Below are 144,179 nucleotides of genomic sequence, written 5' to 3' on the forward strand. Positions count from 1 at the left end.
AGAATAATTCAAATATTAAATAATTTGATTGGAATATATTAGTGCTTGATTATAATAATTTATAAGTTTAAAATTAATTAAAGCATTAAAATATTCGACTTCACTTATTATTAGATAATTAAATTTAATTATAAATAAATTAATTAATAAATTTTGATAAATATATTAATAATGCTTGAATTAAAATTTTAAATAAAAATAAAAATTTAATTTTTAATTTTTAAAATATAAAATTAAATCTTAAATTTATCAAAAAACAAGTACACCATTATATAGAATCAAAATTACTATTCGAACTCCCCACTTAGCTCAAATTACACGTGGATTTCCACTCAGTGAGTGAGTAAGTGAGTCCACAAATGCGATAAAAACTCGGCTCAACTTTTAAGCTCAAGGGTTTCTTTTAGAGCACCAGAGAAGAAAAAAGAAAAAGAAAAATCAGTAGTAAAAAAGCAGAAAGAAGAAGGGAAGACCCAGATCTCAAATCTCTTTCTATCAATGAAAGGATGTAATATATATATTGTATATATAGATAGATACACAAAGAGTAGAATTACATATAATTTGAGAAAGTAAGCTGTTGTCCTTCAAATTCAACATCATTTCATATGGTTTTGAAATTGAGCTGACCATTTTCTCCAAAATGCCACGCCCTTTTTTCCATAAGCTTATTCTCTCCACTACCCTTCAACACAAGAAACTGGTAAATTACTAATAAAACCCCCAAATTCTTTCTTTTTTCTTTCAGTCTCCATTTTTGTTTTTGGTTATGGTTTTATCTGATTTTTTTTGTGTGTGTGTGGGGGGTGAGCAAGTAGTCTTGAAAAATGATAGAATGATGGAAATTGATTTTGGGTTTTGTTTGTTTTGTGTTTTATTATTATTATTAACTTTTTTTAATGGCAAAGTAGAAACCTTGGGAGCTTCGAAATCCCAGTGTTGGAGTCTCATTTTATGTAAATGTGTGGATTTTTTGAGTTAAGTTTGTTATTCAGTACTTGTAACGAGTTATTATGACTGAAACTGATGATATGATTATAACTTCAAATTATTACTATTTGTTAGATTTTAGGGTTTAGGGTTTCTTTTTCCTTTCATTTTAGGGTTCAGTTTTGCAGGAAATACTGTGTCCTGAAACAAGTGTAATCGAACTTTTCCATTTTTTTCTTGAAGCATCCGTGTGTCCGTCACGCAGGTCCGAGTCCTTGTCATGTAGCCGAACAGAGTGAAATGCTTGTTGTTTGAAATTTTAAGTGGTGTGATGGTTCAGTTTAATGGATTTCATTAGGTGGAAAAAAGGTTGAAAGGTGTAAGTTAAATAAGTTTGCCTTGTAAAATTTTAGTTTATCTCTCATGATCTCTTTGCATTTGAGTGAAACCTTACTAATTTGTACACTCCGGACTGATCTGCTGTGTTTTAAAAGTCGGTGTACGTTTGGTTTGAGCTTCCCGAATGCACCCCTTAATGTGAAAGGGGAGTTTGGAAGACATAACACATTTATGTGCAGTAGGATAAAGTTATTTGTTTCCCAGATTTTGTTGGATCGAATAGGATAACTAGGGCCATTATACCTCATGTTTGTTTGTTTTTTTTCGGGGTAAAAAAAATTATGTTTATAATATGTATGGAATCAATCGAAACTGAAAAATTAGAAGTGCAGCAAGATCTATATAGAATGTAATATATATTTCTAGCTAGGATTCCATGAGAGTATTATTTGCGTAACTTTCGGATAAAGAAATCGAGATAATACCAGCTGTCTTATTTACGTCACTCTTCATTCGTGCATATTATTTGGATCGAGAATCCGATGACTATCATCCATGCTTTGCCGTCTGTTGTATGACATTCTCCTTGTAGTTATACTGCTATTAAGTTTCATCAATTTGGCATCAAGTGGTCGCATGTAATGGTGTTTTATGAACCAGATACGAAAGTTCATCAACATTGTATTTACGGAATTTAGATTTTAATCTTTTATCCTTTTTTGGTTGTTTGGTCATTGGAAAAAAGCATATATGGACTCAGTTTTTAGCTATATGATTATATTAGCCATGTTTATGTGTTATGATGTATATATGCACTTAAACCATTCAAGTCCCAATTTTATTATTTGTCAGATAACTAAGCCTAACTTGATTTGGGGTGTCTGCAGAGGATCCCCGATAACTTTGTTAAGAAATTCGGGGACGAACTTTCTGTTGCTGCTGCTCTCACTGTTCCTGATGGTCATGTTTGGCGTGTAGGAATAAGGAAAGCCGACAACAAGGTTTGGTTTCACGAGGGTTGGCAGGAATTTGTAGAGCGGTACCATATCCGTGTTGGCTACTTACTGGTTTTCAGATATGAAGGGAATTCTTGTTTCAGTGTTAGTATATTTAGTTTGTATAACTCGGAAATCAACTATCAGACTAATGCTTTCGTCGGTACACAATACTATCATAGAAAACCGTATCCATTTGAAGAACTTGAAGATGACGAATGCATCTCTCCGGCACTGCAGAATTTGTTTTCTGCGTCTAAAGTTAATAACTGCATGAACTGGAGTGGTGAAATCAATTTTCGTGCGTTAAAGGGCATGAATAGCCAATCTTTTCGAGGTGCAGTGCTACCAAAACCAAACAAGCCTGGGAGGAAAAAGCAGAAGTTTGATCACGGTAAATTCTCGAAACTGTTTTTTTTTTTTTGCAGTGCATAAGGAATCGGAATTTCTCATTATTGTTTGAACGAAATGTAGCTGAACCAGATTCATCTGTTGGACAAGAATATGATGTGTATACAAACTTTAGATTATATGAAAGTGCTTCAGCCAGAAAGAGATCTGTGACAACGGAAGAAAGAGAGAGAGCAATTAACGCAGCCAAATCATTTGAGCCGATGAACCCTTTCTGCAGAGTTGTCTTACGACCATCATATCTATACCGGGGATGTATTATGGTGAGTATTGACCATACATGTCTTTTCCGATTAACCCTATAGCATACCTCACTGTACTTTTCGATGTGTCGTTGCAGTACTTACCATCATGCTTTGCTGAGAAGTATCTAAGTGGGGTTTCGGGATTTATTAAACTTCAGCTTCCAGATGGGAGACAATGGCCCATTCGATGTCGTTATAGAGGTGGCAAAGCCAAGTTTAGTCAGGGATGGTACGAGTTTACGTTGGAGAATAATTTGGGTGAAGGAGATGTCTGTATCTTCGAGCTGCTCAGATCAAGGGAATTCGTGCTTAAAGTTACCGTATTTCGTGTAAGGGAAAGCGCACCAGTCTCAATGAAATGCCGCCCTGAGTTAAACCAGCTAACATATAGTGAACATATCCTTCCAGATGATGTGAAACCGATCCGGGTCAATAAGAGCATGCCATTTTGATGTCCATAAAAAGCTTTTAATGGGGGGAAGACTTTTAGTTGCGTAGAAGAGTAAATACAAAATTTTTCTCTTGTGGGGTTTGATTAGGACTGTAAATAGAGCAATGAAGGTGATGATGATGATGATGACGACGTTGAACTTTGAGGGAAGGAAAATGGGGTGTTGGGCTTTGATTTTTGTGGTCTGTTTTTGATTGGCTTTAAATTTTCATTCACTGCTTTTGGCTTGAATTCCTCATGTTGTAGTTTTTATGCTACTTTTTAAGTTGGGTAAATTATACTCGGGCTTATTAAACTATTAGTAATATTATATTTTAGTCATTTAATTTTAAAAAGTTATAAAATAGTTATTGAACTATTCGAATTATATTTAAGTTAATAATTTATTTGAAAGTCTTTAGCAAGTTTTGGGTGACAATTTGATGAGTCTAATTGGTATTGTAGATCAATACTTATAAATGAGTAGAAGAATATAGTTTAGATTTAAGTTGATCTAATGGTCAATATTGAAGATTGGAGAAAAATCTTGTTCGGATTTTGATTCTTAAATTTGTAAGGTTCAAAGTTGTTTCATGAAAAAAAAAATTGAATTGTATGAGAAAATGAGAAATAGAGTTTTTGATTGGTGTAAGTGGTGGAAATAGAAAAGATCATATAACAATGATTTTAACAATCCAAATGACAAATGAAAATTTTTAAATAGTTCAGTGATCATTTTGTAACAATGAGTGTAATTTACCCTTTTAAGTTAACAATTTAAAAAGGGTTAATATAACTTTTAGTCCTTACATTTGGTAATTAAGTCTATTTTGGTTATTCAACTAAGTAAATATATTGTTACCAAATTGATGGATTAAAAAAATTTATAGGTACAAAAGTGTACCTAATTATCAAATTAAAAGTTATATTAACCCCTCTGAAAGCATGTAGAACTTTCACATCGGAGAACATGGTAAATCGGGCTATAAATTTGAGGGTCTATGTGCAATTAACTCTTTTTAAAATTGTCAATTACTTTTGTAGTTTTCCATAGCAAAATCACAATTAATAAACAAACATGAAACCAATTTTTTTATTTTTATTTTAATTCTTTTTATTACAAAAAGTAAGCAAATTCCTTTAGATTTTAATGAATCCGGTAGTGGTTTGGACCCACAGTAGGATAGGACTAGTTTGAGAGTTGGTACCACATAAAAAATAAAGTAATGAATCCTTCATTCAACTATTTAATTTTTTTAATAAATTAGGAAATTAATTAATGTAAAAATAAAAATATTTAAAAATTCGAGATAATTTGGTGATAAAAAAATAAAAATTAAATAATTGAGTGATTATTCTATAATTTTTATAATTAGAGTGACTAAATAAAAATTTAATAATAGTTAAAAGATCATTTTATAAATTTTTATAATTAAGTAACTAAAAGAAATTTACTAATAATCATGTGACTGCTAGTATAATTTACCAAAAAACCAACTAACCAAACAAACAAATAATCTTTTTATTGCATAAACATAGAAAGTATCAAACAATCAAAGAATACTAAAAATCCTTTGGATTTGGTTCCCAGAATTTTTAGTTTTTTTTTTTTAGTTTTTTTTTGTTTCAGATGATCAAAGAAAAACAACAATGTCACAACCAGTGGGTCCATCTTTGCCCCTGAACAATTCCTCTTGCATCTTCTACAAGTTAATTGTGGCTTCCATCCTTCAAGACAAGAAGCTAGTTAAGTCCTCACTTTCTCTCTCTTTGTTTGGTTTCTGAGAAAATTTACATCTTTTCTTTTTCTTGCATGAAAGGGTGTTTTCTCTTTATTGTGGGTTGGATCATCTAAGATCAGTGTTTGATCCTTAATACTTGTAAAGTTTTAAACTTTATTTTAGTTACTGGAAACTGCTGATTCCTAAAGATTTGAACTGTTCATGTTGCTACTTTGCCATTTTTTTTTTCTCTTTGATTTCTGGGCTTGTGTGGGTTTTGTGTGATTTTGGGATTGAAGCTAAAAATTCTATGTTAAAATGGATTAAATTGAATTATTAATTTTTGTGCGGAGTCAAAAATGAAAAAGAATATTTTTTAAGAGGGATTAAATTGAATTATTAATTTTAAGAGAGGCTAAAAAGGGAATTATACCATTTATCAGGGAGTATAGACATACCTTTATAGAGATATCACTTTATATTTGAGTTTGACTCGAAAAGAATCTTGAACTTAATTCAGTAATTATCAAGTCGAATTTGAGCTTATCAATATATGGCTTGACTCGAATGGCTTGCAATCTTTATCAAGCTTTTTATTATTAATATATATTTTAAATATTTTTATATTATTAAATTATGTTATTAACCTTAATATATTATTAACCTTAAGTTTTACTATCAAGTCGAGCTCAAACTTAAATACTACAAGCTTAATTCAGGCTTAATTGAACTAGAGTAGCTTGGTTATGTTACGAGTTTGGGCTTAAAAGTAAATGTTCAATCGAGCTCAAGCTTGTTAGTATACTGGCTTGGCTTGATTAAACCCCTACTCGTACCGGGCAGGAGAGGCTTGAAAATCTGTCTGAAAATCCTTGCATCAATGAACCAATACTATGATCTCTCTGTTCGATTCTGACTCAGGTTTTGTACTCGCAGAGGATCCCGAATAAGTTCGTTAAGAAATTTGGTAATGAACTCTCTTCGGTTGCTACGCTCACCGTCCCGGGTGGTTGTCAATGGCTAGTGGAATTGAGGGAAGATAACAAAAGAATATGGCTGGATAATGGTTGGAACTCGTTTGTTGAATACTATTCCATCTGCATCGGGTACTTCGTGGTCTTTAAATACGAAGGGAATTCGCATTTTGGTGTTCATGTGTATAATCTGAAATCTTCGGAGATCAACTATCTGTCGAATAATTCTCGAGAACCTGGTGATTTTGCTGAGATTACGGGTTCTAGTTCGTACTTTTTGGTCGATAAAGATGTCGACGAAAGTCTAGATCACGAGAAGAAGAAATATAAGATCTCTACATGCCTGCATCAGGAAAACGAGTTGCATGATTTACGAGCAACGTTTCAATCTACTCAAGACAAAGGCATTCAGTTTAATGGGGTTGAGCTTACGAGTATCGGAGATGAAGGTGGACCGTGTTTCTCAAACGAAACACTACGATACACTATAAAACAAGAAGTTGAACCTAGTAAGCTTGATGAACTCGATTACTTTCTTTATAAGGTATGTTACCGGTTGATTTATGTTGTTCTAATTCATTGAAGTTATGGATGAAAACGAGCCGTTCCGGAAATTCAAAGTGAAAGAAGAGCTTCCTACCCTGAACTCACCAAGTGTTCTTCGGAGAAGGAGAGATGTTACGGCAGAAGAAAAACAGGGTGCATTTCACGCGGCTTCGATGTTCAAACCGGACAATCCTTTCTGCAGGATTATATTGCGACCGTCTTATGTATACAAGGGAGTACTTCTCGTAAGCTATGTTACTCGGACTCGGCCCTTTTGATACAATTTATTGATTGAGCTTCGAAATATTTGTAGACTTAACGTCGTTTTCTCCTTCTGCGCAGCATTTGCCCCGTTGCTTTGCTCGGAGATATCTGAACGGAGTTGACGGGGTCATCACGCTTCAGATACCGGAAGGGAAAAAGTGGCCGGTTCAATGCGTTTATTGTAATGACAATTTGAAGTTCAGCAAAGGATGGGCCGAATTCGTCCTGGATAATAATTTGGATGAAGGAGACGTTTGTATATTCGAGTTGATTAATACGAAGGAGATCGTACTGAAAGTTACCATTTTCCGTGCTCTTCGAGACTGAAATCAGGATAGCATCGAACCCGAATATAACCGAGTCTTCCGTTCTTCAACTAAATAATACTCTCAGGTACATCTTTCATGTAGGATATGGTCACGGAGCTTATGACTGCCTTAGCTTAAATTTGTATATATAGTTATACTCTTTGCTATGTTATATTTCCAATTTCTTTCTTTTTCAAGATTTTCATGTATTTAGAGGATTTTTGGAGTATTATTCGTGTCGGACATGATTGTCGGACATGGATGCTTAAAAAATAGTTTTCCGAACTTAATTTCGATTGGTATAATAACAAATATAGCACTCAAAGCTTATATGTTCTATCAATTTGATCGAAATTCAGCTCGTAAAATTTGTGTAACTGTTGAGACTAAATGCGTTGAATCTTTTAGAATCAAAATTAAATTGATAAAATATGTAAACATCGAGTGTTAAATTTATTAATATATTAATCAAAATTATATACAATTGATGAATATATTAATATTAATTGTTTTTAATTACCCACTTTTAAAATTAACAGGAATGATAAAATAAGACTCGTCAATAAGATTAAGGTTAAATTTTTTTACTCGATTCAATTAAACGCTTATCCATATTCATGTTTATTGAAGGGCCCACAAATTAATTATTTATTTATTTAATTAAAATCTAAGAAAATCGTCAAGAAGCACTGCTTGAGATGATATGGAACATTACATCATTGTTAAGATAAAAGCATAGAAATAAAGGAACCTATATCACGAATACACCTCAAATGATAAAATTTTATTTTCCACTTTATTTGTTTTGCAAAATCTAATTATAATATATTTTTAAAAATGCTTTACGAACAAAATCTAGGTTTGATTTGTCAAATTTTAGATTACGTTTCGTAATATAATTATGGGACTGTAAGATTTTGAGTTATATATGAGACTATTTATTTGACTGAAATGTAAGATTTAAGTATTTGGTTGACGAAATATAAAATTGCCTAAAATACATTTTATTTAATTTTTAACTAGTTTTTTTAATATTTTTATTCTCAATTTTCATAAAATTATGATAAACTATTATTAAAAAATCTTTTGTTTACACTTGAAAAGCAGTTTCTTTCTGATTACTATTAGAACATATTCGAACAAAGTTGAACTAAATAGATTAAATGCAAAGTGAAGCAATGAGCAAAATAAGGAGAGAATTAACCTTATGGAGCCTCGTTCAGCGAATGATTTTATTAAACAATCGGTTCGAATCGCCTATTGGCTTAAATTCAATTTACCCTTATACAAAGAAGTAATTGCAATCTCAATACCAACTCCAATTAGTACAAATCACTTATCCAAATATCTCACAATACAATCAATAAACCTATTTATAGGCCTTTAAAAGTGATCATCTATCAGTATTTTTGTAAGCTTTAAACTCTCTTTTAAAAGCTGAAATTATTCCATTAATAATCTTGAATGTTTATCATAGATTAGTTTTCCGGTAATTCCAAAACTTTCTCAGAAGATACATATAATGATAAATATTTTCAACACTTTACACTTCTCCCTTCTCCTTCAACTTAGTCGAATGGATGAGGGTGATTTAAACTAGATTATAATACGAAATTCCTTCTTCATTTGATGTATAACAAGATTAAAACATAACTCGTGTAATTAAAAAAAGTCAAAACATGTCAACTCGAAAAATTTGACTACACCAAAGTTGTTATTCTATCTGTTATTCAAACAAGACAGTCAAAGTTTCCAACAATTACGATTCTCACTTTTTATTACAATTTATATATTAATAAGTAAATATATGATGTTGAAATAAATTTATAAGTCATAATTATAATAATTCATGAAAAGTGATTACAACACTAATTACAATTATAAATAAATTATTATATTTTTAAAGAAAAAGTATTTGTTTTAATTAGTCTTAAATTTTATTTAAGATAAAAGCTTAAATTGATTAAAAATAAAAGCGAAAAAGTAAATTAGTCTAAATTTTAAATTGATTAAAATTTATTGGTGTCGATGATTGCGGGTGAAGGCAGTACTCAACACTCAGACAAATTTAGTGAGGACTAAAGAATAAGTCCGAATAAATTATTATTTATTAAAAAAGTAAAAAAAAAAGAAAAAGTTTGAATTTGGTTAGTGAGTTTTTAAAAATATTTTTTATAAAATTATTATTTTAATAAATAAATTTTATATTAAAAATGAGTATTCAATTATTTATAATAAAGTAAAGAATCAAACTATGCTAAATTAAACTACATAGACTAAATCTCACATTTGAGTATAGTGGGAGGGCCAAAAACAAAATTTAACCAACTATAAAACAATAAGGCGGTTTGACAAGGCAGCGACGATCGCGCGATTCCGACAATAATACCTTTTTGTCATGAATCGGCTGACTAAAGAAAAAATCGCGAGTCAGCCTTAACGATGCCCTCGCTTTCACTTGCAACAAATCCTTAATTTCGTACGTTATCGAACGACCTTATATATATATTTGGTAAATTATAAGAGTATGACGAAATTAACGTGTTTAATGCGGACGAAATTAACGTATTTAACGCGATTCAAATTTAATTCACATTTAAAAAAATAAACATCTTAATCATCAAATTAAAATTAGTATACGAGATCTTATATATTCAACTCTACTCAGCTGTTCTAATTTTTCTTTTTAAATCACTTTGATTCATTTTATCATCAAATATCCATCCATAATTAAAACTGAAAAAAAATGGGTATTTCGAAAACATTGAAATTATCAATGAGTTTGAACCTTTTTTTTTTATACAGATTTAGAGACCCAAAATCATTGTTCTGTAATGATTCTCTCTCAGCCATGTAAGAAAAACAGGGGAAAACAGGGCAATCTAAATGGCTGCCTTTTAAAAAAAAAAAAAATTCCCCCTTTTTTCTCTTCATACAAGAGAATAACAATGTATTATGTATACATTCCAAAAAATTTGAGCTTAAATTTGATTTTTATGAACAAAACTTGAATAATCATCACCATGGCCCTTGAAAACTTCAATTTTGTAATGTGGACCTGTAAGTGTATCATCGTCTTTGTTAAGAACAATAACATCACCGGTGTTTAACTGTTTGAACCGGACAAATTGGATCCAACCGGAAACCATGTCGAGTTTCGGAACAACCCCGGATCGTGTAGTGCAATGAAAGTTCCATAGGATTCCGACATCATCTTTAACCTGCAAGTTTTCTCCTCCATCTCCATGGCTCCGTTGTGATTGTGGCGAAGCTTGTAAACGGTTGTCTGGTAATGATAATGTTCTTTCGATGTCGATTTTCGTTAGAACTTTAACGAAAATCGCCATGTTTTTGAAGAGAAAAATTTTGTTGACTTAAAGATCAGAAAGGGAAATGAGATCAAATATTTTCTACAGACCCTTTCTGCATGCTTCACAATTTTTTCATATGATGTAAACATTTGAGCGTAAATTTCCCTTTTATGAACAAAACCTGAATAATTATCACCATGGCCCTTGACAACTTCAATTTTATAATGTGGACCTGTAACTGTATCATCATCTTTGTAAAGAACAATAGCATCACCGGTATTTAACCGTTTGAACCGGACAAATTGGATCCAACCGGAAACTATGTGGAGTCTACGAACAGCCCCAGACCGTATTGTGCAACGAAAGTTCCATAAGATTCCTATATCATCCTTAACCTTCAACTTCTTTCCTCCATGGCTCCGTTGTGATTGTTGCAAAGCTTGTAAGTAGCTGTCTGGTAACGATAGTGTTCTTTCGATGTCGATTTTTGTGAGAACTTTAAAGAAACTTGCCATGTTTGAACTGAAAAGTGGTCAAGTTTATGCTTATGGAGTGGCTATATATATACATAAAGAGAAAGAGAACGAGAACGAGACTGGATTGAAAATTGAAAACGCCAGATAATATAACAGGAGGGGTCGTGCGATTGTGATTTGGGTGTTTTTTTTCTTCTTGATTTTAGTTAGAATAAAGAAATTTTTTTCTTACATGTCCTTTTCATTTGGTCTTGTCTTTTTGTTTAGAAGAAAAGACTCACAGTCGCTCGAGATTTTGCAATTTAGTGGCCGTCACCTGCTGCCTCGCGCGCCATTCTTCTTCTTTTTTTTGTTTTAAGCCTAGCTTGAGATATGGTTACCTTTGAATTTAATATAACTAGTAAATTTAATTCTTTCGCACATGGGGGTTGGGTCTATTTAAAAATCCGTACAAAAATTAGAAGGATTTGAGAAAAATATAAACTCAAAAAATAAATTTGGATAAAAAAATAAGATTTATTTTTCGAGTAAGTTTATTTTGCTCGGGTCGTGAATTTGTAAAAAAATTATTTTTTTTGTTGCTGTTCACTGTTTTAGTGTCGTTTCACTATTATATTAGCACTATTTTGTTGCTACTATTTGGATGTTATATAACTCTTGTTTTGTTATTAATTTACTATTATTTTAGAGATTTGCTTGTTAAGTTGCAACTATCTTACTGTTTTTTGTTATTTAAGTATAAATATTTTTAAATTTTATTTTTAATTTGTTGAGAAATATTTATTTTAGTGTTTTGAGTGTATTTGATGTATTATATTTTTTAAATTTATTTTATATACAAATAATAATATTAAAAAATTTAATACGGGCAAGTCGGGCTTAAGTTCTAGCATTTTTATCCGAGTTGAGCTTGGACAAGATTTTAAGCCCATTTTTTGGGTTGGGTTAAGTCGGGCTCAAACCTAGAAAACGGGCCTAAAATTCTATTGATGCCCAAATCTCTCATTTTTGTGTTTCAAAGACTCAATCTCTCATCACTAAATTATTTACTTGAGAACTTAGTAAAATTATTTACTATTTTCAAATACACTTTCACAAATAACATTGCTCAATGAATTGATAAGTATTCTAAACAATTACATACATAAACCTATATTATAATAATGACAAAAGTAAGGTGGATTGTTGAAAGATAAGTCTTTAAGTTTAGTACAATTCATGGGATTTGATATAATCGATCCAATCTGATCCTCAAAATATATTTCTTCAAGTAAATTGATCTTCACTAAAAAGTTTGAATAATCCTATGATATCAATATAGCCTAAAGATTTTGTTTTAATAAATGGTCAATCTTCCAAATATAGTAAGTTGCAATCTATTATAATGATGATAGAAGTGGGCACTTCCATTAGCATACTGTAGTGACTTCAAATATTTAGACTCAACCGTTTTCACTTTTGGTAATATTTTTTAACAAAGCCAAACAAATTAGGAAGTTAATCAACTAAATAACCATAAGTAAACAAATTAACCATCAATGTTTTGTCTAGATTTCTCATCAATAATTAACCATCAATGTTAGTTGGAGGAAACCTATTTCGGGTTGGTACAAGTTGAATATTGATGGTGCCCATAAGCCATCTATTGGTGTGTCTACTTGTGTGGATGTTGGGGTTGAAATGGAGAATGGGTTGTTGGGTGTGTCTACTTGTGGGGATGTTGGGATTGGGATGGAGAATGGGTTGTTGGGATTTCTAGACTCGTCAGATCATGTTCAATATGGGAAGTGGAGATGTGGTTGAAGGATTCAGGTTTGTTTGGAGGAGTGGACGACGACGATTGGTTCTCTAAGTGGACAATATTGGTGTTGTTAACATGCTTACCAGCGGTGATAAAGATGGGAGATAAATTTAATTTGGAAAGCTCGAGACTATTTAAAAAAAGAGTGGGATGTGATTATCCAACATATTTAAAGGGAAGGTAATAAACTTGTTAATGGCCTAGCATCGATGATTTCGGGGCATTTCTTGATCAATTTGGTACTAATGTTATTAGTGTGATGACACCAAAAACTGTTTCTGTTTAATTTATGTGTTTCTTCTTCTATAATAAAAATAATAATCAAAAACTAAAAAGTGGACACGTAAATGTGTAAGCCAATGTAAAAAACCATAAACCATTATAAATGATTTTTTTGTACAAAAGATTGCCAAAATACTAATTTGGTGTGAGTGCAAGTAAATCATTTAGCAGTTCATGATCCTTGATTTTCTCGATGACTTTCACCTCAGCCTGTAGCCTTTTGATGATGCGGTTGTTGGATTCAACGGAGTGAGTTGATCAATCATTTGTTTTCTGAGTCCTGTTGGCTGCTCCTCAAGCTCACTCGTCGTATGCTTTCCTTCAAGCCATTTGTGAGACAACTTAAATCAGCTGAAATTTTGTTGGACAAGGACTTAAAAAGAGATTTTCTATAGACCCTTTCTGCATGCTTCACAATTTCTTCATTTCTGCAACCTTTCTAAGAAGCATGGCAACTTTTGATATACATTTGAGCAAAACTTGAATAATCATCACCGTGGCCCTTCAAAACTTCAATTTTATAATGTGGACCTGTAAGTGTATCATCGTCCTTGTAAAGAACAATAGCATCACCGGTATTTAACTGTTTGAACCGGACAAATTGGACCCAACCGGAAACTATTTCGAGTTTCGGGAAAACCCCAGATCGTATTGTGCAATGAAAGTTCCATAAGATTCCGACATCATCTTTAACCTGCAAATTTTCTCCTCCATGGCTCCGTTGTGATTGTGGTGAAGCTTGTAAACAGCTGTCTGGTAATGATAATGTTCTTTCGATGTCGATTTTTGTTAGAACTTTAACGAAAATAGCCATGTTTTTTAACAGAAAAATTTTTATTCTTTGAGGTGGTCGGGACTGGTCAAGCTTTTTGGTTATGGAGTGATATATATAGTGAAAGAGAAGACTCGATTGAAAATTGAAAATCCAGATAATGTAGCAGGAGGTATCGTGCGATTGTGATTTGGGTTTTTTTATTATTGATTGATTTTTGTTGGATTAAAGAAAAAAAAAAGTTCTTACATGTCGTTGTCATTAGGTCAAATGTCTTCTGTAATAATCAAAGTTCACGGTCGCTCGAGATTTCGCAATCCAATGGCTGTTACCTGCAGTGTCGCGAGCCACTTTTTTTTTTTTTTTTTAAATTTGTCCACCGATGGTGGTGGTCCATTCAGTTTCGGTTAGGATAAAGATTAGATAATATAACCTGAAATAAAAAGAGAATTAAACGTACTGTACTGAAACTCACCGCTCATACAAAAGAGACTAAAAATTAGTCAAATAAATGGGTTGAATTAGTAATCACTTGGAATTAATAAAAATAAAATAAAAATCAAGATTAAAATTAATAGTTGAATTGGTTTTGTAAAATTTTAATATTTTCTATTAATTTATTTTATTATTGTTGGTTGAATCGGGATAGAAATTTACGGTTAAACATTGAATAAAGAATTAGTGATCTGATTAATACAATGTAGAAAACTGTAGTATTTTGAACTCAATCGAATTTTATTTTTTGATTTGATTTATATTTAATTTTATTTTTTATGATGTAAAAATAAGTGAATAAATTAAATGGTATTGGTTAGAATGAGTTAACATAGTTTTTAAACCCTAAATCCAATTTCAGTTCAAGCAATACAAATGTTTAATGGTATTTGTTCAAGAGAAGTTGAACATTCACCATACTTAGATTGGAAATATGGAAGTTGAAAGAGTAATTAAATGGATCAAATTATGAATGGGGTGAACCTAATTTCTTCGTCTTTTTCTTCTTCCTGCTCCAATTGCAGAAACCGAAAGGGTCGTCTCGGCTTTTGGTGCACGCGGAATCTACTTTCGTGGTAAAATACCTCACACATGTTTTGTGTCGTCTCATGCGATAAAGAGTTGAAGACGGGTACAACGTCAGGTGTTGAAGAAGAATCTGTATAACGGAGGTGGCAGTGGCGGCTAAATTAAGAACTTAGATGCGAACTGGACCGGTGATAGGGTCAAGAACGGAACTGGTATCATTATGTTTCAGGGAGAGGTTTGCGAATTGGGAATCAAGATCTCTACTGCTAGAGCGTCGATGGCTAGACAACGGCTGCTGTTGATTTTGCTGCTGGTACATGACTCGTAACCGACTGATCTCCCTCTCCAATACTTCCTGCTCAACTGAGAAGAAACATGGATGATGCACAATTCAGTCTTTATTCAATAAATTTTGATTCTAATCAATTAAAATAATTACAGTTAGATCAATGATGGCCCCTTAGCCACATTGACCTTTTTCTATCATGCTTTTGGAAGATCTAATACATTGTTGAGAGAACCTGCTATGTTGATATGGTAAGTTTTTTTTAATCATCCAACTATGAAAAGTTAAAATATGATCACCCATCTAATCTTGTTTTTCTTTGTTGGTGACCAGCTGTCAAAATGGCTGATGGAAAAATAACATAATAACAACTTTAACCCTCAATATTTATACATTATGTCAATTTAGTCATGATTTTAAAAAATTTAACTCTCAACTTTTACACATTATGTAACTTGGTCTACTTTTTAAAAAATATATATTTTTCTTTATGACCCATTCACTTAAAATATAAAAAAAAACAAATTATCAAAATATACTAAAATGAAAATACTCGGAAGTCCAAAATAATAATTTTATCTTTTCTCGTTCTTTTAAAATAAACCCTCAATATCACAAATAAAAGTAAATTTGTCAAAAAATTTATACAGTGTATAAATGTTAAGGGTTAATTGGTGATAAAAATAAAATAAAATTGAATAATTGGGTGGCCATTTGTAACTTTTCATAGTTGGTGATCAAAAAAGAAATTTACTAATAATTGGATGACTACTAGTGTAGTTTAACTTAAATAATTCATGTCCAACAACCAGATCTGACGCAGGGCTATGACCCTCCAAAGGCACTCCAAATATAAGGAAAAGCCCATGAGACATCTACTCATATCCAACGCTCATACCCGAGTCCCATTTGTGCTCTCAAGGAAGGGGGAAATCAATTTTTCCAAGTATAGAACAAAACCAAAAGAATATGACATGGACCACAGCATCCTACTCCCCCCAACCCCAACATGAAGAGAAAACTAGTAAAAGTGGCTCAAACTATCTGAAAAATGACATGAACTCTCCGGTGATTTTTCAGATCAAAGTTTCTACTCCCTGGATTTATCACACCTCTCATGTTGCCAATTCATAAAGGTCGAAAATATGGAGTATATACAAATAATTAGAAGGTAAAAGGGAAACAAATGTGAACAGTGATACGTATTACTAAATGCAGAAAAAAAAAATCTAATCATAGCTTTAGAAGTCATGGGTTCGATGCTTACGAAATTTGATAGCTTGTTCTTGAGCTAAACTCTCTAAACGTTGCTTAAGAGCTTTGTTCTCCATGCCAAGAATAAGATTCTGCCGGTTGAGAAATTCGAGCTCAGCTGAAACTTCAGACCCTTCTGCCTGTTATGTAAGAACCACATTTAATACTTCCATATTGAGGCATATACCGATCCATAACTTCTAAGTCAATTTCAAATGTAAATAAATGTTTAAAATTTCGATTTGCACGAACTCTTGCCTGCAAGGCTTGTACATTTCTTTCGAGCTCAGCTATGTACTGGAGTTTACGCACCCTTGAGCGTTGAGCAAACTGCCTGGATAAGACAATAACAAAAGTACTGTAATCGAACATAAGAAAACATAATAAGTATTACTGTTATGCTTCCGTAAGTATCTATACACAAAAAACCTGCTAACAGACAATACAAAAGCAGGCTCGTATACCTTGATCCTGTATGTGCATGAAAAAAAATAGTAGCACAATAGCCAACTAGTGTTATTCGTTGAGCTCGTAAAATGTAACTTTTAAATGATATTTGATAACAGTGTGAGATTCGGCTCAAAGTAAGCACAAGCAGGGAACAAAAAATAGCACAGAGGCTCTTGTAACCAGGAGAACACTGTAGGTTGCTTTACTGTAATTCTAATGCAATTCAATTGTGAAACAATAAATGGCAACTTACTGCTTTGCACGTTTTGAGTCGGTGTCAGATGAAGAAGACTTTGTGTGAGAATTATCCTTTTTCTCGGAAGAACCTTTTGCATCAAGAGATGCAGATTCAGCAGAATCTTTTTTCTCACTCGCTGTTGATGGCGGAGCCTCCGGTTCTTCCAGTGTACATGATGATGTTAAACCTTGGATAAACATGTTTTCTCTAAGAGAAGGTGAATCCCATGCCCTATTTTTTTGCTTTACCAAGTTTACACCGGCATGGAAAGAGTTAACCCGAGCATCTTTCTGATTGTGATGATCAAAGTCCTGATGTGTCCAAGAAGGTGAGGAAATCATACTTTTATATCTACATTCATCCCGAGCTACATTATCTAGGTTAGGTGCACTGGATACATCAATGAATGCAAAAGAATCACTAGATGAACGTCGATGACGGCCTTTGTACATAGGAGACTCTGGCTCGTTAAGGAGATCGTCAAGCCAAGAAGGTTGTTCCTCTATCAGATGACTTTCAGAGGAAGTACGCTGGTGGTACATACTTCCCACTCTAGACTTTTGAATTGCTTTTGATCCAATTACATTGTTCGGGATATAATCGGTATACACAGGGGAGGCTATAGGAAAAGGACTTTTAGGAGGAAGCAAAGCATGTTTTCCGGCAAACATCAAATTTCTTATATTTGTTGACCCCTTCGAATTCGCCATGACCAAGGACAACCAGTTCCTGCAAAGTAACATATAAGAGAGACTGATCATGTAGTACCAATGTTATATGGCAGATAATGATCTAAACATCAAAATATCCATGTTCAATGCACAATATATGCGTAACAACGAGACATTCCAGTAAATATTCACGAAAACAAACCCTAAAGATCACACAAGAACATTATAAAAAAAAATCATGAATCATACATTCCATACATATTTCAACTTATCGAGCAATCACTGACTAGAGTATCAAAGCTAACACCGTAGTTACCAAACTCGACATCCCCCATGACCATGGCCAATTCGAGCGTCAATAACTATACATCCCCTAGTGTTGCAATCACTAAATCTTAGGTAACAACAACAAGTTTTTGAAGTAATCTAACCTAGTTTTCAATTTCATCTGAGAAAAAATGGGAAAAAAAAATGCAAAGCAAAATCTCTCAAAAATCCAATTTCTGGCACCATTTTTGTATCTAAAAATACTAAAAACAACGTTAAAGAACCCTAGATAATTTTAGAACCCTAGATAATTTTTTTTCCTGAATAATTAAAAACTATAAATAAATAATAAAATCTCCTAAGCTGACAAAGGAATAGAATAGTGACAACCCAAGAACTGGAAACTGTGATTTCTTACTATTTTCCACATTTTCTCAATACCCAAAAGAAATCTAAGATTAAAAAAAAGAAAAGCAGCTCGTGAAATTAAAAAGGGAAAAAATCATAAGCATTGAAGATTGGGTATTAAATATATCAAATAATTATTTATTTTTAAATTAAATCTACCTTTAGTGGATTGAAGAACTTGAGATCTCGAAAAAACAATGCTTTAGTGTTTCTAAATCAAAAGCTAAAAATTTCTTATGTATTTTTTTTCCTGAATCTCTGCGTCTCTATGACTATTTTTCTGAGTTGAAAGTCTAGAGGTAGGAAGGGACTAAACTGAAAAAATATAAAACATGAAAAGGGCGGAAATGTTTTTTTACAATTTAACCCTCTAAAATACTGTTTTATATATTTACTCAAGTCAATTTCTAGTTTTTTTTTTAATTACAACAAGTTGTTTATTAGTATTAATTATTAATTTTGTGGTATTATTATAGTAAGAGTTAATTACACGAACATCCCCAAACTATGACTATTATTTTAAATTGGTTCTTAAATTTCAAAATATTTTACTTACATCTTTAAACTATCGATGTTATATCAATAAGATCCTTTCGTTATTAAAACAATTAATTTAACCCTTATATGACACGTCAAATCTTATGTAGATAAATTTAAAATAAAAATTTTAAAGAAATAGAACACTGTATCGTAATTTCAAAGTAAAAAAGTAAAAATTAAAAAAATAATATAAAGAGTGAATGATAAAGCTTCTATAAAAGCTTTGAAAACCTCAAACTAAATTTTTAAAACATTCATTTTTTGAAATTCATTTTTTCCATCCGATGTATCATTTAAAGTTTAAATAGCGTTTTTAATAACAAAATTATCTAATTGATATAACTTTGATACTTTAAAGATATAATTATAAAATTTGAAGATTAAAGACTAATTTAGAATAAAAATAAAAATTTGAGGATGTTTAGTGCAATTAACTCTATTTTATATTTACATTTTTATCTGTTTTCTCATTTTAGAAAAGCCCGGTTTGAGTAGAACATTCTTAATATGTGAAAAATTGAATATAGTTATTTATTAAGAATAAAACGGATTAATTCATTTTTGGGTATCCTGAACTTGGTAATAATTTTCATATTAGGGCCATTTTTTTCATGTCAGTCCCTGAACTTATTACTTGTTCTTACATTAAGGCCTGAAATAGACAATTATTCTCACAATGGGGTCTATTTTTTTTTTCAGATTAATCCATGAACTTGACATTTGTTCCTACATTAAAGCTTGAACATTTTCTTGTCCAATTTTTTTTAAAAAGAAGTATCAGGGACTAACTTGAACAAAAAAGTTCAAACTCTAATGTTGGAACAATTGTCAAGTTCAAGGACTAATTTGGACCCAAAAACTCCAAACACTAATGTGAGAATAATTGCCAAGTCCAAACTATAATATAAAAACAATTGTCAAGTTTAAGTCTCAAATAGTATATTAACCCTAATAAAAAAATCAAATCTCAACTAATTTTTTCTTAAAAAATTAGTAAACTATCAAAATAGTCACTTTTGTTTACATCAGGTTACATTTTAGTCACTTAAATTTGAAATGTTACGTTTTAGTCACTTATGTTTTTATGTTGTAACATTTTAGTCATTGAGCAATTAATTACCATTAACAGTGTAACGGTAAGCTGACGCGATACGTTAAATCATCATTTCAAATAAAAATTTTAAGTTAAATTATACAATTAGTCACTATATTTTTTCGTTTTGAGTAATTTATTTTTTCTTTTATGTTTTTAACTTTCTTTTTTTTCTTTATTTTCTATTCTCTTCTGTTTCTCTTTCCATTTTCCTCCCTTCTCCATTTCTTTTAATATAGTTTTTCTATATTTTCCATTTGTTAATACTAGTCCCTATACTTTTATTATTTTAAAATAATTGTATAATTTAACCTAAAATTTTCGTTTAAAATGATGATTTAACGGGCTACATCAGTTTATCACTGCACTGTTAATGGCAATTAACGGCTCAGTGACTAAAATATTACAACACAATAATATAAGTAACTAAAACGTAACATTTCAATCATAAATAATTAAAATAATTAAAAAATGGCGGCTGCAAGCAGAATATCTCGTTTACATAGTTTATATCCAAAAAAGGGGAGGAAAGTGGATTGCATTTAGTTAATGCGGTGCAAGTTGTTGGATTAAATCATTATTATTATAAACACTTAATTCCACTATACGACTTGAAATTAATTTCAATCTAAATTTCAAAATATATCCTACGCATTGTATCAATCAAGTGATGAATTTAGTTATTAACTTAAACATTAAATATTAATTTAAATATAATAAAAAAATATATTTAGTATATGTTGATTAAATTGTAAATAAATTTGTACCCTAATCAAGATACATAATACAAAAAGTCTTTTCAATTTTTATCGACATTATTTTTTCCTTTTTAATATGCCGAATCTATAAAATGCTCGTAGAGTAGGTATATAGTGTATACGTTTGTTTGCAAGTTGTTCTGTGATTTGTTTTATTATTTTCATGTTCATTTTCGATTTATGTTCGGGGTTCAAAACTCTTTCTCTGAACAATATTGTTTCCAAAGTTAAATCTCGCGATTTTTTAAGAGTAATCATTGTATCTAACACTAATTGATTTGTTCCACGTGTTTAAATATATTAAATATCAAATCTAAAATAGTATTTATTGCATAAATTAATAGTTAAGGTGAGAAAATAATTTAATTATACTGTGAAGATTCAATTAGGACATTTCAAAGTTTAAGGATAAAATTTGAAATTAAGGTGGTAATTTGGGTCTAATTATAATTATTGATTACTAATAAAATAGTAAGTAAATTATATTAGTAGTCACCCAATTATGAAAAGTTACAAAAGAATCACTCAACTATTTATTATTTACCCAATTATCTTGAAATTTCTAGCATTTTTATTTTCATATTAACTAAATGATAATAAAAAAACCCAAAATTGAATAGTTTAATAATCATTTTGTAACTTTTCATAGTTAAATGATAAAAGAACTCTTATAATTCAGTGATCATTTTATAATAATATTTCATAATTAGATGATAAAAAGTGACCTCAACCATAATTAACCCCAAAATACTAAGCTCCAATTCTCAACAAGAGGTGGAAGAAAGTACATCAATAAACAAAGACAACCAAACTCCGCAAACAGACAACATCATCATACAGGATTAGTTCACAAGCATGACATTAATTAAATACATAAAGAAAATATTAATTAATAATCAAAATATAACTTTGTTTTAAATTTCCATATTTTAATGGACTGAAAATTGGTATTTTTCATAGATATCTATAAGGATGGAAACATTCATGTATATATTCATGCATATATATATATAAAGAAAAATGTGACCTTCAGTTTTCATAGATTTAAAGCATGTATCAGAGAATTTGGATAATTGGCCTTTGATTTCTGTACATACTTCAATTATATCCCATTGATGGGGCACAACTATGGTGAAAAGCACATTCATAGTTGATGATGAAGGATCAGTTTTAAGAACCAAGCAGCTTCTTCCATCTGGCATATCCGAGGATCAGAAGGAAAATCAGCACACACCCAACTGTAATACCTCCCACAAAGATTTCAAATATCCCCTCCTTGTTGTTCCATGTAAAAGGTATGTTCATGCCGAACCATCCGGCTACTAATGTCTCGACAGCTATGGCAAACGATGCGATGGTCAACGTCAACTGCAGTTGAATGAGTTCGTTTCGTTGGTTGTCAAGTTGGATGTTAACGTAGTCTTCTGTGTCATCGATGTATTCGCGGACCTGTGAATCCAACAGAAGAAATGGTGATCAAATCAAGGAGATGAAAGTCAACACATCAGTTCCGAATAATACAAACAGAGATGCTCACAGATAATATCTTGTTTCGCGTCCCGTCCAGTTGCATGAAATATGCCTCGAGCAACATCTCTAGATCCTCGACATCATCATCATCTAAATTGTGGCTGCTCACCAAACTTGCACTCCTGTTTGAACTAAGTCGAGGTAGACGAGGCGAAATAGTAGTGATGCTATTTGAGGCTGCACCTCCCGACAAAGCCTCCAATTGCTGATTTTGGATCCACTTTCTTGTCAAATACAAATTTGACATATCTTCATTGTCATCCAACAAATGTTCAATTTCATCCCTCACCTAACATTTTAACAGGTAATAGTTAATGTTTCACACATATAAAATATATTGAATATTTGTAAATGATACATCTTTTAGATGTATCATGTAATTGGGCTTCCATCGCTTCAAGGACACGCACAAATGGGCATCGAATCCAGATAAGGAGCATTCTCCTTATTAGCAACAGTTAGGATGTTGAAAGAAAAAACATGCATCAAAAATACCTTCTGTACACGTGCAAGAAGACGAGTGAGATTGCTTTTCAAACTCCTAACATGTTCCAGATTCTTGGTACTGACATTTCGAGCCAGTTCATCCAACACAGGGTAAGCATCTCTCTCAAGTTCTGCGACATTTTTGTCCAGAAACGAGCAGACAACCTCTAAAGCTATCTCCAGAACCTGAAACTCAAATGGAAGCTCACACTGCAAACCCTCCATGGCTTCTGGAACTGGTAACCACTGTCCGCCAGTTGAAACATGAGTTTCACTATCATTTACATCCACTGCGCCTGCTCCTTGTGTCTTATTTGCACTTTTATGAGGAAGTTGTAGTCTTAGTTGATCCACGAATTGAAGCACCTCCTGTTGTAGAGGGTCCAGTATAAGAACTTCTTCAGCTGTAACTATTGCCTTTATAAACTCTAAATTCACAACCATGGCTTTCTCCCTGGCTGAAAATGATAATGATGAGTAAACAAAGAATCCGATATTCTAGATTGTTTGATACATATATCAGGATAATGAATAGACCATGGTACAAAACAGACTGAAATAAGAAAAAATGGAATAGACTCTCAAGTGTATAAAACTGAACCATAATTCACACCCTTCCTCTTTTGAGAGCAGACAAAACTACAAAAGAAACACGGCAACGAGCAGAATACTCATGCTCGGTTATCACAACTAAGTATTTGCTGGCATCACTTGCAAAAAGATCTCCAATCACATAGGTTTGAACTGCTAAGCAACTAATATGATTAAGAATGGTGGGGTCATGTAATACCTAACATAGGATTTCTTTTTCTAAGTGAGATCCACCTAGACACAATATTCAGCTTACCGTCACAAGCATAATTAATAACCAAAGCAAACTAAACCTTTAATTATTACCTGATAACTTAAAACATTCAGTCTCTTCCCATTGTAAAATCCAATTAAAATTCAACAATCACCAAAGAGTAACAATATCAAGAGTCGGCAAGAAACCAAGAACAATAGGAATCCTCTTAATCAACATGCAAGATCGATAGTCAAGAAACTGTTTTGTTTATCAAATCCATAGCTAATATCAGAATCTAGGGTTTGGCTATAAGCTGTAGGTGAGAGTGTCAAGTACACATATGTCTCTGACACAGGTATGTTCCTTTTTTCTTTTCTAAGTTTTTCCGTATATTTGGAAGGTCCTTGGAGTGTCATATGCCCATATTTAGCAAAAATGTGTAGTGTAGAACATAGGTACTTCAAGCAAACTTTGGAATGGCACTCATTTCCAACCAAAAGGTTGAGCATTTTTATATAGTTCTGGGCTATACCAAAAAAAGCCTGCATCTTAGCAGCATACGCAATTCCACTCTAAACTCACAGTTCTTTTGCATTTCCTAGTTTACACTCCTACTTACAAGCTAATAGTACCCTGAATCCTCAGTATTTAAAGAAATGAACCCTAAAATCAAAATCTGAAGTCAGAAAAAGGCTAACTGTAGCCACTCTAAATCCATTGAAAGCAATTTCACAGAAGAATTTCAAAGAGAATAGTAACTTAAACATACCAAGAATCGTTGATGAGTGAGAGAAGACAGGGCCAAGAATCCTCAAATCCCTAGCAGGAATCGAAGCCCTCTTAATTATCGTACTCTTATCATATTCCACCAGCTCCGATACCCCCATCGCGTCGAATCTCATCCACAGCCTTGCTCCCGCCGCCTTCTTCTTCCCCTTCCCCGCCGCCACCACCCCACCACCACCGCCTCCTCCACCAATCAAGTTACCAGTGCTAGGAGGCGGAGGCGAAGATGAAGAAGCGACGGCTCCAGTAGTCGGTATCGGCTTTGGCGATTGAGGTACCGCAGTAGATTTCGGACGGCGACGCCTAATAGAAGGGCGCCGGAACGAGAAGGGGCCTTTTCCCATTGAAAACTTTGATCACTTACAAAATCTTTTTTTCTTTTCTTTGGATCAAGTGAACATGGAAGTTAGTTCAAAGCTTGGAGTTTCTGTTTTGATCTTTTGGCTTCTCCCTTCCCTTTCCGATTCCGATTCTTCTTCTTCTTCCATAAACGAATGAATTTCACTCTTTAATTTAATTATTAATTCAGGTAGGGATTAAGGTGGGGAAGAAAGATTCTTGCATTGTCCAAAATACATGTTCTTATAATCTCACGTTGCCCCCACTTTTGCGTGGACGGCAATAATATTATAAAAGTAAGATTGATGATTTTAACATTTTTGAATTTGGTGGCTTTAATTAAAACGCCAATAATAATAGTAGTAGTTAGACGTGATATCAGTTTGCTTTGTTTTTCTTTTCAAAAACTGATTTTTTTTTTTTTTTACTTTTTAAAGTTATTTTCGCTTCATGAATGCTTATAAAAATTATAAATTAAATAAAAATAATTTTGCATTATGAACTTAACTGAATAGATTATTGTAATAATTAAACCAAATCAAATTCAATAAAATGGAACCAAATAGACATTGGTTTCTTTTCCGAAGACTACTAAAGCTCGACTTGATCAATCAATCGATTTTTTGTTTTGTTCCGGACTGGTGTACCAGTTGGCTCCTAGTCCGATCCGGTTTCCAGAAACAATACTTCAATATGCATATAATTAAACTGTCAGTGAAGCCAAAAAGAAAGGGGAAAAAAACATATGCTGAATTCTTTGAGAAGTTCCTTTATCCCCTAACAAAATGTGCAGATATTTTAGCCATTTTGAGTTCTTACAGACAGGACACACGTATATGCAGAAGGGGTGAAGGACAAAAAAGTATAACCAAAGAGTAATATTTTTTTAACTGGTTTTTTCTGCATTCTAAAGCAGGCTTCTGATTACATTTTGTGTAAAAATAGAAATGAGGCAAAAAGAAAAAGCAAAATCTCATGGAAACCCACAAATACCAATTCCCCCTTACCCTCAAACCCTGTGATTTCTCGTCTCTAGGATTTTGCTAGGTCTTGACCCATACCCCCCTCCTGGCTGGAAGTTTCATCTCATCATCGTTTATTGCCTCAGACGACAAATAAAAATGCTCATAGAAGCGCTGATGGTTATACTTTCAAACATTTTAAGGGTTTAGTCGCACTTGATGTTTCTGTAGATCCTCCTTACAAACAGATTAGAACCGAGATAACCAACGGCCCCTGCATTTTGAAAAGGAAACGATAAAAGAACCCACATTATGTAGGAACAACAGATGCCATAAACTCCAATACTGACCGGCAAGGAACAAAAAGAAAATAAACAACACTCAAATAAAAATGAGAGAAAATACTTATTTGGTATGAGCACATAAAGAAGGCAGGATAACCATATATTTATGGATATGATAGATATTTATATGTTCCAAAACTCACCACAGAGAATTCCCAAACCAAGACAAAACATCAAAGTATATCCGAAGTAGAAGCTGGTCTGGAAGAAGCCTGACATCTTGGTTTTCACATGGTAGTAGTAGACGGAGTACAAATAGACATAGATTGCAGTTGAGGCAGCAGAGAAGAATGATGTCCACCGCCAATGGTAGTTCTCAGCATTTAGCAGGAAATATGTTCCCACGATTGTCACACAAATGGTCACAATGATTAGAATCAAGAAGACCAACAGCATAAAGCCATAGACATAATAAACCTGCAAAATGCAGAGACTTATTGAGTCTGAAATTACTAAAATACGGATGCACAATCTCCATGTCAGAAAAGAAATGAAGACCATGTTCTAGTATTCATCAGCATATATGTATTTAAAAAGGAAGCAACACTTTGTTATAGTTTATACAGCTTATGAAAGAGTGAAAGATCGCCTAACCAGATTTTAATTCACCATCAAGCAAATAAAAAACATAGGGAAAAGAACATTACCTTGTAATTCCAGAAGGATGTGAAGACAAAATACATTTCAATGAATATGCTGCCAAATGGCAGAAGCCCTCCCATCATAGAGACCACAGAGGGTGTAAGATACCATTTCTTTTCCGGAATTGGGCGAGGAATGGTCTTCACACGGCATGGATTATTTGGAGCACCACTCCAATTTCTTCCAACAACTGTACCTAGAAGGGCCAAGGGGAATGAAATGAAAGCCCAAATCACAAAAACAACCACCATTGTACCAAAAGGAATTGCTGCTAGAGATCCATAAAATATGGCGATTGTGTTCAATATAAAACCAATCCCAAAGCACATAAATGGGAACAGAGATGCTGTAAGGATCATAGCCTTTATCCAATTTTTTCCTGAAAAAGAAATCCAACTCTTTTGAATGAGAGATCCATGAGTAGAGGAACAAATGCAAGCAAGAAAGGATAAGTGATCAAGCACGTACCCCCATTGCGTGAGTACATTCCACCACTTACGTAACCAGAAATGAATGATGTAAAAGCATAACAAAGAATAAAAGTTGTGACAATTGCTCCTCTCCTGAACCAAGTGATCAATACATAATTGTTAGTACTCAAAAAGCTGAAAGTTGAAATGCCAACACCAAAGAACAATATGGTTCATAGCATGAACTAAAACAAGGAGAAAGATAAATCATTTGGTCAAATTTGAATATGGCAAACAGAAGAAGGCTGATAAAAAATAAGTAATCATACAAAGGGATTTTACACGTGGGTGACTCTTTTTTCTCTTTTTTATTTATCTTTTAAAAGTAAAATGTAGAATAAAGTTAGTAGTTTTTCAATGTAAGTTCCCTTTTTCCTAATGGATGGTTATTTGATTTTTTTTAAAGTAAAAGAAGGCATTAATACTTTTAATTTCATATTTATCAAAATAAATTTATTTAGTTTTTTAGTCAATTCTCAAACTAAGTTGGCGTTGCCAACTCTTGGATTTTAACTCACTATAGCTTCTCAACATACCCGACATACAACGTTCCCACAATTGCCAATAGGATGACAAGGAGAACAAGCATCGCTAGCTGAGCACCTGTGCCAACAACAGCAGAAAGCAGGGCCAAATAGCGAGGAGGTCGGAAAACATCACCATGAACGAGTTTCCAACCAGATTCTTCACTCACATCCCTTTCCTGAGAGCATATAGATGAAATAGCAAGGAGAACATGAATTTTTGAACAACAAAACTTTCCTTAAAGAACTGGAAAAAAGAAAAGGTCTAGGTATTATAACCAAGCTTTCCAGATCATCATCTTCCCGAGCATACTTTGCATAGTCATTTCTCAGAGTTCGCATCAAGATCATTGACACCAAACCAGTGAGGAAGATAACCATCATGAATGAATTGAAAACAGAGAACCAATGAATCTGCATATTGCAACATGTATTTAGAGCTATCAGAAAATTAAACAAAAACAGAACAACCTAATGGATGGCTTGTGAAAATAAATGTTGTTGCAAAATAGATGACTAGAAAAGAATCCACTGAAGTAGAAAGTTTTCACCAATAGTGATACTTACTTGGTGCTCAAAGAAAGGATAGTCCAAATAAACATCAAAGCGACGAGCAAAAGTGACATTAGTTTGAAGCCATTTGACAGAGTATGTCATGTCCAATACTCGCCCTGCTTCCAATGGTTTTGGACTCTCTTGAGTGAGATTGACATGAATAATCTGCGAGATTGGAGCGTGGTCACTAAAAATAGCAGATTCAAAAATAAGGAATGGAAGTCGTCTGCATGTCAGGAACCACAAACCTGGTCCTTATTGTATTTAATAACAATATTCTTATGAGTGTAGAGGACATGCTTGCCATTATCACTGTTCTTATCAGGATGCAGCTCACCAACAAAGCCTAAAAAGTTAAGAAAGAAAAAGAAAAATTATTCAGTAACAAGCAATAAGGATTGATAAACCAGATAAAAGAAAAATGAAGTAGACTATGCATACCCCATAAAGGCAGATCATCTGAACTTTCAGCATCGTTAAGAGCACAAACATGGCAAAAACAGAAAAGCAAGGAAGATAGTTAGTGCTCCAACAAAGTAAGCCATATAGATAAAATGATACCTAAATCCAGTAAACATCCATTCAATGCCAAAAGAATTCAAAGCTTTCAGATCCTGAGATTTTCAGTACTTGTCCAAGCTGTCAAATATCAGTATCTTTGTAGCTCTATTTATGCACACTTATTATTTTTATATAAAAGAATGAAAAGCTAAACATACCCATAAAGAATTCAAACCAATAACTGTTTTCAATAGCATCCTTGAACTGTCTGACCTTCACTTCATCAAGTTCCAATTGGCAAATAGTACTTTTGTCAACATTCTCTATTGAAGAATAAAACAAGGAGCAGAAGAAAGAATATAAGTCAAACATATGGAAATAATTACTAAAGGAATAACAGCAATTGAATAAATTCTAACAATGAAAAAACACATACTTTGGAACTTTATATCGATTTGGCTATCAATTAGTTCATTTCCACCAAGGACCTCACCAAGACCACCCCACTTGTGAGCAGGGTTGGTACCCGGATGACAAAATGGAAGGCTGTAATAGTTGTATGTTTCTTGTGGATTGTTGTATGGACCAACTTTATTCACCCATAGGGTAACTGGGTCATCTGATTGATACTGAAAGGAAAACCAATGCAAGAATTGGTAAGAGTTACCCATAGCTATTGAAAAAGAGAAATGCAAGACAAATATTTAAAAAATCTAAATATCAAACCAACATTGAAAGAACAAATATAAACTTAAGTTCTCATTGGGAATAAATCTTATGTAAATGCAAAGAAATACACAGGATGGATTGATGTAACATTGATCTTGAGGAGGACCGACAGCAATCAAAAAGATACTTTGAGAAAGCCTATTAAGCCTAGATCCCAAAAAAGTCAAATAAATGAATTTAAAATACTCAGTTTACCAGTCACCAATACTAATACATATGAAAAAACATATAGTAGTAAGAATATTTGCCAGGCAACTGATTTCTAGCTGATAAGTCAGTTCAAAAAGGAATGTACAGATAAGTTTTGTCACATCTAACCAAGCCATACTGCTTACATTGATAATTCAATTCAAGACAGAAGATCAAATTTCTTGGTCAAGGTGAACAATTGTTGACTCAATATCAATTATCAGAAATCGTATAAACAAATTTTCAATCTACTCTCCAGAGCATTCAAGGAATGCATGACCTTATACCTAGTCAAGAAGGCTCACCTTGCAACCCAGGCATGTAGAGAGAGAGAGAGAAGGAAAAGATTTCAAATGTTAATTCTTCCACATCATTCTGAGACATTTTACAAGTTATAATATACTTAATACGAAATGTCTGTCTTACTATGGCAAAGGGTAGGACATGATTTATGCAAATGCAAATACATTCTCAAGTTCCCACAAGAATTCTGCCAGTTAAATGAACTCTTCCAAGCATATCTAATCAAACCCATCAGATCCAATAGAAAACCAATGTTAAAAAGAATAGTGTAACAATTAATCCACCAAATAAAAAGTTGAAAAATGTTAATATCTACATTTAAACACGAACAATTGGTCTTAGACAAAACATCCCCATGCCAGCTTCGCTACAATTTGATTTACCTCAAAACTAAACTACCTAATTTAAACGTGAAAAAAGATACACTTCATCCTCTACATCAACCTCTCGACCACCCATAGACAATTTGCATTAAGATTTGTATAATAAATTCCAAAAACGACACGTAAATCACGAATAACCTAAACGAGGAAATGATACAACTCGAGCGTGTATACCAATCTTTATATCACATACATGGACATCACGTAAACGATATAAACCATTTCATAGATAAATTTACATCAAGAGCTCATCCATCAGAGATCCACATCTTACACCTGATAATTACAACATAGTAACAAAATTTTTCACACATAAATCATGAATTTGAACAAATCAAAGGCAACAATTAAACCTAACCATAAATGACGAAATAAATTAAGAAGGAAAAAAGTTTGCAGATAGGGTTCAAGGGGGGAAATAGAGGTTATTTACCTTGTGATCTGACTCGGAAGCGAGAGCGGGAGACAGGAAGAGGAAAAGGAAGGCGAAGAGAGAGAAAGATCGGACGGCGGAGAAGACTGAGGAAGACATAGCCGACGATGGTCGGATCTGCAGGTCCGGTGCACTACGCTGATGAGTTTCTCTCCCCTTTTTTCCTGCTATTTTTTTTTTTTTTATCTTTGTTAAAGATTTGGGAGAGAGTTGTCTTATTTTTATTATTTTTATTTTATTTGTTAACTTTTCTTTTTTTTTACATGAACAGGCTATCTTCTTCTCTTCTAGTTTCTAGATCGGTGACATTTGACTTAGGGATGTTCTATCTGTTCAGATGGGCCGGTCGGATCTAAATTCGGTTTTAATATTTTTATTCGAATTTAATTAGAAAATATATAAATATTAATATAAAATTATTTTTATATATTTTTAAATTTTGAATAGTAAATTGGATTGAATTAAATCAGCTTAATTCAAAGCAGTCTAAGTGGATCACTCGATCTATGAACATATTTATATTTAATTCTTTGTCCATTTAGAATATAATTTTTTATTTTTATTTAAAATTAGTAGTCCAATTATAAATATTATTAAATTTTTTTACATTTTAACATCATTTTTGTTATATGATTACTACGTGAGTTTTTTTATTTTATTTCAAAATGTTACACTAATAAAATTTAACAAAAGAATTTTAACAAATGTTAAAAGTTGGATACAAATTTTAAATATGAAAAGTGAAAAACTAAATTCGAAAACAAAAATAAATAACTTTGTAAATAGAATAAATTTAATGTTTAATTCTAGTTTTATAATTTTTGGTGAATATTAATTGTTAATATTATTATTTTTAAATTTTGATAATTTTATTAATAGAATAAATTTAATGTCATTTGTGGTTTTGTCTAATTTTATGTTTAATTTATTAAGTGTAGATTACACCTAATGTCACACTAAAATGCGGTTCGTCCTATTTTGATCACTTTAATTTTTTTCTCAATTTAGTCACTTTAATTAAGATAATTGTTCGAACTAATTATTTTCGTTAAAAAATTCATTAATTCACTGACAGATTCTTGACATAGCACATTAGCCAAATGAATTACGACACATGGTATCTTTTATTGACTTTTGATTAAAGCTTAGGGACTTCTATGTAATTAATCCAAAACATATTTTTCTTTTAGTGGATTGATTACACAAAGGTTCCTAAGCTTTAGTTAAAAGTAAGAAAAAAAGCTCTTATGTGTTGTCATTCAATTGGCTAATGTGCTACGTCAGCAATCTGTTAGTGGATTAACAAAATTTTTAACGGTAATGATTAGTTCGAACAATTATATTAATTAGAGTGAATAAATTGATAAAATAAACTAAAGTGACCAAATAACGACAAATCCTATTTTAGAGTGACATCAGGTATAGTTTACCCATTTATTAATTACAATCTTATGGCTTTGATTTTTTTTTCTGTTTAGGACATCACTAAATTATTAATAACTTTATATTTTAGTCACTCAACTTCAAAAGACCATACAATGATCATTAAACCATTTGAAAGATTTTATTTAAATCACTAAACTATTCAAAAGTTTTTATTTAAATCAATTGGTTAAATTTGGTGATCGATACGATGGATTAGTAAACATTGACAAGTAGATGAATATACCATAAATCCAAGTCGATCTAATGGTCAATGTTAGAGATCCAATAAGAAAAGCCGTTTGGAATTTGGTTTACAAATACATGATGTTCAAAGCTATTGCATAAAAATAAATTGAATTGTAGAAGATCATGGGAAAAAGAGCTTTTGATTGATACACAGTACAAATAGAGAAGCCATACAATAGCGATTTTAATTGCTCAATGACTTTAATGAAAACTTTTAAATTGTTCAATGATTATTTTGGAACTTTTTGAAATCGAATGACCAAGATATAAACCTACTAATAATTTAGTGACCTTATATGTATTTTACACCAAAAGTTAATTTTAACATTATCAGTTAATTATGAATTTTAATCAAATTAGTACTAAAACTTAACCTAAACACTAAAAAATTAATATAAGTTCTTCCAAGATATCAATATTAATAATTTTATTAAATAAAAATAAGTATCATATTAAAAATGACAAACTGCAAGATTCTTGGCCCTTAAAATTGAAAATTTAACTTTAGACCCTTTAAAATTTATAAAGTTTTAAGTTAGTACTTGTAACATCCTGATTTTGGGCTTAGTCAGAATAGTGGTTTCGGGACCACAAATCCGATGAGAAAAATTTTATTTTTATTATATTTTTATGGTCTACGATTTCACAAAATGATTTCGTGAAAATTTTGTTCGAAAATTTCGACGTTTGGGCACTCAATTTAGTAAAAAGCACTAAATTGTAAAAAGTGAAAAAATTGAGTTCTACATGTTAGAGGTATTAAATTGTTATGAAATTTTAAATGGGAGGTCCTTAAATGATAATTAAACCATTGTATAACTTGTTGGACAAAAATGGCCTTGATTGGGTAAATTTTGAAAGAATAGTAAAAAAGGCATTTTGGTCATTTATGGGTAAAATGAATTAAAAGACAAATTTTAAACTCTAAATATGTCCCTTTCTTCTTGCTACAGCATAATTTACTAAGAGCAGCCATGGTTAGGGTTTGGCCAAGCTTCCAAGCTTAATAGTAAGTGATTCCGAGCTCCGTTTTTAATGTTCTATGTATTTTTGAAATCCCGGTAACATGATCTACTCATTTCTACCATTATTTTGAGCTAGGATTTATGTTTGAAAATTTACCCATGAATGATATGCATGTATTTTGATATTTAATGGTAGAATATGAAGCTTGAAATTGTGTTAAACAATTTTTGCTAAGCGATTTTACGTGAAAACAAGTAAAACGGTATAATCGGTAAAAATACCTAATGTTCTTAAGTACATGTTGGAGTGAGAATTTGATGTTGCCATAGAAGGGAAAAATGATTAGCATGTCATAAAACATAAGAAAATAGGAAGAATTTTAATTTCCGAACCTTGAGGCAAAAGTGCAAATATGTAAAAATTTAGGAGTCAAAATGAAAATTTGTAAAAATATGATTTTTAGACAAATATGAATAGTGTGACTAATTAGTAGGCTAAATGTGATATTATAGATCAAGGAAATTGAGATTTGGGCTTAAATCGGGAAAATACAAGGTTATGGACTAGAATAGTAAATTGCCATTTCTGGATCCGAGGTAAGTTTGTACGTAAATAATTTATCGATTCTTTTTATTTTATTATATTTTATTATCATATGAAATGTGGTTGCCTATAGAATGATTATTTGTTGTAAATTGCAAATTGAAAAAGGATTATGAATAAATTGTAACATGTTGGAAAGTGAGGAATTTCCCGGTTGAGCCTTCGAAATAGAAACGATACGAATGATCTATTGTGGGATCACGTGTGTAGTACTAAGTGCAGGCTACTACGTGTACCGGATAATTGGTCGCATGTGTAGTACTAAGTGCAGGCTACTATGCGTACCCGATAACTTCGATCACGTGTGTAGTACTAAGTGCAGGCTACTACGTGTATCAAATGGTTAGGTCACGTGTGTAGTACAAAGTGCAGGCTACTATGTGTACTGGATAATTGGTCACATGTGTAGTACTAAGTGCAGGCTACTATGCGTACCAGACAGCTTTGGCTACAAGTGTGAAAATATGTGCAGGCAACTGAGTATCAGTTATTATTCTGAAGAGTTCAACGGAAAAATCGATTAAGTAAAAATACATGTGAACATGATTATATGATGAATAAGTACAGGTATATGTTTAAGAAAATGTTGAGCAATATGCTCAATATTTGAGTGAACTTCGATAAGATAAAATGGATTAAGTGAAATTATGTAAGAGTGAATTTTAGTAGTAAAATAGTGTTGGACAGAAACAATTGTGTAACTTTGAAAATTCACCAAAAATTTTGTAAGTTGAATTAAATTTCAAATAAATTATAAAATTAAATCTTAATGAGTCTATTTTCATATAAACGAAACAGGGGGAGCAAAAGAGTTGTATATTATGTGATATTCTAAGTTTTGTGAGACAGTATCAGAATGAATTTGAGATCCATTGGTCTGACTTGGAAAAATTATTAAAAATTTTATAAAAATAATTATGGGTTAAAATTTATATCCTTAGAATATTTGATGAGTCTACTTTTAATAGAAACAAATTGAAACATTATCCTAGTCTCGTACTATGAGATAAATAAATTTTAGTGAAGAAAGGTCGAAGCTGTCAAATAGCGAAACAGGGGAGACTTTGAATAATAAACTGTACTTATTGGCTGGACCTGAAAATTTTATGGTAGAAATATATATGAGTCTAGTTTCTGGAAAAATATACGGATCTTAATTTGGAGTTCAGTAACTCCAGATATAAATGATTTAGTGACTGTGACTCAAGAAAGCAGCTTAACCAGAACATGCGTAAATGTACAATTGAGTTAGTTTTACTATGGAAAGCATGTTAGTAAATTGCTTATTATTATTTTATGCGAGCTTACTAAGCGTAAAGCTTAGCCCCTCCTTTCCATTTCTTTTAGTGTTGTCAGGTGGTTGGAGATCGTCGGAGGCAGCATCACACTATCAAGCCAACACCTTGATAGTATAAACACATATGCTAGAATTATTTAGTGAGTGGTATGTATAAACACCAAATTTTGACTGATGGGCTACTTTGCTTACATATCCAATAAATTTTTACCGACCTTCCTTTAACTCTACTTGTAAAATTAAAAAAGGCTTCATTATTTCTTATCAAATAATAATCCAAAGAATAATATATATAAATTTTAAGAAACTCCACAAGGAAAATTATATTACATTATGGATGTTACAATTATCATCTAAATCTTGACCTAAACATTTATTAATTTAGACAATTTTCTTTTCATATACGTTTTATAGTTTATGTTTGGAGTTTGTGACTACATTTTCAAACATGTGTTCTCTTTTAAGAGTGCAATGCATTTTATTATTACACCCAACACTTATTGATTTAATCTAGATAGGTTAAGCATTATGATTTTAGGCAAAACTTGAATCTGTTCTAGGATCGAATCATAATTGGGTTCATCTTGTCTCATAGATTCCATGATACTATTGAGATAGTGTTTAAGCATAGTATTGGCCGTGCAAGCTATTCGAAATCTCTATATACTTAGTCTAATGTTTTGTTTTAAAATGTATTTATAAAAAGAGGTTAGCTAGGTGTCAGTTTTAATCATTGAGTTTATTACTTTTTAAATGCGAGCGGTAAAGTGACGGATGTTAGTTGATGATATTGTTAGAGTCGATTTAAAGGAACTGGACAAGATATTTGTTAGGTTGAGGGTGCAATAGATTAAATGTTGTTAAGAACTACTTTTCATATATCTTTTAAGAATTGTATATGCCATACTTAATGTGACGTGATGTTTAAGCGAGACATTCTTGAAATAAGAGTTATCCTCTTAGCAAAGTCATAAAACTAAGCTTCGTTATGTTCCTATGATTGTCGAATAATTTGACAAAGCATGCTATGGTGAGAGTATAACAATACTTTTAAGTATTTTTTTAAATATTATAATTTACCCTTTAATAACTTTCCCCTTAATAACTTTCTCCATCAGATAATGGATTTTGGCTCTTCCTTTTCAATTTCATAAGCTATATATTTTAAATTTGTAGCTGTATTTCGTCTTATAAGGCATTTGAGTATGCTATTGCTAAAAACATTAGGTAATAATTTATATCAAAATCCATTAAATTATTATTAAATTTACGTTTTAAATACTTAATTTCAAAAATTATAAAATTATTATTGAACTATTTGAAAATTCTTATTTAAGTCACTGAATTATTCGAAATTTTTATTTAAGTCACTACACTGAAAAGTGTCTTTAACAAAAAATTTTTGTTAACCACCTTCAAGTAACAATTCAACAATAGTACGATGGATCAGTACCCATTAACGAATAGAAGAACATATATTAGATCTAAGTTAATCTGATAGTTAGTGTCGTAAATCAAATAAAAAGTTGTTTGAATTTTAGTTCATAGATTCGTGATGTTCAAAGTTATTTCATAAAAAAAAAACTGAACTGTAAAAGAAAATAAGAAGGATGACTTTTGATTGATGTAGACAATTCAAATAGAGAAAACCATACAATAATAATTTTAACGGTCTAATAGCTCAAATAAAAATTTTAAATAATTCAATAATTATTTTCTAATATTTTAAAATTAAATGATTAAAACATAAATTTATTAATTTTTTTGGAAAAAAAATAGGCAATGAAGCTGAGACGCTTCATGCCCTTTTGAAGCATCACCGAATTTTTTACCGTTAATGTTTGTAACGATAATGTTTGGTCCTTCCTGTAAAAGTAAAAAACAATTGGCAGGAGCAGGGGAACTAGAATGGTTCATAGGGTGAAAAAGTAAACTTCCAAGCCTAAAATAGTACGTGTTAAAAGGTGGCTAAAATAGTCGCGGAATCTCCTAATGGGTTAAGATCCATTCCATTATATTTTTATCCATTAATATTCAATACAACGGTTATCACCATCCAAATGTATAAAACTCATATAAGATTTATTTATTAAATGTGATCATCAATTTATGAATGGTAATTAAACATGTATTGAATATTAATGTATGAAAAAGTAATAGAGTGGAGCCAAACTAGAAGTGTTCATGAGCCAAGTTGGGTCGGATTCAAATTGAGCTTGAGCATAATATTAGCATACTTTATGCTTACCTAAACTTGACCCGGCTGAAAAATGGGTTTAAAATTTTGTCCAAACTCGCTCCTATTTACAAATGAGTAACTTAAGCTCATTTTAGGCTCACTGATATTATTGTTTCATTTTTTAAATATTTATATTATATTATTTTAATATAATATAATTTTATACATTTTTATTTATTAAAATTTTTATATAGTCATCTTAATATTATTTTAATGTTTACATTAAAGTAATATATAGTATATGTTTATTTTTTAATGTGTTAAATTACATAATATAAACTTAAAAAGCAGTCAAGTTGGGTCAGGCTTGGCATTGAATGGTCAAGCCCAAGTCCTGACCTATATTTTAAATAGGCTTAATTTTTTTGCCTAATCTCGTTTTTTAAGTCTAATATTTTTATCCAAACTCTTTTAAATTTTCGGTAGGTCATTAGGCCTAAGCGGGTAGTTCAACTCATAAACAGGTCTAAACAAAACCCACCAGATAAATGCCCAAACGGGTTGTCTTTTTATGAGGCCTATTTATTTATTTTTTATTCTTCTTTTTGGGTTCATTTTTATTGGGCCTCCTCGAGAGAAGCCTGTTTTATTGTATGGGCCATCCACAGCCCTTTAGTTTAGTGGCCACTTCCATGATACGAAAACCACTTATTATTTTTAAATTTTTTTTTGTATTTTAACAATTTATTAAGTAAATATATTTTATAAATTATTTAATAAATTTATTAATTATTTAATATTAAAACTATTCATTAAATACTTTAAAGTAAAAATGGTTCCAATAACAGCTTGCTAATTTAACTTTCCGTCTCTTTTTTTTTAAATCTTGTCAAAATTAAAATAATAGATGGATTATTCAAATGGAGTTTAATATTAATTTAAAAAAATGAATTATTTTTATTGAAATTTTGTTGACAATATAATTAAATTTTGAGTTAGAGAATATAAATACAATAAATATATACTATTTACAACGTCTTTTATTGAGTTGGTGTCACCTATTCATCGAGTCCCAAGTCCCAACTTAGTTAAGAAAATTACTTTAATTAGATACTTTCATCTTTTATTAGAAAACAATAAAAATAAAAATATGATAATATTTGAACCACGCCAATTTGATTGGTAAAACATTAAATTTACCACTTAATAAAAGTTTCGTTTTGATTTGTATTATGCATTTTTATTTTAACATCCATAATTTATTATATATTTATAAAACTCTTTATTGAGTTAGTGTCAAATCATCCAAAACAAAAGAAAAAAATTAATATTTGTTAATTTTGGTGACGTTTACATCCACGTGTATGTCATATCAATAAAATTAACAAATATTAACTTTTTCATCTATTTTGGATGATTTAACAATAAAATAAATTTAAGGGCTAAAATGATTTATTTTTATAAAGTTGGAGGTTCAAAGTCATTAAGCCAAAAACAAAGTAATTAGTAATTGATAATTTTCTTATTTAATGCCTTAAATTTATTATCTTGATTTTTTTAAAATTTAAAATTTTGAATTTATATAAAAATATAAATTAACATTTTATATATTTTAATAATTTTAATTTTTAAATATATATCTATAAAATTTTGGAAAAATATTTTATAAATATTTTGAAATTTTAAAGATTTTTTTTTTGGGAGGTGATGAAATTGTACATTTTTAGAACTATAAGCGACTAAAGGAAGGGTATAATATGAATAATTTAAGAAAAAATTTAACCTTTTTCGAGTCTCACTCTCCTAGCAGTAACCAATAGAGGTGTAGTGAGCAAGCTGGCAAAGCCATAACCTTGGAAGGCTAATTCACTGCCATTTGTCTAGGTGCATCCCCTTGGAATCTTTACCGATCCCCGTCGGCCTTATTCACATCCCCTTTCTTTGGCTTTACTCAGCTGAAGGAAGCCGCTAATAATTGGTTAGTGTGGGTAAGACTTGGGGGCGGTTTCTTATACGCACAGAAAACACCAAAACTTAGGGTTTTCATTAGGATTTCGATTTGTATTCCTTAGTTGCTGTGGCTATTATTATTATTATTATTATTTTTTTTGGTTTGGGTTTTGTTTGAATGCAAGCTTTTGTTCCATGGATTTGTTATCTCAATCGGATGACACTTCATCAACGCTCTCTTTAGGGTTAGTTTCATCTTCGCCGCAATCTCACCGTACCCAGATCGCTGATGACTCTATTAGTCTCGAGGTGGACGGAAGGGACACCGCGCAACCACTGTCGCGTTTCGCTTTTCAGCTACTCCAGCCGGAGAAGAACCGGAGGTGTCTCCGAAATGGGGATAGAAATGAAAGTGAGTGTTACGATGATGATGATGATGGTGAAGAGAGTAAAGAAATCGAAGAATTTAATTTATTAGGGCATACTATGTGCCTCAAAAGGGGAAGAGACGGCTGTTCTTCTTCTTCGTTGTCAAAGCGAATGACGCCGGAGCCCGATCTCGAGACGAGAAAAGCGGCCGTGAAATCATGGGGCAATCAACCACTCAGTGTAGCGGATCCCGACGTGTTCGACATGATGGAACATGAGAAAAAGAGGCAATTCATGGGAATTGAGTTGATAGCTTCCGAAAATTTCGTTTGCCGGGCCGTCATGGAAGCACTCGGAAGCCATTTAACCAACAAATACTCCGAAGGGATGCCGGGAGCAAGGTACTATGGAGGGAATCAATACATCGATGAAATCGAAACCCTTTGCTGGAAACGTGCATTGCTAGCTTTTGGACTAGATTCTGAAAACTGGGGTGTGAATGTACAGCCTTATTCGTGTACATCGGCGAATTTCGCAGTCTATACTGGGTTGCTATTGCCCGGAGATAGGATCATGGGATTGGATACTCCATCAGGAGGGAATACCAGTCATGGGTATTATACCCGACATGGTAGAAAAGTATCTTCTGCTTCAATTTTCTTTGAGAGTTTGCCATATAAAGTGAATCCACAAACTGGGTATATAGATTACGAGAAGTTGGAAGAGAGGGCACTTGATTTTAGGCCTAAGATATTGATTTGTGGTGGTAGTTCGTATCCGAGGGAATGGGATTACGGAAGGTTTCGACAGATTGCGGATAAGTGTGGTGCTGTTTTGCTTTGTGATATGGCTCAAATCAGTGGACTTATTGCTGCTAAGGTCTGAAAACTGTGAAGAACTGTAATTATTTGATAGGTTATTTGCTTTATGTGTTGCACTAAGGCTTTATTCATGATTTATAGCTTCTGAACTATACCTGTTTGTCCTGAAAATGCTTTGTTGACTTTGGTGCTTAAACTATTATTATTGATTTGCTCATGTTCTTATTGCCTGGCATTGAGATTAGAAAACTGGTTATAGATTAGCGGCTAAAATGTTATTTGATTTTTTTTTTTACAGGAATGTGCGAATCCCTTTGACTACTGCGACATTGTTACCTCAACAACTCATAAAAGCCTCAGAGGTCCCAGAGGAGGTATAATTTTTTACCGGAAGGGTGCAAAGCGAAAGGGAGGGAAGCTTCAAAGCCAAGGAGATGACAATGAGCAATACGATTTCGAGGAAAAGATAAATTTTGCTGTTTTTCCATCTTTGCAAGGTGGACCTCATAATAATCATATTGCTGCCCTTGCTATAGCATTGAAGCAAGTGGCTACACCGGAGTACAAGGCCTATATGCAGCAAGTGAAGAGAAATGCTCAGGCCTTAGCATCTGCTTTGTTAAGAAGAAAATGCAGGCTAATTACAGGCGGCACGGACAACCATTTGATACTCTGGGATCTAAGACCTTTTGGGTTGACAGGTATATAAACATATGATATGAAGTTGAACCTACATGTTCTTTGCCTTTTTGCTTGCAATAGGTGGTCTAATGATCTCGGCTGAGAAAATTTGACCCAAAGTGGAAAACATTGATTCGGAACTTGGATGTATTTGTTTGTAGGTAAAATTTACGAGAAGGTCTGCGAGATGTGTCATATTACCCTGAATAAAATTGCTATTTGTGGTGATAATGGTGCCATTACTCCCGGAGGTGTAAGGATCGGTGAGTTTAGTTTCTCACTCAGTTAAAGGTTGCAAGTCAATTATTCATTGATGGGGGAGGTTTAGGCCGTTGTAATGACTTTTATTGTTGATTCTGCAGGTACTCCTGCTATGACATCAAGAGGTTGCATCGAGTCTGATTTTGAGACAATTGCGGACATTGTCCTAAGAGCTGCACGTGTCGCCAGCATGATTCAGCGTGATCATGGAAAGTTACAGAAGGCCTCTGTGAAAAGTCTACATGATAATAAGGATATTTTGGAGCTACGAACACAGGTTGAGACTTTTGCTTCTCAGTTTGCAATGCCGGGGTTTGAAATTTGAATGATTCTTGAAGGTGTGCCTCACACCATTGATTGCATTCTGCCATCTAAACAAAATTTTGAAGCCGCCCCAAAGTAGCTACTGTAACTTCATTGGCTACAGATTTTGCAGTCGCCGAGCTTTGTGAACCGGAACACTAACTCTGCAGAGGAATTGTGGTTGCTCAAGGGTTATTTTCCTGGCAACCAAAGGATTAGTTTTCATAATGGTGGCAGAATGGCTGAAAATTTTGCAACAATTTTGGCAGTTCTCTTTAGTGACATTTTTCTCTTCCTTGGAACTTGTTTTAGTTGTGTTTGCAGATTGGTGAATTTGGATATTCTTATTTAAACCCAGGATTGATTTGTTGACAATGATATGATTCAGTAAATGTAGTGTAAGATCGAGAATTCGTTGTTTGACACAGTGAATCATAAATATTACTACTCACCTACTTCATGTTCATATGATCATATATCCCTGTAATATTGAATACAGTATCAGATTCTAAAATTTAAACAAACCAGCCACAGAAGAATCTGCCCTCTGAAGATCCTTGCTTTCTATTGAAGCTAATATAATATATATATATAATCACTTCAGACAACTGGAATTTAACCTGTCTTTTGCATGCTCACTAAGTGGTCAATGTTAAGTCACGTCAAGACCTACTCGAAGATTTCTTTAGAGTTTACTGTGAACTACCTGTTTTTTCTTATTGCCACTTGAAGGTTCCATTATAGGAAGCTCATCGTGATTCTACCACTCGAAGGTTTCATTATAGGAAGCTTTGACCCTACCACTTTTATCATTTTGGCAATCTCTTTAGATAACCACTGCTCGCATCAAGTCCATTAACTGTATAAGGCTTCTTCACTAGTCTGAAAAGGTCAAGGCACCATTTTACCTAAAAAAGATTATGCCAACTTTCTACGAACCCTCCCATTTCTCTCCAAACACATAAAAGCATCGTGAAAGAATCTCTACACCGTCACTTGAACTGTCTTTAACCACCTGCACCCAATCCAATTATTATTTGGATAGTAGTTTTGCTTTTTCTTCCATGAAAGATTTGATAAGTAAGATTCGAGAAAACATGTGTTTGAACTTTATGATTTATTGATAAACAAATGACATGGTGATGCCTTAGGATGGTTCACCCTGATGGGTGTAGAGTCATATAGTGGCTGGATATAGGTAAAAGATGGCTAGAGGAACCGTGGAGGTTTGGTTAGGTGAGAAAGGTATTTTGGGTTACTTGAGCCCTCACGAGGTCCCAGATTATATACATGAGTCTTCATTTGTCTTAAGGTGTAATGTGTCATTACACGACTAAAACACTAATAGACAAGTGACCTGTCTTAATTAGTTTAGGTAAGATAATGCTACGATATGTATATGAACTTCATGGATTAGATAGGATGATCCGAGTATAACTTACTTGATATAGTAATAATCGACATGAATAAGTTGTAGGGATTTTATGAAGCGAAATACCTACTTGTTAGTTGAGGGGTTAGCCCTAGTGTCCTTGAATGAAAGATCACAACTAAAGAGTTCTAATGAGAGAGGTTGAAGCTAGATGTTTGATGGCGAAGAATAAGAGTGATTCTCTATAAACCTACAGACATTCTTTGACTTTGGATTAGACAGTTCTACCTTCACCTAAAAAATGATTTTTTTTTATTTATCCATGGCTGCAAATGTACAAAAGCTTTTTCCTTCACCTATTCATGAAAGAAATCATCAATCTCTCATCTCAACAATCCAACCAATACTTGTTTCTATACTAATTTAATGAGTGAGCAATACTCAATTCGATTCAAAAAAATCGAAAAAAAATTCAAGTTTTATGTTAGTGGAATTGAATTATTCAAGTTTGAACTGAGTTTAATTTTATAATTTGAATAACTCGAATAATTCAAATGGTGTAAATACCCTTTTAAGTCCCTATCAAATTTGAAACTGAGCAAACTCATCTCTCAACAAAATTATAAAATAATTTTAAAATTCAAAATATTTATATAATTTTCAAAATTTATATTTTTAAAAATTATAAAATTTTCAAAAAAATCTAAAAAATATATAAAAAGTTAAAAAAATTTCTAGAATAATAATCTTGGAGATCTAAATAACTTTTAGATATATATAGTTTCAAATTTATGTACTCTAACATAAAATTAGTTATATTGTAACAAGATTTTAATTTGTTGTTTAATTTTTTAATTTAACTCAAACAATTTCACTCAATTCTATTTAGAAAAAATAAAAACAAATTAAGATATAAAATAAGACCCATCAACTTGATTAACTCAAATTTTTACTCAAACTTAATCAAAATTTTTTACTCAAACGCTTACCCATACCTATAGAGTGGGGAGTCAATTTAAGTTTTAACAGAACTCATTTTAATAAAATGAAATAAATGATCAAATTAGGTTACTAATTTGGGTTGAAATATAGTTATCAATATCTTTTCTACAGCTCAGATCTACCTTAGATAATGGTTTAAAAATAATTTATTTAAAGATATGTTTTCATGAATTGGTATAATAATTACAATTTGGTGGCATTTATTAAAATATTGTGACTATATATCTATTTCTTGGCAAATTCCCCAATTTTCTTTTTCTAATTTTATGGATCAAATTTTCGCATCTTTGTTAATTCCCACACTGTTCATTCACTGATTAAATTAATTATAATATGGCAAGTAATGATGAGTAAAATTAAATGTAATAAAGTAATTTATTGGGGATACATGGAAACCCATAGCCCCCTCCAGTAAGGTAATAAAAAACCACCTTTGTTCATCCTAGGCATACAAATACAGATAACAAAAATTACAGATAAAAATATTACAAAATCCCATGTATGAAACTATTCTATCATAATATCATTAAAATTTTTTTTTTCTTCTTTCCTTCCTAGATCTTAAAAGTATCTGTCTACATATATAATAATTGCCATTAAAATGCCCAAAGTTAGCAAAGCTTGGAAGTTCTCTTCCCTATGGTAAAAAGCTTTAGTTTCAGCTCAGGAAATGTTATCATGGTTTTTTGGCAAAATTGAGTATCAAAAACTAGTTTTTTCCTAATCCAAAAGTTTCACAACTCTGCCTTTGATTCTAGATCGTCCGTTGATTGGTCATTAGAAGAAGTCTCAGGTGATGATGATAATGGTGATGGTAGTGGATCAGGGTTTTCCAGTTCATCACCTAATATTTTGGCAGTGAATTTTCTAGCCTCAAAGTCAAGATCTGTCCACTCAGAAACTATTCTTCTAGCACCCTGAGCATTGACATATAATAATATATATATATAAGTGGTAAGAAGATAATAAGAATCACCAGCATATATATATAGAAGAATATTCAATTACCTGAAGTTTTGGTTCTTTTGTCATTGGATTGTTGCAGAGATCAATGGTTTTAGCCCTGGATTTCGTGGCATTACCACACCATGATTCACACCATAGCCATTCTTGGGGTAATGAAAAGATTGGTACTGTGTGTTGTGCGTAGTTCGGAAGATCCTGAAATAGTAATGATGGTTATTTGAATATCATATACTGGTTGATGTATATTAAGCCAAGATGGTCAGTGATGATGTGATGAATTTAACTTGCCTGATCCAGATTGGCTAGACTGTTTGGATCTTTGCTAAGACTTTCATAAAAGACTCTTAGATTATCCCCTGCTGCTGTCTCACGAAACTTCACCAAGTCAACCACGTACAATGCACTGTAGAAGTACAAAATGTTAAAATCTATCTGCCTATGCCATCTTAAGGAGAGAAATTCACAGTTGTACAATTTTATTGTAATTGCAAACCTTATATGGTATGGTCTGCCCCGCAAATGCTCTCGCCAGAACCCCTGCACCGAAAGAGGAATAAGGAGAACATGATTAGACTAAACACGTATATAACAGTTCTCTTTACCAGGTGATAAAAGAAATGAAACAGAACCAGGGAAAAAAAGTCAATTTTGCAGGTGGCAGCACATTACTTGTCTCCAAAACCGATAGCCATCCATGTCCTTATTGTTATCGCAAAAAGGAGTATATGCAAGAGGTCTTCCCTTTATATCCATGTCATAGAGTTCTCCCATATCTGCCCTCACAACTTGATCAGCATCAACAAATATAACCTGCACATGCATTTTCATCTAATAAATTGGCAACAAACGCAATAGAAGAGTACAGTTGTCTAACAAGAACTGAGGAAAACAAAAAAGATACAAAACCTTTTCCAATGAAATGGGAAATATAACATCAAGGAACAAAATCTTATATGCCCAGATAATTCTCTGCTTTTCTGTTTGTTTATGCAACCATGTAGGCCATTTGTAGGTAACTAGTTCATAATCAAAGCCATATTCATGAGCCATATGCGGAATCACATCCTGCATAACCCGAAAGCATATGTGCATTAGACATGCTTTTTAAATCATTATACACTAACAAGTGAAAAAGAAGTGCTATACAAAGATGGAAAGAATGCCAAAAAGATATATGCAACCTTGAACTGAGGAGACAAGTAGTTCTTTATAAACCAGAATTTCACCGGACGGTTGGTATTCTTTAGTACACTTAGAATCATAATTTTAAGGAAGCGTTCATATCTGCAAAAAGCAATCAAAGAAAAGTAAAAAATTATTGTGGATTAGTAATGTTAATATACCAAAAATGTTGTCATTGCACAGGCAGATCATCAAACATAGGAATGTGTGAAAGAGCTTAGAAACTTCATAGATTACAGTATTTTAAATTCAGCAAGAGCAGAAGTCCTATTTTAATACAAACTGGTTTAAAAGTATATTATCTACCTTCCAGAGTGTTTCCCCGAAAATAAAGTCTGGTTTCTTGTATCTTAGAGGAAAATGTAAAATGTACTTAAAAACAAGTTTCACATATTTTGGACAAAGTTGAACTTACCAACGTAACAGTATGAATACAGAATCTACATTAGCAGTTTTATTACACCAAGGATGAAGGTTATCAAGGGCAAAAACCTACTTGAATGAGCAGCCGCACATGCTCACATCTATGCATATAAACATGTAAATGCTGAAAACTCTACTAACCAAGAGCATGGACTTAAAACTTACAAATGTCCTGAAGCAATTGAAAATATGTTAATCGTTTTTCCATGTCGACCACCCTTCCCATGATCCTGTGGAAGGAAAACAAATCAATGATTCCACGACTTTTGAGGACAAAACTAGATACAAATATCAAACAATAAAGCACAAGTAGATGTGCCCACAACTCATACCATAAGGAGAATGAAGGAGGAAAGGTCTTAGAAAATAAAACTAAAAGCCACTCATCTTTCAACTGTAATGGGGGTTCTGAATGGTGATGAAAACAAACACATTCACAAACTATTGCTATATTTACAATTTTGATCCACTCACCATATCATTAGACCTGAATCATAATAAAGTCTGTACTCCAGCTGCACCTAGAAACTAATATCAAAGGGAAAAGAAAAACTAAGCAGCTTATATGCTCCCTCTCACAAGGCTGTTGTAGACTTATTTTGACCTTGGTTCAGGGGCCAATCATTCTTTCCCTTTTCTTGTATCATCTTTCTTCTTATTCCGATCTCTTCTCACAGGTTAATATTTATATCCATTTCATGCAACAAGCAATCCTAAATTATGGTGAAGTATAACAGCACAAATGAACAAAGAGAGAGAGAGAGAGAGCTCACCACTGAACTATCAGAACTCTTTTTTGATTTCTCACTGCCACCAATAAAACCAGAAGCCCATTTGAGAAGGTTTGAATTCCAGCCATTATGACCCTGCCAGGCAGCATACATTCACAAAGATTCCTCAGTCATTCATGAGCACTAAATTGAAGATGGAAAATTACATTACAAACAAAAAAGCTAACCTTTTCTTTTGAATGCTTGTCATCATCAGATGAAATAAGCAATGTTTCTTGCTCTTTTCCCTTCTTCTTAACTACTTCAAGATGAACAACTTTGCCCCTTAAATCATTTATAGTGATTCGCTTTGACAAAGATTTCTCTTGATTTCCATCATCACCACCATCTCTAAAAAGATACAACTCAGAACTTCTGCCTGGAGCAAGTTGCAGGTACCAAACTCCAGGAGACACTTTCATCTGCCAATAACCCAAGTTGGCCATCACAATAGTATCAACCAAATGAGGTGTGTTCTTTGTTCCAAGAATCAGCTGAAGACCTCTGGGAGGGTCACGATCCTTCTCAGCACAATGACCTAAATTACACACCCAAAAGTTGAAGTCTTAACAGAAAATGTACACAGTACTCATTCACTACTCCAGTTAGGCTCATAAATTTCACATTATTTCCAAACAAAAACAAACTCACCAGTCAGAACAAGAGCTTCAAGTTCAAAGACTGCTTGCAATGTCCTTATGTCACCCAGGTTCTCAAGCAAAATATTGTCCAGGTCATGACTGATGTATTTATATATATAAAGAGAGAGATTAGTCAATGCAGTAAGGTACGTAATGTTGCAACTATTCAACATTGCATATGGAATAAGTGGGAAAGGTAATAGACAAAGGAAGAAAATAATGACAAAGAAGCATACACAGCAATAACAGGCTCAACAAGCCATGGCTCAGGTACATCCAGGTTCATGGTGAGCGTCTTCGACAATGGCATATTTGCAAAAAATGCTTTCGGACCATTTACTGTGTAATCAGTACTGCTAAAATCTTCCTGCAAGGTTCGAACACGGCTAAGACACCATTCTTGAGTGCTCGAATTTGAGTGGTTTCTAAAGAGAGATGCATACCATGGTTGGGATCACATATCTGTAGTAGTTCTTCAGAGGAAGATCAACCAGGGAACTCTGCCACAAAAGCAATTGCTTAACATTTTCCTATGAATTTTGCAATTAGAGGACTTCAAGCAAGGAGCAGAATGAAAGCAAAAATGATCATGCTTCAATTAAAAACTTGATAGAAGAATGCACACCCTTATTATAAAGACTGAAAATTTCAAGGTAAATAACCCCAAATTGTGTGACGTTTACTGATATTTTCACAATATTCTCATCATAATGAAATAGTCATACAGTCAGCCCTCTCTATAACAGCCACCCGCTATAACGGCATTTTTCTATAACAGCCAAGTTTCTAGAAGAACCAATTTTTTTATGTTTTATTTTAATCCTCTATAAAAGCTTTTCACTAATAAGAGCAACATCATAGTTATGAAGTACGTTCTCTATTAAATTAGTTCTCTATGGTCTAAATTTTTAAGTAAAATTATAGCTATTTCATATAAGTAAGCCTATTAATTATAATTTATTAAATGAAAATGATCTTAATTAAAATACTATTTGAATAAAATGATTAAATTTCACATGAAGAAATCTAATAACCATATGAAATATAATAATCATATTGAAGATAATCTTCAATGAGTGGAATTAAAGATATCAATTCAATATTCTACTATGAGTTTAGAACACCATAAACTTATAAATTGATTACTTGAATTTAGTAACTCATGATAAATTAATTAATTTAATTTGATAACTCTCTCATTAATTGAACTTGTTAGATTTATAAACTTTATAATTAATCATGTGAAAGAATGTAACATAAAATATGCATAAAAGCAATAATACATGAACCTGTTATATGTTTCTTTTTTTTATTTTGTTGATTTGATTTCCACTTTCTTTCTTTTTTGAATATAATTCTCACTATCTTTATTTGATGAAAATTCACGATAAAAATTCTAAGGTAAGCTTACAACGATTATCTCTCTATAACAACATGCTGTTATAGATGTATAACAGCCACTTCCCTATAACAGGCAAAATCTGGGCAGACAAATAGGGCTGTTATAAAGAGGGTTGACTGTATTACATAATTTGCCTGTGCTATATGCAGTCAAAACTCTTTGCTTCTATTTTTATTATTCTTTTTAAAATTGATCTCATGGAATGACCTTTCCTCATCCTGTACAGGGACTGAGCCCAAGGTCCAATGCTATTTTGCCCTTGGCATGAGCATGTACCTTGCCCCATTCCCCGATTAGACTTTCTATTCACAAGCACCACATTCTAGACAACCAATACCACAAATATGGACTCACCCAGAGTGTTAGTACAATGTGATTAAATAACAATGCTTTTGTATGTTCTATTTCTAGAATAATTTTTCTATCCAGGAACACAGGATAATAACTACATCCAAGATTATAAAATTAACTCACCATGGGATTTAGTACAATGCGCATGCTTGGATGAACATACTTAGCCAGAACACGAAGAAGTGACGATAGTTTCTGTCCTGATGGACTTAAAGGATCAACAACCGCATCAATATGAATACTGGAATTTTCATTGTTGAGAATAACAGCACTGGGGAACATTTCAAAAGGTAAAAGGGCATGAGTTAGACATCTGAGGATGACAAATCAAAGAAGTGAGGACTAAAAACACAACGAATCAAACATACAATATTAAATCAACAGCAAACATGGGTAATCAATAAATATGAAGTCTAATGGGATAGCTGTAATTTAAAATATAACAATGAAACCAGTATGCACTGGCTTTAATAACATAAGTTGAGGATTTTAGAAAGTAAGGAGGTTAAAAGTTAAATCTTATTATACTGTTACCTAAGAACATTTTGTTTCCAAGAACATAAATGTTACATTTTTTTTCATGTAGAAGCTCAAAAGGGCTCAAACTGGATTGGACTAAAGCAGTATGTAAAGATTTAAAAAAAGAAACTCATTGTTGAATGTTGACAGAGGATGAAATGAAAGGCAAGGAGGTAATGTAAGCTACATTGGCCACTTGCATGATAACTTTCGTCCTGACTCCTGATGTCTTTCCTCAAAATCAATTGGGATGATCACAAATCCATTCAGTTGACAAACGATAATTGATTAAACATAGAAAAAGATGTCTGCTAAATTAGGAATATGGTGGACTAGATTGTCAGGTTGGTAGGAAAAAGAGAAATAATCATGGAATCGAATCTTGAACTATAGATTAAACTTTTGAAGAAATCTTATGGCCACCATGCTATTCTTCTGTAAATATCTCAGGAGTCATATATAGCACAGAAATATGGAGATTTATCAGAAGAAACTACATTATTAAATGATACATGAAGATATCAACTTGCAAAAAGAAAACCAGAAGACAAACTGTATCATGATTTAGAGAAAAAAAAAATTCTGCCAAGAATACAAGGAAAAGAAAGAACAGAACCTCATTGGCATCAAAATGGTTTAGAAGTACTTACCTATATTGTGCATTCAAAATCTCAAAGCGTGCACTTTCAGCACTTCGATCCCTCGTAGCCATTGAAGACGATATGAGCATAATAATATCACTAACATATTTACTGCAAGCATGAATAAAATCAGTAAAACTCCATATGTCTAGCCCAAAAACAAAATGTTGAAAAGTACAGCATTATATCTGCCACAAAAACAAAAGTTAGGTCCACAATCAAACTTAAAAATGCTATTGCCAATCAGGAAGAAGTATCAAAATCAGCACAATCAGTACCTTGTGCAAGTTATTGGGCCAAGAACACCACATGCAAAGGGATAAGTACATAATAATCTTAATAAAATTATTCCCCAAATACCTATGTGTGCCTACACAGTATATGCTGGCTTGAGCATGTGGATCACGGAAAAGATGACTAGCAAGAAAGAGCAGAAAACAAACCAACCTTGTTAGCATGTCAGGGTCAATGCCATGCCAGCTAACTTCCTCAACAATCTCTACAATGTGTTTTATTCTATGATTAAACTCAACAGACTCCAGAAGATGCAGATCATCACCCAGAAATACACCAGCATCAAGAGAAGTAATCTGTCACATAGAACAATAAGAATGATATTTAGCATAACTAAATCAGTATCATAACCAGCTAAAACACCTGGATTGTCAATGGGAACAGAAAACAATGAATCAGTCCAACAATAATCCTAACAATTTATGGCAGGAGAAATGAGACAAACCCTTCCATTGGTAATGACTGCATTAACACCAGATGCTATCCCAAACTGTCTATATAAATATTGTGCCACCTGGATAAAATTGAAATTTAACATATTAATATCTATATGAGAATTAGAAACAGAAATGAACATTGATCCAGAGACTAAATCACTAACAACCCTCTTATAGGAGAAACTCAGGTTGGAACAGGATTAAAATATGTCAAACCAGAAAAATAAAAGCATCCAGTTAGAGCTTGAACATCCTATAAAGCAAAAAATCAACTTATATTACCTTATTCAAATGTTCGATCAACTTCAGATTGTAAGCTTCAGATAGAGAGGATTTATAAGTCTTAGATGGCAGTTCATTTGCCTCAGCAAGTTCATAGACCTTATTAATAAATGCTTGAGTGTTTTCAGCTGCTGCAGGAGATCTAAGAATGTAATTATGCTCATAAAATGAGCATACTTGATCTAAAAACTCCAATACTTTCTTCTTATGACTGCAAAAGCATCAATAATGCAAGTAATATCAGATCAGAGTTAACAGTGTAAAGCATATTTACAAGATTCAATTTCATGAAATAAAAGCACATAAAAACACTAAGATTTATGAGACCTATATGAAGCCGCAGTAATCTCAAAGGTCTTCACAAGTAGAATATTGGACAAATTAGCATCCTGACCAGTAGTAAATAGCACACCGACACGAGCATTTTTGGACCCTTGAATCTGGTAATAGTACAAGAATTGCTAGACCATTAATAATGATAGTGATGACAAGAATAATACCATGAGAAGTTACCAATCAAACAAGAACGAAAGCAAAAGTCATGCCATAATGAATACCAGATAGCGAATTGCTTCACGAAGTAACTTTATTCCTTTTCTAGATGTGACATCAACAGCAAGAAGATGAGTTACAGGCTTCACATCATCTACAGCTGGAGTTGATCAAGTCATTAAACATCTTAGAATTCAAATAACTAGAGGAAACAATAAAATGAAATTAATAACTAACATAACGTCTGCTTACTTCCTGGAGAATGCAAGTAATTAATTTCATTCAGTACAGATTCCCCTCCAAGGACTGGTGAAGCTAGAGATACAAACCTTGGCTTGACTTTGCCACCAGCAATAATCTACATCCAAGCAATATCATATTAGTACAAACATATCATAGTAACAATATCTAAATATAGATGGCATTGTTACATAAAACCTAAATGACACTTTACCTGGGGGTTATAGCGACTGACACCATTTTCAGATAGGAATTTGTCCAGCACGTTAGTGTGAGAATTTATTTGCCCATAGTAAACTTGTTCTTGTATCCTGGGAAGCTCATCATTCATGGCATTTATAAGAGCATCCTGCCAAAATAAACACAAAAAGGCCATTTATTTGAACTGAAATTTTAAAAAACTTTATGATGAATAGATAGAAAATCATCATGATAGAAGTCAATAATAGAAGAAAAAAAAGAAAAAAAAAACGGCAGAAGAAAGATACATATAAATAATTCAGTACTAGATATGGTAAATCATCAAAGGAACTAAGACATAGAAGTAATCTGCAAAATCAAAACGTAAAAGAAACTAGCATACCATTATAATTTTCTACAAGGGAAACCATATTTAAAAGAAATAAAATACAGGTTGGTAAAACGGGCTCATCAAATATAGGTGCCAATTAAGAACTTTCCCAAAAAGTCAATAAGCCCATAACACATAAAGGGACGCCAAATAATAAAAAAGCTACAAGTTAGGAAAGTATGGCGCAATTGAATAAACGACTGTTATAGGTACCTCACTAGAATCAAAGACAAGACCATTCATCAAGAGGCAGCACTGCAACTTGCTGACACCCAGCTTAAAAACAAACAATGAGCTCTCTTGAGACAATTCCTTAAAACTCTGTTCCTTTTCCAGCTTTAACAGTATTTCTTGTGGTGGAGATTTAGCTTTCGGTCTACAGAAACAACACATATTGATTTACCAAGCAAATATAAATCTCCCAAAATTAGTGGATCATCAAAGGAGGAAATATGATCAGCATGTATAAGCAGTATAAGTCAACAAATATTTTCAAAACTTACAATAATGCTTCCACAAATGCCCCTTCAATATGGTGCATTTCAAGAGCCTCATCTGTAGAGTCAGCAGATTCTGTTCGTAATCGATTTATCTATCACAAAGTACGTCAAAGTTTTAGTTAACACTGTCAAATGCTTCATGTTAGTAAATTGTGATACAGCAGATTCAGCCAAGGGAATAAAGGAATCATGCAAGGTGTGTCATACATCCATTATAGTTCTTAAAATCATCCATAATTTTGCAATCCTCCTTCCTAGTGGAAAAGATAGTAATCTCAGCCTAATATAGAGAAGGTTTCAGACTTCCCCTCACTCTCCCGCCCCCACTTAAAGGATCCATTTATGCCTACGAAGTATAGAAACAAGTTATTTCCTATTCTAGGGCATAACATGGCATTTTGTAGAGATAATAAAAATAACAATAAGACCATCAGCAGCAGGAACAAAAAACAAAAAAGTATTATGTTCAATACATGTCATTAGCAAAATAAAAAAATAAACAAAAATTTGTGGATAGACTCATCACATTAAAATTTCAAGTACAAAGTATACTTGTTTAAATCCTATTATGATTTGCAAAATACATGCCAAAAGCTTACACATCCGATGGGTATATCAATAGCTGAAAGAGAAAGATGATTTTGTAGGATGAAAATAAGTACCATAACAAGTTTTAAGTTAGTCAAGGCTAACCTCAAACATCTTTTTCTCCCAAGCATATAATATTTCAGAAAGTATTGCAGATAAACAACACAGAAACACTGGAATACAATATAGCAAAAACTAAAGAGAAAAAAAATTTACATCCAATCAACAATAGAAGCTACAAGCATAAAAAGTGGCGTATCAAACCCATACATTGCTCAAAAATTGGAAAGCTGATTGAATCCCGTGGTTTTCCTTAATATAGATGAAGAGTCGTATAATCTGCAAAGAAATTGCAATAAACAATGTGCATAAGCACCATAAGTTGCAAACCAGAAACCTCAATGATACTTGACAGCAGAATGAAGTATTGAAATAACTAAGGAGAAACCATGGTTCAGCATAACAATATCAAATTGCACAAAAGTTAAAACAGAAAACATTAGACTAAGTTAAGCAACTACCAAACTGGATTTATCATCCTCAAGTTCACCATCATGCTCAGATGAATGAAGTTCGCCACCACTCTGTTCAATCTTTTTGATGAATTGTGTAGAATACAGTATCACCCCAAATCTCATTGGGAAACTATTCTCATAGAAAGATGTAATCATATCGATAGACTGCAAGATTCCAGTTGGAAATTATGATAAGAAAACTTATCTGAGAAAGAGAATGAAATGAGAGAGAGAGGGAGGGAGATGGAATCATCCAGAAGATGGAAGAAAACATGCCTGAAGACCAGAAACTGTTGCTGGATCAAGAACATAAACTGCATGGAACAGATTCTTACGAATATAACGTAGCTGGCCGGGAAAGACTGGCATTAAGATCTGCACAAAATGTCATCAGAAGACATGCTTTCCAGCAACCATTAACAGAAGCTCAAACAAGCAGAACCTTCATATTCTTTAGGGAGATTCTAGGATAAGTTAACATACGTCATTTATATTACTCCTCCAACGCCTATACATAGCATCCTCCTCCAAGTTATTGAGATAATGAACATGGTCAGAACGAAAATCAACTCGGAATGTATCAGACTCAGGAGGAGTCATAGTTGATAGAAGTTTCCTTATAGTGCTACGGGGGAGCTGAAAATAATAGAATCAACAGGTTAATATAGAGGCTGATGCGTGAGATATATCCCAAAATTACCCAATAAGAAGCTCATGTATAATAGAAGGTCTTCTAAAAACTAGAAAGAAAGAGATTCATCAAATATATATGATCATTAAGCGTGTTAATTGGTCAGAAATAGCAGAACAGGGTAAGCAATAGCAGAATCAATTTGATTTTAATTGTTAACAATAAATTAAACACGCAATGTAGAACAGATTCATAATAGGTTGATTACCACAACAAATGGCTCTTATATATTACATTCTTGCATTCTTCACATGAAATTAATTATCCAAATCCTGATTGAAAGAAACATTAGATATATTTTCTAGGGAGCTATAAAACAAACATCTAGGCATTCTGCTTCAATATTTACACTACTATCCTCTGTTCTCAAATACTGCATTTTCAAACTTATTTGAACAAGTTAGGAAACGTGTATCTTTGTTCAACTAAAGGCAGAAGGTGAATAAAAGGAAAAAAAAGTTACTAATTCAGATATTTCATTAATAAAGTCATATATTTCGAGTAAAGTGGATATGATATAAAGGAACACTTTTTAGCAGCTTTAACTAATCAATCAAACAAAATGAAACTTAGAATTACTAACCTTCAACTTTGAAAACTGATCAGCCAAGGATAGCTCCTGATGGACCAGGTCAATCAATCTAAGAAAAAATTGATTGCAAGAAATATGATATCAGAGATTCAGAAGTAATACCATATCGATCAAGTTGCATAAAGGAATTCAAGTAAAGCATATAAACCCTTGAAAGGGTGAAAAGCATTAATATAGAAATAAGAAATTCCACAGTGATAATATCCCTGGATTACATTAAAAAATTCAACAGTATAATGCTTTCAAAGAATACATCACAATATTAAACATCAGGTTTTAATCAAGAAAATCCTAATGCAGCTGCATAAATTGTTTTTACTTCTAAGAAAGTCTTCTTTAAATTAATTCCAAAATTTCATGATAGGGTTTGTGATAGAATTCAAAATTTAAGGACTGAAAATCACAGCAGATGATAATTGACTTTAATCCAGAAAGTACTAAATTTACATGATAAAAGCTATTCTGTTTTATTTTAAACTTTAACAAATAAATTTGGTTAGAAGTTGTTTGGCAACAATTGCCAAAATCTTCAGGTATAGAGGGGCCAAAGATAAATATTTAAAACTGTCATGAATTCTAAACAGAAAATCTTCAGTGAGAAGCAAAAGAAAGAAGGGAGAAAAAGCATTACAGATAAAGGTCAATATCTTCTATATTGATTAAAGCACCATTCAGAGCCATTAAGGACTTGCCAGGAGGGATCATTCTCTGGTTTGCAATTATCTCATCTTTAACTGAATCATTGAGCTGAAAAATGTATAAATTTGTAAAAATTGATTAGAGGGCACTTTATTGTTGGAGTCTATATTAAAAACATTACAGCTGCTTAAACATTGAGAGAGTCACCTAGAAGTTACCTTCATCCGAGATAAGGAAGACACTACACTAGGAAAATTTTGGTTGAGTTCTTGCATTGACTGCAAAGGATCAGAGGCTTGTACTATTCTCTGTGCAGTTTGATGTCCTAAATCTGTTTAAGGGGAATTTTGCATTTTCAAGATTAGACATGCATAACTAGAAAGAAAAAGAAAACCTTAAGTAAAAAGTACCTTTCAGCTCCCAAACATCAAGTGTGTCCGATATTGTTGATGACAATAGATAATCCCTGAATGCCATTATCTCTGAGGTAAGGTCAGGTTTGCGCTCCTGCAAAAGGAAATAGAAGAAAATGTTAACTTCAGGACAAAATAGGTGCAAGTTTTATGTTAGAAATCATTATGACCAGAGTTGACTCCTATCCAAGGAGAAAGGTCCACTCCTTTAAGTTAATATTTGTGTAACTAATGTTCCCTGAAACAGTTGCAACTTTATTGGAAGAAAATAAGAGGAAAAAAAGAGGGAAGGTTAATTATGGCCAACCAGAATTTTTGAAAATATAAACCCTCTGACTTCTTGACTAAGATCTTCAGTCCGAGGATCTTCTAGTGTTACACCTGCAATTCAAACCTCAATTCCTTAGATACCTCAATCAAAGCAATAAAGCAAGCAATTATGAAGCAAACAAGCATGCAAGCTAACCAAAAAAAAATCCATGAATGTAGAGCATCTATTTGAGATACTCACATTTACGATAAAACACCAATAGGCATTCCCAACAAGTTATTGAATCACAATTGAGAACCATAAAGAAGATAAGATGTATTCATATAGTGCAAATCCTTTAAAAGAAAGGACTAATCAAGGTTGAAAGTTTCCGAAAGCCATAGAGCAAACAAGTTAGAACAGTTCCAAGACAGGAGTGTTTGTGTTAGAGAGCACAATAGAAGCAAAGAAGAGCTATAAATAAACCAAAACATCAACCACAAAAACACTGCTACATCTACCGAGGGAATATCACAGTAGAATCCAAGTGCAAAGATCCATAGTGGCAATTGACAAAAGGAAATAGACAATAACCACGTAAAACATAGAAGCATTGGAAAAATAATAATACGTGGAAAAATAAACCTATTGACCAAATTAATAATACAGAGGTCATGCAGAAGTGCTGGCTTTTAAATTTGCAATTGCTCCACCAAGAGTGCTAACCTTTCTTTACGGTGCTGTCATCCATGGCCTTATACTCCATATTCTTCAATGCAAGCTCTACACCATAGCCACCCAAGTTTAAGGAATCCCTTGCACCAACGGCCCCACATAGGCCAACTTCTCCTTCACAACCAGAAGGTAATACTGGTCTGACAACATACTTCACTTTTCCCTGGACATAAAATGAGGTAAATCAGAGAATTTATAACAGCCATTGCACCAAAAAGTGTGATATCATAATCCTTATAAAAGAGATGAAGGGAAGCCTAGTAAGGGGAAAAAACTGCATGCAAATAGTATTCAGTCAGATAAGTAGCATGCAGTAATTCAAACAAAGCATATAAATGAATCAATTAGATCATACTGAGTCAGCTCAAAACAAATCATGAAGGTTGCCACTAAGCACCAGATGAATCTCAAATAAGTTATTAATTCAAACAACATGTCTAGAATATTTTGATTGCAATAGGTAGTTTTATCTCAGATTATGCTTGTCAGTTAATATGTGAATAAATATTGTTCATAAAACAATAAAACTAACAGGAACTATCAATATAGCAAAAATCAAATGTGTTATCTGGCTTATGAGTAAAAGAAAATCTAAATCAAAGAATGAGAAGGCAACCTCTTTGGCAGCTTGAACTAGGGTAACATGGAACTCCCTAAAACATTCTGTTCCAAGAGCACCATACAGAATAGCAACAGGGCTAGCAATATTCGAATCAAAATGAATGTGATCAAAGTCATATAGTTCAGGCTGCTGAAAGGAGTCTCCATTGCTGGAAACCAACAAATGAAAGTAACAATTAATCAAATTATAAGTCACTTTTAGGCGTTCCAAACTGAAAAAGATAGTTTTGGGAAATAAAACATATATACACAAACAGCAACATTACACTTCATTAGGTCCCAGAAGCCACGACTGAAGTTCTGCAACATCAAAGAACAACTCCTCACCAACGTCCACCCAACAACATTTCCCACGAGGGCTTTTCGGGTTTACACCAACAAGCAAGGGATCCAATTTTTTAGTTCCCACAGCTTCACTATCATCAACCCCACTCGCATTGTGCGAATAACTATCATCAGACAACGGAAAAGAAGAAATAGACTCCTCGGCTAACTGACGGTAAAGCACCAATCTAGGAGATGCTGATCTCAAAGTCAAGGAAAATTCAAATAACGATGCCAATTGTTCGCTCAAAAGAGAGCTGCCATGTTTCAAAATTTTCACAAGGCAATCTTTAGCTGAATGAGAATCATTATCAGTTTTTCCAACAAGTAGCCAATCATCAATGAACTCCCAAAACAGATTCTTCGACTCTTTGGAAAGTAATTCACTGTAACAATTAGGGAAAAAAAGACAATTAAATAATCCATTCCCAAAATTACACTACGAGAATAACATTTAACATAAACAAATAATCAAATACCAACAGATACGAATTCCACAACAAGGGAATCATAAACCAAGTAAGGACAATAAGAAGAAAAGGGAACAGACCCGGCTTCCAAAAGCAGTGGAGTACCGGACCATTTAGCGCGAATCGCAACTTGAACGTTCTTTGGTCTGCGATTTTGAGCTCCAACAAAAGTGAAACCAGAACTTAACAAGCAAGTGAGGAGGATCAAAATGCAAAACCGAGATCTGAAACAGGTATCCATTGGGGTAAAATCAAAGGAGATTTTCCTATTGGATTCTATATGGTTTCATATAGAAAATGGATCCAACATTTATGGTGAGCAATTAGAGATCGAGACTTCGACGAGTAGTAAGTGACAGAGGGACGACTATCTGAGAAGACTTCGAAGGAAAAAAAAACCAAGGCAGGGCGTTTATTGGCGGCTTTATCGTCTTTGTATAGAAAGATAAGGGCATTTTCGGAAATCTAGAACTTTAAAATGAAGTATTTGTTTTGGGTTAATTGTATCAAATTAGTCCCTCTATTATTAAATAAATCAATTTAGTTCATATACTATTAAAATAATCAAATTAAGTCCAAAAGAGTTAACGTTTTCTATGTAAAAATATCTTAAAAATTATTATTTTTAATTTCAAACAAAATATTCCATTTATAAAATCATAAAAACTTTAAAATTATTAACTTTGTTAAACAATAAATAATATTTTTAAAATAATAAATGTTAAGTCTATTCTAATTTGACATTTGATGTTTTTAATAATATAGAAACTAAATTAATCTATTTAATAATAGAGAGATTAATTAGATACAATCTCTATAATATAGGGATCTCCCAATTACTTTTACCATTTTATTAGTTAGAATCACATCATTTTACATTAAATTTAAAGCATGTAATTTGTAATGGAAGATTGTTATAAGTGGATTCTCTCATGTTCGTGAGTTAGTTTATCCGTTCAGGATCGAAGACTCACTCGAAATTTGGAAGGGTTTGGACAAAAATATTAGGTCTAAAAAATAAATTTAGACAAAAAAATTAGACTTGTTTAAAATATGAGTCGGACTCGGGCTTGAACATTTGAAGCCTGAGCTCAGCCTAACCCAACCCTTTTTAAATTTATAATACTTTATATTATGTAATTTATAACACATTAAAAATAAATATATATTAAATATATAATACTCCTCTAATGTAAATATAAAAAAAAATGTTAAGATTACTATAAAAAAATTTCAATAAATAAAAAAATATTAAATATTAAAATAAAATAATATAAATATTTTTTAAAAATAATATGGGTGGGCCTAAAATGGGTTTGGGTTAGTCTTTTGCAAATATGAGCAGGTTTGGGCAAAATTCTATGCCCAGATTTTGGGCGAGCTTGAGCAAGCATAAAATATGTTAATATCATATTTAGGTCTGACCGAAACCTGGCCTGACCCGACCCATGAATATCTCTATTTTTCTCTCATCCTTTGTTACTCGAGTTTAACGTTTTTATCTAATATGGTAATTTTTGTTTTTTTAATCTAATTTAATATATGTATTTATAAAAGTTATATATTTTCATTCCCAAAAGTAATATTTGAATGTTAATACTTGATTTGATGAAAGTTAATTACTAATATTATTAGGTTTTAATTTTCATGATTTTTTAATAGTTTAGTGTTAATTCTGAATTTATTTAATTTTGCGATTAACTTGTTAAATACAATCCAATAGATGTGATTTAATTCCAATTTGAGATTGATTTGATGAAAGTTAATTGCTAATATTATTAGGTAATTATAAATTTTCATCAAATCAACTTTAAAATCTAAATTAGAAACTAAAATATTATCTTTAGGTACTAAAATGTATAACTTTTGTTAAATACAATTATCACATTAGAAAGAAAAAAAGCGTCGAACTTATGCATTAAGCCTTTTTTTTTAACTTTAACCACAACTACATTGAGCTCCAATTAAATATAAAGTTAAGTTGTATCGAACTTTAAACTCAAAACAAACTCTAATAATATTATTTTCTCTAGAATTAAGATGTTTAATTAATTCTTTAGATTTAATTTGTTTGAATTTTCATTTAATAAAAATAGTTGAAAATCTTTAAATATTTTAAAAGTTAATTTTAAAAATTGATGAATTGAAATTATCCTCTTAAATAATTAATTAAAATTGGAAACACAAAACAAAATGATACTAACTTAATTGGGACAAAAATCATATTCTTTCCAAATTAATACAGCATAAATTGTAGTGTACAATTTTTTTACTTTTAAATCTATTATATAAAAGCGAAGTATAAGGGAGCAAATAGATGTTCTTATGGGCCGGATCGGGTTAGTTTTGAGTCGATTCGAGTCTAAGTATAATATTAACATATTTTATATTTGTTTAAGTTCAACAAAACTCGAAATCTGAGTTTAAAATTTTTCTCAAATTTATTCATATTTGTAAATAAAACTAACCCAAGCCCATTTAAAACTTGCCCATATTATTTTTAAATTTAAAAATATTTTATTTTATTTTAATATTTAATAATTTTATTCATTGAAAATTTTATATAGTCATCTTAACATTATTTTAATATTTACATTAGAGTAGTACTATATATTTAGTATAGATTTATTTTTAATGTGATCTAAATTACATAATATATAAAAATAACATAATATAAAATATTATAAACTTAAAATAGGCCAAGCCAGGTTTAGACCTTGAATGCTCAAGCCTGAGTCTGACCAATATTTTAAATGGGTCTAATATGTTTTTTGGCCCCTCAAAATAGAAAATTTGAAATTCAAATTAAATTAAAAATTAATATATGATAAAATTACATTTTAACCCTTAAAAATTATATTTAATCTCTTTATAAATGATAAAATCATAAATTAATACATGATAAAATTATATTTTAACCTCTAAAAATATTATACTTTAATTGCAATCCCACTACTATTTAAAAAAATTTAAAATTACTTTTATTAAAAACTTACCAATTATTTTAAAAACAATTAATTAGTTTCATTAAAAACGTTTTCCATTCTTGTTCAAGAACTCCATTTTATTTTAAAATATATTTTATAAGTTTTTTCACCATCATAGTAAATATTATTTAATTTAATAATATTTAATTCAATTTTTTTTAAAAATAAAAATATGACCATTGTTATTTTTTCAAAATTGAACCATTATCATCATAATCCAATCCTTCTGCATTGTAATACTTTTTTAGAAATTGAATATTAATCTTGTAATATTAAAGTTCATCATTTGCCAAATAGTTAATAACATAACATAAAACTTCAAAAAGTAACAGTTATGTTTTTTTATACAATTTCCTCCTTTTAAGTTGGAATTGTTCATTGGTTTTGTGCCATGTATTAATGCAAATTCTTCTTTATATATGATTAGAACATTAGCTATACAACATTCATCTAAAACACTAAACTCTACCAACCTTCATCTCTTTTGTAACGGCACCTGGGGCTACTGCACGTTCTGCATTGCGCGGTTTTCGTGCGGTGGGTCAGTATAAACCTGTCCTTGCTCTCTCACATCTCTAAACATGGAAAGAAACGAACTAAGACCTTCAGACGAAGCACCTCCCAAGATCCATAATAATAATGAACTGAATGAACTCATAGTTCCGGGATTAGGTCCAGCTTCAGCTTGCTGTAGATCGGGTTGTGCTGGAATCTGCATCGGGTTTCCGTTCTGACTTATGTTTTCATTTTCCGACTGTCTTCGAGGCCCAGCAGCTTCTCCAGCTCCATTTGCCGGTACTTCTTGGTCAGATCCAGGTCTCAACCCTGGCATAGAGGTCGGATCGGGTCGAACTGGGCCAGGATTCCTGGTGTTTAGTCTTGTAATGTGTAAAGTAGATGCAAGTATAGTTGAAGATGTGATATGGAAATCTGGATGTTGCTGAAGCTGAGACCTCCGGTTTTGCATAAACCGTTGAAGGGTGGGTACCTAGAAGCATCGTATAAGTGCCAACAAATGTAACATTTTAGAATAGTGTAACATTATCATACTTATATCGAACATGATCTTAGATAGTAATAACAGTGTTATAACCTATACATTATGGACAGTTTCATTTTCAGCACGCGGTATTTGTCATGTCATCAATTTTTCGAACTTAAAATTGTAAAACTAAATTAATTACAAACATATTTTCCCCATATTTGTTCAAACTCATTAAACTCCAAAACAAAAGGAAAAAGAACTCTATTCAGAAAACCAAAACATGAATTTTCCGAACAAGTATAAATGCATGTTGTGGCACTGCAAATGCAAAAGATACATTGTTTATTTCCTTCGCTCTTCCTATCCCTCTTTAGTCTTTTCGTTTATCTGCTACACCCTCAGACTCAAATCCAAGCTTTCTAACTCCTCTTCATTCTATTTCATCACACTCACCTCACTACCAATGATCTCTTTACGACCACCAGTGTTTCTCTTTCATATACCACCCTCTTAACTCTCTCAAACTTACTGGTTTCATTCACACAAGCACAGTACACAACCTAGAGAGCCGCTTTGTTTTTCTATGATTTGCTGAAATTGTTTTTTCGGGTTTTTGGTGTGGATTCTTTGTGGCTGAAATAGGGTTCTATTTGGTGTTTCGGGTTGTGTATTTATTGGAGAGGCTGTTTTGCATTTGTTGCATCAAACTGTTGTTTCCTTTCATGATCTATTTGTTAAAATGTTCATTTAGGGTTTCAATCCATATTTGTTATTCATCAGTCAATTAAATGATATTAGAGAGAATTCTATAACCTATGTTGCTCCGACTCTTCATGTTTTCTAAAATATCCGTGTCCAAGATACATTCAGATATGGATATGGGTGTGTAATTCTCAAAGTACATGAAAAACTTACAAAAACTAAGTATACCCATGTCATACATGTCCGTGTCTGACACTCACCCCCCGAGTTTAAGTAAGATAGGTTACAATCACTCCTAATCATAACCATTTTCATGATGCTGGAATGTGAAATTTGTACTTCTTGGTTGTTCCATCTTAATCAAAATCTAGTTTTCTGCGAGTATAATGACACCTTATGTGACTTTCTTAAACATATAATTATATTACATGCATTAATTAAACACAATATTTAAAGTTCTATACTTTTTGACATTATTTTATAGGTGATTAAGGATTTGAGCCTTTTATGTGTGTTTCTCAGTTTCCTTGTTTATCTTTCCTTCTTATGTAAATAAATTTATTAAAGTGAAATTCAAATTTATTTAAAAGTTAAAACAAATAGGTCAACAATTACTAAATTATAAATCCACATGAAATGACAAAAGAAATTTAATTAACTGGAATTTTATTTCATAATTTGAAACCTATGTGAATAAGAGGTTAAAAGATAAGGCTGTGAATATTAGTAGCATAACGAGAGATCCAAATCATTGTACGGTAAATGAAATTGTCAGCCTGTTCGATAATCATTACCTCGAAACGATTCCAGAAGTAAAGAATAAGGTGCTGCATAAATGCTGCAGTAGTCGAGAGAGCCAAATAAGAAAACCCTAGAGAATTTAGAAATATAGACTTCAGACAAATGAAATAAATTCCAGTAAAGCAAACCGATATTTTGAAGAGTATTGGATGATACCGTAAGCATAGCAGAAGAAATAAATGTGAAAGACCAGGAAGTAGAGCAAAAAGAAGCGAGGAAAAAACTTCATTGATATTGGAGTCCTAACACTGCAATTTAGAGACAGAAGCAATCATATTAAATAGGTATTGCATTAGAAAGTAAAAAAGAAAATGTGTTTCGATGCATAGGCTTACATTGTACATATTAACCCAAACCCAATCAAAAAGCAAAATATAAAAATAAAAAGACACCACGATCATCTCATCTAGGTGAGGTGATTCCCAACATATGGTAGAAAGATTGAACATGCCATTTTGCTCAAGTTTATGCTTGCCTGTACCCACCACCTACCCTATGTTACTCAGACTCGGGTGTGAATGTTGGATATGAGTATATTTTTGTACATGGATATGTTAAACTTCTCTAAAGCTTTTCCACATATTTGGAAGGTCCTTAGAGGGTTATACTCATATACGAAAATGTGTTGGACATGAGTACTTCAAGAAAAATGAAGAGTTGTAGCAACATAGCACCTATCTACCTACAAGCCTACCCAAATTTTACTAATAGAGAGAGAGAGAGACCTGATTAATATAAATAATTCACATAACCAGACCAGAATTAGAACCATGAAAGCCAATAGCTGATCATCATAGAACTCGAACAGAAAAAATAGGATGCCAATCATAATCTGCAAAAAACACAATGGCATGTTCTGTAAGAAGCTAGTGGCAACTCTTGGAAATTCAAATGAAAATTTAAGATATGTTTTATGATCAGAAAAGGCTTTTAAGAGTACTTATTTTGAGATATGATTTATGCCTACCGGTACAAATACAAGTGATTCAATCACATGCACAAATATCAACTGAAATGTTGGAAGCCTATGTCGAGCATGGTGTTGAAGCTGCACTGCAATAATTTGAGAAAAGGATATCCAATCATATTTGTAGATTGTAGGAATAATGGTGCATTACAGCAATATGAAAGTGCTGCTACTCCTCTAGTTGCAGGATTCATCCATCAATAAAATCTGATTGAGAGATTCCTTCATTGAACTCTAGGCAAAAAACCAAAAAACCAAAAAACATTCTAGAGAGTCTAACCACAATTGAAGTTTCATCTTAAAGGATTTTGATAAGGGTGAGAAATTAGCATCCATTTTTTAATCATGAATTGCTTCAAAAATATATGAAATAGATACAATTCTATAGATAGATAAACTTCAAGATGCTTGTACCATGTCACATATCCTACCAAGAAAATGGAATATAACAAACCTGTGAACTTCAACATGCGAGTCTGAGTTTCCCTCAATGTAAATGATACTGACATGGTGGTTGTGAAAAATACGAACAAAGACATCATGAGCACACCACATTTGGTGACAAGATAGTCTGCATTGAAACCAGATAAAAAATACATAACTCACAGGAAAATTTCATAAACTTGTGATAACACAAGATAAAGAAATGAAATAGGACAATCATATATATTATCATCTTAGCCATGTTATAAGGACTGAGTGTCATTTTTCTCACCATTTATATCTCTTTCTTTCTTATTCTTGTTATTTCTATCTTTATTTTTGTTTTTTTTCAAGTATATGCTCTAAATTATGTTAGCATCTTTAAGTGCAGATGGGCAAATACTTAAAAACCACACCCATTGGAGATGGAGTAGTAACTAACTGCAAAATAAATAGGGTCACATTACATGCACAAGTGATATTGTAGTGCGGTATGGCCAAACTTGTGTAATAAAAGATTATAATGTAATAAAAGAAGTTAAAACTATAAACCTCCAACTCTTGCAGAACCATCTGGTAATTCTCGTGCATAAGTGAGATTATAGAACTCCTTTGTCTGAAAATTATAAAGATAACCTGAAATACAGTTCCAAACATGTGTACAGAATAAAGAGCAACAAATAAGCCCAAAACTCACAATGCAAAAAAGATCAACCAAAATGCATCAATATGATCCAATTAATGCACAAAACCAACCATCATAATGCATATTCTAAATTTAGCCTTTGTTTTTGTAGACTTGTGAGAATCAGATTGTGGCTATCAGAAGGTTCGTTTTTCGCTGAGAATTAAATTGCAGGCTAACAAAAATTTCGGGAAAAATAGGCATACTGTATAGTTTAGCCTGTGAAGCGGATCAGTTTTAGCCAAACTGAAGTCCTACCATGATGTTTGTTCCATTGTTAGCTCATCAAATCTCGAAATACTTGGAAACTAGCATTATTTAATTATTGTGAAGCGGCATTCCTTGAATTCTTATCAATAGTTCTGATTATTGATTTACAGTCTCTCCTATTTTGATGTTGAATGTTGATCATCATTTAAAGTTGGTGACAATCATTCACCGCTTCTTTCCAAAAATAGAATAGGCTACATACAAGGTACGCCAAATCAGCCAAAGGTCAATTTAAGTAGAAGGTGACTGAAAGCATTAAGAAGGATCTGCGGGGAGTTGGCTTATCATCACAAGATGACCACTTTCAGCACTAATATTGACTTACACAAGAGATACTAAATTAGTGAACATATTAAAATGATTTCCACTAAAGATTGTATTCATATAGAAGTTAAAACTGGAGCAGGACATAGTACTTCGCTTTTCATCAACAAAATTTGAATTAGATCACTGTTATTTGGCAAACAGGAAGAAGTATAATTTGCCATGTTAAGTGACTAATAAAATGATAACTGTGCATGAAAAGGTAATACAATCATAAAACGAAATCAACAAAGACATCCAAGGAACTATATCAAATATTGTAAAACAAAGTATTACCTTTACCAGGCTGATGCAATAAACTATTCATCAAAATAGTGTCATACCCAACAAATCTATTGATTAGAAGTTGCTGCCACCTGCAAATATGACAGCATTCATTGGTATATGGCTTTTTTATTTTGTTTGGTCACAGCATTCAGATCAAGAACAAGATGATAAAGCTGATGAGATGATGAGATGATACACTCTTAAGAAAAGATGAAGATGGGAAAAGCACATGGTAACATTCAGTAAATATAACCTGTTCCCAAAACAAGGATGTCGGGCTGATATGCTAATATTAACAGTACGTATGTTGTGCCGTGACTTAGCTGCATCAGGCAGCAAGAAGTAACCCTGCAACAGTAGAACTTTTTATAAACAAAAGATACTAAGCTTTGAATGCAGCAAAGATTCACCAAGACAGTAGCTGAAAAATAAGCAAGAGAGAAAATACCTTTTCCATAGTATAGAGATAAGTCGGTTCAAATGCTTTACTTCTTCTCTCAAGCCAATGCACTACAATCAACAGGACAAAATTTTATAAAAATTATAAGTATTGCACGTCCTAAGACACCCAAAAAATACCAACTTAGATATAACATATTGTGTGTGTCTGTGCACTGTGGGAAAGCAATTAAGTAAAATATTATTCAGTTCAGCTTGCACTCAGAACATAGGCTTACTAATTATTGGCAGCACACAGGCAAAGAAGATTGTTATATAATGCGTACCAAATTAATCTAGAATTGCATACATGGCAGCAGCTATTGTGATTTTAATACTCACGCTCAATGAAGCAAGAAACATAACCATTTACAAGAAAGAACCAAACTCTTTCCACATTAAGAAACCCATGGATTCATTATTAAATATCTTTGAATAACCCTAATTTGCAGCAGGAGAACAAAGATAATCAGACAGAAGGATGTGATTTACCTGCATATGAGTTAAGCCTATCCAAGTGAAGTATACGCAACCATTTAGGAACATCAAGATTTAAATGTAAACCTGTTATATTCTGCACTTAAGAAGTTCAAACTCAGCAAAGAGAAGTTTAAGCCACGTAATGAGGACATGGTCATTTCCTTATTCACTCACCCACAACTTCTGGAAACTTCCAAAGATCTGAATGCCATGTCTCCAAACAAATGATAAACGTCTGTACCACTTTTTACCAAAGTGCACAAAAGCCGCTTTAAATGTCTGTTTTGCTAATAAATAGAAACCATTACGTGTCTCCTCTTTCTCGATTTTAAGAGCTGCATCATCAATAGTTGGCTTAGAACTTTCACCATTGGTAGAGTATTCTGCTTGCTTCTCAATAAATTCATCATCAGTCTTCCAGAACTTCAATGCCAATTTTCCTTTCCTAGCACCAGAACTAAACCAGTTCAACCAAAACTCGGCATCCAAGAACATCAACCCATCATCATCAGCATTTGCAACTTCTATGTTTTCAGTTACAGTTTCCATGTCAAGATTATTTACAACAGGGGGTTCAGACTCATCTTGTGACCACAAGCCAGCACTGGTTATCTACAACAAAGGACAAATTTGAAGTCTAAGGCATAATAGTTTGATATTAAACAAAATCTCATTATCTTAAAAACTTATGTAGCATTAGTACGGTAAAAACAAAATCGAATTGCCTACCTTAATCTGAACAAGTTGGACTTCATTTGATTCAACTCCAGAGAGCTCACTCGAACATCCAGGCTTCATATGCAAAAAAAAGCAACATAATCATTCAAGTCTTCCATACATGTATAGAAAAGCAGTTTAAAGAAGGGGAACTGAATAGAAGAAGAAAAAACAAAATCACATTCTGCCATCCTAAGTTCAATTCTTAAGTAAATAACAATATGCTGCACTGTGATATCAACAATTAAACAGTTCTGCTAAGTTATTGTGACAAACAATGAACCATCTCTAACTATTTCCATTATTAAAAAAAATACTTTAAAGGGTGTTTTAATCATGGCAACCATCAATAATACAAAGCAATTTCTCAAACTTTGATTATGGAAGAAAGTAAATCTGCTACTCAAGTTGAACATAGAAACGACGTCTCATGAATTGAAATTGTGAACATTACTAAACCAGGATGAAACTATATATATATAAATATATATATATAGTCGATCAAAGCTAAACCAGTTTCAATACTATAAAAGACCCCGAAAGGATTTGATGAAACGTACAGCAACTAAGCAATTACGATCCAATTAAACAATTTCCAAGGAAACCCAAAATCAGAAACCCCAACCCCAAATCAACACAAAATTTAAAAAAAAAAGGCGGGTGAGAGTTGAAATACCTGTTGAACATAATTAGCGTGCATAACAACAAGAATACAAAAGGAAGTAATGGCAATAAAGAGATAGATATACTCCAAAGCTACTCTCACTCTTGGTGTTAATATCTGAGAAAATCTCTCTTGAACCCTTATAAACGTTTGCTCTGGATCCATATCTCTCTCTTTCTTTTCCTCTATTCCACAATTTCAGATGAATCGAGCTATCATTGTTTTGCTTTTTTTTTTTTTCTTGAAGAATTTCCTTTTTCTGCGTGTTGTTCATCTAAAACTGGTTGTCGGGTATTGAAAATGTTTTTATGGGCTCATGACTTTGACTGGCAATCCCATTTTTTTAATCATTTCCTTTTTGGAATTTGTTGATGAAATGGACCAACAACTGAGGATGAACATTAGAAAACGACAACACTGGCACATATGGGTATTGTTGGTTGGGCTTGGAGCTAAGATCAAATTGGAGCATAAAAGTGTCGTACCAGATGAGAAGTCTGGTGTGAATAAAAGGTTAAATTCTGATTTAGTCCCTGTACTTTGCAAAAGTCATGAATTTAAATATTGTATTTTAATTTGGTCATGTTTAGTCCTTGTACTTTTAAAATTTCAGTTATCACCAAATGATGACTATTAAATTCATTAAGTTCTACTATTTCCAAAATTTGATGCACCAAAATTATCATATGTGTAATGTTATGACAGCTTGCTATTTTCACATATTACTTACTAAAAATCCAATTATAGATTACCGATTGCATAGAGAATGAAATCTCGAAATTTAAAAAGTATTAGAGAATATGGAGCAAATCTACAACTGTTCGCATAATATAGAACTAGTAATTGAATTTAACCAAGCTATTGAATTGGAGAGAAAAACAACTAATCCTGCAATTGTTTTAAGTAGGGTTTTTTACTAAAGAAGTATAAAAAAATTTTCTAAAATAATACACCTAAAAAATTAATTACCGAAATGGTACGTTCAGGGTGGTCACGCCACTGTGAAAGGCGGCACCACCTTGATTTCTAACATGCACAGTAAAAAAAAATGCTGAAAACAAAAAAAAAGTTGAAAACGAAAAAAAAATAAAAAACAGGTCATGTGGGTGCTAGAGGCGACATTAGTGGTGTGGGTCCCAGAGGCGGCACTTAAGCAGTATATAAGCACGTAGAATCAGCAACTCTGGGACCAAGAAGCAGCAGCAAGGAGAAGAAAATAAAGAAAAAGAAGGAGAAGGAAAAGAAGGAGAAGGAACAAAGAAAGAAAAGAAAAAGAAGGTATAATTTTTTTAAAATAATAGATTTTTATATTGTTATTGTGTTTTTGTTGTCATTATTATTGTTGATTTTATTATTTTTTGCTGTTAGTTATTATTATTGTTAGTAAAAACCCTTATTATTATTGTTAGTAAAAAATCCTAATTATTGTTAGTTATTATTATTGTTGATTTATATTAATTTTATAAAAAACCCTAAAAAACCTATTTATGTTATGTAAAGAATGTATTATTTTTTATGTAACTTATTTGTTATATGTATTTTAGACTTAATCTTTCAAACAACCAATTTTGCTATTTTATTTTATTTTTTATATTATTACGGTAAAAACCCGTTTTAGGTTGATTAGATAATATTTATGAAATTTATTTGGCATGTTATATATAGATATTGTTAGAAATGGCAACATATTTGGTATTGCTTGATGAAATAACAACTTCAGCACAAAGGGAGAAAGTTGATAAGATGATGAGAGAAGTGCAAGATTACAGAATGAAACTAGAAGAAGATATTGTTCAACACGTTATCACAATAAATAAAAAGATGCAAGAAGTGTTGTGGAAAGGTCATGAAATGATTAGGAAGAATAAAGTTCAATACTTAACCCTTAGAGGGACATTAATAGAACGGGAACATCAAATCATTTTAGACCAACTTTGGAAGACATTGATACCACGAACCTATTGGAATCTAGTTATATGCTTCGTAAAGTTTATAATCTCTTATGGAGCAAGGAAAATATGAGACAAAGTATAGGTTCACGAAAGTTGATTGGGAAGCAAAATGTGATTGACATACCATGGATGGATAAATTAGATGTTAGGAAATTACCAAGAGAATTTTTAATTTCAATACCAGTTATAAAAATTGAAGAGGAAGAAGATCTCGAGGAATTGCCAAATTGGATTGTAGAAGATGAATATGAAGAGAATCAAGAATATCTAAATTGGATTGTACAGTATTTCCCAGAGGAAGATACAGGGTCGGAGATGGAAGAAAATATAGAACTAAATTTAAATGGTTAAATGTAAAGATAAATGTTGGTTATGTATCAAACGAGAACTGAAAAAACTAAGAGCTTATGAATGAAAAAAATTGCATATTGATTAATTAATTTTTTTTATTTAAGTAGTTTATTTGGTGTTCGAATTTTTTTTGAGAAAGTTTGTTTATTTTTAACAGATTGAGCATTGAAGATGGATAATCAATTTTTCGTATGCATTTATTTCGATGGAATTATCTTGACAACAACCGTTGGATGCATATTTGAATGTCGGCAACAAATAGCAATGAGATTTAATAGAAATGTCTCGTTGGATTATATGAAGGGAAGAATTAACGCAAAAATTGTTAGACGTTGTGGGAGAAGGATCTTGAAACTTTTCTACAAGTTTCCAGTTTCGACAGATGTAACACCCCCTACCCGTATCCGTCGCCGGAATAGAGTACGAGGCATTATCGAGAAGCACGAAACACTTACAGATAATTTAAATACATTTTCATAACAATTTGTTTCGATTTCATACTATTTCATATTTAAGCTTTATTCACCAAAGTATTTGAAATATCATCTTTATGCAAATAGCACACATGAGGTACATAATTCCATAATTATGAATGAACACATTTATCAAACATATTCCATGTTTTTATATATATCATAGTTTCATATTTTCATGTATCAATTACCATCACTTCCTCGTATTTCAGATAAATACGTGTAACAATTCATAAATATGCAATTCATTAACTCTTCCTACCAATCACGATTTAAATTGCCAAATCACTTATTGAGCCCAATTTCAATGTTCACTAAAACCTATCATATAAATTTGGATGTACGTATTCATCAATAAATTCCATGTACAGATATCACCATCTCATATTTCCACATACATTTACTTTCTACATTTATGAATTCAAATAGCATATACAAGACATACCAATGTATTTCAAGTACATTTTCATGATATTTCATTTCGAACTCAGATTATTTCATACTAGAAGTTTTCTCATTAACTCATTTGGAATACCAATTCATACGGATAATACACTCAAGGTGTAGAAATATATAATCACAAATGAACTCATTCATCAACCAAGTTTTATGCTCATGTCTCATCAACTCGTATTTCCTTATGTCGCATAATTCCATGTAATACTTACCAAACTTCTTCAAATTAGTGAACATTTTACGGAATTGAGTACTTCGTTTTCTCGATGCCATAGTTCAATTATGGTCTTACACATCTTCACATAATGATGCCATAGCCCAGCTATGGTCTTACACATATTCATATATCGATGCCATAGCCCAGCTATGGTCTTACACGTAATCACATATCACATATCGATGTCATAGCCCAGCTATGGTCTTACACGAATCACATATCTCACTGATGCCATATCCCAGATATGGTCTTATACAGTAGCATAAATCACACCGATACCATATCCCAGATATGGTCTTGTACGGAAATCACTTGTCACTTGTAGCCGAAGCTACCACTATTCACTGATCAGGTAGCCGGTACAACCACTAACCACTTTTCATCGATCGTAGCCGGGCTACCACTTTTCATCGATCGGTAGAAGCTACCACTTTTCACTGATCAGGTAGCTGAAGCTACCACTTTTCACTTGTCATTTGTTATTGATCAGATAAGTGTAGCCGAAGCTATCATTTATCACTTTCACTTTTCCTTGATCAGATAAGTGTAGCCGAAGCTATCACTTACCACTTGTTTCCATGGTCCAACCATGGTCTTTTCCTTCAATTCATCTTGTCACTGAACTGAAATGCTCAATTTGATCATTTATTAAATTTTCATGCTTTTACATTATTCACGATTTTATCATCAATACATATGAAATAACACATCATGAAATTCATAAACTTAACAAATAATCACTAAAATTTTAGCCATATAAACTCACAAGTTCAATTTTTGTATCATAATGATAATCATAATTTCATAATAAATATTCCAAATAAATTATTATATCATTTCTAATTCAACACTTATCGATTATAATCGGGCATGTGATCAATTTATACACGAGTCATTCATATATATATATGTATATTTTTCCTCCTCCTCCTCTCCATCCACATCCTTAGTATAAACAACACACTTGTAGGTAACATTATCCATAATTTTCACTATCTACTTATGTGAATATTCAAGCTGCCCATCTGTGTCATAGTCACAAAATTATTTTTATCTTGAGCTACAGAACTCCAAATTAAGATCCATAAATTTTCCCAGAAACAAGACTCATATGTCTTCTTACCATAAAAATTTCATAATTTTTGGTTGGGCCAATTAATACAGTTTATTCATTGAAGTCTCCCGTGTTCTGCTGTCTGACAGTTCCGACCCTTCTTCACTAAAAATTAATTATCTTCTCGTACAGGATTCGAATGATGTCCTCACTTGTTTCTCTTGAAAATAGACTCATTCAGGATTCTAAACATATAAATTTAATCCCATAATTATTTTTATCCAATTTTTTATGATTTTACAAAGTCTGAACAGGGGAACCCAAAATTATTCTGACATTGTCTCACAAAATTCATCATATCTCATGATTTACAATTTCATTGCTTACATCATTTCTTTTATAAGAAACTAAACTCAATAAGATTTAATTTTTATTCATCCTCTAATTCCATTTCTACAATTTTTGGTGATTTTTCAAAGTTAGACTACTGCTGTTGTCCAAAACAATTTTAGTGCAAAATGTTGATTTCCATTTTGCCCCAAATTTCACAATTCATACAATTCAGTCCTTACTCAATTAACCCTTCAATTAAGATAATTTTCTCAATTAATACTTTTCCTAGACATTATAAGTTATTTCATAACTATTGAAATTCATAATTTCCACATAAAACTCTAACTTCAAACTCTTTTACAATTAGGTCCCAAACATTCACTTTCTATTCAATTCTTTCAAAAAAATCAGCATATAAAAAATTTGAAGCTCTAATTCCATGCCAAATCATCATATACTTCCAGCACATATTCATATCAACTTTCAATTTCTTTCATAGAATCAAAAACTAATGAATTCAACAAGTGGACCTAGTTGTAAAAGTCATAAAAACAAAAAAATTTCAAGAAATAATCAAGAATTGAACTTACTTGAAGTAAAAATATGAAAAACAAGCTTAAGGGAACTCTTCCATGGCGTTTTTCTGATGAGAATGCATAAAAATAAAGAGAAATCTAGATAATTCCACTTTAGTCCTAGCTTTATTAAGTAAATTTTGCAATTTTGCAATTTTTCCCTTAATTCTCCATATTTTCTTGCCGATTTCATGCTCTTGCCGTCCAGCCCAAATAGACCTTGGGTCTATTTTCCTTTTAAACCCTCTTTCTTTTATCATTTAAGCTATTTAATCATTTTCCACAATTTTGCATTTGATACAATTTAGTCCTTTTTGTTCAATTAACTATCAGAACTTTAAAATTTCTTGACGAAACTTTAATACTAACTTATTAACACTCCATAAATATTTATAAAAATATTTATGGCTCGATTTAAAATTCCCGAGGTCTTGATACCTCGTTTTCGATTCTAATTATTTTAGTATTTATTTTTAGTACACTATTCACTATTTCAAAATTTTTCCTAACTTCACATTTAACTTATACTCACTAAATTAATAATATTTCCTACTTATTTGTTGGATTTAGTGATCTCGAATCACTATTCCGACACCACTGAAAATTAAGCTGTTACAACAGATCCAATCAAATTCACTGAAATGGAACTTGTAGACGACGAAGACGTGAAGACAATGATCGCTCTTTACTATGGGAATGGGAGTGGCAAAAATGCACCGATTCACTTATTTGCTGAGTTAGCTAATATGAAGGAAAATGAAGATCTCACTGCATATGGTGAAGAACATAGAGCTCAAGAACTGTGCATGGTGGCTCCAATATTGTACGTTGATAGTGAATCGACTATACGTGGGATCGATATCGAGCTTAATGTTACACCCGATATGAATGTGGTTGGTGATGATGGTTACAATAGTAGTGATTCTTGTTATCAAGAGGTCGATAGTAATAGTGATCCCGATGTGGACGATGTCCCCGATGATATTAATGATGAAGACGTGAATGACGATGGAAACATTAACGCGTCTTCGGTCAGGAACCAGATGTGACGTGTTGTGATTCAAAATAATCCTGGGCCATACATGTCACTCATAGACCCCGACGCGGCGCATGTAGCCGAGTTTCCAAAATACCCTAAAATACTTCCTGCTCACCGACTGGCCGTAAATTCTGATCCTGATGAGTTATTCGTCGGCCAGAGATTCGAAAGTAAAGAAGAGTGCGTATTTGCTATTAAGTGGTATAGCATGAATATATCAGTAGATTACAAAGTTACGGTGTCTAAACCGACATTATATATTGGGGAGTGTTGGAAGTCGGAAGGTCGCAATTAGCGGCACAATGTATTTATTCAAAATTCGCAGATGTGGAGATACGCAAATTTTTGGGCCTCACATGCACATCAACACGTATGATGAAGATCATCGAAAACTTGATTCTAAAACTATCTGTACGTGTATCATGCCAATGGTGAAGGACATACCGACCATTAAAGTTTTGGTACTGATTGCCGAAATACAAGCACGATTTTATTGTCGAGTGTCATATCGAAAGGCATGGATAGCAAAACAGATGGCAATTGAGCAATTGTATAGGGATTTCGATGTATCGTATAATGGGCTATAGGGATGGATAGCCGCTATGCGGGAGTACGTACCGAGGATCGTTATTAAGTTACAGATACGACCTTATTACGGCCCGGATGACCAACTACAGCCGTGAAAAAGAATTTTCCATCGGATGTTCTGGACGTTTGATCCATGTGTGCGCGCATTTCCCCACTGCAAGCCATTTGTGCAAGTGGATGGGACCTGGCGATATGGAAAATATACACAGATCTTACTTCTTGCGGTTGCTCAAGACGACAACAAGAACGTGCTCCCGATAGTATTTACCATTGTAGATAAGGAGAACATGGAATCGTGGAAATTCTTCCTTACCAACCTGCGGATGTATGTTATTAGCAACGATAATATTTGTATTATCTCTGATAGAGGGAAAGGATTAATTGCCGCCATTAGATGTTTCGGTGTATCATGGAGATCCATTTACTGCATCCGTAACATCGCAGCTAACTTCATTCGAGATTATAAGAATGCAGACTGGAAGAGACAATTTGTGAAAATGGGTAAATGATTGCCTTATCTTTTCAATATAAGTTTTTAGGGCAATACTGTAACTTATCTTTTCTTAATACATATACAACGTACGAGCTAGAGCCATACATTTTTCGCCAAAGAATGAATCGACTTGAGAGTGACATGGAGGGTCAAACGAATACATCTTTTTGATAGTGGTTGGGTACTATGGAGCCGTGGCAATGGGCTCAAAGTTTTGACGAGGGCTTTCGTTATGGCCAAATGACCACAAACTTAATGGAGGGGGTCAATGTTGTATTGTTGAAAACACGACATCTTACGATTTCAATAATCTTCTCGGCTACATTCTACAGATTGGCTACATTGATGCCAAGAATGGGTCAGCAACAAGTTAACCAGATTGAGGCGGGACATGTGTTTGTCGAAGATGTCAGGGATGCAATGGTTGCAAACCGTCGGATGACGAAGTCGATGAATGTAGAAATATATTCACGACGCCTTGAAACGTTTCAAGTTACAGAGAACATTGGTCGTCGACCTGGTATACCACCTAGGTCCTATGGATTTGATCTCCGGAATTGACAATGCGATTGCAAGATATTCCAAACACTTCATTATCCGTGTGCGCATGTCATGGCAGCATGTGCTAAAGTGAACCTTAATGTTGAACAATTTTTCAATGATGTGTACGCACTCAATTGCACATTACGTGTATGGGAAAATGAGTTCCCTGTCCTGCCAGACCTGTCTACGTGGGAAGTGCCTCCGACGACTTTCGAACTTATCCCAGACAGAAGGCTACACAGGAATCTGAGAGGTTGTCCGCAATCAACCAGAATCCGTAATGAAATGGACATTAGGGAGAAATCCGATGGTACACGTTGTGGATTATGCAGATTAGCTGGTCATAATCGGAGTAAATGCCCGCAGCGAAACTATTATGTTGGACAATCGTCACGATCAGGTAGGAGTTGAGCTTATATTGTAATGTATTTATTTTATATAAAAAAAATTATATTGCAAATGCAACACCCCCTACATACTACCATCGCATAATTACACGTTCAAAGCCAACCAACATCAAGCTTATAACATGTTATAATATCACATACCATCATGATACATATATCAATATGACAAGGCTATTTACTTGTATATACATAACAACATGTAATAAAACAAGGCAAATCAAATGGCTAAATACTTGACCAAACCATATAGGCTACATTAGCCAACAACCTATACATGCCATTTGTTCCAATTTAATTAATGTTCCAATTAGATTAATGTTGTAATGTATTTAAAGTTTGTTCCAATTTATATTACAAGACTAAGTTTGTTATAAGTTTTAGTGTTTTAATGTTCAAAAATATCCAAATTAATCTAAATTACGTTATGGTCAAATTTTGTTCTACGTTTCAAAGTTCCAATTAATCTAATTAAATATATACAAAAAATACAAACTTTTTAATACAAAAAAATACAAACTTTTTAATATAAAAACCCAAGAAACCCCTAAAATTGATGGTTCGATGGTGTGGTCTTAGGGGTATATTTCTGCGGAGGTCGACATTCACGTTGTGGGTGATTGCGACGACCAACATCCTCTTCAGTCGCAGGTGAGGGTGTCTGATACATAGAAGAAAAATCAAATGGCTCGAATGGCATCGATGAACTTGAGCGGGGAAGAGTGCCATGTTGCGGTCAATACAACCGAGTAGGAGTGGAGTACTGCAGTGGATACGGGTCAGAAGTAGTGCTATAATGCGGTGGACATGGGTTGGGAGAAGTGTTATGCTGCGGTAGGTATGACCCAAACATATCAAACTCGTAATGGTATCCGCCCTCTGACGAGCCTGGGAAATAGTCATTGCCCGGAAAATCCAGATGATAAGAAGTATCAGCCGAATGTGAATGCGATGACGAGCTTAGGAAATAGTCATTGCCCGTCAAATCAGGATGATAAGAAGTATCAGTCAAATGTGAATGCGATCGTTCAGACTCGACCTCCGGCTGTGCCTCGGGCTCGAGATCTGGCTATGGATCGGGTTGTATATCGGCTACTGGCTCGTATACCCCAGATCGTTGTACGTGCGGAGGGACTATAGTCGACTGCCCACTAAGTAAATATGGCTTCCCCATACTAAAGTACCCTTGTATGTACTCTAATGATGGTCGCAAATCGGAAGACATATCCATCTGAGGTCTTCTAGCAATCCGATTCTCCTACACCGCAACATATCTCCGGTGCGTAACCCCCCAATATTGTCCATGTCTCCCTCTCTTGTTCATACCGTGAACCTCCTCGCCCACCTGCATTGGCAGATCCGGGATGTACTGGATACAACCAAATTGTCGTAGTACTCGATCCCTGTGGTTCCACTCGACTACATTGAAACTAATAATTGGTGCGTTGGTGCACCAAAAATGAGAATCAACATAGGCAGACGATGGTATAATAGCCGCAATTTCTGGTCTATGGTATGGCATCCATATAAACTGTACGATTAATACCATGATTAAAATTTAACACGGTTGGAGTAAGATGTACAAAGCAATTACATGTCACGAATATTTGAATAGCTTACCCCTTCCCCGGCATGCTGTTCAATCATCATACGATATATCGGGATAGTGTACGATCTCCCGATACCCGGATAAATACTCCATCTACGAAAACAATTTTCAAGTAAATATAGTATCATTAGAATAGTATCATTATAAAGAAATTGTCAATTAATAACAATTTAAATTTTATCGCATGTTAACTAGAGGATATACGTATGGTTGGTGACTAACCGATGCCAAAAATGGCATCCGATAAAGAGCCCATGATTGCAACAGTATAAGGCATCCGCCCATGTCTACAGCATCAGGCTTTGTCGTTCAACAAAGCTCACGATACAACATAGCCAGAACTGCGGAACCCCAACTATAGGAGCGAACATTACGCAAATTAGCTAACAGAGGTAAATACTAGAGATGAACCTTGTTGTTGTTCGAATTGGGCATCAGTACACCCCTTATGATATGCATCATGTACGCTCGAGCTGCACACACCAACTCTTCTTCGGTGGCATCATCTGATAAATGCTGAAAATTGGCTTTTAGCAATGTAAATTTCAACTCCGAAAAAGTAGACTCAGCATCGCCGAGCGGGGCTCCTAGTAGGCTATAACAAAATGCAGCCGGCTCAGCTATCGCACTTACGCCAGTGACGGCATCCCCGTCGATTGGGAGCCCAAACTGTAATGCAACATCCTCCAAAGTGACTGTGCATTTCCACACGGCAAATGAAAAGTGTGGGTCTCCGGTCACCAACGCTCGACCAATGCGGATATTAAATCGTACCGCAAATCGAACGTCCGGGTCAATGCTGCTGATCCAAATCCAGCTAGCTCCAAGTAGGGCATCAGGCGTGCATCCAGGGAATATCCTACACCATTCACCCGGCCCTTTAATATGCGGTACGAGTCTTGATAGTGTTAAATTACAGAAAATAGTTATAATAACATAATTTATTTCCTTAAATTACGTGGATCTTTTTTTAATAGAACCCGTGGTTAACAAATAACATTATATTACCGTATTATTAACTGTGTCACATATGTGAGGAAGTTTCTTATTGATCAATGAAGCCATTGCGATGCCTACAATTTCAAAATAAATTTCGGTTATTAATTTTAATGTTTGATAGATTTTAAATATTTATTAGAATAACTTACAAAAAATAGCAAACAATTTTTTCGACAACATATTTTTTTGCTATACTACATTAAAAATTAAATATATCCAACTTAAATAAAAATATTATTATTATTATTTTAAAATGATAATAAGTAAAATATTTTGGTTTAGAATATAATATAATACCTACATATAGATCAATATATTTTAAATTAATTTTTATTTTAATTTTAATTTTAATTTTAAAAATATATTATTTTAGTATTTTATTTTTATATTATAAAGTGTTTTTTATATTAATTTAATAAATAACCCTAATTTTGGCACTTTCTTCGTATTTTTTATTTTCGTATCTTATTTTTTAAAATATATTATTTTCGTATTTTATTTCTTTATATTATTTTAGTACATAATATTTCAAATGTATTATTTAAGTATTTTTTATATTTTTTAATAAATAACCCTGATTTTAGCACTTTATTCATATTTTTTATTTTCGTATCTTATTTTTTAAAATATATTATTTTCGTATTTTATTTCTTTATATTATTTTAGTACATAATGTTTCAAATGTATTATTTAAGTGTTTTTTATATTTTTTAATAAACAACCCTGATTTTAGCACTTTATTCGTATTTTTTATTTTCGTATATTATTTTTTAAAATATGTTATTTTCGTATTTTATTTCTTTATATTATTTTAGTACATAATGTTTTAAATGTATTATTTAAGTGTTTTTTATATTTTTTAATAAATAACCTGATTTTAGCACTTTATTCGTATTTTTTATTTTCGTATATTATTTTTAAATATATTATTTTCGTATTTTATTTCTTTATATTATTTTAGTACATAATGTTTCAAATGTATTATTTAAGTGTTTTTTATATTTTTAATAGATAACCCTGATTTTAACACTTTATTTGTATTTTTTATTTTCAGTATATTATTTTTAAAATATATTATTTTCAGTATTTTATTTTTTATATTATTTTAGTAAAAACTTGCAAGCACCACTATGTCCAATGAAAAGTTTTTTCAGATTTTATTTCTTCTCGTATTTTATTTTTCATTAACATATTTTTAGTATTTTATTTTTATACTATTTTTCTAAAAGGTTTAAAACCCCATCACATAAAAAAATCAGAATTTAATAAGTCAAATAAAATTTATAAAAATATATTTAATCAATCAACCTAAAACACACTTAACAAATAAATTACATAAAATAATAACAATAAAACATTCTTTGCACATAACATGCGTATTACTTCAATGAAAATATAAAATAAATACAAACATACATTAATATCTCTTATTAACCAAATAACACCTTGCAAAGAAATAAAAATAAAATTATATCCGAATTAAATCTAAATCAATCAACAACAATAATAATAATAACTAAAATAAATAAATTATTTTACTTAAACTAACATTATTTACTTAAATTTATAAAAAAATTTACCTTTTTTTTTTCCTTTTTTTTCCTTCCTTCTTCTTCTCCTTCTCTTTTTCTTTTTCTTTTTTCTTCTCTCAAGTGCCGGCCTCATTCTTCTTCTTCTTCTCCTTCTTTTCTTTTTCTTCTTCTCCTTCTTTGTTCTCGAAATGAGCCATGGGGACCATATATTATGGTCTCCCAAACAAAAAAACAAAATCCCTCTACATGAGGGGTCAAATCGGCCAGGAGGGGTCACTTATTGGGTGTCACCTCTGGCAGCCACACGACCCGTTTTTTTATTTTTTTTTTGTTTTCAGCTTTTTATTTTTCGTTTTCAGCGTTTTTTTTACTGTGCAGGTCAGAAATGAGGGTGGTGCCGCCTCTCACAGTGGCGTGACCACCCTGAACGTACCATTCTGGTAATTAGTTTTTTTAGGTGTATTATTTTGGGAATTTTTTATTTTTTTATATTTTTTTAGTAAAAAACCTGTTTTTAGCAAGTTTAACAGTCATTTCAATCGGTTTCTTAGTCGGTTCAGTCGATTCTCGGTCTAATCAATCCAAAGTCATCTTTTGGACGATTTTCCAACTAATTCTCATTCCAAAGTATAATTGCTAGGGTAGTAATTACATCCTCTTGCAATTATAAGTGTTTCTAATTCTCTAGACGTCCATCTGTTTGATCTTATAAATTGTAATTACAAAACTACATAATTTAAAATTTTAAAAATATTAATTATTATAAAATTATACATAATTCTTCAGAATAAAATTTTTCTAAACAAGTAACAAAACCTAAAACTAAACTATGTAGTATGTTAGGCCAAGAAAATATTTGACAATACTATAATTAATAAAGTTGACAAGAAAAATAAGCATCTCATGTAATTTTATCTAATTACTCTAATATTTTATATTTGTTGGGCTATTCATTCTCTAATATTAAACATATCATCATCAATTGGTCAATGGCTAAGTATAAATAAATTTTTGAAGGGTTACAAGTATATATAATCATGTTGATTGATGGACCAAGTATCAATAATTAATAATAAATATTATGTAATTTAGTTAAAATCAAAATAAACAATTTAAAATAAATAGTATGAAATTTAGTTAAATATAAGGGTTTTCTAGAAGGGCTAGTGGCCTTAGTCCCTTAGTTGGGTGGTATAGTATCAACTTTAGCCCCTTTTAGTTATGAAGTGTTCAATTTAAGCCCATTTTTAAATAATTCTTTTATCTGTCTAGGCTTGAAGTCTTGTCCTAAAATTTCGATAGGTTTTGAGCAAAAATTATTAGGCCTAAAATTAAGATTGAGCAAAAAAAATAAGCCAGTTTAAAATATGGATTAGGCTTGAGCTCAAGCGGTAAAAGTCTAAACTTGGGTGATTCAGTATCTATTTTTCTAATATATTATATCATGTTGTTTATAATATATACAAAATTACGTTAAACTGTCTATATATAAAATTTTAATAAGTGAAAGAATATATAAATTTATTAAATATTAAATTAAAAATAATATAAATATTAACAAAATTAAAAATAATATATGCAAGCTTAAAATGGACTTGGGTTATCTATTTACAAATATAGGCGGACTTAGAACAAAATTTTAGACTTCAGGTTAGGCTTGGGCAAAAATAAAGTATATTAATAGAATGCTTAAACTCGACTTAAACGCAATCCAACCTATAAATACTTCTAATTCAAACCAATTATTTAACCCTTGTACTCAAACCGGTAGGGGTTAGCATACGGTTATTTCGGTCAACTATTTATATTTAACCGACAATAATTTACAATAATTGAATCATCTGACTTAGATTATCATAATTGACCTAACTAAAATGATTTAACTTCGATCAGTTAATCAACTTATATTGTTTTTTTTTAAATTTTGAAAGAAAAATTCATAATACTGTAACGCCCCTAACCCGAATCCGTCACAGGAATAGAGTTACGGAGCATTACCGGAGTTACCGATTCATTTATCAGATATTTTATTAATCCGATATCTTTTCTTTTCCACGTTCAAGTCTCGTATTCAAGTCATCCGGATCTTTATAAAGAAATTTGATCGTCGTTTTCATTTATTTCATGTTATAATACATTCAACTAATGCTCTAAACAAAATTATCATTTTACCCCTAAACTTTTAATTAATGACGATTTTATCCTTTTTTTATATAACATGCAACAAGTAACATTATCAATAATTTCACTATTTACTTATGTATATTCAAAACTGTCCATTTGCGTCATAGTCACTAAATTATTTATATCTTAAGCTACAGAACTCGAAATTAAGATCCGCTAATTTTCCCTGAAACTAGACTTACTTATCTTATTACCATAAAATTTTCAGAATTTTTGGTTTAGCTAATAAGTACAGTTTATTCTTTAAAGTTGCCCCTATTCTGCTGTCTGACAGTTCCGACCCTTCTTCATTAAGAATTAATTATCTCATCGTACGAGATTCGGATAATGTTCCCGCTTATTTCTATTGAAAATAGACTCTTTAAGGATTTTAAAAATATAAATTTAATCCCTTAATTATATTTCTCCAATTTTTGATGATTGTCCAAAGTTAGAACAGGGGAACCCGAAATCATTCTGATATTGTCTCACAAAACTTATTATATCTCACGATTTACAATTCCATTGTTTACACCGTTTCCTCTATAAGAAACTAGACTCAATAAGCTTTAATTTTATATTTTATTCATCCTCCTAATTATATTTCTACAATTTTTGGAGATTTTTCAAAGTTAGACTATTGCTGCTGTCCAAAATTGTTTTAGTGCAAAATGTTGATTTTCATTTTGCCCCAAATTTCACAGTTCATACAATTCAGTTCTTACTTAATTAACCCTTCAATTAAACTAATTTTCTCAATTAATACTTTTCCTAGACATTATAAGTTATTTCATAACTATTGAAATTCAGAATTTCCACATAAAACTCTAACTTCAAACTCTTTTACAATTTAGGTCCCAAACATTCACTTTCTATTCAATTCTTTCAATAAAATCAGCATAGTAACAATTTAAAGCTCTAATTCTATATCAAATCATCATATACTTCCAGCACATATTCATAGAAACTTTCAATTTCTTTCATAGAATCAAGAACTAATGAATTCAACAAATGGACCTAGTTGTAAAAGTTACAAAAACACAAAAATTTCAAGAAATAATCAAAAATTGAACTTACTTGCAGTAAAAATATGAAAAACCAGCTTAAGGGAACTCTTCCATGGTGTTTTTGCTGATGAGAATGCAGAAAAATAAAGAGAAATCTAGATAATTCCACTTTAGTCCTAGCTTTATTAAGTAAATTTTGCAATTTTCTAATTTTACCCTTATTTTTCTTGGTGATTTCATGCTCTTGCCGTCCAGCACAAATAGACCTTGGGTCTATTTGCCTTTTAAACTCTCTTTCTTTTATCATTTAAGCTATTTAATCATTTCTCACAATTTTGCATTTGATACAATTTTGTCCTTTTTGTTCAATTAGCTATCAGTGCTTTAAAATTTCTTGACGAAACTTTAATACTAACTTATTAACACTCCATAAATATTTATAAAAATATTTATGGCTCGATTTAAAATTCTCGAGGTCTCGATACCTCGTTTTCAATTCTAATTATTTTAATATATATATTTTTTGTACATTTCACTATTTCAAAATTTTTCCTAATTTCACATTTAACTTATACTCACTAAATTAATAATATTTCCTACTCATTTGTCTGATTTAGTGATCTCGAATCACTGTTCCGACATCACTGAAAATTAGGCTGTTACAAATACAGATTAACTTATTAATCCAAATACAAAGCTGTCATCTATTGAATTGGTGAAAGATTGTGAGATGATGAAAGATGGACTAAAGGAGGCGTCAGGGGTGAGACAATGAATTGGTGAAGCTTTGTACCGAAAGGGAAAATAAAAGATAGGTAATGGAGGTGCTGTCGTGAATTAGAGAAGAGTATAGAAGAAGATAAAATGTTTTTAGGTTAAGTTTAGGGTTATTCAATTTAATCCTATTTGTTATTTTTATTTTCCTTTTTAATTGGGTTGGGTTTTAATTTTACTTTGGGTTTGGTAATAAATTGGGTTGATTAATAGTTGAGTGGAAATTGGGTTTAAATTGGATTAAATAAATTATATATTTATAAAAATATATATCAATCGGTTTGATTATGAATTTTGATAATCAATAATTGTCTGTCTTAATCAAAATACAACATCTTTCATATTCCAAATTTTCTCTTTGTCACAGGTATGTACTTTGTTATATAAAAATATTTTGAGTTCAGGTAAGTCAGGTTCATGTGTTTATATTAGAGATGTTCATGGATTGCGTTGGATTAGGCCGAGTCTAAGTATGATATTAATTTATCTTATGTTTGTACAAGTTCGACCTAATCCGAAATATATGTTTAAAATTTTGTCCAAATCCATCCATATTTACAAAAGATAAACTCAAAACTATTTTAGGCCCACTCATATTATTTTTTAAAAATATTTACATTATATTATTTTAATATTTACATTAGAGTAGTATTATATATTTAATATATGTTAATTTATTTAATGTGTTCTAAATTACATAATATATATAAAAATAACATAATATAAAGTATTATAAACTTAAAAATAAATTAGGCCAGGTCAGACTTAAGCCTTTAATATTTAAATCTAAGCTTAACTCATATTTTAAACTGACCTATTTTTATTATCTAAGTCTAATTTTTAAGTATAATATTTTTACCTGCACCTTTTTCAAATTTGTGCGAACTCGATTCATGAACAAATTTATTTTCGGGTCTTATCTTTTAGCTTAGGTAGAAGAAGCAATGGATAAAATAATATAGAGATGGACCCACCATATCGTGAGTGTCACACCCTTAAGCACTTGTGTCCAAGACAAAAAAGATTTTGTCCAATTTATTAAATCTGGGGCATTGTCGGTGCAATAATTCGTGGTAACGATATTCAAAAAAGATAAAATTATAATATCAGTTCAACCGTTTTTTTTTTTCATCTCTTTTTACCTATTCTAAATAATCTGTTCAAATCAATCCCTATATGAAGATTAATATACTAGTCAGTTTTTAATTGAACCGGTCAAATAACTAATTCGATTCGGATCAAATAATTCTAACGATAATTATTAATATAATTTTTTTGATAAAAAGAAGAAATCCTCAATTAATCGGAATCATTGATATAATTTTTAAAAATATTTATCAAGATTCAAATATATATTTTTAATACATTTTACATAACACAATAAAACTTTCTAATCCCTCTCATCAAATCTAAAACTTAAAATCGAACTCATAAACGATTGTAATGGAACATACAGTCCATTTTTATTGAAACCCTAAAATGATACAATCATAGGACCTAGTACAAGTTCACTGGGGGAACAACAATGGTGCCAGTTTCCATCATCTCAATGAATTGTTGATTTAGCTCTGAGCTCACATTAAGGCTCACTTGCAGAATTGAAGGAATTGTATTCAAAACCGAATTTTTACTCCCCATTTCTCCCATCATAGCCCTGCAATTCAATTCAAAAGCAGATTATATATACAAGTACATGCAGCTAGTTATATATAGGGTAAATATACATTTTGGTACCTGAATTTGATTTTAAAGTTCAAATTGGTATCTAAGAGTTTTTGTTTTGGTCCAATTAAGTACTTGAACTTGGATTTAAGGTTTAGTATGGTACATGAACTTTGGGTTTTTTTGTCCAAATTAGTACTTACGGTAAATGATTGAACCAATTTGAACTAAGAATCCAAGTTCAAGTATACTAATTTGAACAAAAAAAAGTTGACGTACCAAATTGAAACTTGAGGCCAAGTTTAGGATCTAATTGGACAAAAAACCTTAGTACCTAGAGTGAAGCTAGAAATTTTATTTAGGGGACCAAGATAAGATTATAAAATTTGAGGAGGGGGCAAAATTAAAAATCTTTTATTAGAAATGCTTCAATTAAATTATCAATTTTTCAAAAAGGCTAAAATTATAATTTCCCATTTAATCAAAATTTAAAATGTACCTAAAATTGAATTTTTTAATTTTGAGAGAGCCTAAAAAGCAATTTACTTATTTAGCGAAATAACCCCCTTGGCTCGTCCTGTTATGTATGAATTTGAACATTGTCAAATTTAAGTACCAAAATATATACTTACCTTTTTATGTATATATATCTGTGTGTGAAGAAATTAAATAATTGGTTACCTAGTAGATGTTACGATTGAGATCAGCTCCAAGCCATTTTCCTCAGCAGAAATGGCAACCATGAACAATTTTGGCACCACAAACAATTGGCCGGTCTCAACTTTAGTGTTCAACACAAGCTTGCCTTGAAGACCCACAATTTGTACTTCACCACTTCCTTTCACAACATACACCACTTGTGGATCCGATGCATACCATGGTGCCCTAGTGGCATTAGTTTCAAGTACCAAGCGACTAACATTAAGCCCCACTTGTTCAAGAAAGGGAAATTTACTGGGTTTTAAAGTAGTAAAATTGCCACCATTGTTAACTTCAACATCAGGTAATGAACCATTGATGTTTTGGGTATAAATATTTAGTAACTCCTCGTTAGGTTTTGGGATGGTTTTGGCTTGTTCTTGGTTAAGCTTGATGAGCAGAAGGCCCTTTTGGTTACTGGTAAGTTTTTGAGCATTTTGTAGAGTGATTTGGTAAGTTTTGGCAATGGATTCAAGTGAGAAAGCATGCAAATGACCCAGAGGTCCTGTTAACAAGAAATAGGTGATTTCGCCGGCAACATAGGCATTGGTTGCATCGGCCAAGAACACAATGACCACGTCTGAATCACCATAATTGTACCACCATGAAACTGATGCACAAGGGATTGGTATTATGTCCCCTTTTTTAATACCTATGAATGCCATTTTTTCTTTTGTGTTGGAAGCTGGTGTTGTCAATCCAACTCCACATTTACCTAACAAAAAATCATGTTGATGTTCATCATATATGTATGGCGATAAAAAGAGAGAAGTATAATATGAAATTTAACTTTCAATCTTTTATATCATTTAACTTTTATTATTATTTTAGCTAAATATTACCCTCAATATTAATTTTGATAGAAATATAGACTAAAACATTAATTTTTTAAATATGGCAGCCTGCATGATAATTTACATATACTTCATGCTAATTTTTAAAAGTTTTCAAATATTTTTACAAATTTTAAATTATTCATTAATGTAACATATAAAATTAATAGTGTCATGTTAACGTGAAATACAATTAAACGGCCACGTGAGTTGCCACTAGACTTTTCATGAGCTAGACTACTTGGCCAAGTCCAAAGGCCAGTCTAAAATTTGCATGGGCTTTCACAAAAATATAAAATTAGAAAAGCTGGTTTGGACAAAAAATTAAGCATGTTTTCTATGTTTATAATATAATATATTAAATTATTTATATACATAGATATATTATATAATTTATAACACATAAAAACTAAATTTATAGTACTATATAATATTATAATGTAAATATAAAAAAAATACCATCTATTAAATTAAAAATAATATAAATATATTTTTAAAGTATAAAATATGTTAATATCATATTTAAATTTTACTAGCAATCTCTTAATCCAGTGACAAGCGTTATGCTGTAGGCATTAAAACTTGGGTTCAATCTCAAGTAACAACCCCATTTTCCTCCCCATTTCTCAATGACTAAATTTGGTATTATACCAGAAAACTCTTCAAGATCACTAACCTTCAAGAACATAACCTACTTTGGAGCAATCCGCATAGTGTGGAAGAGCAAAGCCTCGAGGCTTCAACACAAGCTTACCAGCTGCAACTTTGGCCTCGCGGAGCACCGGAGAATCGGCAGCTGCCCAATTATAGTATCCGCCATCTTCTGTCTCCACGAACGTCGCCGGAAACTTGGGAGATAAGTCCATATCCATTTTCTTGACTTGTACCTTTTCCTTACTCCTGCAAATAAATGGTATTACTATGTATATTACAAACACAATATATATATATATAGAAACGTTAGGCAGCAGCTTAAGCTGTTTTCAATGCGTGAAAAGCTTGCAAACTGTTTATGACCACGTGGGAGTGGAAAAATGGATGTTAGTAGTGTCGGAGAAGAACACGTTAACCTATTTGTCATAAAAAACAATAAATACAGCTTTCTTCAAAATCTGTATACGTGGTAGCTATACGTAGGTGGGATTGGGAGGGTGATAATTATAATTATAAAAAAGAGCAATTTGTTTAATACCTAATGTGGAAAGAAATATTTTTGTTGATGAAAACAAGAACTTGATATGGTATATATAGAAATAGCGGTGGCGGATAGGCCGATAACAAGTTGGGTTGGCTACGACTTTCGACCACCTAATTATATTTCTCAATTCAGATAGTCAATATAGTAGTTACATCCGTTTCGACATCGCTTGTATCAATCGGAATGTTTTATTTTGATGTAAATTTAAGTTAACATCAGTCGGTAAAAAAATCAAAATTAAAATTTTATTGTTTATTTTAAGTTTTGTTAGTAATTTCAGTTAAAATTTGCTAATGTAACATGTTTACTTTTCGTTAATTATATATCATATGACAGCAGTTTAATTGACATATTAAATTGATAAATATTAATGGAAAAAATATATATTTATAACTTTATATAGATTAAATCTCAAATTTTATTAAACTACAGGGACTAATGACAGATTTTAACCTAATATTTTTATACAACATTTTTGGAATTCTTACACCAATTTAATTAGCTGTCAACAAATTTGTTCTCAATGATTGAAAACAACAAAGAACATGATGGAAAGGTGACAGTCACCTCGTGATGATAAATTTGCGGATGTGGTCGGAGTGGGTGTCGGATATCATAGCTACCATTTACAATCACAAGATAGAAGAATTATACCTTTCCTTTTCTTTTCACATAAAAACATTATGCCCTCGAATTTTTCTATATCTTTAGGTTGAGTTAGTTTAGGCTTAATATTATTTTTCGTGATTTTCTTTTTTTAAATTTTAATTTATATTAGACGTGTACATGGGCCGGGTCAGGTCGGGTTAGGGTCGGGATTAATTAAAAATTTAGGCCCGTTTGTTATGCCTGGGCCCGGCTCGAAAAATGGGTCTAAAATTTTGCTTAAGCTCGACCTGAATAAATATGTTAAAACCCGGGCCCTAATTCGCCCACTCATATTAATTTTTATATTATTTTTATATAATTTTAAAATATATATAAACTATCAAAAATACTAAAACATCAAATAAATAATTCTCAAAAATTGAAATAAATTTTAAAAATATGTATACTTAAATAACACTAAAATAAATACAACTTAACAAGCAAATGTTTCTAAAATAATAACAAAATTAATAAATATCTTTAAAATAATAAAAAATTAACAATAAAATAAGTTTTATATAATATCCAAACAATAACAACAAAATAGTAGCAAAATAGGGAGAAAACAATAAGAAAATAATATTAAAAAAAGATTTTTTTCATGTAGTGAATTCGGGCCTGGCCCAGGCAAAAAATGCCTTACCCGAGGCCCAGCCTATTTTTTAAACGGGCCTTATTTTTTTGCCCAAGCTTATTTTTCGGGCCTATATTTTTGTCCAAACCCTCCCACATTTCGGGCAGGCCTTTGGGTCGGGTTGGGTGGCCTGGCCCATGCACACCTCTAGTTTATATTATTGTGATTTTATTTTTAGTTTATATTATTATGATTTTATTTTTAGTTTTTGATTTGTCAATATAAGGGTGTCACTAGATCTATTAAAAACCATTCTCAAATACTTTATCATGATAAATTCGAGACGATGAGGAGGAGGATAGACTATTTGAGACTTGGCCTTTTGTGCATCTCTGATGCAGTAGGTTTCTTAGGACTTTTGATAGTTTTTTTTTGGTTGATTGGTATTCATCGTCAAGTTAATTTGATGATGGCGAGGTTAAAATGTAAATTTCAATGATTTGATCAAATTGATGCATCTTTGGTTTGTTTCTTAATTGTTCTAATATTACAGTTACTATCAGTTTGTCCTTCTTTTCTTTTGAGATCATTCTGTAGACATGGTATTTCTGCATTAGTTTCTAGTGATTTATTTACCGTTTGTACTATATGTTATGTATTTATATTATTATTGCTCATTGTTCCTATTAATATTATTATTTTGTTAAAAATAACATGTACTTGTAATTTTTATGTGACTTTTATTTTAATAATTCAATCTCATTTTTAATGCCCTATTTAGTTAATAATATAATGAGATTTGAATAAATTAAAAATATTTTAAAAAAATTATTAAAAAAATGTGGGATACGCCAAACAAGGATATAACAATACAACTTCTAGTAATTATGATAGTCGGTATTGCATCGGTAACGGTTAATATGTATTGTTTTGGTCCTAAACTTGTATTAACTAGTCTATGTTTTGTTTTGATAGTGCGTTTCGGCTATTTCAATGTATTTCAACCCATTTTGGTTAAGATCGACTTGTACCAGTTGGTATAAAATATTGATATATTTTAAACTAAATTTTTGTTATGATTATCTTATTAAATGGATGTCCATCATGATCAAGATAAATTTTTAATATACTTTAAATTCTAATAGTTATTAGAATTAGATCTCTACTTCTTTTATACTTCTTATGCCTATAAATAGAGACTCTGATGAAGCATTATAATCACCCCTTTTGATTAATAAAGTATATTCTTTGTTGCTTTCATATTTTCTTTGTTCTTTATTCTTCCTATCTCTCTTTATTTTATAACACGCTATCAGCACGATCTTGCTTAAAGTGATAGTTCCTTTTATCGACGATCAAATTTATCCTCCATGATTTTCAATTTCTTTGACGGCAAAATACAAAGTTTTTACAGGAAGTTTCTTTTATTTAATATTTCATATCTGATTATTATTTTTCATTCTTCTTTCATTATATGTTATCATTATTTTGATTAACTTATTTTACTTTTTATTCTTAAGGATGGTGAAAGATTTGCTACCGTTATCTATATAAAATCAAGAATATTTTCGAACTATCTCATACCTTCTAGTGATGACTGTAACACCCCTTACCCGTATTCGTCGCCGAAATAGAGTAGGAGGCATTACCGGAGTTTACCGAATTAATTTTCCATTAATACGAGTTAAATACTATTCATTTACTAAAACATGTCATGGCGTCCTTTAGATGGGCCTCCAAAGCCAAAAACATACTTCGAGACCAAACCAGAATTAAATCGAAACCATAGGGAATTTTTTACAAAATCCCAAAGTTTTTTTTTTTGCTCAATATAACCCCTTTATAAATATCTAACCTTCCCTGTAAATTTTAAAACCGAGACCAATCCAACCAACCAATTCATTTCAATCAATTTGATACCAAATTATACTACTATTATAATTATACTATTTAACATATTCATCATTCTTTACTTTAATATATATTTCTTAAACAAGTCTTAGTATGTATATAATCATCAAACCTTATACATGCCATATAAATCAAAAAGAAATTTACAAAAGCTACCGGATATAATCTGGATAGTGTGATCCTCTGTGTTGATCCGATCCTCCGTATACTTCCACGTCAATCTACAAGAGACATTGATTACACTCATGTAAGCTTATAAAATGTAACACCCCTCGCCCTCATCCGACGCCGAGACGGGGTTCAAGGTGCTACCTGACTTTTACTAACACTTCCATACTAAACAGGGCCATGAAATCTCAAATAATTAAAAACTTTTCTTTTCACATGCAATCTGTCCCTTATGCGAGCTTACGAGGCCCAATACATGCATTCGGGGCGGTTCAGGACCCAATCGAGAACTCATAAAAAACTTAGAAAAATCTCTTGCGTTAAGGCTTCACACGCCCATGTGCTCAAACCGTGTGGCCAGAAATAGGCTAATTATCAAGCCTTTTGTCACTCTCACACCACATGCATAGATACATACTTATCCAATAACACACAACGTGGCATAAATGAGCTCTTAAACATCTACAAACATGATATGCTCAAGTTATTTTCTTATGTAATAAATATTATAGAATTTGCCCATATCATTACCACATACTAGACATAACTATCATTACATCACAAACCATTCATGAAGCATTATTAACTATTTACCAATCACTTAATCCTGCATTAGTTACTAGCTCATCAATGAATCTCAATTCAATCTCTAGGCATACATGTTGTAAGCCACATCACAATAAATAATAACATAAATGCATAAGAATAATCATATGGGCCCATAACGTCATTAGCCGACATAGGCCAATTTACATGACTAATACTACCTTAATAACAAGCCAATGCCTTTGGCTAAATCATAATATTACATACTCACATTAAAACCCTATACATGCCATAGACTCGAATCACTTGAGTTTACTTACTCCGATAACGTTAACTCGATAGGGTGATAATATCTCTAACGGCCTCCAACCTGAGCTAACTTGGAACTCTAGAAAACATGGGAAAGAAGGGGGTAAGCTTTCGCTTAGTAAGTTCATATGAAAACAATAAGCAATTCATTAACTTGTTTTATCAATGTTTACAACATATTTTCAAGTTCACTACAAGCTGTCTTTCTGAGCAACGGTCACTAAATTATTTATATCTGGAGCTACGAAACTCCGAATTAAGTTCCGTTAATTTTTCCTGAAACTAGACTTATTTTCTTTTTTTCCATAAAATTTCCAGAATTTTTGGTTAAGCCAAATAGTACATTTTATTAGTTAAAGTCTCCCCTGTTTCAGGGTATGACCACTCTGACCCCTGTACACTACAAACTGAATTTCTCCCTGTACAAAATTCCAACGACCATGCCGTTTATTCCCCATAAAAATAGACTCAATAAGGAATCCATTCATGTAAGGTATAACTCTTAATAATTTTTGTACAATTTTTGGTGAATTTCTAAAGTTAGAACAGGGGATCTCGAATTCATTCAGACCCTGTTTCACAAGAATTCAAATATCAAACAATATGGAATTCTTTTTCTTCCTCTGTTTCTTTCATGTGAAAATAGACTCATTAAGCTTTAATCCCATATTTTATTCTGCCTCTAACTCATTTTCCACTATTTTTAGTGTATTTTCAAAGTTACACTACTGCAGTAACTCAAATCTGTCAAGGCTAAATTACTCATTCATGATCATTGTTCATAATATTAATACAACACCATTTTATCCATCATGGTAAGAATACATATTATGCATCATAGATCATCACATATCAAGGCATTCTCATAGGATTAGTATACATACTTGCACAACTCGTAACATAACTCGAGTGCATACTCACCAATGACTTACCTCATTGAGACCATCATTAACTCTTTCCTTGGATTGCCCGTTGAACACTTGGAATACTAATTAGATACTCGGAAAAGCCTTTGCACATAAGTGCTTCAATTGTAGCTAAAGCTACCTCATATCTCATGACATTTCAATGCTCACTCTCGAGCTAGTCATCTAGACTCATAATTCCTAGTGACATGTCACTCGTATCCTATTCTATTCCTAAGGTTCAAATGGGATTTTTCCTCGTCTATTAAGGCTTTGTCTTATCATATTTCTATTAATTACATACACATTAATATCTGTACAATTCATGCAATGATAACATTTAAATACATGTATAGCATGGTATTGTTTACATACGAACTTACCTCGATACCACAAATGTGAAAAGGACATACTCGTCCATAAATCGATTTCTTTCCGTTCTAGGTCCAAGTCTCAATTTTCATCATCTATAACATCACATTTAGCCTACCAATCAGTCACAATATTCATATGGGTCTAAAAATCATATTTTTACAAATTTTCATTTTGACACCAAAACTTTTACATATTTACACTTTTGCCCCAATGCTCGTAAATTAATTTTTATTCAATTTCTATAAGGTTTAAGACATGCTGAACATTTTTCTCTTCTATGGCAACTCCAAATTTTCACTAATTCACACACTTATGACCAATTTGTAACTTTCACAATTTAACCCCTTTTTGACATTTTTACCAAAATTCATTGAATAAAACTCATATTTAACACATCAAACATTCATTATCCACTATAAATCATCAAAACACAACCATATCATGAATGGGTAAATTTTTAAACTCTAATTTCTCTTCAATCAATTGGTAGAAATAGAAAATTTAAGCTTCGGGATCTCAAAAATACGAAAATCATTAAAAAGCGGGACAAAAACCATACCTATATAAGCCATAAAAGCTTGGCGAATGGAGCTCATCCATGGCTGCTATTTTCTGTTCTTCCCACGGTTGAAGAAGAAAGAATGAAAAAAATGATAGCTTTTATCATTTGTCTTATTAGGTTATTTTAATTAATTTACAAAATTACCCTTTTATTTCAACCAAATTTCAAAATACCAAACAAATATCCATTCACTAACTTATTAAAGGAATAATTGTCACATAAGGACTTTCAATTTAAAACTCATAACAATTAGGCACCTCATATATAAAGAACTCAACTTTTGCACTTTTTACAATTTAGTCCTTTTGACTAAATTGAGTGCTCAAACGTCAAAAGTTTCGAATAAAATTTTTACGAAATATTTTCATAAATTTATAGACTATAAAAATATAATAAAAATAAATTTTTTTTCTCGTCGGGTTTGTGGTCCCGAAACCACTGTTCCGACTAGACCCAAAATCGGGCTATTACATTTCTTCCCCCCTTTAGGGATTTTCGTCCCCGAAAATCTTACCAGAAAAAGTTGTTCTCTACTTTCACGAGTCACTTATATCTTTTTCTCACAACTTACAAAACAATTCCACACAAGCTCATACTTAAGATTTCCTATAGCTTTTCCATAGTTGAGGTATAAACCTAGGAGCTCAATTTGAAACACTGGAGACTGACATTCTTGGAACTATAAACTTAGAAACATACAACTCAGTCACATCGGTTGAATAATATATCTGTACATACTAAAATAATCATGCAGACTTCCATCATCAATCTTTCACAATTCAACTTGCATCTCTCCTTTTTCCTGGAAATGAGAGACATCCCGATACGAAATTCATAACAGTCCTTTATCATTTTCTTCCCACTGTCATCACTGACAATAATAATCTCTAATACATTTGATATTCGGCTTTACCCTATAGACAATTCGACATCCTTTGAACGAATAAACAAGATACTGCTGTGAACTCTGTACTCAATTCTCTATATACCCAGAGTTTCTCAGTACTGAAATCTTACTCTGAATTAATAGTAATAGAAACCAGAAATCAAATCCTCCCTGCAATTCCAAATTAAAAGTCGAATCATGCTGTACTTGTTTAATTTACCACTTATAGCCACATTTCTATACTCTGATCATCAACTGTTTAGAAACTTTACTAACATGAATCAAATGATTCCAACTTCATAGATGTGGTCTTTTATTAATCGGGATAACTATACTTATAACATCTCTCGAACAAGAGAAATCCAACTAATATGTTTCCATAACATACTTTCAAGAATAAAACCCATCATTTCGATTTATCGACTACTTACCAAAGAACACGTAGCAGTATTCTCGAACCGAGAATAAACTTAAATGCACATAACTCAGATTTACTTTTGCGAATAACCATTCTTTACATCGAAATTTTAAAGAAATCTCGACCTTTGAAATCCCCACACTTCTATGATCGAGCCGAAGCTTAATCATAATGATTCTAATATCGCAAGTCAAAGATTACTCGTAAAGATAAACCAAGCTTGATAATTCTCAAACAAGAACGATAGAAAAGTCAATATAAGAAATTCCAAGATATAAAGATTATACTAGAAATCGAGAATATAATCCGGAAGAAAATAATAAAGATGATCCAAAAATCCTCGAGAGAAAACCGAAGGAAACTCACGTCTATATGCTTTAGAATTTCTCATAATAGAGATAATATAATTCTCGCATATATAAACCATAATCAATAGAACATCGAATAATCTTACATAGATTTTTATGTCAACTTCATTCCAATATATCGAATAGAAATCAAGAGATGGGAAATGTAGATCATAACTAATCGAACCAATAGAACTTTTCATCTAATATCACAGTCTCCAAGATCCTCACAAGAGAATTCCCACTCGAAGGGATAACCATACGTATTCCCGAATAGAGGAAAACATAGAATACTCGAAGAGAAAGATAGCCATCACTTTTGTTTAATTGAATTCGTCATACTCGGACATCGTGCAAGTCCGACATTATTCCTCTAACTAATTTCATCTTCGCTAATCTCATACTATTCCATTTTGTACTCTTCGGTTTCACTTTTGCAAGCTTATGCAACATATCTCTCGAGAATCTCATCGTATAAATCTATTCTGGTAAGGGGTGAAGATTGTAAAGCCTCTAAACTTTTGACTCTCAAGCAAATACATATTCAATAACAGCATAGCTTTACGCATATTGATTCAAACATTTCAAATTTCCAACTTGTTATAAACACATTTTCACATATCTCAGTAATACATGTAACTTTATTTCATGCGAATATTAGCTAAACATAAGTGAATTTATCATAACTCAAACTTTCATTTCTTTTTCTCGAATTACCCTTAATGTTTTATCAAATTCCCATATTTAGTCTTAATCACTTGCCAATATTTATCAAATTGGAGAACGTCTTATGGTTTTGAGTACATCGCTACTTGATGCCATAGTTCAACTATGGTCTTGTACTAGCTCTCATCCATCGTGTCGATGCCGTGTCCCGCATGTGTCTTACATCGACACATGTAATCGTCTTGACGCATGTCCCGGACATGTCTTACACTAGCACATCTCGTAGCCGACGCATGTCCCGGACATGTCGACATCGCTATCATCTCGAGGCCGATGCATGTCCTGCACATGTCTTACATCGGCTCTCATATCGTGGGTGATACATGTCCCGGACATGTCTTACACTAGCCCTCGTCTCAATGCCAATGCCATGTCTCATACATGGTCTTACACTGGCACACAAATCTCATGTATTGCCATGGTCCAACCATAGTCTTTTCCGTCAATTCATTAGTGAACGATCGTACTCATTCCCTGCGTTCCACCCAATTTGATCTTTCATTACAACTTTCATGCTATTGTGACATTTATGATTCTCAGAATCGAGATTATAAAGCATAACATTATTGCATATTGACTTCATCAATCTAGACATAAATGTCAACCTCATGTATATATCTTGATTATTAATCATGCAATAAAAGCATTCATACATACATTCTGTCATTTCAAGCAAATTTCTTTCTTTTCCTAAACACTTGACCAAATCAAGTTGGACATTTAACATCGTATGAATACTAACATGCATAAAAGCGTTTTTCACAACTTAACTGTGTTTTACTCCACTATTTCACATTCTTTATCTCAAGAGCATCACATAATGAAAACTAGTTCATATAAAAAAAATCATGGATTTCTTTTCATACCTTTCCAAATTTTCAGCATATCATAAGCATGATTCAATAATCTCAACTTTACTCTTATCTCTATCAAGATTTGCTCGGTTGGAACTCATTCCTGTCTTAATCAACAGTTCTGTTAGGGCCGAGAGATATCACACTATCACGAGTAATACTATGGCATGTATAGCTAGACTCTCTTACGCTAGGTTAGTCCGAGAACCGACTAAACCATGCTCTGATACCACTAAATGTAACACCCTCGCCTCATCCGATGCCGGACGAGGTTCAAGGTGCTACCGACTTTTACTAACACTTCCATACTAAACAGGCCATGAAATCTCAAATAATTAAAACTTTTCTTTTCACATGCAATCTGTCCCTTATGCGAGCTTACGAGGCCCAATACATGCATTCAAGGTTCGGGACCCAATCGAGAACTCATAAAAACTTAGAAAAATCTCTTGCGTTAAGGCTTCACACGCCCATGTGCTCAAACCGTGTGGATGAAATAGGCTAATTATCAAGCCTTTTGTCACTCTCACACCACATGCATAGATACATACTTATCCAATAACACACAACGTGGCATAAATGAGCTCTTAAACATCTACAAACATGATATGCTCAAGTTATTTTCTTATGTAATAAATATTATAGAATTTGCCCATATCATTACCACATACTAGACATAACTATCATTACATCACAAACCATTCATGAAGCATTATTAACTATTTACCAATCACTTAATCCTGCATTAGTTACTAGCTCATCAATGAATCTCAATTCAATCTCTAGGCATACATGTTGTAAGCCACATCACAAGAAATAATAACATAAATGCATAAGAATAATCATATGGGCCCATAACGTCATTAGCCGACATAGGCCAATTTACATGACTAATACTACCTTAATAACAAGCCAATGCCTTTGGCTAAATCATAATATTACATACTCACATTAAAACCCTATACATGCCATAGACTCGAATCACTTGAGTTTACTTACTCGATAACGTTAACTCGATAGGGTGATAATATCTCGACGGCCTCCAACCCGAGCTAACCTGGAACTCTAGAAAACATGGGAAAGAAGGGGTAAGCTTTAGCTTAGTAAGTTCATATGAAAACAATAAGCAACTCATTAACTTGTTTTATCAATGTTTACAACATATTTTCAAGTTCACTACAAGCTGTCTTTCTGAGCAACGGTCACTAAATTATTTATATCTGGAGCTACGAAACTCCGAATTAAGTTCCGTTAATTTTCCTAAAACTAGACTTATTTTATTTTTTCCATAAAATTTTCAGAATTTTGGTTAAGCCAAATAGTACAGTTTATTAGTTAAAGTCTCCCTGTTTCAGGGTATGACCACTCTGACCCCTGTACACTACAAACCGAATTTCTCCTGTACAAAATTCCAACGACCATGCCGTTTATTCCCCATAAAAATAGACTCAATAAGGAATCCATTCATGTAAGGTATAACTCTTAATAATTTTTTACAATTTTGGTGAATTTCTAAAGTTAGAACAGGGGATCTCGAATTCATTCAGACCCTGTTTCACAAGAATTCAAATATCAAACAATATGGAATTCTTTTCTTCCTCTGTTTCTTTCATGTGAAAATAGACTCATTAAGCTTTAATCCCATATTTTATTCTGCCTCTAACTCATTTTCCACTATTTTTAGTGTATTTTCAAAGTTACACTACTGCAGTAACTCAAATCTGTCAAGGCTAAATTACTCATTCATGATCATTGTTCATAATATTAATACAACACCATTTTATCCATCATGGTAAGAATACATATTATGCATCATAGATCATCACATATCAAGGCATTCTCATAGGATTAGTATACATACTTGCACAACTCGTAACATAACTCGAGTACATACTCACCAATGACTTACCTCATTGAGACCATCATTAACTCTTTCCTTGGATTGCCCGTTGAACACTTGGAATACTAATTAGATACTCGGAAAAGCCTTTGCACATAAGTGCTTCAATTGTAGCTAAAGCTACCTCATATCTCATGACATTTCAATGCTCACTCTCGAGCTAGTCATCTAGACTCATAATTCCTAGTGACATGTCACTCGTATCCTATTCTATTCCTAAGGTTCAAACGGGATTTTTCCTCGTCTATTAAGGCTTTGTCTTATCATATTTCTATTAATTACATACACATTAATATCTGTACAATTCATGCAATGATAACATTTAAATACATGTATAGCATGGTATTGTTTACATACTGAACTTACCTCGATACCACAAATGTGAAAAGGACATACTCGTCCATAAATCGATTTCTTTCCGTTCTAGGTCCAAGTCTCAATTTTCATCATCTATAACATCACATTTAGCCTACCAATCAGTCACAATATTCATATGGGTCTAAAAATCATATTTTTACAAATTTTCATTTTGACCCCAAAACTTTTACATATTTGCACTTTTGCCCCAATGCTCGTAAATTAATTTTTATTCAATTTATATAAGGTTTAAGACATGATGGACATTTTTCTCTTCTATGGCAACTCCAAATTTTCACTAATTCACACACTTATGACCAATTTGTAACTTTCACAATTTAACCCCTTTTTGACATTTTTACCAAAATTCATTGAATAAAACTCATATTTAACACATCAAACATTCATTATCCACTATAAATCATCAAAACACAACCATATCATGAATGGGTAAATTTTTAAACTCTAATTTCTCTTCAATCAATTGGTAGAAATAGAAAATTTAAGCTTCGGGGATCTCAAAAATACGAAAATCATTAAAAACGGGACAAAAACCATACCTATATAAGCCATAAAAGCTTGGCCGAATGGAGCTCATCCATGGCTGCTATTTTCTGTTCTTTCCCACGGTTGAAGAAGAAAGAATGAAAAAAAATGATAGCTTTTATCATTTGTCTTATTAGGTTATTTTAATTAATTTACAAAATTACCCTTTTTATTTCAACCAAATTTCAAAAATACCAAACAAATATCCATTCACTAACTTATTAAAGGAATAATTGTCACATAAGGACTTTCAATTTAAAACTCATAACAATTAGGCACCTCATATATAAAGAACTCAACTTTTGCACTTTTTACAATTTAGTCCTTTTGACTAAATTGAGTGCTCAAACGTCAAAATTTTCGAATAAAATTTTTACGAAATATTTTCATAAATTTATAGACTAAAAAAATATAATAAAAATAAATTTTTTTTTCTCGTCGGGTTTGTGGTCCCGAAGCCACTGTTCCGACTAGACCCAAAATCGGGCTATTACATAAAAGCTTAGTAAGTTCATAAGCATAAAACATAAATCTTACCAAATATTTATACACTTATACAATATACACAATTATTAATTCACCTGTCAACCACAGCCATTGGTGAGTTCCCTTGTATAAACTTACTACCACTTATCCATTTCCTTTAATTCTTTTGGGCCCATTTGTCACATATCATTCTTTAACCAAAATACGGAATGGTTACGGAAAATTGAGTACTTCACTTTCACTTTGCCATAATATAACTATGGTATTGCGTATGATCACTTATCACCTTTTGAAGTCATAGTCACGCCTTGCCTTCTTACATCGATCACATTTATCACTTGTCATCGATCGGATAAGTGTAGCTAAAGCTACCACTTATCACTTATCACTTGTCATCGATCGATAAGTGTAGCTAAAGCTACCACTTATCACTTGTCACTTATCATCGATCGATAAGTGTAGTGAGGCTACCACTTATCACTTGTCACCGATCGAAGTACTCAAATCGACATTCCGCTCAATTTAATCATTTATTCGATTTTCGGGTTGTTATTTTATTCTCTATTTATCAATAAATATATTTCATCATACATATTACATTATATAATTCATAAAATTAACATATAATCATTAAACTTCAACCATATGAACTTACCGGTCGATTTGCAAAATTTGTGAAAGTTCAGGGACTAATCAGCTACTTTTTCTTTTCCTCGACTTGCTTCGGGTTCTCGATCTATCATTGTAAAATTATTCACTTATCCGTATTGACTTCATCTTCAACCCGCTTATAAGTAATATTATCTATAATTTAATTATTTACTTATGTATATTCCAATGCTGTCCATCCATATCATAGTCACTAAATTATTTTTATCTTTAGCTATAAAACTCCAAATTAGGATCCGCTAATTTTATTTGAAACTAGACTCATATATCTTCTTATCATAAAATTTTTAGAATTTTTGGTTTAGCCAATAAGTACAGTTTATTCTTTAAAGTCACCCCTATTCTGCTGTCTGACAATTCCGACCCTTCTTCACAAAAATTAATTATCTCTTCGTACAGAATTCGGATGATGTCCATGTTTGTTTCTATTGAAAATAGACTCATTAAAGATTTTAAAAATATAAATTTAAGCCCCTAATTATTTTTCTCCAATTTTTTATGATTTTCCAAAGTCAGAACAGGGGAACCCAAAATCATTCTGACATTGTCTCACAAAATCTATTATATCTCATGATCTACAATTCCGTTGCTTACACCGAGAAACTAGACTCAATAAGCTTTAATTTCATATTTTGTTCATCTTCTAATTCGATTTCTACAATTTATGGTGATTTTTCAAAGTTAGACTACTGCTGCTGTCCAAAACTATTTTAGTGCAAATGTTGATTTCGATTTTTGCCCCAGATTTCACAGTTCATACAATTCAGTCCTTGCTCAATCAATCCCTCAATGAAGCTAAATTTTCCTAATTAATGCTTTACCTAGACATTATAAGTTATTTCACAATTATTTAAATTCATAATTTCCACATAAAACCCTAACTTCAAACTCTTTCACTATTAGGTCCCAAACATTCACTTTCTATTCAATTCTTTCAATAAAATCAGCATATAAACAATTTAAAACTCTAATTCCATGCTAAATCATCATATACTTCCAGCACATATTCATAGCAACTTCCAATTTCTTTCATAGAATCAAAAACTAATGAATTCAACAAGTGGACCTAGTTGTTAAAGTCATAAAAAAACAAAAATTTCAAGAAATAATCAAGAATTAAACTTACTTGCAGTAAAAGTATGAAAAACCAGCTTAAGAAAACCCTTCTATGGTGTTTTTACTGATGAGAATGCAGAAAAATAATGAGAAATCTAGATAATTCCACTTTAGTCCTAGGTTTATTAAGTAAATTTTGCAATATTTCAATTTTTTCCTTAATTCATCATTTTTCCTGCTGATTTCATGCCTCTTGCCGTCCAGCCCAAATAGACCTTGGGTCTATTTGCCTTTTAGACCCTTTTTCTTTTATCATTTAAGCTATTTAATCATTTTCCATAATTTTACATTTGTTACAATTTAATCCTTTTATTCAATTAACTATCGAAACTTTAAAATTTCTAACTTATTAATACTCCATAAATATTTTTACAAATATTTATGGCTCGTTTTAAAATTTTCAAACTCTCGATATCTCATTTCCAATTCTAATTTTAAAAATTTTTGTTTCTAGTACACTATTCGCTATTTCAAAAATTTTCCTAACTTCACACTTAACTTATATTCACTAAATTATTAATATTTTTTACTCATTTATCGGATTTAGTGATCTCGAATCACTGTTCCGACACCACTGAAAATTTAGGCTATTACAATGACGATGATGTAAAGATCTTCAGGTATATTTTACTATGATTTATTTATTATATCATATTTATTATAATTAGAGACTAATCATGACAACATGAATAGATAGATTTTAATTTAAAATTTACGCATGTTTGCGATGCTGATTATGAAATAAAGAATCTATTGAGATGTTTATAAGTCCATCCTATTAGATTTGTTGCATTCCCCGAAGTGAATGTAAACATAAAGAAAATAAAATATATACTAATGGACCACTAAAAGTAGGAACATAATAATAAATAAGAGAACAATGAGAGTTCTCAAGATAACTTTTCAAATGGTAAAGATAACTTATGTTATCAATGTGATATGAAAGATTATTGGCCACATATGTGGCGTATACCCAAATATTTTGTTTCTGTTAATATTTTTTGAAGAATGATTCTATCATTACAGATAGAAAATATTTATCTTATTTAGTACTAAAACAAACCAATATTATTCCAATATTTGGTAGTACAAAATTAGTCGAAAGCTCCAGAACAGCTAATATATTAATACCTTGTGATGGTTAATCCATTGATTTTAAAAAATATTCATAATGGATCTCATATGGAGATTGTGAATGAGAAAAATATTATATTTCATATGAATAAAAAAAGGGAATTGGGTTATTAATTTATAATCTTTGTGATATTCTTTTGTCATCATCCCTATTAAAGGGGTTGAAAGCAAAATATTTGATTGTGAAAGATCTACTTACGAGTAATAGAATATAATAATTCTATCTAAAGTCCGTTATAGTTGGATGCACCTAAAGTTGCAAGTTTTTTAAAAACTGAGTATACTCTACAGTATTCATAATAAGTTCCCAATTAAAATTACGTGGAAAAATATTACTGATGAGAACTTGCAAGAGAAACTTATGTCAGTCATTGGTTATGTACCTCTTGTACACCTGGAAAATAAGATTCACTCTCAAAGTTTGATATTAATAGTTTTTTGGGCATTTGAAGATTTTGGCATATTCCCTGAAGCGAATACTGCATATAATTATTTGGAAATTATATTTATTGACTTGGTGGCATTATAAAATTCACAGTAATTTAGACATTTCCAGTAGTAAATGTCACAATAGTATTTAATGTGGATACAAAATAAAAAGAATGACAATAAAATTATCAATTTGTTACAATTTAGTACAATTGAAACACATGTTAAAGTAAACCAGAAGTTTACTAATACAAATGCGTTTACTACTTGACGTGACCAATTAGACTATCCTGGATCATATATGATGCGAAAATTAATTGAGAATTCATATGGACATTTATTAAAAAAAAAACTAGAAGATTCTTTAATTTAAAGAATTCTCATTTGTTGTTTATTCTCAATGAAAATTGATTATTAGAAACTCACTAGCTAAAGTTACGATTTAATGTTTTGCATTTCTAAAATGAATATGGGCCCATTCATCCACCATGTGGATGGTCTTGATATTATATGATTTTTGTAGATGGATCTACAAAATAATCACATGCATTATCAACTCGCAACCTATCATTTGCGAGATTGCTTGTTTAAATGACTAATTTCAGATTATGCAATTAAAACAATTCATCTTGCTAATATTGGTGAATTTACATCCCAAGTTTTTAATGATTATTACATGTCAATTGGGATAAAAGTTGAACATCCTATAGCTCATGTTTACAGACAAAATGATTTAGCTGAATTGTTTATCAAATGCCTCCAACTAATAACTAAACCATTACTTATGAGAACTAAACTTTCTATTTCAATATGAGATTATGTTGATTTACGTGTTGTACGCATCAAGCCAATAAGTTATAAATACTCCCAATTACAATTGGTTTTTTATCAATACCTAAATATTTCTCATCTTTGAATTTTTGTAAGTGCGTATATGTTTCAATTGCTCCACCACAACGGACAAAGATGAGTGAATCCTGAAAGAAAGTTGGGAATATATATTAATTACAAGTTTATCTGTGATTACAATTTTGATTCGATAGTTTTCTCTACATTAGGGGAGAGAAATAATAACTTGTAATGAGTTAAGGGGAGACTAATTTAAACCAGAATTTCAATAAGGATAACTCATTACAAGTTAACTGTTAGATGTATTTACAAACTTAATGAGAATAACCAAGTGTTATATACCATATAATATTTTAATTTGATTCAAAGTCACAGTAGGACAATCAATTGGAATAAATAATAGATTTATCGGTTCCAAATATGAAAATTATTCTAGATGGTCATATAGTGGAGACGGGTGCTCCAGAAGAGACCCAAGACATAACTAATAAGTAAAACTTCAAAAGAGATTCAGGTACCTAAAACTGAATTTTAAAATAATGAAAATAAGAGATCTCAATAAGTTATGTCAATTCAAGAAAATGTGGAACCGAATAATAAAAGTGGTCGACAATGATTTTGCATGCAGTATTATTATAATGAAATAAAAGGAAGATCCTGAATAAATCTATTGAGAAATATAGATATAGAATAAATTGATCAAAATAGAAAGACGCAACTCAAGTACAATTAAATTTGTGGAGTTTTTAGACCAGTAGTCCAAATATCTAAAGGTATAAAGCCAGTAAAGGTGCAACTAAAAGTAGTTTTGCAAAAGTGGAATAAAAATATGAATTTTTTCGCTAAGTCTTGGCATTGATTATGAAAAGATATAATATTCTTTTGTAGTGGATGCAATAACATTTAGATATATTATTAAATTGACAATTCATAAATGATTTAACTTGCGTCTAATGGATATTGTTACAACATTTTATGAATCACTATATAGTAAAGTTTATATTAAAATCCTTGAAGAATTTAAAATGCTAGAAGCATATTGAAATTCTTGGGAAATTTTTCATTTATATGAATTTGACTTAGTCAATAGTAGATGAAAATGGATTATAAAATGATCCAAAATACCTATTTGTATTTTTATAGAAGGATCATGACTAAAGTTTGCTATGATTATTGTTGAAATTCCTGAAGAGATCAAAATATGTTTCCCCAAAATTTTCCCTCACTCATGATTTTCAAAAGAATGGTGGCATAAATGCTTAGCAATACATTCAAATAGTAATTTGAAAAACTAGTATTCAAGATTGAATACGTAGAATATGAGAAATTATGTTATGTTTTCATGAGGGGGAGTAAATACGCGTTGTACTCTTTTTCCCTTAACCGAGGTTTTGTCCCATTAGGTTTTCCTGATAAGGTTTTTAATGAGGCAGCATATTATGCATATTATAGATCGTGTACTCTTTTTCCTTCATTAGGTTTTTATCCCACAGGACTTTTCCTGATAAGGTTTTAACGAGGCACATTATCTATCAATAGACATCCAAGGGGGAGTGTTATGAATATCTTATTAAGCGAATGTTCATCATGATCAAGATAAAGTTTTAATGTACTTTAAATTCTAATAGTTATTAGAATTAAATTTCTACTTTATACTTCTTATGCCTATAAATAGAGACTCTGATGAAGCAATGTAATCACCCATTTGATTAATAAAGTAAATTCTCTGTTGCTTCATATTTTCTTTGTTCTTTATTCTCCCCATCTCTCTTTATTTTATAACAATCTTAAATTTTTATCTTAGCCATTTTAATTTTAAATAAATAATTATTAAATTAAATTATAGGACTTAATTAATAATTTTATTTTTGAACATGCCTAATTAATAAATTTAAAACTTATGTTTATGTATGTGTAATTTGGAGGCCATAACCCTAACATATAACTTTTGCAACTGTAATTTCTAATTAGCCCATCATCAATTAGAAATTAGTTATTAGAATATTTACACATATTTGGCTCATACTTTTAATTTGGGCTAATCTTTATGATAATAAATAGTAACATGTAATTACTATTATTATTTATGTGATGTCCATATTTTTCAAGATTGTATTCAAGAAATTTTCAAAAATTATAGCTTTTCTTTCAAAGTTATCAATAAATTTTACTCCAAAATTTTAAGTAAACTTTCGAGTCAAAATTTAAATGTGCATAAACAGAAACACATCAATAATAACATGAAATTAAGCTGAAATACGAGATCACAAATAAACAAACTAGAAATTTACATCACAATACTATGGAAATACAACACAACACCTCCACACACACATACATATATTGCCATATGACCTAATCTGTGACATACACATAAAAACTTGCACGCCATATTTAAAAATAAGCACTTCATGCACAATGCAACGACAAAGACCTATTCTTTATCTATCTATCTATTTAATCAAATATTGAAATAAAATAATTATTGATTGTATGATGAATATAAACATTGCACAAATCATGCTTTTTAAGGCATATCAAAAGTGAAACAATCTACAAATCCTGCAACATTCTAAGGTTATTCGGAAAAATAGTTGTTCCCGATATAAAATTGTCCCCAAAAGTATTCATGCAAAGAATGACATTTCTCGAAATTATTATTCATACTGTAGCACCATTTATTGAGTGTGCCAAACAACAGATAAAGACGTCGTATTTAACTATACGAAAACACAAAATTTAAAAAACATCAAAAATCGTCAAAGCCTTTTAAGCACTCAAAAACCTCACTAGATATAATTGTTTTCAGAAAATGTTTTTGGTGCATAGGGACAAGGGTAAAGCCGAAATATTTTTTAGGAGGGATCGAAATAAAATTTTAATTTTTAATAGTGTATATCTTTATAATTTTAAAATAATTAATTTTAATTTTTATAATTTTAGGAGTTAAAATGAAATTTTAAATTTACTGATTTAAAATTTTAAAAAATTTTAAAAGACTTAAATAACAATTTTTCATCTTCCCCTTAGATTTACCTATTCCTAAAGATCTTAGGCTTAGGAGGCATTTATAGTGATGATCCCCATAAAAACAATCACCATCACATGCCCAACTAGCACACAAAATAAAAGTAGTGGGCAAAATGTGGGGTTATTCCCACCAAGGTCTAACAAAAAAAACAAAAAAACCACCATCTACAATCTCTATGACAAAATCCCGATTTCATAATCATTTTTAGTTGTGTATTTGTAATGTTTGCTGTAAAGATTTCATGTTTGATTGATTCATACAAAAGTTTTCCAAGTTGTCACGCCAATTTAATCTCTGTTGTGCAAATAGTGAGAACAAATAAGCCTCCTTTTGTACTTGGATCTTATTCGTTGATGCATCAAAACACATTGATATCAGTACAACTAATATCAAAACAAAAAATAATTTTCTGGGTATAACTATAACACTGATTATCCAATTGCCATAATTTCTGGGTATGCTAATATCCAATTGCCATAATTTCTGGGTATGCTAATATCCAATTGCAATAATTATATAGTTGGGTCAAATCCAGGGGATTAAAATACATATTTCTCACTCTAAATCCAAATCATTATATGTTGAAAGAAACGGTAATCATTGAAATCTGTCTTTTTCCCAAGGACTTAAATTATTGTGGACATAAAGTCTGAGATTTTGTCCAATTTATTAAATGATGGGGTATGGTAGGTGTAGCAGGTGAAAATTTTTACATATAATAATAGATGAATAGTTAAATTAAGTATTTATTTTTTTGACATAATTTTTAAAATTATATATAATTCTTTCTTAATTTATAAATAGGAGGGTAATGTATTTCAGCGCATTTGAACCCACGTCCTTCTGCATTGACAATAATACCTATGCTAATCGAGGTAAGACATAATCAATAATATAGACAATATTTTAGATATGTATGATAGAGATATCATATCGATTTAAAAGTTATAAAAATATATTGGTAAATTCAATGGTTGAATTATTAAAATATTAATGGTATAAAATGTTATAGAAGGTTATAAAACTACTTAAATTTTGCATCAGGATAAGTGAATTGCTTCCCATGTTTTAATAATTTGATTGGTAGTCGAATAGGTTAGACCATCTATTTTTGGTTCAATCAGATTGACTAACAATTCAATAATTAATTAAAAATTTAAAAATTTAAAAATATAAAATTATAAAATCAGTTCAATCTTTGTTTTTTTTTCAGTTTTAAATTTTTATTGATTTTAAATAGTTCGCTCAAAGATTAGTTTAACCTCCATATCAAAATTGATATATAAATCAATTTTCACCCAACTAATTTAACTAATCCTTTTGATTCGATTCAAATAATTCTAATTATTGCTGAAATAGTTTTAAAAGTTGTAATTTAAAAAATATTTATCAAGATTCACCTGTTATAATAAATATATAAAATATTTCATTAATTTAATATATTTTACATAACAATACAATTTTCTCATCAAATCAAATCATTTATTATTCAAATTTGACAACACCCCAACTCATAAACCATTGTAACAGAACATACAATGCATTTTTATGGAAACCCCCAAAAGTACACAATCATAAGACCTAGTACAAGTTCATTGGTGGGACAATAATGCTGCCAGTTTCCATCATTTGCCTGAAATGTTGATTCAGCTCTAGCTTAAGGCTCACTTGCACAATTGAAGGAAATGTATTCAAAACTGAATTTTTACTGCCCATTTCTGCCGTCACAGCTCTGCAATTCAAATCAAAATCAGATTATATATTTTTCATTTAATTTACTCTTATGTTATTAATTATAAAAACATTAAAAATCATAAAAATTGAGTTCCACGAGCATTTTGAGATGTAAATTATTAATGATAACATCAACATTAATGTTCTTCAAAAAATCTTTTGTATTGATAAAATTACAAGACCATTCAACCATTCTTGTGACAAACATATTTTCATTCATTTCTCGATTGATCAAAGTATTTTGGTATCAAATATAATAGTTCTATACCGGGTCTTGAAGGTCGGATCAAGTGTAGGGATGTTACAAGTTACCACATCAATCTTGTTAAAACATTAACAGTTTAACATGTGGATATGGAGTTGAATTTCAAGAAGTTATCCGAGGAAACGACATCGAAATTAGAGTTACCTTTTACGTTGGAGGAGATTAAGGAAGCAGTATGGAGTTGTGATGAGTTAAAAGCTCCTGGGCTGGTTGGGTTTAACATGTGTTTTTTCAAAGGTTGCTGGCAATTAGTAAGAGAAGACCTATTTAATATGATGATAGAATTCTTTAGAACTGGGAAGCTAAAAAAAAGCATAAATTCTTCCTTCATAGCACTTATTCCCAAAACTGAACATCCGAATGATATTTCAGATTTTAGATCGATCTGTCTAGTGGGTTCTCTGAACAAAATAGTGGCAAAGGTGCTGTCCCGAAGGATCAGAGAAGTTATAGGGGATATTGTGAGTGATACTCAATGCGCATTTATAAAAGAGAGGCAAATCTTTGATGGAATTCTGATTGCAAATGAAATAATCCATTCGATCAAGAAAAATTCAGAATTGCGTGGTAGTCTGATTTTTAAACTAGATTTTTCGAAAGCATACGATTGTGTAGGGTGGGATTTTTTGGAGGTAGTATTATATAAAATGGGATTTGGTGTGAAGTGGAGAGGTTGGATATTGGACTGCATTTTAACGGTTAGAATAGCTGTGCTTGTAAATGGTTCGACTACCAACGAGTTTAGAATTAGCACAGGACTCAGACAGGGGGATCCGCTCTAGCCATTTTTATTCATTTTGGTAACAGAAGTGCTCAATCTAATGCTGGTAAAAGCCGAAGAAATTGGAATCATTGGTGGAATTCAAAATAATATCCCCAATCAATCATTCTCACATTTTCAATTTGCAGATGATACGATACTTTTTTTGAGAGCGGAGGAGGAGTATGTGAGAAATATAAAATATATTTTAAGATGTTTTGAGATTTTTTCTAGACTTAGCATTAATTTCCAGAAGTCATGTTTAGTCGAGTTTGGAGTGGATGAGGAGTTTCTTTTTCGAATGGTAGCATTATGCAGATGTAAGATTGGGGATCTTCCGTTCATTTATTTGGGGATCCCATTGGGTGCTGATCCGAGAACGATAGCAACTTGGTAATCGATAGTGGAAAGATTTCGTTAGAAATTATCCGGATGGAAGTGTTGATCACTTTCATTTGTTGCAAGAATTGTACTCATTAATTCGGTATTATCCACTCTTCCAATTTACTTTATGTCTCTTTTTCAAGTGCCGATTACCGTGATAAAAAATATTGATAAGATTAGAAGAAATTTTCTCTGGGGTGGTGCGGTTGGTAAAAAAAAGATGGCAAGAGTAAGTTGGAAACAGGTTTGTTTACCGAAAGAGAAGGGGGGCGTGGGAGTGGTGAATCTTAAAAAATCAAGAACAGGGCTCTTATAGCTAAATGGAGTTGGAGATTCGCGACGGAAAAAATGCTTTGTGGAGGAAAGTCATTCAAGCTAAGTATGGGGATCTCCCTCAACATTGGAGGTTTAGGAAGTTTAATGCGAAAGAGATGTCGATTGTGTGTCGTGGAATGGTGGAGAATTCTAAAACTGCCAATGTAGCAAAATGGGTTGGAAATGATTCATTTCGCTGGTTGATTGGCAACGATAAATCAGTCCTCTTTTGGGAGGATATTTGGTGTGGTAATCGTCCTCTTAAGACGGAATTTCTTAGGTTGTTTCGGCTTGTCAAAGCGAAAAAAGAGGTGGTGGAAGCATTCTCTCGAAAGTTTGGATTCAGTGAGGTCCAATGGGATGATTTTTTTCTGTAATTATGCTCAATCATTTGAAGTCATTGGTGGGGGATACGGTTTTTGTGCCCAAGATGGACAATCGATTATTTTGGATTCATGATAATGAGGGACTGTTTTCGGTGAAGAAATTATCAGCTTTATTGATAAATAATGGGGATTGGGGGGGGGGGGGGAAGAAAATAATTTCACTTTTGACAAAATTTGTAAGCTAAAGGTACATCCAAGGGTTCGAAATTTTCTGTGGATGCTGGCCATTGATCGTATTCCAACTAAAGATTTTCTTTTAAGTCGGGGAGTGCAGCTGGAACATATGAATAGTGGATGCCCATGGTGTGATCGAGAGATAGAGCGAACGGATAATCTTTTCTTCAAATGTAAATTTATTGAAGGATTCTGGTTAAAGATATTTAAATGGTGGGATATTCATTGGGAAGCGGTAGCTTGTTTTGCTGATTTTTTACTCACTTTGTTTTAAAGTGAATTTGACAGGTGTTCTTAAAAGCTTATGGATGATATCGGTGTCGGCATCTTGTTGGTCAGTTTGGCTGGCAAGAAATGAAATTGTGTTCAAGAGAACCTCGACGTCAATGGATACATTGTTATTTCACTCCAAAATGAGATCACTGATGTGGGTTAGGGCAGTGCATGAAGATATTCAAATTCAGGCGAGTACATGGTGGTTATGCCCATCGAAATGCACGCCCTCCAGAAATAAAAGAAACGAGACTGTATTACACTGGACTCCAACTCCGTCCAGATGGGCGAAATTCAACGTGATAGGTGCAGCGAAGGAGGACGAAGCTGGAACAGCGATAACAACTAGTGAGTCTGAAACATCTGAGGTATGGGCTATTAAAAGTGCCTTGGATATGTACATTGGAATTGGGTGGCATGTGAAAACTCCTCTTATTTGAATTTAGTTTAGATGTGGTTTTGAAGTGGTTGTTGAATAGGGATGTTAGATCGTGCTTGTTGCGGAACCTTTTTTTCGATGTTGATAGGAGTATTAATCAGCTTGTCAATGCTACATTCTCAGTGGTTAAGACGCAAAGTAATAGTATGGCTGCAATTTTGGCCAATGTTAGGGCGAGAAGATTAGATCTATTTAAAGTTTGGTGGTGATATATGTTTAATTAGTCATTAAGAGTTAGGTCGATTGACGAATGTTTTTATTCTTTGTCTATTCAGGTGTTTTGTAATTTTGACTAGAAAGGTCGTTGGTTTTTCCCATCAACTTTCTAGTTTCAAATATGCAAATTGACTGAGCAAAATTTTTTTTAACAGTTTAGTTAGTTTTTTATTCGAAATAAAACAAGTTAACAAAATTTTACAGGTTAAGAGCCAAAGTGACCTAAAAAAAGAATGTAGGCTGAAATGATAAAATGAGTAAATGTCAAGAAGAAAATTTAAAATTATACCAAAATAAAATTAAAAAAAATCCTATTCTTGAAGGATTGGGTCATAATTCAATTGATTCATTCATCTAATCCTTTAAATCTATGTCTATTATCCATCCGTTATCTTCATTATTCATTATACACGTGAAGCCAGAAAATTTTTTGGATACTAGAATTAAGATATAAAATTTAAACACAATCTTATCATTGTATTAGCTAATAGCTTTATAATTTTTTAAAGAACTAAATTAAAATGTTATCATTTTTAGGAGATAAAAGTATAATTTTACCATCATTAATTATAATTTCTATATTTCAAAAGGTAAAAGATGCAATTTTCCAATTTTTTGGGGACCAGGGGCGTGCTTACACCCTTCCTGCCACCCCTGTCATTATACAACCTCATCCCTTATCCTGCTCCCTATGCTTCGTAAAAGCACATATATTTTTTTTAAGGGTGGACTTGATTTTATCGGAAGTGCTTTGCAATACTACAAGCTTAGTTGATGTCAGATTAAAATTTTAGTTCAACATAATATTTATATTAATATATAATTAATTTAATAATTTAATTCCTAAATAAAATAATTTAGGTATCAATTAGAATTATGATAAAACTATACAAATTATGGAATAAATTGAAACATGATAAAACCGATATTGAAAATATTAAAATATGTTATATAACAAAAATAAATTGAATAAAAACAATGTCAAGATTTATGTAAAATAAATTATTAACGTGTAAATATTAATTATATAAATTTATAAAACTTTACCCAATATATATATATATATATATATATATATATATATATATATATATATAAACACCATATAACAAAATCAAAACTTGCCTCAAATAAAGACGTAAAACTTTTTTTTTCAACATTAATCTAATTATAGATTATTAACATATTTGTTCTTTTTAATACAATGATTAGAACTACCTAAAGCTTCACTCCAACCCTCAAATAAGAAGATAATGTGCTTCAGCATATTCGAACCTACACTCTCCTGCACTGATAATAATATCGATGTCAATCGAACTAAAATTCAACCGGCAACAAATACATCAACTTAACAACGCTTTAAATGTGAATTTGATGCAAAAACATCATTTTCCAAAGTCAACGTAAAACTTAACAAAAGACTTACATGCTTCATACCAGAGGCGAAGTCAGAACAATATTTTGGGGGGCCGAATGAAATTTTAATTTTTTATAGTCTATATCTTTATTATTTATAAAGGATTAAATTAAATTTTTATAATTTTAGAGGGGCCAAATTGTAATTATACTTTTACTGATTTAAAATTTTTAAAAAATTTAAAAATCTCCACGCGCGCCACCACGTGCATCTCTGTACGGCCATATCCGAGTCAGTCGAACCTGCGAGAAGAGAAGAATAACAGAATACAGCAAAGCAATAGCAGAAAAATAAAGCAAATTTGTATTTATATTTTACCTTTATTCGGCTAAAAAAGGAAGCCGATGGTATACTGTAGACGAGGACAAACACAATCAATATCAATACAAAATATCAAAATCGTCATTTTTAAAGGTGATTTTTGCTTCGTATTTCTCCATTTTTTTTGTTGTTTCTGAAGTTTTTTACACGAAAATAAAAAAGGAAAGGATTTTTTTTTTACCTGCACTACGCCGGAGAGGGAGGGAAACGAAATGTTTCTCCTTGCTCTTCACCGAGTTTGGTCCGTCTTTCGGGGATTCTGGTCTCAAATCCACGTTCTATAGGCGATCAGCTTCGAAAAGGGTTGAAAAGGCCGAGATTTGTGCGCCTCCGACCACCACCTACAGCGGAGCCACGGCGGAGGCTCATCGGCGGCTCCTTGGCCAAAAGTCAAGAGTTTGAGGGAGTTTGGGAGTTTTCTTTCCTTGTTTTTTTTAGAAGTGTTGAAAAAAAAAAATAAAAAACTAAAATTTGGTTTAAATACTGGTACTAAAACAGTACGATTTTGGGCTTTATGCCCCGGATACGAAATGGTGCCGTTTTAAGGCCCTGGATCCGCACGTTGACCCTACCCAGGGAGGATCCGCGTGTTTTCCATTAACAGGAAATTTGCGCATTAGATCCTTCCTCCTTTCTTGGTCTTTCAAATTGATTTATTTTTATTTTTTAATTTTTCCCCATGATTTTACCAGTGATTTATTTGGGTCCGCACTAGAACTATGCGTTTTGAGGGCTTGGGATATTTTCCCATTCAGTCCCTCTCATTTTCGCGCGCATTCATTTGGATCCTTATTATGTTTCGTCAATTTTTGTATTTTATAATTTGTACCCTATATTTATTTCCAATTACGATTTAATCCTTAACCTGTTACAACTTCAATTTCTTTTATTTTTTTATTTTTTAAAAACTATTTATTTAATATTTTATTTAGTACTTTACTTATTGTATTACTTTCATTCTTAATTTCATATTATTCAAGTGGATTATGTTAAAATTCCTTTAAATGTGTTTATATATTTTCTTTTTAAATCTATCTATATATAATTTATTTCTTTAAAGACCCTATTTTAATATATATATATATATATATATATATATATATATTTGTTTATTTCAAACACTTTCCTATATTATTATTATTTTTACATATACATTATTTATATTATTATTATTTTATATATACATTATTTATATTAAGTTTTTTCATTTCATGTATATTATTTATTTAGATTGACATATATTATTTTGTATATCACTTACTTTAATTTTTTTATATATTATTTATTTTAAAATTTCATTTATACATTACTATTTCATATATTATTTATTTTCATTTTATTTTTTTTTGATCTATTTCAAACTTTCATGTATATTACTTACTTCAAGATTTTTATATATATAATTGTTTGTTTGCATATTGATGATTCCAAATTGCATTTCTTTTATATCATTCATTTGTTTATTTGTTTTAAAGATTGTTACATGTTATTTGTGTTAATTTGCTTGGTATTTCTTTAAAAATTTGCTTTTAATTCATTAGCCTTCGAATATTAATGTCAGTATTTTATAGTGTATGATGTGTCGCCATTGTATGTACTCAAATTCGTTCCTTTCAAATTTCATATTATGGTCATTCATTTGTATAATATTTTATCTATGTATATTGTTCCATGTTTGTAACTTTGCTTTTTTTACATTATTGCATCGTGATTCAAATTTCAACGTTTTGATTGATATTGGTCGTCTCATTTTTATTCCAAATAAACCAAATAAAATGTATTTTGAGCCGGTTTTATAATCGCTTATTTGAAAGCTTTTCAAAATAAGGCAATATTTTGTGTTTGAAAATTTGGGAAATCATGCCCTAACGTGCTGGGTTTCGAGTTTTCGTTTGACCAAATAACCAAATATCCTTTTAATAGCATGTTTTGGAAATCATGAGATGATCTCGGTTTTAAGGGTTTAAAATGTCATATCCTAACATACTGGATGTGGTGTTTTATTCCTTTAGGACGAGTGAATTTTAAATTCCAACTCGAGTTGTCCAAACGTTTTTCAAAGGGATTGTATTTTAAAATCTTTTCAAATTTTCGACATTAGGACATTAATTAATCAATAAGATACCAATTTTGGGCGCTGCGAGAGTGCTAATCTTTCCTCGCACGTAATCGACTCCCGAACTCGCTTTCTTGAATTTCGTAGACCAAAATCAATATTTAAATAAAACAAAATATTTTATTAGGTGATCCGATCACACTTAAACAAAAAGGATTGGTGGCGACTCCATCTTCGTTTTAAAAGTCGATCCTGTTTTTCAATATAAAAAAATGGTTTCGACATATTTTTTTTCATTAAATTTTGACTTTTAAAAAATAAAAATAAAAATAAAAAACGCTTCAAAGAATTTGAGTAAGTAATCTGATAAATTCTGATGTACATGGAACTAATTAAAAATTTGACTAAGTTAAGTGTATCTATCAATTAATAGTATAGCTACGGAAAGTAAAGATATCGTTCCCACGAAGACTATGAATACTAGTAATTATAATCTTTCTATTATTTAACCTAATAATTCGAGTGATTGATTAAAAAATAAAATTAATTAAATTAATTAACTAACGAACACGACAAAGAACAAATTATGAAAAGAACCGATTAACAATCAAGAAGCGAAACAATACCCAAGAAAGAATCCGCCTAGATTTCATCTATCACTATCAATCTAAATTATGTAATTTCTTTACTTAGTATCTTGATTTGTAGAAATCCATAGATTATGCTAATATCTCTTTTGAGCATAAGATCAACTGACTCTAGGTTGATTAATTGAAATTTCTTTCTAATTAAAACCCCTATTATCGTATTAATTCGTGCTTTGGATTCCTCTGTTAGATTTGACTCTGATCTGGTAAATTTATGTCATCCTATTTTTAGGGTTGCATGCAACTCCACTCGATTACATAAGATCTACTCTTAAACATGGTCTATTCAACCTTGTATTTAAGCACATAAAACATAGATCAATAATCTAGAAATAGCAAACCAAGAATTAAGCACACATAATCAAGAATAAGAATTAAATATTCATTGGATAAAATAAAAATTAAATGGCATAAATCATTATAGGGTTCATCTCCCTAGGTATTTAGAAAATTAATTCATACTTGAAAATAGAAACATCCAAGAGTCAGTATAACTGAAAGAAATAAAGAAACTCATGATAACTTCCTAAAAAATCAACTGGGAATCTTCAATCTTGACAGAAATCTACTTTAGAGTCGGCTCCAATGGTGTTTTTTGAGTTGTTTTCTTAAGTATTCTATGGCGGCTCACTCCCATCATCTTATTTTTTGTCATCAATACGTATTAGAATGCCCGAAAAACCTAAAAATTGTGATTTTTCACAATTCGATGCGTAATTCTATGACATCGACATGGCTTACACACGCTTGTGTAGATCATACGGCTGTGTGGTCTGGCTATATGGAATGGTTCAGCTTGTGAGGCTCTTACAGCTTGCTTCGGTGCTCCGATTTTCGCTCATTTTTCGTTCTTTTTTCTCTCAAATGCTTTATTAAATATTAAAACATGAATTTAAAAGATTAAGAGTATAAGACTCACAATTAACATTGAATAATCACTTAAAAATACATTAAGAATTAGATTAAAATATGTTACTTTTAGCACTTATCAAATTCACGTAGACCAGAAGTCTACGTTATTGTCACAAGGGAATCCCTTACACTAATTAGATCTAGTTCATGAACTATTCCTATCTATTCTCTATCTTGTGTCAAAGCCTAAAAGAATAATAAGGATGAAATGAATAAGATTTGTGGACGATTGTAGTGGGGTCATGACACTAATTATCGAGAGAAAGCTATATATGTGTAATTTCTATATTTATTTAGAAATTAGAATAGTATATTGAAATAGTACAGTTGCCGACAATGAATGATTTGCGCATAAATTTAATATGTTTGTCTCTAAATATAATATTATTTAAAGTATCGTGAAAGTTTTTTAGTAAAAGTCATTATCTTTAGCTCTCTTAATTTAAAAAAACGGGTAAGTTAATTCATGTACATTAAATTAAAAAATAAATTAGTCATTCTATTAAAAATTAGTTATTGGACGTCAGCATGAAATACAAATGGCACGTCACATATAACTATTTGATTATTTTACAAGTCACGCCAATTCTTAATAATAAAGATAGATGAATTTTTTAAAAAAAATGACCAATTTACTTTTGAATTTATCATATAAAAATTAATTTATTTATTTTTTAAGTAAATAGGACAAATTTTTTTTTAGTAAATAAAATAGCATTAAACAATTACAAAAGTAACAAGGAAATTAAAAACCCATAATTTCATTTTGAACTAGCTCCCTCACACACCTAGTTACCTATGAAACATGTAGTAGCTTGTTTGACCATGAAATCGTAACTGTGTTATGAATTTTAGAAATATAATAGATATGAATCATCCAATTTTTTTATATCAACTTCTGAATAGCTCGTAATTTTATGAAATGACTATTAAGAATTTCTCTGATCAAAATTATTTCTACAAAAATAACATTATCACATCTAAAGAATAAAATAAAATTCAACTCTTAATAAAAAACATTTATAATACTTTTCCTATAATATTATTATATTAACATTCAATCAACCATATCAACTGACTTATTCATATATAAATTAATGTCATCAAATCCAACATCTGACCCCAAATCGATTGTAATATCGTGGATATTTGTCGTACATGGGGTTCTTTTTTTTGTTGACAAGCACTTAGATTCTGAAATTCATGCTGCATGGTAAGTCGATTGTGCTTGCACGTGATATTCATGTCTCGTGATAATTGCAATTTAGATAAAATAAATTCTAGTAAGGCACAATACTATTTAATGAATATAACCTTTTCATTTCATAATGGCTTTTTAAATTCATAATGAAACATCAACCTATACTTGAAGCATCCTGTGACGATGATAATCTAAAAAGAGACAAATCATTTGAATGATTTAAGTTATATTACTCATATTTTAGCAGCTTCACATTTATATGTGTTTAAGGTTTAGATTTTTAGAATTAAATTTTAAAGATTCTGTAAAATTTTTAAAACTTTTAACAGTTTAGGAGAATTTTTTAAAAATTTAGGACTCTAATTAAAATTTTAAAATATTTGTGAGATTAATGAAAATTTTCAAAAATTTTAAAAGGGTTTAATTAAAATTTTAAAAAATTCAAGAGAGAAATGAATTTTCCAAAAAATTTTAGGCTTCAATAAAATTTTCTAAAAACTTTAAGGGAGAAATAAAAATTTCTCAAAGTTTGGGCTTGCGCCTAAGCCACCATAACTATCCGCCTCTACTTTCCACCAAGTTCTCCACCTGAAAATTTAGGTTTTTTTATAAAAATAACCCTAAAAAATAAATTAATTATCAAAATAATCCACTCTTTTAATTATGTATAAAAATAACTCATTTTCTACAGTAAAAAGTGGTGGAGCCATATGATATGGCGCCACCACTTTGCCACGTCAGCCAGGGGTATTAAAAAATTATTTTTTGGTGGAGCCATGTTGAATAGCTCCACCAGTATAAAATACTAAGGAAATAGTAAAAAATTTGGAAAAACGGGGGACTTAAAAAAAATTTCCATTTTTAGGTGGAGCCATTCTAAATGGCGCCACCACTTTTCTGATTTGTCAGGTTCTTATATTTTTTTACTTTTTTTGCTTTTTACTTTTTCTTATATTTTGTCTCTTTCTTAGATTTTTTCTTTTTAAGTTTTATATTATTTTCTTAATTTATTTTGTTTATTTAATTTATATTATTAATTTTAAAAATTTGTAATATATATTTAAAATATTTTATAATTTTTTTAAAAATATTTTTAATTTTATATATATATTTGTGAAATTAATTTTTATAAATTTTAAAAATGTATTTTTCAAATTAGGTTTGAAATTATTAGTTTTATAATATTTGAAATGTATGTTTAATATTTTATTAATTTTACATACAATTTTAAATATTATTTTTAAATTCTTTTTATCATTAGATATTTATATTTAAAGTTTAAAGTTTAAATTAAAATATATATATTTATTAGAACTAGTCACATCATTTCAGTGATGTGATTATTAATAAATTTAAATATAAATATAAATTTTAAAAAATATATTAAATATTATTTTATAAATATTAAATATATATATATATATATTTTTACTCTTGTTATTTTTTGTTTTTCTTTTATGTTTAATTATTATTATTAACTTTAAAAATTTTGAAATATTTTATTAATATATATATTTGTAAATTTTAGATATGTATTTTGAGATTATTTTTTAAATTTTAAATACAATTTTAAATACATTTAAAAATTATAATTTTTAATAATATAAGAAATCATAATATTTTAAATATTTTTTAAATTTTGTCTTTTCCTTTTTTTTACTTTTTGAAATTTTATGTTTTTTCTTATTTTATTTTGTTTATTTATTTTATTATTAATTTTAAAATTTTGTAATGTATATTTAAAATGTTTTATAATATATTTTTACAATTTTAAATATTATTTTTAAATTCTTTTTTAACATTAGATATATGTATTAAAATTTTAAAGTTTAAATTAAAAATATATATATATTTATTATAACTTGTCACATTATGTCGTTGATGTGACTATTAATAAATTTAAATATAAATATAAATTTAAAAAAATATATTAAATATATTTTTATTATTTTGACTCTTTTATTATTTTATTTTTAAAAAAAATTATTATATATATGGGTGGGGCTTGGTCCCTTGTATAGATGAAGAAGTTGAGTGAGGGAAAAAAAAGGTACGTTTGTTAAAATTTTAATATATATATTATTAAAACAATAATAATAAAAGTGAATATATTTGATTATTTACTAGTTAATTTATAAATAACTAGAAAACATAAGTATTTGTTTAAAAAATACTTTATGTTTTTAAATTTTATCATATAAAAAATATTAGTATTCCTTAAAAAATATTTTTTCGCTATCACTCACTTTAAAATTTGAATAAGATATCATAAAATTTTAAAATTAGAAATATATACGTATTGTAGCTATTGGTGTCAAATTGAATTTGTAACACCCCCTAACCCCAAACCGTCCCGGAAGAGAGTTATGGAGCATTACCGGAGTTTACAGAATAATTACACACAATTTCATTTACTTTCTTATGTTCATGTCAAAACTGTCTTCTTGAATAACAGTCACTAAAATATTTATATCTAGAGCTACAAAACTCCAAATTAAGTTCCGTTAATTTTTCTTAAAACTAGACTCATATACCTTTCTACCATAAAATTTTCAGAATTTTTGGTTTAGCCAATTAGTACAGTTTATTCCTCAAAGTTACCCCTGATCTGCTGTTTGACAGTTTCGATCTTTCTTTACTAAAATTTAATTATCTCATAGCACAGGACTTGGATGATGTTCCCGTTTATTTCTCTTGAAAATAGACTCATTGAAGATTCTAAGCATATAAATTATAGCCTGTAATTATTTTTATATAATTTTTAATGATTTTCCCAATTCAGAATAGGGAATTCCAAAATCAATCTGACATTGTCTCACAAAAATTCAAATTCATACCAAATTAGTCAAATCCTATATTATACCATAGCCAAATCTAAATTTATTTATTTCATCCTTACATTTAAAATTTCAAAATGACATACACATAAGACATCCTAAGTACATGCCATTACCAATAATTAACACACTTTATCTTAATGAATTCGGGATCGGACTGGGATGCTGATTCAACGTTCTATCTTTACTAAACCTGCGTACGGAAACAAACCGTACGTTGAGTATGGTATACTCAGTGGTATTTCTATAATCCGAACACTTGATAATATAACAATTAAACTTAAAATCACAATAATAAATATAACCATTCATTTATTTATTTTATAGATAAGTTTCATTTGCTTACCATAAAAATTCTATACAAGCCATATAACAAACACAACAACATATTTGCTCAATTCTTTTCATTTTCTTACTGTATAAATTCTTTCAATATATTTACAATTCACTTGTATTCACACTTTACTTCTTAATAATATACCATTTTAATTCATTCTAACATCAATCAAATTCACTCAATTTATCTTTTCACTTATTTACCCCTATTAACAAACCCGGACTTTGACGGATACACGGATTCCAACCCAAACACACCAGTACGACACATTGTGCCTAAAACGGTACATAGTACCTGATCAGATATCGACACATAAAGTGCCTAAAACGACACACGAGGTGCCTGATACGACACACGAGGTGCCTGAAATCGACACATAAAGTGCCTAATCGGTAAAGGTGGCAAATCCGTACACTTTCGGATCCTATGGCATGCCAATTATATCCGACTTAGCCCGACTAGTTAATAGGGTATTTCATTCACTTTCTCAATTTAATAATTCTTTCATCAATATCTCATTCAGATAATTACATATATTTATCCATTTTCACAATTCATACAATTTCATTCAATTCAACAATATATTTTAATTATTCACATTAATTCGTAATTCAATACAATTCAATTCATTTTCAATATCAAATATTCAAATATCACAATCTCATATATTCATACCAATTTCCTCATATTTCCAATCAATATATTTTTCAATATAACATTCATTCAATATTCAAATTTCTACATAAATCATATATATTATATAATTCAATCAATATAAATTCAATCAAAATAATTTCAATCAATATAAATTCAATAAAACAGATATTCATAAATCAATTCAATATAAATTTATCACACACTAAATCAATTCATTTCAATTATAAAGACACAATACAAATAATTCCCATCTTAATTATTTATCATAATACTTATCCAAAATTCAATTATCATAATTGCATAATATCTCATTCACACACACACACACACACACATATATATATATTTATAATATATAATTCAATTTAATTTAATCAATATAAATTCATCACATACCAAATTAATCCATTTCCATTATAAACACAACAATTCTCACTTCAACATTTATTAAATGCATTAAATAAAAAAAATATAACAATTAATAATTAAGTTCGGATTATAGAAATACAAACCGTATTTTCTCGAGCTAACTTCCTTTGTCTTTGCCATTTTTTTTTCCTTGCTTAGCCGAGGTTTCCCGAGACAACATTAGCTACAGGAATTAAAACAATTCATATTCGTTAATTCACTACTAATTTATATCTAATTAATACAATTTTTATTCAATTTCTACTTTAATTTCTATTTAATCTTAACTAGATTCACTTACTTTTTTCTATCTCAATTCATACTTCATTTCTATTCAAATTTTGTCCAAACTCATACTTAACTATTAAATTTCCAGCATATTTTCATAATTTCGAATTTATTTCCATTTAATCCCTAAAACTCAAAACTTATAGCTTAGTTTACGATTCAATCCTTTATTCAATTCCAATCAAAATTTCTATCAAATAAACCCCCAATTCCATCATTTTATTCAACATGAACCATACTTAGAAATCTAATGACTTTCAAAATTTCTACTTAAAACAAGTACGTATTTATCTCTAGGATTCCAAAAACTCAAAAATAATAAGAAAAGGGGCTGTCGAAACCATTTTCAAATCGAGCTTTGGAAAATGGGAATCGATTTTAAAAATGAAAACGGGAGTCGCCACCAATCTTTTTAGGTGTGATTGGATCACCTTTAAAACATTTTGTTTTAAAATCATTAGTTTTGGTCCACGAAGTAAAAGAACGGGTTCGAGTCGGTTACGTCGAGGAAGGATTAGCACCTCAGTAACGCCCAAAAATTGGTACCTAATTGATTATCAAATGTCTTTAATGTCGAAAGAAAAAAATTTAAGATGTAGTCCTCTTTAAAATATTTTAACTTTGAAAATTGGGATTCACTAGCGTCAAAGTATTAACATTAAGTTATCCCATTTTTGAAATTCCTATCTCAAGCAACAAAACGCTATATCCAATAAGTTAGGACATATTGCTTTGAAATTCCAAGATACTAGCTTGCATTTAGAAAACCTTTAAAAAACTTAGAAGGGTGCTTAATTATTTGAATTCAACGAGAAAAGTGGCAACACAATAAGTTAGGGCACTACTTTCTCGAAATTTCCAAACACCAAGCATCACCTTATTTGCAAAAAAAAATCTTATCTCGAGGTAATAAGATGTCATATCCAGTGAGTTATGACACAACACCTCAAATATCGAGAGTAAGTATTTTATTTAACACTCGTATTATGATTTAAAAGAATATGCCGTTATTTAGATTAAACGTGAGAGAAAAAAAATCAAAATCCAGTAAGTTAGGGAACGATTGTCTCGGATTACCAAATACGAAATATTTACTTTAGTGAAAGAATCACTATCGGGTTGGATAAAACCTAAATTAAGTAATGAAACGAGATAATAAAGAATGCATAACAAATAAAAATTGATAACCATAACAGGATAAACATAAACACAAATATGAATACTAACGATAAATACGAAGGTAAGATAAATGAGTCGAATAAATAATAAGAAAGGAAATAATGAATAAGCTAAATGTTTGAAATTATTTAAAAAAACTATAAATAGAATAGATGATGAAATAATTATAAAAGTAATGATATGTAAATAAAATAAATATGCTAAAAAATATACAGTTATCAAATTAGTTAATATAAAATAATAATGTATAAGTAAATACAAAATAAAGGAAAATATAATAACAATAATAGAAAAATACAACAATAATAATAGTAAAAGATATAATAACATAATAATATAATAGTAATAGTAACAATATGACGATAATAGTAAAAATAATATATTAAATAATAGTAATAAAAGTAGTGCTAATAATAATAATAATAATAATAATAATAATAATAATAATAATGATCTATTAAGTTATAATGAAAATAATGATAATGATGATATATTAGATAATAATAGTAAAATAATAAGTAACAATAATAAATTATAATAATAGTGATGAGAATAACAAGTGATGATAATAACAGTAACAATAGTAGTAATAATATATTAGTAATACATAATAGATGTAGTAAAAAAATATAGTAGTTATAGTAATAATAATATAAACAAGAGCATATATACATTATGAAAAATAATGATAGTAAAATATAATAATAGTAATAATAATAATGGAATGAAGGTAATAATAATATTAAAATAAAGTAAACAAAAATAATACTATATATCAATATATATATACATATAATGCAAATACACACTACCATATAATAATAATAATAATAATAATAATAATATAGAAATACAAAGAGCAAATAAAATATTAAATTTAAAAACAATACTATATATAAAAGTATATACATACATATATGTACATAAAAATATACACTAATAATAATAATAATAATAATAATAATAATAATATTAAAATGCGAAAGTAAATATGATATAATAGTAATATTAAAATGACGTAATAAAAATAATACTTATATATATAGAAATGTACATACGTACATATATAATAAACATACATTAATTAATAGTAAAAACAATAGAAGTGCTAATAATATTAGTATTAGAATGAAATAAGAGATAAATGCAAACATAATAATATAAATAAGGTAAACTGAAACAAATAAAAAATAATAGGAAGGACATAATCGAATCTGAGAGCAATATTTTGGGGCAAATCCGTAATAAATAAAAGAAGAGGGGATTAATTCGCACATGCAAATAACCGGGAAGGACTAAAACGGACAATAGCCCTTTGACCCAAAACGCGCAGTTTTGATTCTATCTCTTATTTCTTACTACGATTGGAGTGAATATAATGAAACCCTTTGAACCTTTTGATTGCTATTGATATCTCGATTTTTGTTCTTGAATCTCAAAAAAGAAAAATCCTTCTTGAATCTCAAAAAAATCTCTTCTTGAATCTCAAAAATTTCTTCTCTCCAAAATACAATCAATTCCTCTCTCCCCCTCCCCTTCTTTTTTTACATTGAGATTGTGGCTTTTTATAAGCTTTTACCACTTGTTCTTCTTTTTTTTTTTTTAATTTATTTGCCTTTTCTTTTGTAGGCAAATGGAGCAAAATGGGGGTGGGTGGCTAATTATGGTGTGGAGTAGGTGAGATTAGGTTTTTTTTCTTTTTTTTTTTTGATTTTTTTTTTTGAGTTGGGTTAGTGTTTTGGGCTAAGTTTTGGGTTTGGTATTGGACCCCGGGCAAAATTTGGGCCATACAGGGGCTAAATTGACTTACCAAATTAACTTGGAACCTTTAAAACCTTATTTTTCCCTTTTTCTTTTCTTCCTTTCTCCCTTCTCTGTTTCGTCCCCTGCTATTCTGTTTCTTTCCTCCTTTTATTCTTTTGTTTCTTTCTTTTGTTTCTTTTATATATATATAATGACAATAATAACTATAATAAAAATCTATTTAATAACAAATATTTATTTAACACTTGTACCAATTATTTTTATACACTTGTTTTTCTTCTTTTTTTAATATATATACATATATATTTAATAATTTAATAATATACATAATTCAAGAAAAATCTTGATTTTCTTCCATTCACCGCCTCATTTCATGGGTATGGCTTAATTGCCATTTTGATCCTTTTATTTTCTATTACTTTAAAACTAAACTTTCACATTATATTCAATTTAATCTTTTATCCAATTATCCTTAATTAAGCTAAATTTATTTAATTAAACTTTAATTAATCACTTACTTAACTTCATAAATATTTTTACTTTTTTTTAAAAAATATTTTCTAATCCATTTTTCAGAAACGGTGACCCGAAAATACACTTTTCTAAAAACCTTAAAGTTCGGGTCGTTACAGAACTTGCTTGAACCAATCATCTTCTCTTGGGTTGCTTTCTGGTTTGGACTTATTTTTTACACTGGTGGAGTTTGAGTTGCTGCTCAATGAATTTCTCTTTTCTTGTAATTTTACTAGTCCCCAGTTCATATTCCTGTAATTTCTCCCATTCTTTTATTATTAATATATTTATTTTAATTAATTTAATGCTTAACTATGGTTAGGATATATTAATTTATTATTAATAGAACGATTTGAGAAAGGATATAATAAAATTCTTTGATTGGTTTTTCCCAAAGAGAGAAATGCTCCGTTTTATTTGACCCATGGGTCCAACAAAACCAAACCATTACACAATTAACAATTCCAATTAAATTAATATTTTTTACTATTTAATTTAAATATTCAAATTGACTAGAAAATCGAATTTAATAATTTAAATAGTACCGTAATTTATTTAATTAAATTAAATATTAAATAAATGGATTTAATAGAAATTAAATAGAAATAGAATTAAATAGAATTCTCTAATTTCTAATTCAATTTGAATCCTAAAACTAAAATAATAATAAATAAACAGAGAGCTCTTGTTCTTATTCAAACGCGTGATCTTTAACCAATTCTGCGCTTCAATATAATTACCGAGGAGTAAGCGCTATAGCTTTGTTTCAATACTTAGCGGCTTGATCGAACCAAGCCTCCGCTATTTCGAATCCCCGTCGAATGGCCTGTTCTCCCGGTCGAAATAGGCGATTCAATTCCTTCCTTAGAACCGTACTTGAGAGTTTCCTACCTCATACGGCTCGTGATCAATTCTTTTGGTATCCCATTTTTACCCTACCATATATCCAATTGAATGAGATTTCTCATAGATCTATTGATTTGTCTCGGGTTAACCAAAAGGGTTAATTACATGAGTTTCAAACTCTAATTTGGATTAAATTAATAATAAGTTTTATCTTTTCTCCCACCTTCGTAAAAATAAAGCATAGGCATTTTGGGTCGTCGTCCGTTAGATTTTTCTGAAAGGTAACTATCTCGGTTTCATATCATATAGAAATTTATATAGAATCCTTGAAAAGACTTCTTCCTCATAAAAAGACTTCTTGTCTTTGGGATCGATGCTACACATTGCTCAATAACTTGGGGATCGGCTCTATTACATAAGTCGATTCCTAATTTTATCTCTTATCATGACATAAATAAGCAGTTCTTATTTATTGTATCGGTTTAAAACCTCGCTAATTGATCTTTACGGTGCTTCCTCTATCAATTAGATCTTTATCCATAGAATAAAGTATCTAGGCATATATATTTCTTCATATTTCGACTTCTATGAAGTTTCTTTTTTGTTACAGGTGATAAAAATCATTTTTGGACGATGCAATATGTAGAAAGCCTATTTTTTCTAGTATTTTATTTACTAGCGTGTTTATTTACTAGCGTATTTATTTACTAGCGTATTTGCTCTTTCTTTCCTTTTTTATTTCTATAGTGGAGATAGTCGCATGCGTAATGACGATCACGACCATATTATTAAAAGCTTGTGGTAAGAACGGGTTTCGTTCTAGTGCTCGAAAATAATATTCTAAAGCTTTTGTATGCTCTCCATTACTTGTGTGGATAAGGCCTATGTTATATAGTATATAACTTCGATCATAGGGATCAATTTCTAGTCGCATAGCTTCATAATAATTCAGTAAGGCCTCGCATAATTTCCTTCGGATTGAGCCGACATCCGTTACGATCGTCATTCGATTCAAAGAATTCTCCGTTCCAAAACCGTACATGAGATTTTCACCTCATACGGCTCCTCCTTTATGTGCATAATGAGAATAATCCATGGAATTAAAAAAAGGTCGAAATATTGTCATTATGAACTGGCGGGGCTAATGTTTTACAAGAAATCTCTAGCCAACCCTCTTGCAAAAGATCTTTTCTTACCATCAAGCGTGTTCGTACTAGATAAAAAGTAAACTCCAACAATTTCTTTGTTCTCAACGCTCCTTAATTTCCAGGAATTAGTCACTTCAACAATCTTCGATGGTTATATGGGTATCCAAAGTACGAACAAGATGGATGTTTGTTGTCCCAACCATTTCTCTTAGTTCCGATCCCGATAAAGAAAGGGAATCATTAATAACAAAGTTTTCGTGGCGACGTAAAAATTTCTGCTTTCGGTCACTAATTAAGGCGATTATTTGAAAATTTAAAAATCGACTTTCGATTTTATTAAAAAAGGGAGTCGCCACCGATCTTTTTTCTAGGTGTGACAGGACACCTAATAAATCATCCTTTTTTAGAAAAAGAAAACTTATTCTTGCACAAAAATGAAGGCCGAATTTAGGTCTACGTCAAAAGCCAGAGTAAAGTTGGGTTCGGGAGTCGGTTACGCGCGAGGAAGGTATTAGCACCCTCGCGACACCCAAAATTGTATCTTATTAAACTCGTGTTGTCTTGATTTTCAAAAGTACGAATTCAATTTGACATTTACTCGTGATCCAATTGAAAAATGAGAATTTTAGTTTTCGGTTTTTTTAGAAAGGGTGTCCTGTTTTTAACACAAGTTTCATTTAATTTCACCAAACATAGCGATGAAATCGATGGCTTAATATTAAATCGGTACATTGCCTTATTTTTGAAATTAATTAAAACATGAGAAAAATATTCCTAAAGTGAGAAATTAGAAATAGATAAAGGACTTAAAAAAAATGATATCATTAATGAAAAATATTACCATGGAATACTAGAATATTAGAATAACAATAATAATGATATTTACAAAAAAATAAAAATAAAAACAAATCATGTACTAATAATAAAATAGGAAAAATGATATATTTGGTAATAATAATATAAAATAATAATATGTACAAAAAATACATATATATATGCATATAATAAAAGTATGTAATAATAATAATAATATTTACAATAAAAGAAAATATTAGGAAACGTGCATAAAAAATATATACATAAAAATTTACAACAATAATATAAAATAATGATATGTACAAAAAATATATATATACACATATGTACATAAAATATACACTAATATAATAATAGTTATAATAATACTAGCAATAGTAATAATTTGTAATAATAATATATACACAATATGGTATTTTAAATATATATATATATATGTATATATAATAGTATTTAAGAATATATACATAATATATATAAAATACATATAATATATATATATACGTATTAGAAATAATAAAAATTATTAACACACTACATAAGTAAATGAAATATGATAATAATACTAAAATAATTAATTTAAATAGTAAAGTAACTAAAAAGAATTAAATTGAACTAAAAACAAAATATTTGGGGCAAAATTGAAATAAAAATTAAAGGAAAGGACTATATTGAACATGCGAGAAATAGTGGGGCCAAAACAACAAATATTCCTTCCCATCAAAACTCAGACATCGTGAGGACTAAATTGAAAATCGCGATAAATTTCGGGGCCAAATTAAAAAAATGAATAATGACTTAATTGCAAAACAATAAAAAGTGGAAGGGCTAAAAGCGCAATTAGCCCTTCCTTAAAAAAACACGCGGATCCTAGGTGGGTCAGGTCGGGTTGAACTGGTCCAAGTCAAAACAACGTCGTTTTGGGATTTAATGGCCAACCCCAAAATGACGTCGTTTTGGGGGGCTATAAAATGCCCTTTTTTCTTCAAAAAAAATTCATTCTTACACTTGAAAAGCAAAAAAAGAGAGAGAAGGAGAGGGGTGAGGTGATTTCCGGCCACAAGGCTGATCACCGTCCGACTGTCGGCCGTCCGTCGTCAGGTCTTGTGATGGTTAAAAGGTAATTTTTTTTAATATTTGTTTTGTATATATTTTTATTATATTTTTTTATTATGATGTATATATATAGATTAATAGATTCGAAAAAGGGGAAAAAATAAAATAAAAATAAAAATAAGAGTAAAATAATAAAGAAGATAAAATCACCTTTAGGTATTTTTTAGCTTTCGATTTCTGAGATTTTTGGTTTGTATTCGACGCTATCCACTTTCTTTTTCGGTTTTAATCTGCTAATATTGATGCAAAAATGAAGATAAATTCTTTGTATTGATCAAAATTCACCCTCTTTTACATGATTTTTGAATGGCTTTTTATAACCATCTTTTACATAATTTTCTATTATTTCTTTTTCTATTTCTTTTGTAGGTGATAGTGGCCGACAATGTATATCAAAAATGGGAGGAAAATGGGGCAAGTGGGAAAGTGGCTAGGTGGCTAGGGTTTCTTGGTTTTTTTTTGGGGGGGGTTAGGTTTTTTTTTGGGGGTTTAATGGGCTTTTGAATTGGGTTTAATATTTGGGTTTTGTAATGGGTTTGGGTAGATGTAAATGGGTCATGGGTTAAAGGTTTTAGTGGGTTTAGAGGTTTGGTTGGGTTTTGATGAAATCGGGCCTGGGCAATTTGGGCTTCTACAATAATCACATTTGATTTTTACGTGTTATTATTAATATTTTATGACAAATTTTCATTCTATTATTAATATATTATTACTTATTTAATTTAACTTAAATAAAAAAAATACTTAGAATGGTTACATTGGTATAATATAAGTGTGATGTTTTTGTTTTCTCAACCTTTCAATTTTACTCTTGAACATATTTTTTATGTTTAAATTATATAGATAATTGATTTATCATATTTTTATAAAAAATTTACCATACAGGATGGTTATCGGGTTTTGAGGTTGCGGTGTTATTTTTCCAAGTACGATCCGGACGAGCGGATCATGCCATACTTACGGTTGGCCGGATTTGGGGACGTCGCATTGATCCGGAGGTTTGACTTGAGGCCAAACTTATTATCCGCCTTGGTTGAGCGGTGGTGTACGGAGACCCACACCTTCATTATGCCGTGCGGGGAGTACATTATCACATTAGAAGACGTCGCTATGCAACTTGGGTTACAAGTTGACGGTGCTGTTATCACGGGTTGAAGCAGAGTGTTGGAACCTTCTGTAGTATGCCACAGTCTGCTTGGACAATCCCCTCGTGATGGGGAACAAAATTTCACATGCTTGACATTAGCATGGTTGAGAGCAAATTTTAAGCGATTATCGAAAGCCTCGCCATCGAAAGGGAGGTGATGTATGCTGCTCAAGCCTATATTATACAGCTGATTGGGGGGGTACTTCTGCCAAACAACACATCTAATAGAGTCCACTTAAAGTACTTGCCTCTATTGGAGGATTTTTCTTGTGCCGGTAGTTACAGCTGAGGATCTGCGGTGTTGGCTGCATTATACTATGAGCTCTGTCGTGCAACAAAAATGGGGTTAGTAATATGGCTGGTTGTCTGGGTCTACTGCAGTCTTAGGCTTTATACAGGATGCCGTTTCTAGCGGCTGTTAGGCACCAACCATATTCGTGGCCACTTATAAATAGGTAAAAACAAAATTATACTTAACATTTAACGACTCATAAGTGTGGATAATATTTTTCAAAGTTTAACTGCCAACGTATTTGTTTCGATTTCAGATGGGCGACGTCTCCGGGAATTGGTGCGAGCCAGACATTAATCATTTACCGTCAAATGATAGAGGCGTACACCGGAGAGAAAGTAATATATATTAATATAGTTTAAGTAACGTTTATTTAACTTATCCACTTACAGTATGTGATGTGAATTGACTCATTATGTTATATTGTGCAGTTCTTGTGGATGTCGTATTCTGCAGTAAACATTGCAACCCTTATTCCTCAGAGGGTTCACGTTGAAGCTCGTATGTGGTGCATTAACACGCCGATGCTCAACTTCTCAACCGTTGAGTGGTACAACGGTGATCGAGTTATGCGACAATTTGGGTGTAAACAATTTGTGCCGGTCGAGCCACAACAGTTTGCTGATGTCCACGGTAAGACCATGCAGGGGAGACATACATTAGATTGGAGCGTGGAACATCAATGTTATGTAGCACTATGGAATACCCAGTACGACAGGCGGCCTGAGATGCACTCCTGCATGTTTGACTTTAGTCTCTTGACTGAATATATGCAGTGGTACATGAATCGATGGCAAGTTTATTTATATGGTGGAAAACTTATAATAGTACCAGGTCACGGCTACAGAGGTGGAAATCAACCTACGGTGGAGGTAGAGGATCAACATATAGCAGAGCCCAACTCGGAGGACCAAGTTTTAAACACATCGGAGCAATGGGTTGACACTTTTTGTGATGAGTCCCACAGTAGTTCATATAACCCGGACATAGGTGGTTCGAGTTCATATCACCCGGACATGGGTGGTTCGAGTTCATATCACCCGGACATGGGTGGTTCGAGTCCATATCACCCGGATATAGGCGGTTCGAGTCCATTTGACCTAGAGCAACCACCGACATCAGTTGATATGTTTGGTAATAACATGTACTCCACCCCGCCTCAAGCCACGATTAACCCAGTTGCCAATCCTTCAGATGTGTACAATACACCTCAACGTCCACCCCGTCAACGAAGGCCGTAAACCGTTATAATTTTAACGATGATACCACTCTCGGTTCTTTCCAATTTTAAGTTATGTAAATTTCAAGTATTATGTGATGTTTGTTGTATTGGTTTAAGGTTTCACAACTTATATATTAGTGTTTTTTATTTAATTTATTATAAAATCTTTTAAAGAATTAAAAGTTGCAACTATTAATTTTAAATATAATTTTAACACTAAATAATACAAACATTATTTCTAAAAGATCATAATATAGACAGACCTCAGTTACAACATTTAATTCCTTTTAGACTGTGAAGATTGGCCTGTGTAGACGTTTCCATGGGGACATTTGCTCCGATTGTGGCCAACTGTTCTACATATGGTGCAACGCTTTGGATCGACTTGTTCTCTTACATCCATGTCGTTTCGAATCCTCGTTATTGTCGGTCTACCTTTGACTCTCCTACGTAGTTACCGATCAAGCAACATCTCAAATTCAGGCAATTGCATTTCCCATGTCGATATATCCCTTAATACAGGGAACTCGTTACCCCAAATACGTAACGTACATTCAAGTGTGTATACATCATCGATATATTGTTTGACATTCAAACTATAGGTAGCACAAGCTGCAACCACATGCGCACACGGGTACCGTAGTACTTGGAACATCCCGCACTCACATCGCCTGTTTTGGAGATCAACTCCAGAAGACCGTGGCGGGATCCCTGACCGACGATTGATATATTCTGTCACTCGAAAAGTTTCTAAATTTCGAGAATATAGTTCTACATTCATCAACCTAGCCCTTTGAGTGTTATCTTTCATGGCATCTCTGATTTTTTCGACGTACACGTGTCCTGCCTCTAACTGTTTTGCTTGTTTCAACCCCATTTTTGGCATTAAGGTTGCTAACCTGTAAAATGTGGCTGAAAAAACAGCTGAAATTGGCAAGTGACGCGTACGCCTTAAGACGGAGTTAACGGCCTCAACAAGATTAGTTGTCATATAGCCATAACGGTACCCCTCGTCAAAACATTAAGCCCATTGCCACGGCTCCATGCTACTCAACCACTGTGTAAGAGAAGATTTACAGCCCGCCATATCAGTCTCTAACCTCGCCAACTTATGTCTAAATCGGTGTGGTTCCAGCTCGTACCCTATGTATATATTCTGATAAAATGCGTTAAAATTAGGAAATAGACTAAAAATAATTACAAATACGAATTTAAATACGATATTTTTACCTATGTTGACAATTCGTTTGCGCCAGTCTTTGTTCTTATACTCATTGTGGAAGTTCACAGTGATGTGATGAATACAATAGACAGACCTCCACGGAACCTCCGATTGCCGAATTGCAGCAACAAGACCCTTCGATCTGTCAGATATAATGCAAATGTTGTCTTGCCTGACAATATGTCTCCGTAAGTTTCGAATGAAATATGCCCATGATTCAGAGTTCTCCGACTCTACGATTGCAAAAGCGATTGGTAGTACATTTCCATTACCGTCTTGTGCAACCGCAATCAGAAGTATCTGCGTGTATTTTCCATAAAGCCATGTTTCGTCAACTTGCACTATCGGTTTACAGTAGGAGAAAGCCCTAACACATGGATCGAAAGTCCAGAATAGTCGATGAAACACTCTTTTTCCCAGTTTCAATTCTCCATTAGGGCCTCTATAAGGCAACGTTTTCAAGTCCACGACAGTTCCTGGGACATACTCTACCATTGCTGAAATCCAACTCTGAAGTTCATTGTATGACTCATCCTAGTCGCCGTACAATTGTTGCATGGCCATTTGTTTCGCCCACCATGCTTTCTTGTATGACACTCTGTACTGAAATCGAGCTTGCATGTCTGCAATCAATGTTGACACAGGAATGATTGGGCTATCTTTCACCAGTGGCATGATGCAGTTGCAAATACTTTTGGCATCCAATTTTCGGTGGTCATGAGACATGCGTGCAATAGTACATGTACGACGCCCTTCTAATTTTTGTATTTGTCACTGTTGAGTCATCTGTATAAATACAGCATGAACTCGCCAACCACACCCATCGTCGGCTCTCCAACATTCCCCAACGTATAATGTCGGTGTAGATTTGCCAACCTTGTAATCAATCGACAACTTCATGCTGTATTGTTTGATGGCAAACACACAATCCGCCTTGTTCTCGAACTGTTGCCTAACGAACAACTCGTTGAACTGTGAATTTAACGCCAATCTATGAGCAGGTACTATATCAGCATACTCAGGGAACTCGGATGCATGCGCTGCATCTGGATCTACGTTCAACATGTTGCCCCCAGGTTCATTTCTTAAAATAATACCATGACTCGGGTTACAGAATGAAGGGCCGTAAACATCTTCAACCTCCTCTGGGCCTTCATCATCGATATCGTCCGGAATCTCATCAACATCGGGGTCACTAAAATATTCAACGTCTTGATCAGAATCTTCACCATTACTGGTCATTTCTCTGACATTTGTCTCAGTGCTTATTATCACCTCGGATGTATTTGTAGACGGGGACCGAGGGTTGGGTTGTTGTACGAACTCCCACCATAATTAGGAATTTTGGGTATCTGCGACATTCCATCGCATTCTAATTGGCCTGTCCATCCAACATTAAGATCAAAATCAAATTCGAGATATTGACTTATTGGGCTAACATTCTCAACAGGCTCTAAGTCTGCTAACTCAGCAAATAATTCAACTGGTTGGGGGTTCACACTCCCAGTGGACCACCATATTTCCATCATAGTGCCTAAGTCATCATCATCTAACAGTTGCATCGCACAAAATTTGAATGGATCTGTAGAGATTGGAAACTTGTAAAATAATTTGGACATCGCCCTTCTATAACGGATAGCTATTTTCGCACTGATCTTCATTTTCATTTCTGCTAGCTTCACATTTTTTTGAATCGCAAACCTACTCTTTGCCGGCCTTGAAATACACAGCCAATATCACCTTCTACAATTTCACCATAAAAAACAACATACACCAAAAACACCTCATTATTAATTTTTAACAAATTTTTTGAACTTTTCAACTTAACACAACAACTACACCACTCTATATAAAGAAGAGAACCAAGAGGTGGAGCCATAAAGAATGGCTCCACCAAAATACTGTGATTTTTTAGAGTATAGGGGTCCCCGTAGCAATTTTAGCATTTCCTGGTGGAGCCAAATAATTTGGCGCCACCAGTTTTCAAGTCTGACAGCCAACTTATTTGTTTCAGCCTTTTTTTTAAAGTTTTGACTTTCTTTTTCTTTTTAAGTCATTATTTATTTTATTTATTTCAAAAACTTGAAATGTATTTTTTAAAAATGTTTTATAATATATTTTTTATAAATATTAAAAATATTTTTCAAAATATTTTTAAATATTAAATATATTTTTAATATTATAAAACATTTAAAATGATTTAAAATGATTTAAAATATTTTTAATATTTTAAATGATTTTAATTTTTTAAATTTTACATAGAATTTTGAAATTTATAATTTTATTTATTTTTAAAATATTTAACTTTTTAAATTTTTATACAAATTTTATTTAAAAATTTAAATGTTTAAATGTTTTATATTATTAAAAATAAAACAAATAATAAATTTAAAAGATCATATCTTTAAATTATTTTAATATTTTATATTATTAAAAATATGGTTAATATTTAAAAATAATATTTATAATTTTCAAAAATTAATTTGAGAAATATACATTTAAAATTTAAAAAATCTAAAACTGATATTTAAAATTTTAACAAATATATATTATAGAACATTTCAAATATACATTACAAACTTTTAAAAATTAATAATAAGAAATAAATAAATTAAATAAACTAAAATAAAATAACAAAAAATTATAAAATCTTTATTTAAAAATTCTATGTAAAATTAATAATATATTAAACATACATTTCAAATATTATAAAACTAATAAATAAAATACAATAAGAAAATAATATAAAACTTAAAAAAGAAAAAAATTAAAGAAAAAGACAAAATCTATGAAAAACTAATCTAAAATTTAATTTGAAATGTATAATAAAAATAAATAAAATAGATAAACAAAATAAAATAAGAAAAAAATTAGACTTCAAAAACTAAAAAAAAAGAAAAATAATTATTTTTTAAAATTTTAAAAATTAATTTGAAAAATACATTTTAAAATTTATAAATAATTAATTTCACAAATATATATATAAAGTTAAAAATATTTTTAAAATAATAATTAAATATTTAAAAAATATTATAAAACATTTTAAATATATATTACAAATTTTTAAAATTAATAATATAAATTAAATAAGTAAAATAAATTAAGAAAATAATATAAAACTTAAAAAGAAAAAATCTAAGAAAGAGACAAAATATAAGAAAAAAATAAAAGTTAAAAAGTAAAAAAGTAAAAAATTATAAGAACCTGACAAATCAGAAAAGTGGTGGCGCCATTTAGAATGGCTCCACCCAAAAATGGTATTTTTTTTTAAGTCCTCTGTTTTTCTAGATTTTTTAGTATTTCCCTAATATTTTATACTGGTGGCGCCATTCAATATGGCTTTAACAAAAAATAATTTTTTAATACCCCTGGCTAACATGGCAAAGTGGTGGTGCCATATCATATGGCTCCACCACTTTTTACTGTAGAAAATAAGTTATTTTTGTACATAATTAAAAATGTGGGTTATTTTGATAATTAATTTATTTTTTAGGATTACTTTTATAAAAAAGCCAAAAACTTAAGCTTCATTTTCTTAAAAAACACTCAAGATAACATGTTTGCTTAGAAATTTCAAAAATAGTTTTTTGAAAATGAAAAAAAATGTAAAAATTAAAAAACAATAAAAAGTTGTTTTTACTGTTTTCACTCAAAATGCTTTGTAAAAATAAAATGATAAAATCAAGAGTTTTAAATTTATATCAATTAGCACTGACTCAAAGTCATATAAATGTAAATCAAAGTCATATAAACGTAAAACGTAAAAAAATGTTCTTTCTTTTCAACCATTTTTCAGATTTTAAATCTGGTGCCCTAGTTACTTTACCAATTATTTAAAATCATTTTAACATATTTTTTTATGTCATTGAGACATCATTTTAGTAATTTTTTAAACTTAAACTTTAAACCTTGGATCTTTAACCTTGAGTCCAAGATACTAGGTCCATAGTCTAAAGTCCAAAGTCCAATGCCCAGGGTTTAGAGTTTAGGGTCTAGGGTTTAAAGTCTAAAGTATAAGATTTCAAAGTCTAGGTTTCAAGGTCCAAAGTTCAAGTTTAAAAAATTTCTAAAATGATGTGTCAATTACATAAAAAAAAAATTAAAATGACATTAAATAATCGATAAGGTATACAAGATAAAATAAAGTGGCGTATCTATTTCATACAATCCATTACTAATAACACCATATTATTCAAAACTCATCAAAATGCTTTCTTTTTTTTTTTTCTAAATGATTTTCCTCTCTTAAATTACTAATTCATTACTGAAATTTCCTTATTTTTACTCGATTTACCAGGAATCTTTTCTTCATAAAACATTGATTTCGTTACCATGAGAACAACATCCATAGATATAACCAGACATCAAGTATTAGGAATCGAGTATTATTATTTATGACAACCTAAGTCTCGTATCCTAGGAAAGACAATTACTACAAATTCAAGGGTCTGGAACCAGAACGAAGTTATCCGCCGGGAAGAAATGGCAGACACCGGGCGTTCCTGGCTCAATCCCCAACACACGAAACGACACGTGGTTACGGTTCCATTGCGTAGTATCCTTGTGACAAACAGCCACCGCGGTCACCTTATCTCCGTTCTCACCGTCCAATGATACCTTAAACACCCTGTTTTCAGTCACTTGGCTATGGCAATACAGGACAGCATAAGGGTAAGGCACGGTGTGACAAGCCACCATCATTGGAGCTGGTATCTCTTCTGGTGTTGTTAAAACAGTATAGTTTTGGAAAAGGGTGCTTGACTTGGTAAGATGCTCCGTTGCGAGGGTCTTGAAACGAGTGTTGGATCCGAAGATACTGCTCGCAAATTCAAGCATGGATTCTAAAGAAGTAGCGCAGAATTTGGTCTCCCCTTTGATTGCTTGACTTTCGCATTCTCTAAGTGTAGCTTCCATTGCTTTAGCCTGCGGAGAGTCTCGCGAGAAAGAGAATAATCGAAGCAGGTTAGGGAGTTCTTTCAATGAGAAAGCAATGGAGTCGGCTTCTTGTCTAGGCAAAAACCGAGGGGATTTTGAAGAGTCTTTCTTACGAAAATAGATCGGCATTGAGTTCCCAACTTTGAGATCTTTCAAGGTGAAAAACACCATCACTGATAGATCCATGTGATCCATGTGAGATAATGGATCTACCCTTGATTGAACTGTAGTGCCATCATCTTCAGTTTGCCGATCATGATCCATGCTATGGAGCCTCAGAACACTGGTCCCTTTGGAGATTAAATCATCAGCCATCTCCTCGGTTCCACTTCCATCGCCATGCTGCAAAAAGGTGAATGGAGTAAGTTCTAAACATAAAACATCTTAAACTCCTTAAGTTTTAATGGATAAATATATTACCATGACAAGTAGGAGAAGAAGAAGGAGATGAAAGCTGAAAGAAACAGATTTCATGCTCATTCTTGTCTACAAATTTCTTCCACTTTAAGTCAAAGACGAGATAGAGATGGATATATAAAATTCAGACCATATGGTTGATAACTAGTGATCAACCCAATGCTAGGGAAATGTTAACGGGTAGTACCTATTAAAATGATAGTTCGAAAACAAATAAACGTAATCAATGACTTGTGTTTACATTAAAAACATATTTGTGGATTAAATCATCTCGACCGTGAAGAATTCATAAATTTATTTTTAAAATAAATTGAAATTGAATTATAAATTTTAAAATATTAAAAG

At 31.4% G+C, this 144,179-nt stretch overlaps 10 protein-coding genes and 4 long non-coding RNA genes across 15 annotated transcripts; 4 read left to right on the forward strand and 10 right to left on the reverse strand.

Moving 5' to 3' along the window:
- The first annotated feature begins 304 nt into the window (after positions 1–304).
- On the forward strand, positions 305–3,666 carry LOC108461251 (B3 domain-containing transcription factor VRN1-like). Its single transcript, XM_017761033.2, has 4 exons — positions 305–703; positions 2,157–2,658; positions 2,739–2,938; positions 3,016–3,666. Exons 1-4 carry the CDS (start codon positions 644–646, stop codon positions 3,370–3,372), a joined length of 1,119 nt encoding a protein of 372 aa, XP_017616522.1. The 5' UTR covers positions 305–643; the 3' UTR covers positions 3,373–3,666.
- Positions 3,667–4,862: 1,196 nt separating this feature from the next.
- LOC108461865 (B3 domain-containing transcription factor VRN1-like) lies at positions 4,863–7,453 on the forward strand. Its single transcript, XM_017761833.2, has 4 exons — positions 4,863–5,096; positions 6,008–6,554; positions 6,631–6,836; positions 6,934–7,453. The coding sequence occupies exons 1-4, from the start codon at positions 5,001–5,003 to the stop codon at positions 7,180–7,182; spliced, it is 1,098 nt and encodes a 365-aa protein (XP_017617322.1). The 5' UTR covers positions 4,863–5,000; the 3' UTR covers positions 7,183–7,453.
- A 7,182-nt stretch (positions 7,454–14,635) lies between these two features.
- On the reverse strand, positions 14,636–18,698 carry LOC108462861 (uncharacterized protein At4g06598-like). Its single transcript, XM_017762770.2, has 5 exons — positions 18,562–18,698; positions 17,072–17,785; positions 16,627–16,702; positions 16,382–16,508; positions 14,636–15,191 (listed from the first exon to the last, which is right to left on the reverse strand). The coding sequence occupies exons 2-5, from the start codon at positions 17,764–17,766 to the stop codon at positions 14,998–15,000; spliced, it is 1,092 nt and encodes a 363-aa protein (XP_017618259.1). The 5' UTR covers positions 17,767–17,785; positions 18,562–18,698; the 3' UTR covers positions 14,636–14,997.
- Positions 18,699–21,780: 3,082 nt separating this feature from the next.
- On the reverse strand, positions 21,781–25,074 carry LOC108464607 (magnesium transporter MRS2-4). The gene is made up of 4 exons (XM_017764972.2): positions 24,366–25,074; positions 22,819–23,267; positions 22,331–22,612; positions 21,781–22,242 (listed from the first exon to the last, which is right to left on the reverse strand). The coding sequence occupies exons 1-4, from the start codon at positions 24,724–24,726 to the stop codon at positions 21,964–21,966; spliced, it is 1,371 nt and encodes a 456-aa protein (XP_017620461.1). The 5' UTR covers positions 24,727–25,074; the 3' UTR covers positions 21,781–21,963.
- A 416-nt stretch (positions 25,075–25,490) lies between these two features.
- LOC108464184 (transmembrane 9 superfamily member 1-like) lies at positions 25,491–31,127 on the reverse strand. Its single transcript, XM_017764332.2, has 12 exons — positions 30,757–31,127; positions 29,156–29,348; positions 28,938–29,042; positions 28,660–28,677; positions 28,467–28,564; positions 28,231–28,383; positions 27,943–28,077; positions 27,676–27,842; positions 27,138–27,232; positions 26,675–27,048; positions 26,171–26,444; positions 25,491–25,957 (listed from the first exon to the last, which is right to left on the reverse strand). Exons 1-12 carry the CDS (start codon positions 30,853–30,855, stop codon positions 25,890–25,892), a joined length of 1,779 nt encoding a protein of 592 aa, XP_017619821.1. The 5' UTR covers positions 30,856–31,127; the 3' UTR covers positions 25,491–25,889.
- Positions 31,128–33,359: 2,232 nt separating this feature from the next.
- Positions 33,360–35,518, forward strand: LOC128291716 (uncharacterized). The gene is made up of 3 exons (XR_008281535.1): positions 33,360–33,436; positions 33,906–33,989; positions 35,344–35,518. It is a non-coding gene; the product is annotated as an uncharacterized LOC128291716 (long non-coding RNA).
- A 3,705-nt stretch (positions 35,519–39,223) lies between these two features.
- On the forward strand, positions 39,224–42,280 carry LOC108464541 (serine hydroxymethyltransferase 6-like). The gene is made up of 4 exons (XM_017764893.2): positions 39,224–40,670; positions 40,911–41,313; positions 41,455–41,556; positions 41,656–42,280. The coding sequence occupies exons 1-4, from the start codon at positions 39,618–39,620 to the stop codon at positions 41,877–41,879; spliced, it is 1,782 nt and encodes a 593-aa protein (XP_017620382.1). The 5' UTR covers positions 39,224–39,617; the 3' UTR covers positions 41,880–42,280.
- Positions 42,281–44,587: 2,307 nt separating this feature from the next.
- Positions 44,588–60,213, reverse strand: LOC108463868 (UDP-glucose:glycoprotein glucosyltransferase-like). The gene is made up of 37 exons (XM_017763842.2): positions 59,861–60,213; positions 59,253–59,696; positions 58,982–59,135; positions 58,357–58,528; positions 57,688–57,761; positions 57,378–57,474; positions 57,186–57,298; positions 56,960–57,075; positions 56,320–56,377; positions 55,529–55,681; positions 55,322–55,420; positions 55,052–55,210; positions 54,801–54,869; positions 53,946–54,034; positions 53,656–53,818; positions 53,086–53,220; positions 52,884–52,989; positions 52,697–52,791; positions 52,467–52,579; positions 52,140–52,350; positions 51,866–51,934; positions 51,574–51,716; positions 51,136–51,237; positions 50,090–50,237; positions 48,657–48,713; positions 48,450–48,580; positions 48,224–48,312; positions 47,761–48,110; positions 47,576–47,668; positions 46,968–47,032; positions 46,379–46,481; positions 46,104–46,262; positions 45,867–46,007; positions 45,691–45,734; positions 45,486–45,600; positions 45,240–45,392; positions 44,588–45,148 (listed from the first exon to the last, which is right to left on the reverse strand). Exons 1-37 carry the CDS (start codon positions 60,019–60,021, stop codon positions 44,966–44,968), a joined length of 4,926 nt encoding a protein of 1,641 aa, XP_017619331.1. The 5' UTR covers positions 60,022–60,213; the 3' UTR covers positions 44,588–44,965.
- Positions 60,214–63,052: 2,839 nt separating this feature from the next.
- On the reverse strand, positions 63,053–70,933 carry LOC108464407 (membralin-like protein At1g60995). Its single transcript, XM_017764698.2, has 14 exons — positions 70,503–70,933; positions 69,839–69,901; positions 69,284–69,721; positions 69,122–69,203; positions 68,640–68,701; positions 68,445–68,539; positions 68,201–68,280; positions 67,198–67,281; positions 66,677–66,793; positions 66,223–66,308; positions 65,981–66,087; positions 65,412–65,503; positions 65,249–65,325; positions 63,053–63,755 (listed from the first exon to the last, which is right to left on the reverse strand). The coding sequence occupies exons 1-14, from the start codon at positions 70,653–70,655 to the stop codon at positions 63,270–63,272; spliced, it is 2,022 nt and encodes a 673-aa protein (XP_017620187.1). The 5' UTR covers positions 70,656–70,933; the 3' UTR covers positions 63,053–63,269.
- A 17,440-nt stretch (positions 70,934–88,373) lies between these two features.
- LOC108457885 (12S seed storage protein CRD-like) lies at positions 88,374–91,600 on the reverse strand. The gene is made up of 4 exons (XM_017757081.2): positions 91,439–91,600; positions 90,923–91,146; positions 89,396–90,128; positions 88,374–88,706 (listed from the first exon to the last, which is right to left on the reverse strand). Exons 2-4 carry the CDS (start codon positions 91,116–91,118, stop codon positions 88,550–88,552), a joined length of 1,086 nt encoding a protein of 361 aa, XP_017612570.1. The 5' UTR covers positions 91,119–91,146; positions 91,439–91,600; the 3' UTR covers positions 88,374–88,549.
- A 2,978-nt stretch (positions 91,601–94,578) lies between these two features.
- Positions 94,579–97,454, reverse strand: LOC128291501 (uncharacterized). 2 transcript variants are annotated; one of them, XR_008281307.1, is made up of 4 exons: positions 97,440–97,454; positions 96,889–96,972; positions 95,612–95,679; positions 94,579–94,798 (listed from the first exon to the last, which is right to left on the reverse strand). It is a non-coding gene; the product is annotated as an uncharacterized LOC128291501 (long non-coding RNA). The 2 variants fall into 2 exon arrangements; XR_008281306.1 differs by lacking the exon at positions 97,440–97,454 and having other exon boundaries at positions 96,889–97,291.
- A 19,813-nt stretch (positions 97,455–117,267) lies between these two features.
- On the reverse strand, positions 117,268–118,394 carry LOC108459704 (uncharacterized). Its single transcript, XR_001867401.2, has 3 exons — positions 118,056–118,394; positions 117,872–117,905; positions 117,268–117,795 (listed from the first exon to the last, which is right to left on the reverse strand). It is a non-coding gene; the product is annotated as an uncharacterized LOC108459704 (long non-coding RNA).
- Positions 118,395–125,520: 7,126 nt separating this feature from the next.
- On the reverse strand, positions 125,521–130,358 carry LOC128291458 (uncharacterized). Its single transcript, XR_008281250.1, has 3 exons — positions 130,207–130,358; positions 127,034–127,113; positions 125,521–125,720 (listed from the first exon to the last, which is right to left on the reverse strand). It is a non-coding gene; the product is annotated as an uncharacterized LOC128291458 (long non-coding RNA).
- A 12,426-nt stretch (positions 130,359–142,784) lies between these two features.
- On the reverse strand, positions 142,785–144,092 carry LOC108458415 (BURP domain-containing protein BNM2A-like). Its single transcript, XM_017757803.2, has 2 exons — positions 143,838–144,092; positions 142,785–143,759 (listed from the first exon to the last, which is right to left on the reverse strand). The coding sequence occupies exons 1-2, from the start codon at positions 143,895–143,897 to the stop codon at positions 142,923–142,925; spliced, it is 897 nt and encodes a 298-aa protein (XP_017613292.1). The 5' UTR covers positions 143,898–144,092; the 3' UTR covers positions 142,785–142,922.
- Between the last annotated feature and the right edge of the window lie 87 nt (positions 144,093–144,179).

This window comes from Gossypium arboreum, chromosome 4 (assembly GCF_025698485.1).
Source record: "Gossypium arboreum isolate Shixiya-1 chromosome 4, ASM2569848v2, whole genome shotgun sequence".
Taxonomy (NCBI): Eukaryota; Viridiplantae; Streptophyta; class Magnoliopsida; order Malvales; family Malvaceae; genus Gossypium; species Gossypium arboreum.

Coding starts and splice junctions, on each gene's coding strand:
- LOC108461251 (XM_017761033.2), top strand. CDS start 644: ATGCCACGCCCTTTTTTCCATAAGCTTATTCTCTCCACTACCCTTCAA. Junction 704..2,156: donor CCCTTCAACACAAGAAACTG/GTAAATTACTAA, acceptor GGGTGTCTGCAG/AGGATCCCCGATAACTTTGT. Junction 2,659..2,738: donor AAAGCAGAAGTTTGATCACG/GTAAATTCTCGA, acceptor AACGAAATGTAG/CTGAACCAGATTCATCTGTT.
- LOC108461865 (XM_017761833.2), top strand. CDS start 5,001: ATGTCACAACCAGTGGGTCCATCTTTGCCCCTGAACAATTCCTCTTGC. Junction 5,097..6,007: donor TCCTTCAAGACAAGAAGCTA/GTTAAGTCCTCA, acceptor TTGTACTCGCAG/AGGATCCCGAATAAGTTCGT. Junction 6,837..6,933: donor TATACAAGGGAGTACTTCTC/GTAAGCTATGTT, acceptor CCTTCTGCGCAG/CATTTGCCCCGTTGCTTTGC.
- LOC108462861 (XM_017762770.2), bottom strand. CDS start 17,766: ATGGCGAATTCGAAGGGGTCAACAAATATAAGAAATTTGATGTTTGCC. Junction 16,703..17,071: donor GACTCAAAACGTGCAAAGCA/GTAAGTTGCCAT, acceptor TGTCTTATCCAG/GCAGTTTGCTCAACGCTCAA. Junction 15,192..16,381: donor AGAACAAGCTATCAAATTTC/GTAAGCATCGAA, acceptor GTTTCTTCTCAG/TTGAGCAGGAAGTATTGGAG.
- LOC108464607 (XM_017764972.2), bottom strand. CDS start 24,726: ATGGGAAAAGGCCCCTTCTCGTTCCGGCGCCCTTCTATTAGGCGTCGC. Junction 23,268..24,365: donor TCACTCATCAACGATTCTTG/GTATGTTTAAGT, acceptor TATCATTTTCAG/CCAGGGAGAAAGCCATGGTT. Junction 22,243..22,330: donor CGCGAAACAAGATATTATCT/GTGAGCATCTCT, acceptor TTGGATTCACAG/GTCCGCGAATACATCGATGA.
- LOC108464184 (XM_017764332.2), bottom strand. CDS start 30,855: ATGTCTTCCTCAGTCTTCTCCGCCGTCCGATCTTTCTCTCTCTTCGCC. Junction 29,043..29,155: donor AATCGATATAAAGTTCCAAA/GTATGTGTTTTT, acceptor ATTCTTCAATAG/AGAATGTTGACAAAAGTACT. Junction 26,445..26,674: donor CATCCTTCTGGAATTACAAG/GTAATGTTCTTT, acceptor TGCATTTTGCAG/GTTTATTATGTCTATGGCTT.
- LOC108464541 (XM_017764893.2), top strand. CDS start 39,618: ATGGATTTGTTATCTCAATCGGATGACACTTCATCAACGCTCTCTTTA. Junction 40,671..40,910: donor GTGGACTTATTGCTGCTAAG/GTCTGAAAACTG, acceptor TTTTTTTTACAG/GAATGTGCGAATCCCTTTGA. Junction 41,557..41,655: donor TCCCGGAGGTGTAAGGATCG/GTGAGTTTAGTT, acceptor TTGATTCTGCAG/GTACTCCTGCTATGACATCA.
- LOC108463868 (XM_017763842.2), bottom strand. CDS start 60,021: ATGGATACCTGTTTCAGATCTCGGTTTTGCATTTTGATCCTCCTCACT. Junction 58,529..58,981: donor TAGTTCAAGCTGCCAAAGAG/GTTGCCTTCTCA, acceptor TTTTATGTCCAG/GGAAAAGTGAAGTATGTTGT. Junction 48,111..48,223: donor TGAAGCTCTTGTTCTGACTG/GTGAGTTTGTTT, acceptor TGTGTAATTTAG/GTCATTGTGCTGAGAAGGAT.
- LOC108464407 (XM_017764698.2), bottom strand. CDS start 70,655: ATGGATCCAGAGCAAACGTTTATAAGGGTTCAAGAGAGATTTTCTCAG. Junction 69,204..69,283: donor GAAGTTTCCAGAAGTTGTGG/GTGAGTGAATAA, acceptor TCTTAAGTGCAG/AATATAACAGGTTTACATTT. Junction 68,281..68,444: donor CATCCTTGTTTTGGGAACAG/GTTATATTTACT, acceptor TCATATTTGCAG/GTGGCAGCAACTTCTAATCA.
- LOC108457885 (XM_017757081.2), bottom strand. CDS start 91,118: ATGGATATGGACTTATCTCCCAAGTTTCCGGCGACGTTCGTGGAGACA. Junction 90,129..90,922: donor AGTAGGTTATGTTCTTGAAG/GTTAGTGATCTT, acceptor ATTTTTTGTTAG/GTAAATGTGGAGTTGGATTG. Junction 88,707..89,395: donor TCAATCGTAACATCTACTAG/GTAACCAATTAT, acceptor ATTGAATTGCAG/GGCTATGATGGGAGAAATGG.
- LOC108458415 (XM_017757803.2), bottom strand. CDS start 143,897: ATGAGCATGAAATCTGTTTCTTTCAGCTTTCATCTCCTTCTTCTTCTC. Junction 143,760..143,837: donor TTCTTCTCCTACTTGTCATG/GTAATATATTTA, acceptor ACCTTTTTGCAG/CATGGCGATGGAAGTGGAAC.